Raw genomic sequence first — 143842 nt, 5'->3', positions numbered from 1 at the left:
TAGCATTAGTTTTAAGGTAAGTAGTATGCGGAAGATTGAGTGACAGTTACAGTACTGATCCGACTCTGACATGAGGGCAGTGGCCAGAACGAGCTTCAGAATTATGGGGAGATATGACAGACGTCGATGCTGATGGTGGCGGTTCAGAGAAAGGGGCCTGGGATAGGGTTAGGGTTATCTGTAAGGGAAAATCTATGTGGAAGTGACAGTTACCGAGAGAATTAGGGTTCTCTTCTGATGTGAGTGCGAGTGTGAGGTTCAAGCTCCGAGTTAAGATGTGTCGTGTCGTAGTTGACATCAATGTTGCAGGTGAAGCATCTAGTCCAGGCATTGGCGTTACGTTTAGGGTTAGATGTTCAGAAAGATTTCGGGTTTGTCTCTGATGGGAGGGCAAGTGCAGGATTGAGGCTAAGGATTACGATGAAGCGCGGGTGATGCCGATGGTTACGGTGAAGGGGCAGGTACAAGAGTCATGGCTACGGTTAGAATTACAGTTTTGGGCTGTTGTACAGAAAGGATGAGTTAATTATTACTGTTAGGGTCTAGCTCTGCTGTGAGTGCGAGTGTGAAATTGCGTTTCCTTCTTGAGGAGATCCCTGGGTGTTTCTGATGCTGATGCTTTGCGTATAGGTCAGGCATCAGTTTTAGGGTTAAAATTTTGTGTTCTCTCTGGTATACAGAGACTTTCGCATTATGGATAGAGTTAGCTTCTGGGTCTGATGTGACAGGGAGCGCAAATGGTCTATCAGGTTTATGGTGAGACATGGTTGACGTCAATGGTCGAGGTGAGGAGTCATGACCACGAGCCATGCCTAGGGTTACGGTTAGGTTTTTGGGAAGCTGTAGAGGCAGCGATTGGTATATTTAGACTGAGGGTGTTTCTCCAAGGATAGGGCTACTGTCCAATTCAGTCACCGGATTACAGTGAGGCAAAGGTGACATCCATTTTGATGGTGGAAGGTGAGGGCACAGGTATGTGCTAGGGCTAGGTTAGGTAATTCATAATGTGTATGTGGTGGATGGGGTTATGTTTAGATTTAGGATCCTACTCTGACGTGTGGGCAAAAGGCCAGTTTGGACTTCATCATGAAGGTATGGCATCAGGGACATCAATGCCGACGGGGAGCATTCAGGTTAAGGAACATGGGCTAGGGTTAGGGTTTTCTGTATGGAAAGGTGTATGCAGAAAATATGGTTATGGACAGAATTAGGGTGCAATTGTGATGTGAGGGCGAGTGTGAGATCGATGCAGAGGAATAAGTTAGTCATAGTTGATAGCAACGGTGAAGGTGAAGAATCTGCTTCAAGGGTCAGAACTAGGGTTAGTGATATGTGTTCGATAATGAGTACGGGTGAGTTAGGGTTGCAGTTAGAAATCGGATCCAGCACTGATGTGACGTGGAGTGCAAGAATAAGCTTAAGGTTTACGTTGAAGTGAGGGTGACATCACTGATGAAGGTGACGTGTCAGATCCTGGCACCAGGGATAGGGTTAGCATTAGTTGTAATGTAAGGAGTATGCGGAAGATTGAGTGACAGTTACAGTTCTGATCCAACTCTGACATGAGGGCATTGGCCAGAACGAGCTTCAGCATTATAGGGATGAATGACATACGTTGATGCTGATTGTGGCAGTTCAGTGAAAGGGGCCTGGGATAGGGTTAGGTTTATCTGTTAGAGAAAATCTATGTGGAAGAGATGGTTACTGAGAGCATTAGGGTTCTCTTCTGATGTGAGTGCGAGTGTGAGATTCAAGCTCCGAGTTAAGATGTGTCGTAGTTGACATCAATGTTGCAGGTGAAGAATCTAGTCCAGGGATTGGCGCTAGGCTTAGGGTTAGGTGTTCAGTAAGATTTAGAGGAAAATGGAGTTACATTTAGAGTTCACATCTGACCCTGAGATGAGGGTGAGGGCCACCTTGAGCTTCAGGCTTATGGTGCGCCATGACAGGCGTTGAAGCTGATGGTGTCGGTTCAGGTAAAGTGCCCAGGGATAGAGTAAGTGTATTGTGTTCTGTAAGGTGTACAGGAAGGATAGGGTTATGGAAAGATTTCAGATTTCTGTCTGATGGGAGGGCAGGTTCGCAATTGAGGTTAAGGATTATGGTGAAGCGGGGGTTATGCCAGTGGTTACGGTGAAGTGGCAGGTCCAAGAGTCATGACTAGGGTTAGAATTACTGGTTTGTGCTCTTGTACAGAAAGGATGAGTTAATTATTACTGTTAGGGTCTAGGTCTGATGTGAGTGAGATTGTGAAATTCCGTTTCCATGTTTAGAGGATCCCTGGCTGTCTCTGATGTTAACGCTTTGCGTATAGGTCCTGGCATCAGTTTTAGGGTTAAAATTTTGTGTTCTCTCTGGTATACAGAGACTTTCGCATTATGGATAGAGTTAGATTCTGGGTCTGATGTGACAGGGAGCGCAAATGGAGGATCAAGTTTATGGTGAGGCATTGTTGACATCAATGGTTAACGTCAGGTGTCAGGACCGCAAGCCAGGGCTAGGGTTAGGTTAGGTTTTTGTAAAGCTGTAGGGGTAGGGTATTGGTACGTTTTGACTGAGGGTGCTTCTCCAAAGTTAGGGCAACTGTGCAAACCTGTCACAGGATTACAGTGATGCAAGGTTGCATCCACGGTGATGATGGTGGGTCAGGCCACTGGTATGTGCTAGGGTTAGGGTTAGGTAATTGTTAAAGTGTATGCGGTGGATGGGGATATGTTTAGATTTAGGATCCTAGTCTGACGTGTGGGCAAAGTCCAGTTTGAACTTCATCATTAGGGTATGGCATCGGTGACATCAATGCTGATGGTGAGCATTCAGGTTAAGAAACCTGGGCTAGGGTTAGAGTTTTCTATAAGGAAACGTCTATGCAGGTCTATGCAGATAATATCATTATGGACAGAATTAGGGTGCAATTCAGAATTGAGTGCGAGTGTGAGATCGAGTCAGAGGATTAAGGGAGTCATAGTTGACAACAACGGTGAAGGTGAACAATCTGGTTCAAGGGTCAGATCTAGGGTTAGGATTATGTGTTCAACAAGGAGTACGAGTGAGATACGGTTGCAGTTAGAATTCGGATCTGCCTCTGATGTTAGGGTGAGTGCAAGAATAAGTTTAAGGTTTAAGGTGAAGTGAGGGTGACATCAGTTACGAAGGTGAAGTGTCAGATCCTGGCACCAGGGATAGGGTTAGCATTAGTTGTGAGGTAAGGAGTATGCGGAAGATTGAGTGACAGTTAGAGTTCTGATCTGACTCTGACATGAGCGCACTGGCCAGAACAAGCTTCAGGATTATGGGGAGGTATGACAGACCTCGATGCTTGGCCCTTGGTTTAGTGTTGATGCTGTCAATTCAGGTAAAGTGCCCCGGGCTAAAGTAAGTGTATTGTGTTCTGTAAGGTGTACAGGAAGGATAGGGTTATAGAAAGATTTCGGGTTTGTCTCTGATGGTAGGGCAAGTGCGGTATTGAGGTTAAGGATTACGATAATGGGTGGTTGATGCCAATGGTTACGGTGAAGTGGCAGGTCCAGGAGTCATGGCTAGGGTTACAATTACAGGTTTGGGCTGTTGCACAGAAAGGATGATTTAACTATTAGGCTTAGGGCTAGCTCTGATGTGAGTGTGAGTGTGAAATTGCCTTTCCTTGTTGAGGAGATCCCTGGGTGTCTCTGATGCCAACGCTTTGCATATAGGTCCAGGCATCAGTTTCAGGGTTAAAATTTTGTATTCTCTCTGGTATACAGAGAAATTCGCATTATGGATAGAGTTAGCTTCTGGGTCTGACATGACGGGGAGCGCAAGATGGTGGATCCGGTTTATGGTGAGGCATGGTTGACGTCAAAGGTCAAGGAGACTTGTCAGGACCACGAGCCAGGGCTAGGGATTTTGTTAGGTGTTTGGAAAGCTGTAGGTGCAGGGTATTGGTACGTTTGGACAGAGGGTCCTTCTCCAAGATTAGGGCGACTGTCCAATTCAGTCGAAGGATTACAGTGAGGCAAGGGTGACATCCATGCTGATGGTGGAGTGTCAGGCCACATGTATGTGCTATAGTTAGTGTTAGGTAATTGTTAAAGTGTATGCGGTGCATGTGGATATGTTTAGATTTAGGGTCCTACTCTGACATGTGGTCGAAGGCCAGTTTGGACTTCATCATGAAGGTAAGGCATCGGTGACATCAATGCTGACGGTGAGCATTCAGATTCAGGAACCTGGGCTAGGGTTGGGGTTTTCTGTTAGGAGTGGTCTATGTAGCAAATATGGTTATGGACAGAATTAGGGTGCAATTCTGATGTGAGGACGAGTGTGAGATCGAGTCAGAGGATTATGGTAGTCATAGTTGTAAGCAAAGGTGAAGGTGAAGAATCTGGTTCAAGGCTCAGATATAGGGTTAGGGTTATATGTTCGATAAGGTGTAAGGGTGAGATAGGCTTGCAGTTAGAATTCGGATCCACCTCTGATGTGAGTGTGAGTGCCAGAATAAGTTTAAGGTTTAAAGAGAAGTGAGGGTGACATCAATGATGAAGGTGAAGTGTCAGATCTTGGCACCAGGGATAGGGTTAGCATTAGTTTTAAGGTAAGTAGTATGCGGAAGATTGAGTGACAGTTACAGTACTGATCCGACTCTGACATGAGGGCAGTGGCCAGAACGAGCTTCAGGATTATGGGGAGATATGACAGTCGTCGATGCTGATGGTGGCGGTTCAGAGAAAGGGGCCTGGGATAGGGTTAGGGTTATCTGTAAGGGAAAATCTATGTGGAAGTGACAGTTACCGAGAGAATTTGGGTTCTCTTCTGATGTGAGTGCGAGTGTGAGGTTCAAGCTCCGCGTTAAGATGTGCCGTGTCGTAGTTGACATCAATGTTGCAGGTGAAGCATCTAGTCCAGGCATTGGCGTTACGTTTAGGGTTAGATGTTCAGAAAGATTTCGGGTTTGTCTCTGATGGGAGGGCAAGTGCAGGATTGAGGCTAAGGATTACGATGAAGCGCGGGTGATGCCGATGGTTACGGTGAAGGGGCAGGTACAAGAGTCATGGCTAGGTTTAGAATTACAGGTTTTGGCTGTTGAACAGAAAGGATGAGTTAATTATTACTGTTAGGGTCTAGCTCTGCTGTGAGTGCGAGTGTGAAATTGCGTTTCCTTCTTGAGGAGATCCCTGGGTGTTTCTGATGCTGATGCTTTGCGTATAGGTCAGGCATCAGTTTTAGGGTTAAAATTTTGTGTTCTCTCTGGTATACAGAGACTTTCACAGTATGGATAGAGTTAGCTTCTGGGTCTGATGTGACAGGGAGCGCAAATGGTGGATCAGGTTTATGGTGAGACATGGTTGACGTCAATGGTCGAGGTGAGGAGTCATGACCACGAGCCATGCCTAGGGTTACGGTTAGGTTTTTGGGAAGCTGTAGAGGCAGCGATTGGTATATTTAGACTGAGGGTGTTTCTCCAAGGATAGGGCTACTGTCCAATTCAGTCACCGGATTACAGTGAGGCAAAGGTGACATCCATTTTGATGGTGGAAGGTCAGGGCACAGGTATGTGCTAGGGCTAGGTTAGGTAATTCATAATGTGTATGTGGTGAATGGGGTTATGTTTAGATTTAGAATCCTACTCTGACGTGTGGGCAAAAGGCCAGTTTGGACTTCATCATGAAGGTATGGCATCAGGGACATCAATGCCGACGGGGAGCATTCAGGTTAAGGAACATGGGCTAGGGTTAGGGTTTTCTGTATGGAAAGGTGTATGCAGAAAATATGGTTATGGACAGAATTAGGGTGCAATTGTGATGTGAGGGCGAGTGTGAGATCGATGCAGAGGAATAAGTTAGTCATAGTTGATAGCAACGGTGAAGGTGAAGAATCTGCTTCAAGGGTCAGAACCAGGGTTAGTGATATGTGTTCGATAATGAGTACGGGTGAGATAGGGTTGCAGTTAGAAATCGGATCCAGTACTGATGTGTCGTGGAGTGCAAGAATAAGCTTAAGGTTTACGTTGAAGTGAGGGTGACATCACTGATGAAGGTGACGTGTCAGATGCTGGCACCAGGGATAGGGTTAGCATTAGTTGTAATGTAAGGAGTATGCGGAAGATTGAGTGACAGTTACAGTTCTGATCCAACTCTGACATGAGGGCATTGGCCAGAACGAGATTCAGCATTATAGGGATGAATGACATACGTTGATGCTGATTGTGGCAGTTCAGTGAAAGGGGCCTGGGATAGGGTTAGGTTTATCTGTTAGAGAAAATCTATGTGGAAGAGATGGTTACTGAGAGCATTAGGGTTCTCTTCTGATGTGAGTGCGAGTGTGAGATTCAAGCTCCGAGTTAAGATGTGTCGTAGTTGACATCAATGTTGCAGGTGAAGAATCTAGTCCAGGGATTGGCGCTAGGGTTAGGGTTAGGTGTTCAGTAAGATTTTGAGGAAAATGGAGTTACATTTAGAGTTCACATCTGACTCTGAGATGAGCGTGAGGGCCACATTGAGCTTCAGGCTGATGGTGCGCCATGACAGGCGTTGAAGCTGATGGTGTCGGTTCAGGTAAAGTGCCCAGGGATAGAGTAAGTGTACTGTGTTCTGTAAGGTGTACAGGAAGGATAGGGTTATGGAAAGATTTCAGATATCTGTCTGATGGGAGGGCAGGTTCGCAATTGAGGTTAAGGATTATGGTGAAGCGGGGGTTATGCCAGTGGTTACGGTGAAGTGGCAGGTCCAAGAGTCATGGCTCGGGTTAGAATTACTGGTTTGTGCTCTTGTACAGAAAGGATGAGTTAATTATTACTGTTAGGGTCTAGGTCTGATGTGAGTGAGATTGTGAAATTCCGTTGCCATGTTTAGAGGATCCCTGGCTGTCTCTGATGTTAACGCTTTGCGTATAGGTCCTGGCATCAGTTTTACGGTTAAAATTTTGTGTTCTCTCTGGTATACAGAGACTTTCGCATTATGGATAGAGTTAGATTCTGGGTCTGATGTGACAGGGAGCGCAAATGGAGGATCAAGTTTATGGTGAGGCATTGTTGACATCAATGGTTAACGTCAGGTGTCAGGACAGCAAGCCAGGGCTAGGGTTAGGTTAGGTTTTTGTAAAGCTGTAGGGGTAGGGTATTGGTACGTTTTGACTGAGGGTGCTTCTCCAAAGTTAGGGCAACTGTGCAAATCTGTCGCAGGATTACAGTGATGCAAGGTTGCATCCACGGTGATGATGGTGGGTCAGGCCTCTGGTATGTGCTAGGGTTAGGGTTAGGTAATTGTTAAAGTGTATGCGGTGGATGGGGATATGTTTAGATTTAGGATCCTAATCTGACGTGTGGGCAAAGTCCAGTTTGAACTTCATCATTAGGGTATGGCATCGGTGACATCAATGCTGATGGTGAGCATTCAGGTTAAGAAACCTGGGCTAGGGTTAGAGTTTTCTATAAGGAAACGTCTATGCAGGTCTATGCAGATAATATCATTATGGACAGAATTAGGGTGCAATTCAGAATTGAGTGCGAGTGTGAGATCGAGTCAGAGGATTAAGGGAGTCATAGTTGACAACAACGGTGAAGGTGAACAATCTGGTTCAAGGGTCAGATCTAGGGTTAGGATTATGTGTTCAACAAGGAGTACGAGTGAGATACGGTTGCAGTTAGAATTCGGATCTGCCTCTGATGTTAGGGTGAGTGCAAGAATAAGTTTAAGGTTTAAGGTGAAGTGAGGGTGACATCAGTTACGAAGGTGAAGTGTCAGATCCTGGCACCAGGGATAGGGTTAGCATTAGTTGTGAGGTAAGGAGTATGCGGAAGATTGAGTGACAGTTAGAGTTCTGATCTGACTCTGACATGAGCGCACTGGCCAGAACAAGCTTCAGGATTATGGGGAGGTATGACAGACCTCGATGCTTGGCCCTTGGTTTAGTGTTGATGCTGTCAATTCAGGTAAAGTGCCCCGGGCTAAAGTAAGTGTATTGTGTTCTGTAAGGTGTACAGGAAGGATAGGGTTATAGAAAGATTTCGGGTTTGTCTCTGATGGTAGGGCAAGTGCGGTATTGAGGTTAAGGATTACGATAATGGGTGGTTGATGCCAATGGTTACGGTGAAGTGGCAGGTCCAGGAGTCATGGCTAGGGTTACAATTACAGGTTTGGGCTGTTGCACAGAAAGGATGATTTAACTATTAGGCTTAGGGCTAGCTCTGATGTGAGTGTGAGTGTGAAATTGCCTTTCCTTGTTGAGGAGATCCCTGGGTGTCTCTGATGCCAACGCTTTGCATATAGGTCCAGGCATCAGTTTCAGGGTTAAAATTTTGTATTCTCTCTGGTATACAGAGAAATTCGCATTATGGATAGAGTTAGCTTCTGGGTCTGACATGACGGGGAGCGCAAGATGGTGGATCCGGTTTATGGTGAGGCATGGTTGACGTCAAAGGTCAAGGAGACTTGTCAGGACCACGAGCCAGGGCTAGGGATTTTGTTAGGTGTTTGGAAAGCTGTAGGTGCAGGGTATTGGTACGTTTGGACAGAGGGTCCTTCTCCAAGATTAGGGCGACTGTCCAATTCAGTCGAAGGATTACAGTGAGGCAAGGGTGACATCCATGCTGATGGTGGAGTGTCAGGCCACATGTATGTGCTATAGTTAGTGTTAGGTAATTGTTAAAGTGTATGCGGTGCATGTGGATATGTTTAGATTTAGGGTCCTACTCTGACATGTGGTCGAAGGCCAGTTTGGACTTCATCATGAAGGTAAGGCATCGGTGACATCAATGCTGACGGTGAGCATTCAGATTCAGGAACCTGGGCTAGGGTTGGGGTTTTCTGTTAGGAGTGGTCTATGTAGCAAATATGGTTATGGACAGAATTAGGGTGCAATTCTGATGTGAGGACGAGTGTGAGATCGAGTCAGAGGATTATGGTAGTCATAGTTGTAAGCAAAGGTGAAGGTGAAGAATCTGGTTCAAGGCTCAGATATAGGGTTAGGGTTATATGTTCGATAAGGTGTAAGGGTGAGATAGGCTTGCAGTTAGAATTCGGATCCACCTCTGATGTGAGTGTGAGTGCCAGAATAAGTTTAAGGTTTAAAGAGAAGTGAGGGTGACATCAATGATGAAGGTGAAGTGTCAGATCTTGGCACCAGGGATAGGGTTAGCATTAGTTTTAAGGTAAGTAGTATGCGGAAGATTGAGTGACAGTTACAGTACTGATCCGACTCTGACATGAGGGCAGTGGCCAGAACGAGCTTCAGGATTATGGGGAGATATGACAGTCGTCGATGCTGATGGTGGCGGTTCAGAGAAAGGGGCCTGGGATAGGGTTAGGGTTATCTGTAAGGGAAAATCTATGTGGAAGTGACAGTTACCGAGAGAATTTGGGTTCTCTTCTGATGTGAGTGCGAGTGTGAGGTTCAAGCTCCGCGTTAAGATGTGCCGTGTCGTAGTTGACATCAATGTTGCAGGTGAAGCATCTAGTCCAGGCATTGGCGTTACGTTTAGGGTTAGATGTTCAGAAAGATTTCGGGTTTGTCTCTGATGGGAGGGCAAGTGCAGGATTGAGGCTAAGGATTACGATGAAGCGCGGGTGATGCCGATGGTTACGGTGAAGGGGCAGGTACAAGAGTCATGGCTAGGTTTAGAATTACAGGTTTTGGCTGTTGAACAGAAAGGATGAGTTAATTATTACTGTTAGGGTCTAGCTCTGCTGTGAGTGCGAGTGTGAAATTGCGTTTCCTTCTTGAGGAGATCCCTGGGTGTTTCTGATCCTGATGCTTTGCGTATAGGTCAGGCATCAGTTTTAGGGTTAAAATTTTGTGTTCTCTCTGGTATACAGAGACTTTCACAGAATGGATAGAGTTAGCTTCTGGGTCTGATGTGACAGGGAGCGCAAATGGTGGATCAGGTTTATGGTGAGACATGGTTGACGTCAATGGTCGAGGTGAGGAGTCATGACCACGAGCCATGCCTAGGGTTACGGTTAGGTTTTTGGGAAGCTGTAGAGGCAGCGATTGGTATATTTAGACTGAGGGTGTTTCTCCAAGGATAGGGCTACTGTCCAATTCAGTCACCGGATTACAGTGAGGCAAAGGTGACATCCATTTTGATGGTGGAAGGTCAGGGCACAGGTATGTGCTAGGGCTAGGTTAGGTAATTCATAATGTGTATGTGGTGAATGGGGTTATGTTTAGATTTAGAATCCTACTCTGACGTGTGGGCAAAAGGCCAGTTTGGACTTCATCATGAAGGTATGGCATCAGGGACATCAATGCCGACGGGGAGCATTCAGGTTAAGGAACATGGGCTAGGGTTAGGGTTTTCTGTATGGAAAGGTGTATGCAGAAAATATGGTTATGGACAGAATTAGGGTGCAATTGTGATGTGAGGGCGAGTGTGAGATCGATGCAGAGGAATAAGTTAGTCATAGTTGATAGCAACGGTGAAGGTGAAGAATCTGCTTCAAGGGTCAGAACCAGGGTTAGTGATATGTGTTCGATAATGAGTACGGGTGAGATAGGGTTGCAGTTAGAAATCGGATCCAGTACTGATGTGTCGTGGAGTGCAAGAATAAGCTTAAGGTTTACGTTGAAGTGAGGGTGACATCACTGATGAAGGTGACGTGTCAGATGCTGGCACCAGGGATAGGGTTAGCATTAGTTGTAATGTAAGGAGTATGCGGAAGATTGAGTGACAGTTACAGTTCTGATCCAACTCTGACATGAGGGCATTGGCCAGAACGAGCTTCAGCATTATAGGGATGAATGACATACGTTGATGCTGATTGTGGCAGTTCAGTGAAAGGGGCCTGGCATAGGGTTACGTTTATCTGTTAGAGAAAATCTATGTGGAAGAGATGGTTACTGAGAGCATTAGGGTTCTCTTCTGATGTGAGTGCGAGTGTGAGATTCAAGCTCCGAGTTAAGATGTGTCGTAGTTGACATCAATGTTGCAGGTGAAGAATCTAGTCCAGGGATTGGCGCTAGGGTTAGGGTTAGGTGTTCAGTAAGATTTTGAGGAAAATGGAGTTACATTTAGAGTTCACATCTGACTCTGAGATGAGCGTGAGGGCCACATTGAGCTTCAGGCTTATGGTGCGCCATGACAGGCGTTGAAGCTGATGGTGTCGGTTCAGGTAAAGTGCCCAGGGATAGAGTAAGTGTACTGTGTTCTGTAAGGTGTACAGGAAGGATAGGGTTATGGAAAGATTTCAGATTTCTGTCTGATGGGAGGGCAGGTTCGCAATTGAGGTTAAGGATTATGGTGAAGCGGGGGTTATGCCAGTGGTTACGGTGAAGTGGCAGGTCCAAGAGTCATGGCTAGGGTTAGAATTACTGGTTTGTGCTCTTGTACAGAAAGGATGAGTTAATTATTACTGTTAGGGTCTAGGTCTGATGTGAGTGAGATTGTGAAATTCCGTTGCCATGTTTAGAGGATCCCTGGCTGTCTCTGATGTTAACGCTTTGCGTATAGGTCCTGGCATCAGTTTTAGGGTTAAAATTTTGTGTTCTCTCTGGTATACAGAGACTTTCGCATTATGGATAGAGTTAGATTCTGGGTCTGATGTGACAGGGAGCGCAAATGGAGGATCAAGTTTATGGTGAGGCATTGTTGACATCAATGGTTAACGTCAGGTGTCAGGACAGCAAGCCAGGGCTAGGGTTAGGTTAGGTTTTTGTAAAGCTGTAGGGGTAGGGTATTGGTACGTTTTGACTGAGGGTGCTTCTCCAAAGTTAGGGCAACTGTGCAAATCTGTCGCAGGATTACAGTGATGCAAGGTTGCATCCACGGTGATGATGGTGGGTCAGGCCTCTGGTATGTGCTAGGGTTAGGGTTAGGTAATTGTTAAAGTGTATGCGGTGGATGGGGATATGTTTAGATTTAGGATCCTAATCTGACGTGTGGGCAAAGTCCAGTTTGAACTTCATCATTAGGGTATGGCATCGGTGACATCAATGCTGATGGTTAGCATTCAGGTTAAGAAACCTGGGCTAGGGTTAGAGTTTTCTATAAGGAAACGTCTATGCAGGTCTATGCAGATAATATCATTATGGACAGAATTAGGGTGCAATTCAGAATTGAGTGCGAGTGTGAGATCGAGTCAGAGGATTAAGGGAGTCATAGTTGACAACAACGGTGAAGGTGAACAATCTGGTTCAAGGGTCAGATCTAGGGTTAGGATTATGTGTTCAACAAGGAGTACGAGTGAGATACGGTTGCAGTTAGAATTCGGATCTGCCTCTGATGTTAGGGTGAGTGCAAGAATAAGTTTAAGGTTTAAGGTGAAGTGAGGGTGACATCAGTTACGAAGGTGAAGTGTCAGATCCTGGCACCAGGGATAGGGTTAGCATTAGTTGTGAGGTAAGGAGTATGCGGAAGATTGAGTGACAGTTAGAGTTCTGATCTGACTCTGACATGAGCGCACTGGCCAGAACAAGCTTCAGGATTATGGGGAGGTATGACAGACCTCGATGCTTGGCCCTTGGTTTAGTGTTGATGCTGTCAATTCAGGTAAAGTGCCCCGGGCTAAAGTAAGTGTATTGTGTTCTGTAAGGTGTACAGGAAGGATAGGGTTATAGAAAGATTTCGGGTTTGTCTCTGATGGTAGGGCAAGTGCGGTATTGAGGTTAAGGATTACGATAATGGGTGGTTGATGCCAATGGTTACGGTGAAGTGGCAGGTCCAGGAGTCATGGCTAGGGTTACAATTACAGGTTTGGGCTGTTGCACAGAAAGGATGATATAACTATTAGGCTTAGGGCTAGCTCTGATGTGAGTGTGAGTGTGAAATTGCCTTTCCTTGTTGAGGAGATCCCTGGGTGTCTCTGATGCCAACGCTTTGCATATAGGACCAGGCATCAGTTTCAGGGTTAAAATTTTGTATTCTCTCTGGTATACAGAGAAATTCGCATTATGGATAGAGTTAGCTTCTGGGTCTGACATGACGGGGAGCGCAAGATGGTGGATCCGGTTTATGGTGAGGCATGGTTGACGTCAAAGGTCAAGGAGACTTGTCAGGACCTCGAGCCAGGGCTAGGGATTTTGTTAGGTGTTTGGAAAGCTGTAGGTGCAGGGTATTGGTACGTTTGGACAGAGGGTCCTTCTCCAAGTTTAGGGCGACTGTCCAATTCAGTCGAAGGATTACAGTGAGGCAAGGGTGACATCCATGCTGATGGTGGAGGGTCAGGCCACAGGTCTGTGCTATAGTTAGTGTTAGGTAATTGTTAAAGTGTATGCGGTGCATGTGGATATGTTTAGATTTAGGGTCCTACTCTGACATGTGGTCGAAGGCCAGTTTGGACTTCATCATGAAGGTAAGGCATCGGTGACATCAATGCTGACGGTGAGCATTCAGATTCAGGAACCTGGGCTAGGGTTGGGGTTTTCTGTTAGGAGTGGTCTATGTAGCAAATATGGTTATGGACAGAATTAGGGTGCAATTCTGATGTGAGGACGAGTGTGAGATCGAGTCAGAGGATTATGGTAGTCATAGTTGTTAGCAAAGGTGAAGGTGAAGAATCTGGTTCAAGGCTCAGATATAGGGTTAGGGTTATATGTTCGATAAGGTGTAAGGGTGAGATAGGCTTGCAGTTAGAATTCGGATCCACCTCTGATGTGAGTGTGTGTGCCAGAATAAGTTTAAGGTTTAAAGAGAAGTGAGGGTGACATCAATGATGAAGGTGAAGTGTCAGATCTTGGCACCAGGGATAGGGTTAGCATTAGTTTTAAGGTAAGTAGTATGCGGAAGATTGAGTGACAGTTACAGTACTGATCCGACTCTGACATGAGGGCAGTGGCCAGAACGAGCTTCAGGATTATGGGGAGATATGACAGACGTCGATGCTGATGGTGGCGGTTCAGAGAAAGGGGCCTGGGATAGGGTTAGGGTTATCTGTAAGGGAAAATCTATGTGGAAGTGACAGTTACCGAGAGAATTAGGGTTCTCTTCTGATGTGAGTGCGAGTGTGAGGTTCAAGCTCCGCGTTAAGATGTGTCGTGTCGTAGTTGACATCAATGTTGCAGGTGAAGCATCTAGTCCAGGCATTGGCGTTACGTTTAGGGTTAGATGTTCAGAAAGATTTCGGGTTTGTCTCTGATGGGAGGGCAAGTGCAGGATTGAGGCTAAGGATTACGATGAAGCGCGGGTGATGCCGATGGTTACGGTGAAGGGGCAGGTACAAGAGTCATGGGTCGGTTTAGAATTACAGGTTTTGGCTGTTGAACAGAAAGGATGAGTTAATTATTATTGTTAGGGTCTAGCTCTGCTGTGAGTGCGAGTGTGAAATTGCGTTTCCTTCTTGAGGAGATCCCTGGGTGTTTCTGATGCTGATGCTTTGCGTATAGGTCAGGCATCAGTTTTAGGGTTAAAATTTTGTGTTCTCTCTGGTATACAGAGACTTTCACAGTATGGATAGAGTTAGCTTCTGGGTCTGATGTGACAGGGAGCGCAAATGGTGGATCAGGTTTATGGTGAGACATGGTTGACGTCAATGGTCGAGGTGAGGAGTCATGACCACGAGCCATGCCTAGGGTTACGGTTAGGTTTTTGGGAAGCTGTAGAGGCAGCGATTGGTATATTTAGACTGAGGGTGTTTCTCCAAGGATAGGGCTACTGTCCAACTCAGTCACCGGATTACAGTGAGGCAAAGGTGACATCCATTTTGATGGTGGAAGGTCAGGGCACAGGTATGTGCTAGGGCTAGGTTAGGTAATTCATAATGTGTATGTGGTGAATGGGGTTATGTTTAGATTTAGGATCCTACTCTGACGTGTGGGCAAAAGGCCAGTTTGGACTTCATCATGAAGGTATGGCATCAGGGACATCAATGCCGACGGGGAGCATTCAGGTTAAGGAACATGGGCTAGGGTTAGGGTTTTCTGTATGGAAAGGTGTATGCAGAAAATATGGTTATGGACAGAATTAGGGTGTAATTGTGATGTGAGGGCGAGTGTGAGATCGATGCAGAGGAATAAGTTAGTCATAGTCGATAGCAACGGTGAAGGTGAAGAATCTGCTTCAAGGGTCAGAACTAGGGTTAGTGATATGTGTTCGATAATGAGTACGGGTGAGATAGGGTTGCAGTTAGAAATCGGATCCAGCAGTGATGTGACGTGGAGTGCAAGAATAAGCTTAAGGTTTACGTTGAAGTGAGGGTGACATCACTGATGAAGGTGACGTGTCAGATCCTGGCACCAGGGATAGGGTTAGCATTAGTTGTAATGGAAGGAGTATGCGGAAGATTGAGTGACAGTTACAGTTCTGATCCAACTCTGACATGAGGGCATTGGCCAGAACGAGCTTCAGCATTATAGGGATGAATGACATACGTTGATGCTGATTGTGGCAGTTCAGTGAAAGGGGCCTGGGATAGGGTTAGGTTTATCTGTTAGAGAAAATCTATGTGGAAGAGATGGTTACTGAGAGCATTAGGGTTCTCTTCTGATGTGAGTGCGAGTGTGAGATTCAAGCTCCGAGTTAAGATGTGTCGTAGTTGACATCAATGTTGCAGGTGAAGAATCTAGTCCAGGGATTGGCGCTAGGGTTAGGGTTAGGTGTTCAGTAAGATTTTGAGGAAAATGGAGTTACATTTAGAGTTCACATCTGACCCTGAGATGAGGGTGAGGGCCACCTTGAGCTTCAGGCTTATGGTGCGCCATGACAGACGTTGAAGCTGATGGTGTCGGTTCAGGTAAAGTGCCCAGGGATAGAGTAAGTGTATTGTGTTCTGTAAGGTGTACAGGAAGGATAGGGTTATGGAAAGATTTCAGATTTCTGTCTGATGGGAGGGCAGGTTCGCAATTGAGGTTAAGGATTATGGTGAAGCGGGGGTTATGCCAGTGGTTACGGTGAAGTGGCAGGTCCAAGAGTCATGGCTAGGGTTAGAATTACTGGTTTGTGCTCTTGTACAGAAAGGATGAGTTAATTATTACTGTTAGGGTCTAGGTCTGATGTGAGTGAGATTGTGAAATTCCGTTGCCATGTTTAGAGGATCCCTGGCTGTCTCTGATGTTAACGCTTTGCGTATAGGTCCAGGCATCAGTTTTAGGGTTAAAATTTTGTGTTCTCTCTGGTATACAGAGACTTTCGCATTATGGATAGAGTTAGATTCTGGGTCTGATGTGACAGGGAGCGCAAATGGAGGATCAAGTTTATAGTGAGGCATTGTTGACATCAATGGTTAACGTCAGGTGTCAGGACCGCAAGCCAGGGCTAGGGTTAGGTTAGGTTTTTGTAAAGCTGTAGGGGTAGGGTATTGGTACGTTTTGACTGAGGGTGCTTCTCCAAAGTTAGGGCAACTGTGCAAATCTGTCGCAGGATTACAGTGATGCAAGGTTGCATCCACGGTGATGATGGTGGGTCAGGCCACTGGTATGTGCTAGGGTTAGGGTTAGGTAATTGTTAAAGTGTATGCGGTGGATGGGGATATGTTTAGATTTAGGATCCTAGTCTGTCGTGTGGGCAAAGTCCAGTTTGAACTTCATCATTAGGGTATGGCATCGGTGACATCAATGCTGATGGTGAGCATTCAGGTTAAGAAACCTGGGCTAGGGTTAGAGTTTTCTATAAGGAAACGTCTATGCAGGTCTATGCAGATAATATCATTATGGACAGAATTAGGCTGCAATTCAGAATTGAGTGCGAGTGTGAGATCGAGTCAGAGGATTAAGGGAGTCATAGTTGACAACAACGGTGAAGGTGAACAATCTGGTTCAAGGGTCAGATCTAGGGTTAGGATTATGTGTTCAACAAGGAGTACGAGTGAGATACGGTTGCAGTTAGAATTCGGATCTGCCTCTGATGTTAGGGTGAGTGCAAGAATAAGTTTAAGGTTTAAGGTGAAGTGAGGGTGACATCAGTTACGAAGGTGAAGTGTCAGATCCTGGCACCAGGGATAGGGTTAGCATTAGTTGTGAGGTAAGGAGTATGCGGAAGATTGAGTGACAGTTAGAGTTCTGATCTGACTCTGACATGAGCGCACTGGCCAGAACAAGCTTCAGGATTATGGGGAGGTATGACAGACCTCGATGCTTGGCCCTTGGTTTAGTGTTGATGCTGTCAATTCAGGTAAAGTGCCCCGGGCTAAAGTAAGTGTATTGTGTTCTGTAAGGTGTACAGGAAGGATAGGGTTATAGAAAGATTTCGGGTTTGTCTCTGATGGTAGGGCAAGTGCGGTATTGAGGTTAAGGATTACGATAATGGGTGGTTGATGCCAATGGTTACGGTGAAGTGGCAGGTCCAGGAGTCATGGCTAGGGTTACAATTACAGGTTTGGGCTGTTGCACAGAAAGGATGATTTAACTATTAGGCTTAGGGCTAGCTCTGATGTGAGTGTGAGTGTGAAATTGCCTTTCCTTGTTGAGGAGATCCCTGGGTGTCTCTGATGCCAACGCTTTGCATATAGGTCCAGGCATCAGTTTCAGGGTTAAAATTTTGTATTCTCTCTGGTATACAGAGAAATTCGCATTATGGATAGAGTTAGCTTCTGGGTCTGACATGACGGGGAGCGCAAGATGGTGGATCCGGTTTATGGTGAGGCATGGTTGACGTCAAAGGTCAAGGAGACTTGTCAGGACCTCGAGCCAGGGCTAGGGATTTTGTTAGGTGTTTGGAAAGCTGTAGGTGCAGGGTATTGGTACGTTTGGACAGAGGGTCCTTCTCCAAGTTTAGGGCGACTGTCCAATTCAGTCGAAGGATTACAGTGAGGCAAGGGTGACATCCATGCTGATGGTGGAGGGTCAGGCCACAGGTCTGTGCTATAGTTAGTGTTAGGTAATTGTTAAAGTGTATGCGGTGCATGTGGATATGTTTAGATTTAGGGTCCTACTCTGACATGTGGTCGAAGGCCAGTTTGGACTTCATCATGAAGGTAAGGCATCGGTGACATCAATGCTGACGGTGAGCATTCAGATTCAGGAACCTGGGCTAGGGTTGGGGTTTTCTGTTAGGAGTGGTCTATGTAGCAAATATGGTTATGGACAGAAATAGGGTGCAATTCTGATGTGAGGACGAGTGTAAGATCGAGTCAGAGGATTATGGTAGTCATAGTTGTTAGCAAAGGTGAAGGTGAAGAATCTGGTTCAAGGCTCAGATATAGGGTTAGGGTTATATGTTCGATAAGGTGTAAGGGTGAGATAGGCTTGCAGTTAGAATTCGGATCCACCTCTGATGTGAGTGTGAGTGCCAGAATATGTTTAAGGTTTAAAGAGAAGTGAGGGTGACATCAATGATGAAGGTGAAGTGTCAGATCTTGGCACCAGGGATAGGGTTAGCATTAGTTTTAAGGTAAGTAGTATGCGGAAGATTGAGTGACAGTTACAGTACTGATCCGACTCTGACATGAGGGCAGTGGCCAGAACGAGCTTCAGGATTATGGGGAGATATGACAGACGTCGATGCTGATGGTGGCGGTTCAGAGAAAGGGGCCTGGGATAGGGTTAGGGTTATCTGTAAGGGAAAATCTATGTGGAAGTGACAGTTACCGAGAGAATTAGGGTTCTCTTCTGATGTGAGTGCGAGTGTGAGGTTCAAGCTCCGCGTTAAGATGTGTCGTGTCGTAGTTGACATCAATGTTGCAGGTGAAGCATCTAGTCCAGGCATTGGCGTTACGTTTAGGGTTAGATGTTCAGAAAGATTTCGGGTTTGTCTCTGATGGGAGGGCAAGTGCAGGATTGAGGCTAAGGATTACGATGAAGCGCGGGTGATGCCGATGGTTACGGTGAAGGGGCAGGTACAAGAGTCATGGCTCGGGTTAGAATTACAGTTTTGGGCTGTTGTACAGAAAGGATGAGTTAATTATTACTGTTAGGGTCTAGCTCTGCTGTGAGTGCGAGTGTGAAATTGCGTTTCCTTCTTGAGGAGATCCCTGGGTGTTTCTGATGCTGATGCTTTGCGTATAGGTCAGGCATCAGTTTTAGGGTTAAAATTTTGTGTTCTCTCTGGTATACAGAGACTTTCGCATTATGGATAGAGTTAGCTTCTGGGTCTGATGTGACAGGGAGCGCAAATGGTGGATCAGGTTTATGGTGAGACATGGTTGACGTCAATGGTCGAGGTGAGGAGTCATGACCACGAGCCATGCCTAGGGTTACGGTTAGGTTTTTGGGAAGCTGTAGAGGCAGCGATTGGTATATTTAGACTGAGGGTGTTTCTCCAAGGATAGGGCTACTGTCCAATTCAGTCACCGGATTACAGTGAGGCAAAGGTGACATCCATTTTGATGGTGGAAGGTCAGGGCACAGGTATGTGCTAGGGCTAGGTTAGGTAATTCATAATGTGTATGTGGTGGATGGGGTTCTGTTTAGATTTAGGATCCTACTCTGACGTGTGGGCAAAAGGCCAGTTTGGACTTCATCATGAAGGTATGGCATCAGGGACATCAATGCCGACGGGGAGCATTCAGGTTAAGGAACATGGGCTAGGGTTAGGGTTTTCTGTATGCAAAGGTGTATGCAGAAAATATGGTTATGGACAGAATTAGGGTGCAATTGTGATGTGAGGGCGAGTGTGAGATCGATGCAGAGGAATAAGTTAGTCATAGTTGATAGCAACGGTGAAGGTGAAGAATCTGCTTCAAGGGTCAGAACTAGGGTTAGTGATATGTGTTCGATAATGAGTACGGGTGAGATAGGGTTGCAGTTAGAAATCGGATCCAGCACTGATGTGACGTGGAGTGCAAGAATAAGCTTAAGGTTTACGTTGAAGTGAGGGTGACATCACTGATGAAGGTGACGTGTCAGATCCTGGCACCAGGGATAGGGTTAGCATTAGTTGTAATGGAAGGAGTATGCGGAAGATTGAGTGACAGTTACAGTTCTGATCCAACTCTGACATGAGGGCATTGGCCAGAACGAGCTTCAGCATTATAGGGATGAATGACATACGTTGATGCTGATTGTGGCAGTTCAGTGAAAGGGGCCTGGGATAGGGTTAGGTTTATCTGTTAGAGAAAATCTATGTGGAAGAGATGGTTACTGAGAGCATTAGGGTTCTCTTCTGATGTGAGTGCGAGTGTGAGATTCAAGCTCCGAGTTAAGATGTGTCGTAGTTGACATCAATGTTGCAGGTGAAGAATCTAGTCCAGGGATTGGCGCTAGGGTTAGGGTTAGGTGTTCAGTAAGATTTAGAGGAAAATGGAGTTACATTTAGAGTTCACATCTGACCCTGAGATGAGGGTGAGGGCCACCTTGAGCTTCAGGCTTATGGTGCGCCATGACAGACGTTGAAGCTGATGGTGTCGGTTCAGGTAAAGTGCCCAGGGATAGAGTAAGTGTATTGTGTTCTGTAAGGTGTACAGGAAGGATAGGGTTATGGAAAGATTTCAGATTTCTGTCTGATGGGAGGGCAGGTTCGCAATTGAGGTTAAGGATTATGGTGAAGCGGGGGTTATGCCAGTGGTTACGGTGAAGTGGCAGGTCCAAGAGTCATGGCTAGGGTTAGAATTACTGGTTTGTGCTCTTGTACAGAAAGGATGAGTTAATTATTACTGTTAGGGTCTAGGTCTGATGTGAGTGAGATTGTGAAATTCCGTTGCCATGTTTAGAGGATCCCTGGCTGTCTCTGATGTTAACGCTTTGCGTATAGGTCCAGGCATCAGTTTTAGGGTTAAAATTTTGTGTTCTCTCTGGTATACAGAGACTTTCGCATTATGGATAGAGTTAGATTCTGGGTCTGATGTGACAGGGAGCGCAAATGGAGGATCAAGTTTATGGTGAGGCATTGTTGACATCAATGGTTAACGTCAGGTGTCAGGACCGCAAGCCAGGGCTAGGGTTAGGTTAGGTTTTTGTAAAGCTGTAGGGGTAGGGTATTGGTACGTTTTGACTGAGGGTGCTTCTCCAAAGTTAGGGCAACTGTGCAAATCTGTCGCAGGATTACAGTGATGCAAGGTTGCATCCACGGTGATGATGGTGGGTCAGGCCACTGGTATGTGCTAGGGTTAGGGTTAGGTAATTGTTAAAGTGTATGCGGTGGATGGGGATATGTTTAGATTTAGGATCCTAGTCTGACGTGTGGGCAAAGTCCAGTTTGAACTTCATCATTAGGGTATGGCATCGGTGACATCAATGCTGATGGTGAGCATTCAGGTTAAGAAACCTGGGCTAGGGTTAGAGTTTTCTATAAGGAAACGTCTATGCAGGTCTATGCAGATAATATCATTATGGACAGAATTAGGGTGCAATTCAGAATTGAGTGCGAGTGTGAGATCGAGTCAGAGGATTAAGGGAGTCATAGTTGACAACAACGGTGAAGGTGAACAATCTGGTTCAAGGGTCAGATCTAGGGTTAGGATTATGTGTTCAACAAGGAGTACGAGTGAGATACGGTTGCAGTTAGAATTCGGATCTGCCTCTGATGTTAGGGTGAGTGCAAGAATAAGTTTAAGGTTTAAGGTGAAGTGAGGGTGACATCAGTTACGAAGGTGAAGTGTCAGATCCTGGCACCAGGGATAGGGTTAGCATTAGTTGTGAGGTAAGGAGTATGCGGAAGATTGAGTGACAGTTAGAGTTCTGATCTGACTCTGACATGAGCGCACTGGCCAGAACAAGCTTCAGGATTATGGGGAGGTATGACAGACCTCGATGCTTGGCCCTTGGTTTAGTGTTGATGCTGTCAATTCAGGTAAAGTGCCCCGGGCTAAAGTAAGTGTATTGTGTTCTGTAAGGTGTACAGGAAGGATAGGGTTATAGAAAGATTTCGGGTTTGTCTCTGATGGTAGGGCAAGTGCGGTATTGAGGTTAAGGATTACGATAATGGGTGGTTGATGCCAATGGTTACGGTGAAGTGGCAGGTCCAGGAGTCATGGCTAGGGTTACAATTACAGGTTTGGGCTGTTGCACAGAAAGGATGATTTAACTATTAGGCTTAGGGCTAGCTCTGATGTGAGTGTGAGTGTGAAATTGCCTTTCCTTGTTGAGGAGATCCCTGGGTGTCTCTGATGCCAACGCTTTGCATATAGGTCCAGGCATCAGTTTCAGGGTTAAAATTTTGTATTCTCTCTGGTATACAGAGAAATTCGCATTATGGATAGAGTTAGCTTCTGGGTCTGACATGACGGGGAGCGCAAGATGGTGGATCCGGTTTATGGTGAGGCATGGTTGACGTCAAAGGTCAAGGAGACTTGTCAGGACCTCGAGCCAGGGCTAGGGATTTTGTTAGGTGTTTGGAAAGCTGTAGGTGCAGGGTATTGGTACGTTTGGACAGAGGGCCCTTCTCCAAGTTTAGGGCAACTGTCCAATTCAGTCGAAGGATTACAGTGAGGCAAGGGTGACATCCATGCTGATGGTGGAGGGTCAGGCCACAGGTCTGTGCTATAGTTAGTGTTAGGTAATTGTTAAAGTGTATGCGGTGCATGTGGATATGTTTAGATTTAGGGTCCTACTCTGACATGTGGTCGAAGGCCAGTTTGGACTTCATCATGAAGGTAAGGCATCGGTGACATCAATGCTGACGGTGAGCATTCAGATTCAGGAACCTGGGCTAGGGTTGGGGTTTTCTGTTAGGAGTGGTCTATGTAGCAAATATGGTTATGGACAGAATTAGGGTGCAATTCTGATGTGAGGACGAGTGTGAGATCGAGTCAGAGGATTATGGTAGTCACAGTTGTTAGCAAAGGTGAAGGTGAAGAATCTGGTTCAAGGCTCAGATATAGGGTTAGGGTTATATGTTCGATAAGGTGTAAGGGTGAGATAGGCTTGCAGTTAGAGTTCGGATCCACCTCTGATGTGAGTGTGAGTGCCAGAATAAGTTTAAGGTTTAAAGAGAAGTGAGGGTGACATCAATGATGAAGGTGAAGTGTCAGATCTTGGCACCAGGGATAGGGTTAGCATTAGTTTTAAGGTAAGTAGTATGCGGAAGATTGAGTGACAGTTACAGTACTGATCCGACTCTGACATGAGGGCAGTGGCCAGAACGAGCTTCAGAATTATGGGGAGATATGACAGACGTCGATGCTGATGGTGGCGGTTCAGAGAAAGGGGCCTGGGATAGGGTTAGGGTTATCTGTAAGGGAAAATCTATGTGGAAGTGACAGTTACCGAGAGAATTAGGGTTCTCTTCTGATGTGAGTGCGAGTGTGAGGTTCAAGCTCCGAGTTAAGATGTGTCGTGTCGTAGTTGACATCAATGTTGCAGGTGAAGCATCTAGTCCAGGCATTGGCGTTACGTTTAGGGTTAGATGTTCAGAAAGATTTCGGGTTTGTCTCTGATGGGAGGGCAAGTGCAGGATTGAGGCTAAGGATTACGATGAAGCGCGGGTGATGCCGATGGTTACGGTGAAGGGGCAGGTACAAGAGTCATGGCTACGGTTAGAATTACAGTTTTGGGCTGTTGTACAGAAAGGATGAGTTAATTATTACTGTTAGGGTCTAGCTCTGCTGTGAGTGCGAGTGTGAAATTGCGTTTCCTTCTTGAGGAGATCCCTGGGTGTTTCTGATGCTGATGCTTTGCGTATAGGTCAGGCATCAGTTTTAGGGTTAAAATTTTGTGTTCTCTCTGGTATACAGAGACTTTCGCATTATGGATAGAGTTAGCTTCTGGGTCTGATGTGACAGGGAGCGCAAATGGTGGATCAGGTTTATGGTGAGACATGGTTGACGTCAATGGTCGAGGTGAGGAGTCATGACCACGAGCCATGCCTAGGGTTACGGTTAGGTTTTTGGGAAGCTGTAGAGGCAGCGATTGGTATATTTAGACTGAGGGTGTTTCTCCAAGGATAGGGCTACTGTCCAACTCAGTCACCGGATTACAGTGAGGCAAAGGTGACATCCATTTTGATGGTGGAAGGTCAGGGCACAGGTATGTGCTAGGGCTAGGTTAGGTAATTCATAATGTGTATGTGGTGGATGGGGTTATGTTTAGATTTAGGATCCTACTCTGACGTGTGGGCAAAAGGCCAGTTTGGACTTCATCATGAAGGTATGGCATCAGGGACATCAATGCCGACGGGGAGCATTCAGGTTAAGGAACATGGGCTAGGGTTAGGGTTTTCTGTATGGAAAGGTGTATGCAGAAAATATGGTTATGGACAGAATTAGGGTGCAATTGTGATGTGAGGGCGAGTGTGAGATCGATGCAGAGGAATAAGTTAGTCATAGTTGATAGCAACGGTGAAGGTGAAGAATCTGCTTCAAGGGTCAGAACTAGGGTTAGTGATATGTGTTCGATAATGAGTACGGGTGAGATAGGGTTGCAGTTAGAAATCGGATCCAGCACTGATGTGACGTGGAGTGCAAGAATAAGCTTAAGGTTTACGTTGAAGTGAGGGTGACATCACTGATGAAGGTGACGTGTCAGATCCTGGCACCAGGGATAGGGTTAGCATTAGTTGTAATGGAAGGAGTATGCGGAAGATTGAGTGACAGTTACAGTTCTGATCCAACTCTGACATGAGGGCATTGGCCAGAACGAGCTTCAGCATTATAGGGATGAATGACATACGTTGATGCTGATTGTGGCAGTTCAGTGAAAGGGGCCTGGGATAGGGTTAGGTTTATCTGTTAGAGAAAATCTATGTGGAAGAGATGGTTACTGAGAGCATTAGGGTTCTCTTCTGATGTGAGTGCGAGTGTGAGATTCAAGCTCCGAGTTAAGATGTGTCGTAGTTGACATCAATGTTGCAGGTGAAGAATCTAGTCCAGGGATTGGCGCTAGGGTTAGGGTTAGGTGTTCAGTAAGATTTAGAGGAAAATGGAGTTACATTTAGAGTTCACATCTGACCCTGAGATGAGGGTGAGGGCCACCTTGAGCTTCAGGCTTATGGTGCGCCATGACAGGCGTTGAAGCTGATGGTGTCGGTTCAGGTAAAGTGCCCAGGGATAGAGTAAGTGTATTGTGTTCTGTAAGGTGTACAGGAAGGATAGGGTTATGGAAAGATTTCAGATTTCTGTCTGATGGGAGGGCAGGTTCGCAATTGAGGTTAAGGATTATGGTGAAGCGGGGGTTATGCCAGTGGTTACGGTGAAGTGGCAGGTCCAAGAGTCATGGCTAGGGTTAGAATTACTGGTTTGTGCTCTTGTACAGAAAGGATGAGTTAATTATTACTGTTAGGGTCTAGGTCTGATGTGAGTGAGATTGTGAAATTCCGTTTCCATGTTTAGAGGATCCCTGGCTGTCTCTGATGTTAACGCTTTGCGTATAGGTCCAGGCATCAGTTTTAGGGTTAAAATTTTGTGTTCTCTCTGGTATACAGAGACTTTCGCATTATGGATAGAGTTAGATTCTGGGTCTGATGTGACAGGGAGCGCAAATGGAGGATCAAGTTTATGGTGAGGCATTGTTGACATCAATGGTTAACGTCAGGTGTCAGGACCGCAAGCCAGGGCTAGGGTTAGGTTAGGTTTTTGTAAAGCTGTAGGGGTAGGGTATTGGTACGTTTTGACTGAGGGTGCTTCTCCAAAGTTAGGGCAACTGTGCAAATCTGTCGCAGGATTACAGTGATGCAAGGTTGCATCCACGGTGATGATGGTGGGTCAGGCCACTGGTATGTGCTAGGGTTAGGGTTAGGTAATTGTTAAAGTGTATGCGGTGGATGGGGATATGTTTAGATTTAGGATCCTAGTCTGACGTGTGGGCAAAGTCCAGTTTGAACTTCATCATTAGGGTATGGCATCGGTGACATCAATGCTGATGGTGAGCATTCAGGTTAAGAAACCTGGGCTAGGGTTAGAGTTTTCTATAAGGAAACGTCTATGCAGGTCTATGCAGATAATATCATTATGGACAGAATTAGGGTGCAATTCAGAATTGAGTGCGAGTGTGAGATCGAGTCAGAGGATTAAGGGAGTCATAGTTGACAACAACGGTGAAGGTGAACAATCTGGTTCAAGGGTCAGATCTAGGGTTAGGATTATGTGTTCAACAAGGAGTACGAGTGAGATACGGTTGCAGTTAGAATTCGGATCTGCCTCTGATGTTAGGGTGAGTGCAAGAATAAGTTTAAGGTTTAAGGTGAAGTGAGGGTGACATCAGTTACGAAGGTGAAGTGTCAGATCCTGGCACCAGGGATAGGGTTAGCATTAGTTGTGAGGTAAGGAGTATGCGGAAGATTGAGTGACAGTTAGAGTTCTGATCTGACTCTGACATGAGCGCACTGGCCAGAACAAGCTTCAGGATTATGGGGAGGTATGACAGACCTCGATGCTTGGCCCTTGGTTTAGTGTTGATGCTGTCAATTCAGGTAAAGTGCCCCGGGCTAAAGTAAGTGTATTGTGTTCTGTAAGGTGTACAGGAAGGATAGGGTTATAGAAAGATTTCGGGTTTGTCTCTGATGGTAGGGCAAGTGCGGTATTGAGGTTAAGGATTACGATAATGGGTGGTTGATGCCAATGGTTACGGTGAAGTGGCAGGTCCAGGAGTCATGGCTAGGGTTACAATTACAGGTTTGGGCTGTTGCACAGAAAGGATGATTTAACTATTAGGCTTAGGGCTAGCTCTGATGTGAGTGTGAGTGTGAAATTGCCTTTCCTTGTTGAGGAGATCCCTGGGTGTCTCTGATGCCAACGCTTTGCATATAGGTCCAGGCATCAGTTTCAGGGTTAAAATTTTGTATTCTCTCTGGTATACAGAGAAATTCGCATTATGGATAGAGTTAGCTTCTGGGTCTGACATGACGGGGAGCGCAAGATGGTGGATCCGGTTTATGGCGAGGCATGGTTGACGTCAAAGGTCAAGGAGACTTGTCAGGACCTCGAGCCAGGGCTAGGGATTTTGTTAGGTGTTTGGAAAGCTGTAGGTGCAGGGTATTGGTACGTTTGGACAGAGGGCCCTTCTCCAAGTTTAGGGCAACTGTCCAATTCAGTCGAAGGATTACAGTGAGGCAAGGGTGACATCCATGCTGATGGTGGAGGGTCAGGCCACAGGTCTGTGCTATAGTTAGTGTTAGGTAATTGTTAAAGTGTATGCGGTGCATGTGGATATGTTTAGATTTAGGGTCCTACTCTGACATGTGGTCGAAGGCCAGTTTGGACTTCATCATGAAGGTAAGGCATCGGTGACATCAATGCTGACGGTGAGCATTCAGATTCAGGAACCTGGGCTAGGGTTGGGGTTTTCTGTTAGGAGTGGTCTATGTAGCAAATATGGTTATGGACAGAATTAGGGTGCAATTCTGATGTGAGGACGAGTGTGAGATCGAGTCAGAGGATTATGGTAGTCATAGTTGTTAGCAAAGGTGAAGGTGAAGAATCTGGTTCAAGGCTCAGATATAGGGTTAGGGTTATATGTTCGATAAGGTGTAAGGGTGAGATAGGCTTGCAGTTAGAGTTCGGATCCACCTCTGATGTGAGTGTGAGTGCCAGAATAAGTTTAGGGTTTAAAGAGAAGTGAGGGTGACATCAATGATGAAGGTGAAGTGTCAGATCTTGGCACCAGGGATAGGGTTAGCATTAGTTTTAAGGTAAGTAGTATGCGGAAGATTGAGTGACAGTTACAGTACTGATCCGACTCTGACATGAGGGCAGTGGCCAGAACGAGCTTCAGAATTATGGGGAGATATGACAGACGTCGATGCTGATGGTGGCGGTTCAGAGAAAGGGGCCTGGGATAGGGTTAGGGTTATCTGTAAGGGAAAATCTATGTGGAAGTGACAGTTACCGAGAGAATTAGGGTTCTCTTCTGATGTGAGTGCGAGTGTGAGGTTCAAGCTCCGAGTTAAGATGTGTCGTGTCGTAGTTGACATCAATGTTGCAGGTGAAGCATCTAGTCCAGGCATTGGCGTTACGTTTAGGGTTAGATGTTCAGAAAGATTTCGGGTTTGTCTCTGATGGGAGGGCAAGTGCAGGATTGAGGCTAAGGATTACGATGAAGCGCGGGTGATGCCGATGGTTACGGTGAAGGGGCAGGTACAAGAGTCATGGCTACGGTTAGAATTACAGTTTTGGGCTGTTGTACAGAAAGGATGAGTTAATTATTACTGTTAGGGTCTAGCTCTGCTGTGAGTGCGAGTGTGAAATTGCGTTTCCTTCTTGAGGAGATCCCTGGGTGTTTCTGATGCTGATGCTTTGCGTATAGGTCAGGCATCAGTTTTAGGGTTAAAATTTTGTGTTCTCTCTGGTATACAGAGACTTTCGCATTATGGATAGAGTTAGCTTCTGGGTCTGATGTGACAGGGAGCGCAAATGGTGGATCAGGTTTATGGTGAGACATGGTTGACGTCAATGGTCGAGGTGAGGAGTCATGACCACGAGCCATGCCTAGGGTTACGGTTAGGTTTTTGGGAAGCTGTAGAGGCAGCGATTGGTATATTTAGACTGAGGGTGTTTCTCCAAGGATAGGGCTACTGTCCAATTCAGTCACCGGATTACAGTGAGGCAAAGGTGACATCCATTTTGATGGTGGAAGGTCAGGGCACAGGTATGTGCTAGGGCTAGGTTAGGTAATTCATAATGTGTATGTGGTGGATGGGGTTATGTTTAGATTTAGGATCCTACTCTGACGTGTGGGCAAAAGGCCAGTTTGGACTTCATCATGAAGGTATGGCATCAGGGACATCAATGCCGACGGGGAGCATTCAGGTTAAGGAACATGGGCTAGGGTTAGGGTTTTCTGTATGGAAAGGTGTATGCAGAAAATATGGTTATGGACAGAATTAGGGTGCAATTGTGATGTGAGGGCGAGTGTGAGATCGATGCAGAGGAATAAGTTAGTCATAGTTGATAGCAACGGTGAAGGTGAAGAATCTGCTTCAAGGGTCAGAACTAGGGTTAGTGATATGTGTTCGATAATGAGTACGGGTGAGATAGGGTTGCAGTTAGAAATCGGATCCAGCACTGATGTGACGTGGAGTGCAAGAATAAGCTTAAGGTTTACGTTGAAGTGAGGGTGACATCACTGATGAAGGTGACGTGTCAGATCCTGGCACCAGGGATAGGGTTAGCATTAGTTGTAATGGAAGGAGTATGCGGAAGATTGAGTGACAGTTACAGTTCTGATCCAACTCTGACATGAGGGCATTGGCCAGAACGAGCTTCAGCATTATAGGGATGAATGACATACGTTGATGCTGATTGTGGCAGTTCAGTGAAAGGGGCCTGGGATAGGGTTAGGTTTATCTGTTAGAGAAAATCTATGTGGAAGAGATGGTTACTGAGAGCATTAGGGTTCTCTTCTGATGTGAGTGCGAGTGTGAGATTCAAGCTCCGAGTTAAGATGTGTCGTAGTTGACATCAATGTTGCAGGTGAAGAATCTAGTCCAGGGATTGGCGCTAGGGTTAGGGTTAGGTGTTCAGTAAGATTTAGAGGAAAATGGAGTTACATTTAGAGTTCACATCTGACCCTGAGATGAGGGTGAGGGCCACCTTGAGCTTCAGGCTTATGGTGCGCCATGACAGGCGTTGAAGCTGATGGTGTCGGTTCAGGTAAAGTGCCCAGGGATAGAGTAAGTGTATTGTGTTCTGTAAGGTGTACAGGAAGGATAGGGTTATGGAAAGATTTCAGATTTCTGTCTGATGGGAGGGCAGGTTCGCAATTGAGGTTAAGGATTATGGTGAAGCGGGGGTTATGCCAGTGGTTACGGTGAAGTGGCAGGTCCAAGAGTCATGGCTAGGGTTAGAATTACTGGTTTGTGCTCTTGTACAGAAAGGATGAGTTAATTATTACTGTTAGGGTCTAGGTCTGATGTGAGTGAGATTGTGAAATTCCGTTTCCATGTTTAGAGGATCCCTGGCTGTCTCTGATGTTAACGCTTTGCGTATAGGTCCAGGCATCAGTTTTAGGGTTAAAATTTTGTGTTCTCTCTGGTATACAGAGACTTTCGCATTATGGATAGAGTTAGATTCTGGGTCTGATGTGACAGGGAGCGCAAATGGAGGATCAAGTTTATGGTGAGGCATTGTTGACATCAATGGTTAACGTCAGGTGTCAGGACCGCAAGCCAGGGCTAGGGTTAGGTTAGGTTTTTGTAAAGCTGTAGGGGTAGGGTATTGGTACGTTTTGACTGAGGGTGCTTCTCCAAAGTTAGGGCAACTGTGCAAATCTGTCGCAGGATTACAGTGATGCAAGGTTGCATCCACGGTGATGATGGTGGGTCAGGCCACTGGTATGTGCTAGGGTTAGGGTTAGGTAATTGTTAAAGTGTATGCGGTGGATGGGGATATGTTTAGATTTAGGATCCTAGTCTGACGTGTGGGCAAAGTCCAGTTTGAACTTCATCATTAGGGTATGGCATCGGTGACATCAATGCTGATGGTGAGCATTCAGGTTAAGAAACCTGGGCTAGGGTTAGAGTTTTCTATAAGGAAACGTCTATGCAGGTCTATGCAGATAATATCATTATGGACAGAATTAGGGTGCAATTCAGAATTGAGTGCGAGTGTGAGATCGAGTCAGAGGATTAAGGGAGTCATAGTTGACAACAACGGTGAAGGTGAACAATCTGGTTCAAGGGTCAGATCTAGGGTTAGGATTATGTGTTCAACAAGGAGTACGAGTGAGATACGGTTGCAGTTAGAATTCGGATCTGCCTCTGATGTTAGGGTGAGTGCAAGAATAAGTTTAAGGTTTAAGGTGAAGTGAGGGTGACATCAGTTACGAAGGTGAAGTGTCAGATCCTGGCACCAGGGATAGGGTTAGCATTAGTTGTGAGGTAAGGAGTATGCGGAAGATTGAGTGACAGTTAGAGTTCTGATCTGACTCTGACATGAGCGCACTGGCCAGAACAAGCTTCAGGATTATGGGGAGGTATGACAGACCTCGATGCTTGGCCCTTGGTTTAGTGTTGATGCTGTCAATTCAGGTAAAGTGCCCCGGGCTAAAGTAAGTGTATTGTGTTCTGTAAGGTGTACAGGAAGGATAGGGTTATAGAAAGATTTCGGGTTTGTCTCTGATGGTAGGGCAAGTGCGGTATTGAGGTTAAGGATTACGATAATGGGTGGTTGATGCCAATGGTTACGGTGAAGTGGCAGGTCCAGGAGTCATGGCTAGGGTTACAATTACAGGTTTGGGCTGTTGCACAGAAAGGATGATTTAACTATTAGGCTTAGGGCTAGCTCTGATGTGAGTGTGAGTGTGAAATTGCCTTTCCTTGTTGAGGAGATCCCTGGGTGTCTCTGATGCCAACGCTTTGCATATAGGTCCAGGCATCAGTTTCAGGGTTAAAATTTTGTATTCTCTCTGGTATACAGAGAAATTCGCATTATGGATAGAGTTAGCTTCTGGGTCTGACATGACGGGGAGCGCAAGATGGTGGATCCGGTTTATGGTGAGGCATGGTTGACGTCAAAGGTCAAGGAGACTTGTCAGGACCTCGAGCCAGGGCTAGGGATTTTGTTAGGTGTTTGGAAAGCTGTAGGTGCAGGGTATTGGTACGTTTGGACAGAGGGTCCTTCTCCAAGTTTAGGGCGACTGTCCAATTCAGTCGAAGGATTACAGTGAGGCAAGGGTGACATCCATGCTGATGGTGGAGGGTCAGGCCACAGGTCTGTGCTATAGTTAGTGTTAGGTAATTGTTAAAGTGTATGCGGTGCATGTGGATATGTTTAGATTTAGGGTCCTACTCTGACATGTGGTCGAAGGCCAGTTTGGACTTCATCATGAAGGTAAGGCATCGGTGACATCAATGCTGACGGTGAGCATTCAGATTCAGGAACCTGGGCTAGGGTTGGGGTTTTCTGTTAGGAGTGGTCTATGTAGCAAATATGGTTATGGACAGAATTAGGGTGCAATTCTGATGTGAGGACGAGTGTGAGATCGAGTCAGAGGATTATGGTAGTCATAGTTGTTAGCAAAGGTGAAGGTGAAGAATCTGGTTCAAGGCTCAGATATAGGGTTAGGGTTATATGTTCGATAAGGTGTAAGGGTGAGATAGGCTTGCAGTTAGAATTCGGATCCACCTCTGATGTGAGTGTGAGTGCCAGAATAAGTTTAAGGTTTAAAGAGAAGTGAGGGTGACATCAATGATGAAGGTGAAGTGTCAGATCTTGGCACCAGGGATAGGGTTAGCATTAGTTTTAAGGTAAGTAGTATGCGGAAGATTGAGTGACAGTTACAGTACTGATCCGACTCTGACATGAGGGCAGTGGCCAGAACGAGCTTCAGAATTATGGGGAGATATGACAGACGTCGATGCTGATGGTGGCGGTTCAGAGAAAGGGGCCTGGGATAGGGTTAGGGTTATCTGTAAGGGAAAATCTATGTGGAAGTGACAGTTACCGAGAGAATTAGGGTTCTCTTCTGATGTGAGTGCGAGTGTGAGGTTCAAGCTCCGAGTTAAGATGTGTCGTGTCGTAGTTGACATCAATGTTGCAGGTGAAGCATCTAGTCCAGGCATTGGCGTTACGTTTAGGGTTAGATGTTCAGAAAGATTTCGGGTTTGTCTCTGATGGGAGGGCAAGTGCAGGATTGAGGCTAAGGATTACGATGAAGCGCGGGTGATGCCGATGGTTACGGTGAAGGGGCAGGTACAAGAGTCATGGCTACGGTTAGAATTACAGTTTTGGGCTGTTGTACAGAAAGGATGAGTTAATTATTACTGTTAGGGTCTAGCTCTGCTGTGAGTGCGAGTGTGAAATTGCGTTTCCTTCTTGAGGAGATCCCTGGGTGTTTCTGATGCTGATGCTTTGCGTATAGGTCAGGCATCAGTTTTAGGGTTAAAATTTTGTGTTCTCTCTGGTATACAGAGACTTTCGCATTATGGATAGAGTTAGCTTCTGGGTCTGATGTGACAGGGAGCGCAAATGGTGGATCAGGTTTATGGTGAGACATGGTTGACGTCAATGGTCGAGGTGAGGAGTCATGACCACGAGCCATGCCTAGGGTTACGGTTAGGTTTTTGGGAAGCTGTAGAGGCAGCGATTGGTATATTTAGACTGAGGGTGTTTCTCCAAGGATAGGGCTACTGTCCAATTCAGTCACCGGATTACAGTGAGGCAAAGGTGACATCCATTTTGATGGTGGAAGGTCAGGGCACAGGTATGTGCTAGGGCTAGGTTAGGTAATTCATAATGTGTATGTGGTGGATGGGGTTATGTTTAGATTTAGGATCCTACTCTGACGTGTGGGCAAAAGGCCAGTTTGGACTTCATCATGAAGGTATGGCATCAGGGACATCAATGCCGACGGGGAGCATTCAGGTTAAGGAACATGGGCTAGGGTTAGGGTTTTCTGTATGGAAAGGTGTATGCAGAAAATATGGTTATGGACAGAATTAGGGTGCAATTGTGATGTGAGGGCGAGTGTGAGATCGATGCAGAGGAATAAGTTAGTCATAGTTGATAGCAACGGTGAAGGTGAAGAATCTGCTTCAAGGGTCAGAACTAGGGTTAGTGATATGTGTTCGATAATGAGTACGGGTGAGATAGGGTTGCAGTTAGAAATCGGATCCAGCACTGATGTGACGTGGAGTGCAAGAATAAGCTTAAGGTTTACGTTGAAGTGAGGGTGACATCACTGATGAAGGTGACGTGTCAGATCCTGGCACCAGGGATAGGGTTAGCATTAGTTGTAATGGAAGGAGTATGCGGAAGATTGAGTGACAGTTACAGTTCTGATCCAACTCTGACATGAGGGCATTGGCCAGAACGAGCTTCAGCATTATAGGGATGAATGACATACGTTGATGCTGATTGTGGCAGTTCAGTGAAAGGGGCCTGGGATAGGGTTAGGTTTATCTGTTAGAGAAAATCTATGTGGAAGAGATGGTTACTGAGAGCATTAGGGTTCTCTTCTGATGTGAGTGCGAGTGTGAGATTCAAGCTCCGAGTTAAGATGTGTCGTAGTTGACATCAATGTTGCAGGTGAAGAATCTAGTCCAGGGATTGGCGCTAGGGTTAGGGTTAGGTGTTCAGTAAGATTTAGAGGAAAATGGAGTTACATTTAGAGTTCACATCTGACCCTGAGATGAGGGTGAGGGCCACCTTGAGCTTCAGGCTTATGGTGCGCCATGACAGGCGTTGAAGCTGATGGTGTCGGTTCAGGTAAAGTGCCCAGGGATAGAGTAAGTGTATTGTGTTCTGTAAGGTGTACAGGAAGGATAGGGTTATGGAAAGATTTCAGATTTCTGTCTGATGGGAGGGCAGGTTCGCAATTGAGGTTAAGGATTATGGTGAAGCGGGGGTTATGCCAGTGGTTACGGTGAAGTGGCAGGTCCAAGAGTCATGGCTAGGGTTAGAATTACTGGTTTGTGCTCTTGTACAGAAAGGATGAGTTAATTATTACTGTTAGGGTCTAGGTCTGATGTGAGTGAGATTGTGAAATTCCGTTTCCATGTTTAGAGGATCCCTGGCTGTCTCTGATGTTAACGCTTTGCGTATAGGTCCAGGCATCAGTTTTAGGGTTAAAATTTTGTGTTCTCTCTGGTATACAGAGACTTTCGCATTATGGATAGAGTTAGATTCTGGGTCTGATGTGACAGGGAGCGCAAATGGAGGATCAAGTTTATGGTGAGGCATTGTTGACATCAATGGTTAACGTCAGGTGTCAGGACCGCAAGCCAGGGCTAGGGTTAGGTTAGGTTTTTGTAAAGCTGTAGGGGTAGGGTATTGGTACGTTTTGACTGAGGGTGCTTCTCCAAAGTTAGGGCAACTGTGCAAATCTGTCGCAGGATTACAGTGATGCAAGGTTGCATCCACGGTGATGATGGTGGGTCAGGCCACTGGTATGTGCTAGGGTTAGGGTTAGGTAATTGTTAAAGTGTATGCGGTGGATGGGGATATGTTTAGATTTAGGATCCTAGTCTGACGTGTGGGCAAAGTCCAGTTTGAACTTCATCATTAGGGTATGGCATCGGTGACATCAATGCTGATGGTGAGCATTCAGGTTAAGAAACCTGGGCTAGGGTTAGAGTTTTCTATAAGGAAACGTCTATGCAGGTCTATGCAGATAATATCATTATGGACAGAATTAGGGTGCAATTCAGAATTGAGTGCGAGTGTGAGATCGAGTCAGAGGATTAAGGGAGTCATAGTTGACAACAACGGTGAAGGTGAACAATCTGGTTCAAGGGTCAGATCTAGGGTTAGGATTATGTGTTCAACAAGGAGTACGAGTGAGATACGGTTGCAGTTAGAATTCGGATCTGCCTCTGATGTTAGGGTGAGTGCAAGAATAAGTTTAAGGTTTAAGGTGAAGTGAGGGTGACATCAGTTACGAAGGTGAAGTGTCAGATCCTGGCACCAGGGATAGGGTTAGCATTAGTTGTGAGGTAAGGAGTATGCGGAAGATTGAGTGACAGTTAGAGTTCTGATCTGACTCTGACATGAGCGCACTGGCCAGAACAAGCTTCAGGATTATGGGGAGGTATGACAGACCTCGATGCTTGGCCCTTGGTTTAGTGTTGATGCTGTCAATTCAGGTAAAGTGCCCCGGGCTAAAGTAAGTGTATTGTGTTCTGTAAGGTGTACAGGAAGGATAGGGTTATAGAAAGATTTCGGGTTTGTCTCTGATGGTAGGGCAAGTGCGGTATTGAGGTTAAGGATTACGATAATGGGTGGTTGATGCCAATGGTTACGGTGAAGTGGCAGGTCCAGGAGTCATGGCTAGGGTTACAATTACAGGTTTGGGCTGTTGCACAGAAAGGATGATTTAACTATTAGGCTTAGGGCTAGCTCTGATGTGAGTGTGAGTGTGAAATTGCCTTTCCTTGTTGAGGAGATCCCTGGGTGTCTCTGATGCCAACGCTTTGCATATAGGTCCAGGCATCAGTTTCAGGGTTAAAATTTTGTATTCTCTCTGGTATACAGAGAAATTCGCATTATGGATAGAGTTAGCTTCTGGGTCTGACATGACGGGGAGCGCAAGATGGTGGATCCGGTTTATGGTGAGGCATGGTTGACGTCAAAGGTCAAGGAGACTTGTCAGGACCTCGAGCCAGGGCTAGGGATTTTGTTAGGTGTTTGGAAAGCTGTAGGTGCAGGGTATTGGTACGTTTGGACAGAGGGCCCTTCTCCAAGTTTAGGGCAACTGTCCAATTCAGTCGAAGGATTACAGTGAGGCAAGGGTGACATCCATGCTGATGGTGGAGGGTCAGGCCACAGGTCTGTGCTATAGTTAGTGTTAGGTAATTGTTAAAGTGTATGCGGTGCATGTGGATATGTTTAGATTTAGGGTCCTACTCTGACATGTGGTCGAAGGCCAGTTTGGACTTCATCATGAAGGTAAGGCATCGGTGACATCAATGCTGACGGTGAGCATTCAGATTCAGAAACCTGGGCTAGGGTTGGGGTTTTCTGTTAGGAGTGGTCTATGTAGCAAATATGGTTATGGACAGAATTAGAGTGCAATTCTGATGTGAGGACGAGTGTGAGATCGAGTCAGAGGATTATGGTAGTCACAGTTGTTAGCAAAGGTGAAGGTGAAGAATCTGGTTCAAGGCTCAGATATAGGGTTAGGGTTATATGTTCGATAAGGTGTAAGGGTGAGATAGGCTTGCAGTTAGAATTCGGATCGACCTCTGATGTGAGTGTGAGTGCCAGAATAAGTTTAGGGTTTAAAGAGAAGTGAGGGTGACATCAATGATGAAGGTGAAGTGTCAGATCTTGGCACCAGGGATAGGGTTAGCATTAGTTTTAAGGTAAGTAGTATGCGGAAGATTGAGTGACAGTTACAGTACTGATCCGACTCTGACATGAGGGCAGTGGCCAGAACGAGCTTCAGAATTATGGGGAGATATGACAGACGTCGATGCTGATGGTGGCGGTTCAGAGAAAGGGGCCTGGGATAGGGTTAGGGTTATCTGTAAGGGAAAATCTATGTGGAAGTGACAGTTACCGAGAGAATTAGGGTTCTCTTCTGATGTGAGTGCGAGTGTGAGGTTCAAGCTCCGAGTTAAGATGTGTCGTGTCGTAGTTGACATCAATGTTGCAGGTGAAGCATCTAGTCCAGGCATTGGCGTTACGTTTAGGGTTAGATGTTCAGAAAGATTTCGGGTTTGTCTCTGATGGGAGGGCAAGTGCAGGATTGAGGCTAAGGATTACGATGAAGCGCGGGTGATGCCGATGGTTACGGTGAAGGGGCAGGTACAAGAGTCATGGCTACGGTTAGAATTACAGTTTTGGGCTGTTGTACAGAAAGGATGAGTTAATTATTACTGTTAGGGTCTAGCTCTGCTGTGAGTGCGAGTGTGAAATTGCGTTTCCTTCTTGAGGAGATCCCTGGGTGTTTCTGATGCTGATGCTTTGCGTATAGGTCAGGCATCAGTTTTAGGGTTAAAATTTTGTGTTCTCTCTGGTATACAGAGACTTTCGCATTATGGATAGAGTTAGCTTCTGGGTCTGATGTGACAGGGAGCGCAAATGGTGGATCAGGTTTATGGTGAGACATGGTTGACGTCAATGGTCGAGGTGAGGAGTCATGACCACGAGCCATGCCTAGGGTTACGGTTAGGTTTTTGGGAAGCTGTAGAGGCAGCGATTGGTATATTTAGACTGAGGGTGTTTCTCCAAGGATAGGGCTACTGTCCAACTCAGTCACCGGATTACAGTGAGGCAAAGGTGACATCCATTTTGATGGTGGAAGGTCAGGGCACAGGTATGTGCTAGGGCTAGGTTAGGTAATTCATAATGTGTATGTGGTGGATGGGGTTATGTTTAGATTTAGGATCCTACTCTGACGTGTGGGCAAAAGGCCAGTTTGGACTTCATCATGAAGGTATGGCATCAGGGACATCAATGCCGACGGGGAGCATTCAGGTTAAGGAACATGGGCTAGGGTTAGGGTTTTCTGTATGGAAAGGTGTATGCAGAAAATATGGTTATGGACAGAATTAGGGTGCAATTGTGATGTGAGGGCGAGTGTGAGATCGATGCAGAGGAATAAGTTAGTCATAGTCGATAGCAACGGTGAAGGTGAAGAATCTGCTTCAAGGGTCAGAACTAGGGTTAGTGATATGTGTTCGATAATGAGTACGGGTGAGATAGGGTTGCAGTTAGAAATCGGATCCAGCACTGATGTGACGTGGAGTGCAAGAATAAGCTTAAGGTTTACGTTGAAGTGAGGGTGACATCACTGATGAAGGTGACGTGTCAGATCCTGGCACCAGGGATAGGGTTAGCATTAGTTGTAATGTAAGGAGTATGCGGAAGATTGAGTGACAGTTACAGTTCTGATCCAACTCTGACATGAGGGCATTGGCCAGAACGAGCTTCAGCATTATAGGGATGAATGACATACGTTGATGCTGATTGTGGCAGTTCAGTGAAAGGGGCCTGGGATAGGGTTAGGTTTATCTGTTAGAGAAAATCTATGTGGAAGAGATGGTTACTGAGAGCATTAGGGTTCTCTTCTGATGTGAGTGCGAGTGTGAGATTCAAGCTCCGAGTTAAGATGTGTCGTAGTTGACATCAATGTTGCAGGTGAAGAATCTAGTCCAGGGATTGGCGCTAGGGTTAGGGTTAGGTGTTCAGTAAGATTTAGAGGAAAATGGAGTTACATTTAGAGTTCACATCTGACCCTGAGATGAGGGTGAGGGCCACCTTGAGCTTCAGGCTTATGGTGCGCCATGACAGACGTTGAAGCTGATGGTGTCGGTTCAGGTAAAGTGCCCAGGGATAGAGTAAGTGTATTGTGTTCTGTAAGGTGTACAGGAAGGATAGGGTTATGGAAAGATTTCAGATTTCTGTCTGATGGGAGGGCAGGTTCGCAATTGAGGTTAAGGATTATGGTGAAGCGGGGGTTATGCCAGTGGTTACGGTGAAGTGGCAGGTCCAAGAGTCATGGCTAGGGTTAGAATTACTGGTTTGTGCTCTTGTACAGAAAGGATGAGTTAATTATTACTGTTAGGGTCTAGGTCTGATGTGAGTGAGATTGTGAAATTCCGTTGCCATGTTTAGAGGATCCCTGGCTGTCTCTGATGTTAACGCTTTGCGTATAGGTCCAGGCATCAGTTTTAGGGTTAAAATTTTGTGTTCTCTCTGGTATACAGAGACTTTCGCATTATGGATAGAGTTAGATTCTGGGTCTGATGTGACAGGGAGCGCAAATGGAGGATCAAGTTTATGGTGAGGCATTGTTGACATCAATGGTTAACGTCAGGTGTCAGGACCGCAAGCCAGGGCTAGGGTTAGGTTAGGTTTTTGTAAAGCTGTAGGGGTAGGGTATTGGTACGTTTTGACTGAGGGTGCTTCTCCAAAGTTAGGGCAACTGTGCAAATCTGTCGCAGGATTACAGTGATGCAAGGTTGCATCCACGGTGATGATGGTGGGTCAGGCCACTGGTATGTGCTAGGGTTAGGGTTAGGTAATTGTTAAAGTGTATGCGGTGGATGGGGATATGTTTAGATTTAGGATCCTAGTCTGACGTGTGGGCAAAGTCCAGTTTGAACTTCATCATTAGGGTATGGCATCGGTGACATCAATGCTGATGGTGAGCATTCAGGTTAAGAAACCTGGGCTAGGGTTAGAGTTTTCTATAAGGAAACGTCTATGCAGGTCTATGCAGATAATATCATTATGGACAGAATTAGGGTGCAATTCAGAATTGAGTGCGAGTGTGAGATCGAGTCAGAGGATTAAGGGAGTCATAGTTGACAACAACGGTGAAGGTGAACAATCTGGTTCAAGGGTCAGATCTAGGGTTAGGATTATGTGTTCAACAAGGAGTACGAGTGAGATACGGTTGCAGTTAGAATTCGGATCTGCCTCTGATGTTAGGGTGAGTGCAAGAATAAGTTTAAGGTTTAAGGTGAAGTGAGGGTGACATCAGTTACGAAGGTGAAGTGTCAGATCCTGGCACCAGGGATAGGGTTAGCATTAGTTGTGAGGTAAGGAGTATGCGGAAGATTGAGTGACAGTTAGAGTTCTGATCTGACTCTGACATGAGCGCACTGGCCAGAACAAGCTTCAGGATTATGGGGAGGTATGACAGACCTCGATGCTTGGCCCTTGGTTTAGTGTTGATGCTGTCAATTCAGGTAAAGTGCCCCGGGCTAAAGTAAGTGTATTGTGTTCTGTAAGGTGTACAGGAAGGATAGGGTTATAGAAAGATTTCGGGTTTGTCTCTGATGGTAGGGCAAGTGCGGTATTGAGGTTAAGGATTACGATAATGGGTGGTTGATGCCAATGGTTACGGTGAAGTGGCAGGTCCAGGAGTCATGGCTAGGGTTACAATTACAGGTTTGGGCTGTTGCACAGAAAGGATGATTTAACTATTAGGCTTAGGGCTAGCTCTGATGTGAGTGTGAGTGTGAAATTGCCTTTCCTTGTTGAGGAGATCCCTGGGTGTCTCTGATGCCAACGCTTTGCATATAGGTCCAGGCATCAGTTTCAGGGTAAAAATTTTGTATTCTCTCTGGTATACAGAGAAATTCGCATTATGGATAGAGTTAGCTTCTGGGTCTGACATGACGGGGAGCGCAAGATGGTGGATCCGGTTTATGGCGAGGCATGGTTGACGTCAAAGGTCAAGGAGACTTGTCAGGACCTCGAGCCAGGGCTAGGGATTTTGTTAGGTGTTTGGAAAGCTGTAGGTGCAGGGTATTGGTACGTTTGGACAGAGGGCCCTTCTCCAAGTTTAGGGCAACTGTCCAATTCAGTCGAAGGATTACAGTGAGGCAAGGGTGACATCCATGCTGATGGTGGAGGGTCAGGCCACAGGTCTGTGCTATAGTTAGTGTTAGGTAATTGTTAAAGTGTATGCGGTGCATGTGGATATGTTTAGATTTAGGGTCCTACTCTGACATGTGGTCGAAGGCCAGTTTGGACTTCATCATGAAGGTAAGGCATCGGTGACATCAATGCTGACGGTGAGCATTCAGATTCAGGAACCTGGGCTAGGGTTGGGGTTTTCTGTTAGGAGTGGTCTATGTAGCAAATATGGTTATGGACAGAATTAGGGTGCAATTCTGATGTGAGGACGAGTGTGAGATCGAGTCAGAGGATTATGGTAGTCACAGTTGTTAGCAAAGGTGAAGGTGAAGAATCTGGTTCAAGGCTCAGATATAGGGTTAGGGTTATATGTTCGATAAGGTGTAAGGGTGAGATAGGCTTGCAGTTAGAGTTCGGATCCACCTCTGATGTGAGTGTGAGTGCCAGAATAAGTTTAGGGTTTAAAGAGAAGTGAGGGTGACATCAATGATGAAGGTGAAGTGTCCGATCTTGGCACCAGGGATAGGGTTAGCATAGGTTTTAAGGTAAGTAGTATGCGGAAGATTGAGTGACAGTTACAGTACTGATCCGACTCTGACATGAGGGCAGTGGCCAGAACGAGCTTCAGAATTATGGGGAGATATGACAGACGTCGATGCTGATGGTGGCGGTTCAGAGAAAGGGGCCTGGGATAGGGTTAGGGTTATCTGTAAGGGAAAATCTATGTGGAAGTGACAGTTACCGAGAGAATTAGGGTTCTCTTCTGATGTGAGTGCGAGTGTGAGGTTCAAGCTCCGAGTTAAGATGTGTCGTGTCGTAGTTGACATCAATGTTGCAGGTGAAGCATCTAGTCCAGGCATTGGCGTTACGTTTAGGGTTAGATGTTCAGAAAGATTTCGGGTTTGCCTCTGATGGGAGGGCAAGTGCAGGATTGAGGCTAAGGATTACGATGAAGCGCGGGTGATGCCGATGGTTACGGTGAAGGGGCAGGTGCAAGAGTCATGGCTACGGTTAGAATTACAGTTTTGGGCTGTTGTACAGAAAGGATGAGTTAATTATTACTGTTAGGGTCTAGCTCTGCTGTGAGTGCGAGTGTGAAATTGCGTTTCCTTCTTGAGGAGATCCCTGGGTGTTTCTGATGCTGATGCTTTGCGTATAGGTCAGGCATCAGTTTTAGGGTTAAAATTTTGTGTTCTCTCTGGTATACAGAGACTTTCGCATTATGGATAGAGTTAGCTTCTGGGTCTGATGTGACAGGGAGCGCAAATGGTGGATCAGGTTTATGGTGAGACATGGTTGACGTCAATGGTCGAGGTGAGGAGTCATGACCACGAGCCATGCCTAGGGTTACGGTTAGGTTTTTGGGAAGCTGTAGAGGCAGCGATTGGTATATTTAGACTGAGGGTGTTTCTCCAAGGATAGGGCTACTGTCCAACTCAGTCACCGGATTACAGTGAGGCAAAGGTGACATCCATTTTGATGGTGGAAGGTCAGGGCACAGGTATGTGCTAGGGCTAGGTTAGGTAATTCATAATGTGTATGTGGTGGATGGGGTTATGTTTAGATTTAGGATCCTACTCTGACGTGTGGGCAAAAGGCCAGTTTGGACTTCATCATGAAGGTATGGCATCAGGGACATCAATGCCGACGGGGAGCATTCAGGTTAAGGAACATGGGCTAGGGTTAGGGTTTTCTGTATGGAAAGGTGTATGCAGAAAATATGGTTATGGACAGAATTAGGGTGCAATTGTGATGTGAGGGCGAGTGTGAGATCGATGCAGAGGAATAAGTTAGTCATAGTCGATAGCAACGGTGAAGGTGAAGAATCTGCTTCAAGGGTCAGAACTAGGGTTAGTGATATGTGTTCGATAATGAGTACGGGTGAGATAGGGTTGCAGTTAGAAATCGGATCCAGCACTGATGTGACGTGGAGTGCAAGAATAAGCTTAAGGTTTACGTTGAAGTGAGGGTGACATCACTGATGAAGGTGACGTGTCAGATCCTGGCACCAGGGATAGGGTTAGCATTAGTTGTAATGTAAGGAGTATGCGGAAGATTGAGTGACAGTTACAGTTCTGATCCAACTCTGACATGAGGGCATTGGCCAGAACGAGCTTCAGCATTATAGGGATGAATGACATACGTTGATGCTGATTGTGGCAGTTCAGTGAAAGGGGCCTGGGATAGGGTTAGGTTTATCTGTTAGAGAAAATCTATGTGGAAGAGATGGTTACTGAGAGCATTAGGGTTCTCTTCTGATGTGAGTGCGAGTGTGAGATTCAAGCTCCGAGTTAAGATGTGTCGTAGTTGACATCAATGTTGCAGGTGAAGAATCTAGTCCAGGGATTGGCGCTAGGGTTAGGGTTAGGTGTTCAGTAAGATTTAGAGGAAAATGGAGTTACATTTAGAGTTCACATCTGACCCTGAGATGAGGGTGAGGGCCACCTTGAGCTTCAGGCTTATGGTGCGCCATGACAGACGTTGAAGCTGATGGTGTCGGTTCAGGTAAAGTGCCCAGGGATAGAGTAAGTGTATTGTGTTCTGTAAGGTGTACAGGAAGGATAGGGTTATGGAAAGATTTCAGATTTCTGTCTGATGGGAGGGCAGGTTCGCAATTGAGGTTAAGGATTATGGTGAAGCGGGGGTTATGCCAGTGGTTACGGTGAAGTGGCAGGTCCAAGAGTCATGGCTAGGGTTAGAATTACTGGTTTGTGCTCTTGTACAGAAAGGATGAGTTAATTATTACTGTTAGGGTCTAGGTCTGATGTGAGTGAGATTGTGAAATTCCGTTGCCATGTTTAGAGGATCCCTGGCTGTCTCTGATGTTAACGCTTTGCGTATAGGTCCAGGCATCAGTTTTAGGGTTAAAATTTTGTGTTCTCTCTGGTATACAGAGACTTTCGCATTATGGATAGAGTTAGATTCTGGGTCTGATGTGACAGGGAGCGCAAATGGAGGATCAAGTTTATGGTGAGGCATTGTTGACATCAATGGTTAACGTCAGGTGTCAGGACCGCAAGCCAGGGCTAGGGTTAGGTTAGGTTTTTGTAAAGCTGTAGGGGTAGGGTATTGGTACGTTTTGACTGAGGGTGCTTCTCCAAAGTTAGGGCAACTGTGCAAATCTGTCGCAGGATTACAGTGATGCAAGGTTGCATCCACGGTGATGATGGTGGGTCAGGCCACTGGTATGTGCTAGGGTTAGGGTTAGGTAATTGTTAAAGTGTATGCGGTGGATGGGGATATGTTTAGATTTAGGATCCTAGTCTGACGTGTGGGCAAAGTCCAGTTTGAACTTCATCATTAGGGTATGGCATCGGTGACATCAATGCTGATGGTGAGCATTCAGGTTAAGAAACCTGGGCTAGGGTTAGAGTTTTCTATAAGGAAACGTCTATGCAGGTCTATGCAGATAATATCATTATGGACAGAATTAGGGTGCAATTCAGAATTGAGTGCGAGTGTGAGATCGAGTCAGAGGATTAAGGGAGTCATAGTTGACAACAACGGTGAAGGTGAACAATCTGGTTCAAGGGTCAGATCTAGGGTTAGGATTATGTGTTCAACAAGGAGTACGAGTGAGATACGGTTGCAGTTAGAATTCGGATCTGCCTCTGATGTTAGGGTGAGTGCAAGAATAAGTTTAAGGTTTAAGGTGAAGTGAGGGTGACATCAGTTACGAAGGTGAAGTGTCAGATCCTGGCACCAGGGATAGGGTTAGCATTAGTTGTGAGGTAAGGAGTATGCGGAAGATTGAGTGACAGTTAGAGTTCTGATCTGACTCTGACATGAGCGCACTGGCCAGAACAAGCTTCAGGATTATGGGGAGGTATGACAGACCTCGATGCTTGGCCCTTGGTTTAGTGTTGATGCTGTCAATTCAGGTAAAGTGCCCCGGGCTAAAGTAAGTGTATTGTGTTCTGTAAGGTGTACAGGAAGGATAGGGTTATAGAAAGATTTCGGGTTTGTCTCTGATGGTAGGGCAAGTGCGGTATTGAGGTTAAGGATTACGATAATGGGTGGTTGATGCCAATGGTTACGGTGAAGTGGCAGGTCCAGGAGACATGGCTAGGGTTACAATTACAGGTTTGGGCTGTTGCACAGAAAGGATGATATAACTATTAGGCTTAGGGCTAGCTCTGATGTGAGTGTGAGTGTGAAATTGCCTTTCCTTGTTGAGGAGATCCCTGGGTGTCTCTGATGCCAACACTTTGCATATAGGTCCAGGCATCAGTTTCAGGGTTAAAATTTTGTATTCTCTCTGGTATACAGAGAAATTCGCATTATGGATAGAGTTAGCTTCTGGGTCTGACATGACGGGGAGCGCAAGATGGTGGATCCGGTTTATGGCGAGGCATGGTTGACGTCAAAGGTCAAGGAGACTTGTCAGGACCTCGAGCCAGGGCTAGGGATTTTGTTAGGTGTTTGGAAAGCTGTAGGTGCAGGGTATTGGTACGTTTGGACAGAGGGCCCTTCTCCAAGTTTAGGGCAACTGTCCAATTCAGTCGAAGGATTACAGTGAGGCAAGGGTGACATCCATGCTGATGGTGGAGGGTCAGGCCACAGGTCTGTGCTATAGTTAGTGTTAGGTAATTGTTAAAGTGTATGCGGTGCATGTGGATATGTTTAGATTTAGGGTCCTACTCTGACATGTGGTCGAAGGCCAGTTTGGACTTCATCATGAAGGTAAGGCATCGGTGACATCAATGCTGACGGTGAGCATTCAGATTCAGGAACCTGGGCTAGGGTTGGGGTTTTCTGTTAGGAGTGGTCTATGTAGCAAATATGGTTATGGACAGAATTAGAGTGCAATTCTGATGTGAGGACGAGTGTGAGATCGAGTCAGAGGATTATGGTAGTCACAGTTGTTAGCAAAGGTGAAGGTGAAGAATCTGGTTCAAGGCTCAGATATAGGGTTAGGGTTATATGTTCGATAAGGTGTAAGGGTGAGATAGGCTTGCAGTTAGAGTTCGGATCCACCTCTGATGTGAGTGTGAGTGCCAGAATAAGTTTAGGGTTTAAAGAGAAGTGAGGGTGACATCAATGATGAAGGTGAAGTGTCCGATCTTGGCACCAGGGATAGGGTTAGCATAGGTTTTAAGGTAAGTAGTATGCGGAAGATTGAGTGACAGTTACAGTACTGATCCGACTCTGACATGAGGGCAGTGGCCAGAACGAGCTTCAGAATTATGGGGAGATATGACAGACGTCGATGCTGATGGTGGCGGTTCAGAGAAAGGGGCCTGGGATAGGGTTAGGGTTATCTGTAAGGGAAAATCTATGTGGAAGTGACAGTTACCGAGAGAATTAGGGTTCTCTTCTGATGTGAGTGCGAGTGTGAGGTTCAAGCTCCGAGTTAAGATGTGTCGTGTCGTAGTTGACATCAATGTTGCAGGTGAAGCATCTAGTCCAGGCATTGGCGTTACGTTTAGGGTTAGATGTTCAGAAAGATTTCGGGTTTGCCTCTGATGGGAGGGCAAGTGCAGGATTGAGGCTAAGGATTACGATGAAGCGCGGGTGATGCCGATGGTTACGGTGAAGGGGCAGGTGCAAGAGTCATGGCTACGGTTAGAATTACAGTTTTGGGCTGTTGTACAGAAAGGATGAGTTAATTATTACTGTTAGGGTCTAGCTCTGCTGTGAGTGCGAGTGTGAAATTGCGTTTCCTTCTTGAGGAGATCCCTGGGTGTTTCTGATGCTGATGCTTTGCGTATAGGTCAGGCATCAGTTTTAGGGTTAAAATTTTGTGTTCTCTCTGGTATACAGAGACTTTCGCATTATGGATAGAGTTAGCTTCTGGGTCTGATGTGACAGGGAGCGCAAATGGTGGATCAGGTTTATGGTGAGACATGGTTGACGTCAATGGTCGAGGTGAGGAGTCATGACCACGAGCCATGCCTAGGGTTACGGTTAGGTTTTTGGGAAGCTGTAGAGGCAGCGATTGGTATATTTAGACTGAGGGTGTTTCTCCAAGGATAGGGCTACTGTCCAACTCAGTCACCGGATTACAGTGAGGCAAAGGTGACATCCATTTTGATGGTGGAAGGTCAGGGCACAGGTATGTGCTAGGGCTAGGTTAGGTAATTCATAATGTGTATGTGGTGGATGGGGTTATGTTTAGATTTAGGATCCTACTCTGACGTGTGGGCAAAAGGCCAGTTTGGACTTCATCATGAAGGTATGGCATCAGGGACATCAATGCCGACGGGGAGCATTCAGGTTAAGGAACATGGGCTAGGGTTAGGGTTTTCTGTATGGAAAGGTGTATGCAGAAAATATGGTTATGGACAGAATTAGGGTGCAATTGTGATGTGAGGGCGAGTGTGAGATCGATGCAGAGGAATAAGTTAGTCATAGTCGATAGCAACGGTGAAGGTGAAGAATCTGCTTCAAGGGTCAGAACTAGGGTTAGTGATATGTGTTCGATAATGAGTACGGGTGAGATAGGGTTGCAGTTAGAAATCGGATCCAGCACTGATGTGACGTGGAGTGCAAGAATAAGCTTAAGGTTTACGTTGAAGTGAGGGTGACATCACTGATGAAGGTGACGTGTCAGATCCTGGCACCAGGGATAGGGTTAGCATTAGTTGTAATGGAAGGAGTATGCGGAAGATTGAGTGACAGTTACAGTTCTGATCCAACTCTGACATGAGGGCATTGGCCAGAACGAGCTTCAGCATTATAGGGATGAATGACATACGTTGATGCTGATTGTGGCAGTTCAGTGAAAGGGGCCTGGGATAGGGTTAGGTTTATCTGTTAGAGAAAATCTATGTGGAAGAGATGGTTACTGAGAGCATTAGGGTTCTCTTCTGATGTGAGTGCGAGTGTGAGATTCAAGCTCCGAGTTAAGATGTGTCGTAGTTGACATCAATGTTGCAGGTGAAGAATCTAGTCCAGGGATTGGCGCTAGGGTTAGGGTTAGGTGTTCAGTAAGATTTAGAGGAAAATGGAGTTACATTTAGAGTTCACATCTGACCCTGAGATGAGGGTGAGGGCCACCTTGAGCTTCAGGCTTATGGTGCGCCATGACAGACGTTGAAGCTGATGGTGTCGGTTCAGGTAAAGTGCCCAGGGATAGAGTAAGTGTATTGTGTTCTGTAAGGTGTACAGGAAGGATAGGGTTATGGAAAGATTTCAGATTTCTGTCTGATGGGAGGGCAGGTTCGCAATTGAGGTTAAGGATTATGGTGAAGCGGGGGTTATGCCAGTGGTTACGGTGAAGTGGCAGGTCCAAGAGTCATGGCTAGGGTTAGAATTACTGGTTTGTGCTCTTGTACAGAAAGGATGAGTTAATTATTACTGTTAGGGTCTAGGTCTGATGTGAGTGAGATTGTGAAATTCCGTTGCCATGTTTAGAGGATCCCTGGCTGTCTCTGATGTTAACGCTTTGCGTATAGGTCCAGGCATCAGTTTTAGGGTTAAAATTTTGTGTTCTCTCTGGTATACAGAGACTTTCGCATTATGGATAGAGTTAGATTCTGGGTCTGATGTGACAGGGAGCGCAAATGGAGGATCAAGTTTATGGTGAGGCATTGTTGACATCAATGGTTAACGTCAGGTGTCAGGACCGCAAGCCAGGGCTAGGGTTAGGTTAGGTTTTTGTAAAGCTGTAGGGGTAGGGTATTGGTACGTTTTGACTGAGGGTGCTTCTCCAAAGTTAGGGCAACTGTGCAAATCTGTCGCAGGATTACAGTGATGCAAGGTTGCATCCACGGTGATGATGGTGGGTCAGGCCACTGGTATGTGCTAGGGTTAGGGTTAGGTAATTGTTAAAGTGTATGCGGTGGATGGGGATATGTTTAGATTTAGGATCCTAGTCTGACGTGTGGGCAAAGTCCAGTTTGAACTTCATCATTAGGGTATGGCATCGGTGACATCAATGCTGATGGTGAGCATTCAGGTTAAGAAACCTGGGCTAGGGTTAGAGTTTTCTATAAGGAAACGTCTATGCAGGTCTATGCAGATAATATCATTATGGACAGAATTAGGGTGCAATTCAGAATTGAGTGCGAGTGTGAGATCGAGTCAGAGGATTAAGGGAGTCATAGTTGACAACAACGGTGAAGGTGAACAATCTGGTTCAAGGGTCAGATCTAGGGTTAGGATTATGTGTTCAACAAGGAGTACGAGTGAGATACGGTTGCAGTTAGAATTCGGATCTGCCTCTGATGTTAGGGTGAGTGCAAGAATAAGTTTAAGGTTTAAGGTGAAGTGAGGGTGACATCAGTTACGAAGGTGAAGTGTCAGATCCTGGCACCAGGGATAGGGTTAGCATTAGTTGTGAGGTAAGGAGTATGCGGAAGATTGAGTGACAGTTAGAGTTCTGATCTGACTCTGACATGAGCGCACTGGCCAGAACAAGCTTCAGGATTATGGGGAGGTATGACAGACCTCGATGCTTGGCCCTTGGTTTAGTGTTGATGCTGTCAATTCAGGTAAAGTGCCCCGGGCTAAAGTAAGTGTATTGTGTTCTGTAAGGTGTACAGGAAGGATAGGGTTATAGAAAGATTTCGGGTTTGTCTCTGATGGTAGGGCAAGTGCGGTATTGAGGTTAAGGATTACGATAATGGGTGGTTGATGCCAATGGTTACGGTGAAGTGGCAGGTCCAGGAGTCATGGCTAGGGTTACAGTTACAGGTTTGGGCTGTTGCACAGAAAGGATGATTTAACTATTAGGCTTAGGGCTAGCTCTGATGTGAGTGTGAGTGTGAAATTGCCTTTCCTTGTTGAGGAGATCCCTGGGTGTCTCTGATGCCAACGCTTTGCATATAGGTCCAGGCATCAGTTTCAGGGTAAAAATTTTGTATTCTCTCTGGTATACAGAGAAATTCGCATTATGGATAGAGTTAGCTTCTGGGTCTGACATGACGGGGAGCGCAAGATGGTGGATCCGGTTTATGGCGAGGCATGGTTGACGTCAAAGGTCAAGGAGACTTGTCAGGACCTCGAGCCAGGGCTAGGGATTTTGTTAGGTGTTTGGAAAGCTGTAGGTGCAGGGTATTGGTACGTTTGGACAGAGGGCCCTTCTCCAAGTTTAGGGCAACTGTCCAATTCAGTCGAAGGATTACAGTGAGGCAAGGGTGACATCCATGCTGATGGTGGAGGGTCAGGCCACAGGTCTGTGCTATAGTTAGTGTTAGGTAATTGTTAAAGTGTATGCGGTGCATGTGGATATGTTTAGATTTAGGGTCCTACTCTGACATGTGGTCGAAGGCCAGTTTGGACTTCATCATGAAGGTAAGGCATCGGTGACATCAATGCTGACGGTGAGCATTCAGATTCAGGAACCTGGGCTAGGGTTGGGGTTTTCTGTTAGGAGTGGTCTATGTAGCAAATATGGTTATGGACAGAATTAGGGTGCAATTCTGATGTGAGGACGAGTGTGAGATCGAGTCAGAGGATTATGGTAGTCACAGTTGTTAGCAAAGGTGAAGGTGAAGAATCTGGTTCAAGGCTCAGATATAGGGTTAGGGTTATATGTTCGATAAGGTGTAAGGGTGAGATAGGCTTGCAGTTAGAGTTCGGATCCACCTCTGATGTGAGTGTGAGTGCCAGAATAAGTTTAGGGTTTAAAGAGAAGTGAGGGTGACATCAATGATGAAGGTGAAGTGTCAGATCTTGGCACCAGGGATAGGGTTAGCATTAGTTTTAAGGTAAGTAGTATGCGGAAGATTGAGTGACAGTTACAGTACTGATCCGACTCTGACATGAGGGCAGTGGCCAGAACGAGCTTCAGAATTATGGGGAGATATGACAGACGTCGATGCTGATGGTGGCGGTTCAGAGAAAGGGGCCTGGGATAGGGTTAGGGTTATCTGTAAGGGAAAATCTATGTGGAAGTGACAGTTACCGAGAGAATTAGGGTTCTCTTCTGATGTGAGTGCGAGTGTGAGGTTCAAGCTCCGAGTTAAGATGTGTCGTGTCGTAGTTGACATCAATGTTGCAGGTGAAGCATCTAGTCCAGGCATTGGCGTTACGTTTAGGGTTAGATGTTCAGAAAGATTTCGGGTTTGCCTCTGATGGGAGGGCAAGTGCAGGATTGAGGCTAAGGATTACGATGAAGCGCGGGTGATGCCGATGGTTACGGTGAAGGGGCAGGTGCAAGAGTCATGGCTACGGTTAGAATTACAGTTTTGGGCTGTTGTACAGAAAGGATGAGTTAATTATTACTGTTAGGGTCTAGCTCTGCTGTGAGTGCGAGTGTGAAATTGCGTTTCCTTCTTGAGGAGATCCCTGGGTGTTTCTGATGCTGATGCTTTGCGTATAGGTCAGGCATCAGTTTTAGGGTTAAAATTTTGTGTTCTCTCTGGTATACAGAGACTTTCGCATTATGGATAGAGTTAGCTTCTGGGTCTGATGTGACAGGGAGCGCAAATGGTGGATCAGGTTTATGGTGAGACATGGTTGACGTCAATGGTCGAGGTGAGGAGTCATGACCACGAGCCATGCCTAGGGTTACGGTTAGGTTTTTGGGAAGCTGTAGAGGCAGCGATTGGTATATTTAGACTGAGGGTGTTTCTCCAAGGATAGGGCTACTGTCCAACTCAGTCACCGGATTACAGTGAGGCAAAGGTGACATCCATTTTGATGGTGGAAGGTCAGGGCACAGGTATGTGCTAGGGCTAGGTTAGGTAATTCATAATGTGTATGTGGTGGATGGGGTTATGTTTAGATTTAGGATCCTACTCTGACGTGTGGGCAAAAGGCCAGTTTGGACTTCATCATGAAGGTATGGCATCAGGGACATCAATGCCGACGGGGAGCATTCAGGTTAAGGAACATGGGCTAGGGTTAGGGTTTTCTGTATGGAAAGGTGTATGCAGAAAATATGGTTATGGACAGAATTAGGGTGCAATTGTGATGTGAGGGCGAGTGTGAGATCGATGCAGAGGAATAAGTTAGTCATAGTCGATAGCAACGGTGAAGGTGAAGAATCTGCTTCAAGGGTCAGAACTAGGGTTAGTGATATGTGTTCGATAATGAGTACGGGTGAGATAGGGTTGCAGTTAGAAATCGGATCCAGCACTGATGTGACGTGGAGTGCAAGAATAAGCTTAAGGTTTACGTTGAAGTGAGGGTGACATCACTGATGAAGGTGACGTGTCAGATCCTGGCACCAGGGATAGGGTTAGCATTAGTTGTAATGTAAGGAGTATGCGGAAGATTGAGTGACAGTTACAGTTCTGATCCAACTCTGACATGAGGGCATTGGCCAGAACGAGCTTCAGCATTATAGGGATGAATGACATACGTTGATGCTGATTGTGGCAGTTCAGTGAAAGGGGCCTGGGATAGGGTTAGGTTTATCTGTTAGAGAAAATCTATGTGGAAGAGATGGTTACTGAGAGCATTAGGGTTCTCTTCTGATGTGAGTGCGAGTGTGAGATTCAAGCTCCGAGTTAAGATGTGTCGTAGTTGACATCAATGTTGCAGGTGAAGAATCTAGTCCAGGGATTGGCGCTAGGGTTAGGGTTAGGTGTTCAGTAAGATTTAGAGGAAAATGGAGTTACATTTAGAGTTCACATCTGACCCTGAGATGAGGGTGAGGGCCACCTTGAGCTTCAGGCTTATGGTGCGCCATGACAGACGTTGAAGCTGATGGTGTCGGTTCAGGTAAAGTGCCCAGGGATAGAGTAAGTGTATTGTGTTCTGTAAGGTGTACAGGAAGGATAGGGTTATGGAAAGATTTCAGATTTCTGTCTGATGGGAGGGCAGGTTCGCAATTGAGGTTAAGGATTATGGTGAAGCGGGGGTTATGCCAGTGGTTACGGTGAAGTGGCAGGTCCAAGAGTCATGGCTAGGGTTAGAATTACTGGTTTGTGCTCTTGTACAGAAAGGATGAGTTAATTATTACTGTTAGGGTCTAGGTCTGATGTGAGTGAGATTGTGAAATTCCGTTTCCATGTTTAGAGGATCCCTGGCTGTCTCTGATGTTAACGCTTTGCGTATAGGTCCAGGCATCAGTTTTAGGGTTAAAATTTTGTGTTCTCTCTGGTATACAGAGACTTTCGCATTATGGATAGAGTTAGATTCTGGGTCTGATGTGACAGGGAGCGCAAATGGAGGATCAAGTTTATGGTGAGGCATTGTTGACATCAATGGTTAACGTCAGGTGTCAGGACCGCAAGCCAGGGCTAGGGTTAGGTTAGGTTTTTGTAAAGCTGTAGGGGTAGGGTATTGGTACGTTTTGACTGAGGGTGCTTCTCCAAAGTTAGGGCAACTGTGCAAATCTGTCGCAGGATTACAGTGATGCAAGGTTGCATCCACGGTGATGATGGTGGGTCAGGCCACTGGTATGTGCTAGGGTTAGGGTTAGGTAATTGTTAAAGTGTATGCGGTGGATGGGGATATGTTTAGATTTAGGATCCTAGTCTGACGTGTGGGCAAAGTCCAGTTTGAACTTCATCATTAGGGTATGGCATCGGTGACATCAATGCTGATGGTGAGCATTCAGGTTAAGAAACCTGGGCTAGGGTTAGAGTTTTCTATAAGGAAACGTCTATGCAGGTCTATGCAGATAATATCATTATGGACAGAATTAGGGTGCAATTCAGAATTGAGTGCGAGTGTGAGATCGAGTCAGAGGATTAAGGGAGTCATAGTTGACAACAACGGTGAAGGTGAACAATCTGGTTCAAGGGTCAGATCTAGGGTTAGGATTATGTGTTCAACAAGGAGTACGAGTGAGATACGGTTGCAGTTAGAATTCGGATCTGCCTCTGATGTTAGGGTGAGTGCAAGAATAAGTTTAAGGTTTAAGGTGAAGTGAGGGTGACATCAGTTACGAAGGTGAAGTGTCAGATCCTGGCACCAGGGATAGGGTTAGCATTAGTTGTGAGGTAAGGAGTATGCGGAAGATTGAGTGACAGTTAGAGTTCTGATCTGACTCTGACATGAGCGCACTGGCCAGAACAAGCTTCAGGATTATGGGGAGGTATGACAGACCTCGATGCTTGGCCCTTGGTTTAGTGTTGATGCTGTCAATTCAGGTAAAGTGCCCCGGGCTAAAGTAAGTGTATTGTGTTCTGTAAGGTGTACAGGAAGGATAGGGTTATAGAAAGATTTCGGGTTTGTCTCTGATGGTAGGGCAAGTGCGGTATTGAGGTTAAGGATTACGATAATGGGTGGTTGATGCCAATGGTTACGGTGAAGTGGCAGGTCCAGGAGTCATGGCTAGGGTTACAATTACAGGTTTGGGCTGTTGCACAGAAAGGATGATTTAACTATTAGGCTTAGGGCTAGCTCTGATGTGAGTGTGAGTGTGAAATTGCCTTTCCTTGGTGAGGAGATCCCTGGGTGTCTCTGATGCCAACGCTTTGCATATAGGTCCAGGCATCAGTTTCAGGGTTAAAATTTTGTATTCTCTCTGGTATACAGAGAAATTCGCATTATGGATAGAGTTAGCTTCTGGGTCTGACATGACGGGGAGCGCAAGATGGTGGATCCGGTTTATGGCGAGGCATGGTTGACGTCAAAGGTCAAGGAGACTTGTCAGGACCTCGAGCCAGGGCTAGGGATTTTGTTAGGTGTTTGGAAAGCTGTAGGTGCAGGGTATTGGTACGTTTGGACAGAGGGCCCTTCTCCAAGTTTAGGGCAACTGTCCAATTCAGTCGAAGGATTACAGTGAGGCAAGGGTGACATCCATGCTGATGGTGGAGGGTCAGGCCACAGGTCTGTGCTATAGTTAGTGTTAGGTAATTGTTAAAGTGTATGCGGTGCATGTGGATATGTTTAGATTTAGGGTCCTACTCTGACATGTGGTCGAAGGCCAGTTTGGACTTCATCATGAAGGTAAGGCATCGGTGACATCAATGCTGACGGTGAGCATTCAGATTCAGGAACCTGGGCTAGGGTTGGGGTTTTCTGTTAGGAGTGGTCTATGTAGCAAATATGGTTATGGACAGAATTAGGGTGCAATTCTGATGTGAGGACGAGTGTGAGATCGAGTCAGAGGATTATGGTAGTCACAGTTGTTAGCAAAGGTGAAGGTGAAGAATCTGGTTCAAGGCTCAGATATAGGGTTAGGGTTATATGTTCGATAAGGTGTAAGGGGGAGATAGGCTTGCAGTTAGAGTTCGGATCCACCTCTGATGTGAGTGTGAGTGCCAGAATAAGTTTAGGGTTTAAAGAGAAGTGAGGGTGACATCAATGATGAGGGTGAAGTGTCAGATCTTGGCACCAGGGATAGGGTTAGCATTAGTTTTAAGGTAAGTAGTATGCGGAAGATTGAGTGACAGTTACAGTACTGATCCGACTCTGACATGAGGGCAGTGGCCAGAACGAGCTTCAGAATTATGGGGAGATATGACAGACGTCGATGCTGATGGTGGCGGTTCAGAGAAAGGGGCCTGGGATAGGGTTAGGGTTATCTGTAAGGGAAAATCTATGTGGAAGTGACAGTTACCGAGAGAATTAGGGTTCTCTTCTGATGTGAGTGCGAGTGTGAGGTTCAAGCTCCGAGTTAAGATGTGTCGTGTCGTAGTTGACATCAATGTTGCAGGTGAAGCATCTAGTCCAGGCATTGGCGTTACGTTTAGGGTTAGATGTTCAGAAAGATTTCGGGTTTGCCTCTGATGGGAGGGCAAGTGCAGGATTGAGGCTAAGGATTACGATGAAGCGCGGGTGATGCCGATGGTTACGGTGAAGGGGCAGGTGCAAGAGTCATGGCTACGGTTAGAATTACAGTTTTGGGCTGTTGTACAGAAAGGATGAGTTAATTATTACTGTTAGGGTCTAGCTCTGCGGTGAGTGCGAGTGTGAAATTGCGTTTCCTTCTTGAGGAGATCCCTGGGTGTTTCTGATGCTGATGCTTTGCGTATAGGTCAGGCATCAGTTTTAGGGTTAAAATTTTGTGTTCTCTCTGGTATACAGAGACTTTCGCATTATGGATAGAGTTAGCTTCTGGGTCTGATGTGACAGGGAGCGCAAATGGTGGATCAGGTTTATGGTGAGACATGGTTGACGTCAATGGTCGAGGTGAGGAGTCATGACCACGAGCCATGCCTAGGGTTACGGTTAGGTTTTTGGGAAGCTGTAGAGGCAGCGATTGGTATATTTAGACTGAGGGTGTTTCTCCAAGGATAGGGCTACTGTCCAACTCAGTCACCGGATTACAGTGAGGCAAAGGTGACATCCATTTTGATGGTGGAAGGTCAGGGCACAGGTATGTGCTAGGGCTAGGTTAGGTAATTCATAATGTGTATGTGGTGGATGGGGTTATGTTTAGATTTAGGATCCTACTCTGACGTGTGGGCAAAAGGCCAGTTTGGACTTCATCATGAAGGTATGGCATCAGGGACATCAATGCCGACGGGGAGCATTCAGGTTAAGGAACATGGGCTAGGGTTAGGGTTTTCTGTATGGAAAGGTGTATGCAGAAAATATGGTTATGGACAGAATTAGGGTGCAATTGTGATGTGAGGGCGAGTGTGAGATCGATGCAGAGGAATAAGTTAGTCATAGTCGATAGCAACGGTGAAGGTGAAGAATCTGCTTCAAGGGTCAGAACTAGGGTTAGTGATATGTGTTCGATAATGAGTACGGGTGAGATAGGGTTGCAGTTAGAAATCGGATCCAGCACTGATGTGACGTGGAGTGCAAGAATAAGCTTAAGGTTTACGTTGAAGTGAGGGTGACATCACTGATGAAGGTGACGTGTCAGATCCTGGCACCAGGGATAGGGTTAGCATTAGTTGTAATGTAAGGAGTATGCGGAAGATTGAGTGACAGTTACAGTTCTGATCCAACTCTGACATGAGGGCATTGGCCAGAACGAGCTTCAGCATTATAGGGATGAATGACATACGTTGATGCTGATTGTGGCAGTTCAGTGAAAGGGGCCTGGGATAGGGTTAGGTTTATCTGTTAGAGAAAATCTATGTGGAAGAGATGGTTACTGAGAGCATTAGGGTTCTCTTCTGATGTGAGTGCGAGTGTGAGATTCAAGCTCCGAGTTAAGATGTGTCGTAGTTGACATCAATGTTGCAGGTGAAGAATCTAGTCCAGGGATTGGCGCTAGGGTTAGGGTTAGGTGTTCAGTAAGATTTAGAGGAAAATGGAGTTACATTTAGAGTTCACATCTGACCCTGAGATGAGGGTGAGGGCCACCTTGAGCTTCAGGCTTATGGTGCGCCATGACAGACGTTGAAGCTGATGGTGTCGGTTCAGGTAAAGTGCCCAGGGATAGAGTAAGTGTATTGTGTTCTGTAAGGTGTACAGGAAGGATAGGGTTATGGAAAGATTTCAGATTTCTGTCTGATGGGAGGGCAGGTTCGCAATTGAGGTTAAGGATTATGGTGAAGCGGGGGTTATGCCAGTGGTTACGGTGAAGTGGCAGGTCCAAGAGTCATGGCTAGGGTTAGAATTACTGGTTTGTGCTCTTGTACAGAAAGGATGAGTTAATTATTACTGTTAGGGTCTAGGTCTGATGTGAGTGAGATTGTGAAATTCCGTTTCCATGTTTAGAGGATCCCTGGCTGTCTCTGATGTTAACGCTTTGCGTATAGGTCCAGGCATCAGTTTTAGGGTTAAAATTTTGTGTTCTCTCTGGTATACAGAGACTTTCGCATTATGGATAGAGTTAGATTCTGGGTCTGATGTGACAGGGAGCGCAAATGGAGGATCAAGTTTATGGTGAGGCATTGTTGACATCAATGGTTAACGTCAGGTGTCAGGACCGCAAGCCAGGGCTAGGGTTAGGTTAGGTTTTTGTAAAGCTGTAGGGGTAGGGTATTGGTACGTTTTGACTGAGGGTGCTTCTCCAAAGTTAGGGCAACTGTGCAAATCTGTCGCAGGATTACAGTGATGCAAGGTTGCATCCACGGTGATGATGGTGGGTCAGGCCACTGGTATGTGCTAGGGTTAGGGTTAGGTAATTGTTAAAGTGTATGCGGTGGATGGGGATATGTTTAGATTTAGGATCCTAGTCTGACGTGTGGGCAAAGTCCAGTTTGAACTTCATCATTAGGGTATGGCATCGGTGACATCAATGCTGATGGTGAGCATTCAGGTTAAGAAACCTGGGCTAGGGTTAGAGTTTTCTATAAGGAAACGTCTATGCAGGTCTATGCAGATAATATCATTATGGACAGAATTAGGGTGCAATTCAGAATTGAGTGCGAGTGTGAGATCGAGTCAGAGGATTAAGGGAGTCATAGTTGACAACAACGGTGAAGGTGAACAATCTGGTTCAAGGGTCAGATCTAGGGTTAGGATTATGTGTTCAACAAGGAGTACGAGTGAGATACGGTTGCAGTTAGAATTCGGATCTGCCTCTGATGTTAGGGTGAGTGCAAGAATAAGTTTAAGGTTTAAGGTGAAGTGAGGGTGACATCAGTTACGAAGGTGAAGTGTCAGATCCTGGCACCAGGGATAGGGTTAGCATTAGTTGTGAGGTAAGGAGTATGCGGAAGATTGAGTGACAGTTAGAGTTCTGATCTGACTCTGACATGAGCGCACTGGCCAGAACAAGCTTCAGGATTATGGGGAGGTATGACAGACCTCGATGCTTGGCCCTTGGTTTAGTGTTGATGCTGTCAATTCAGGTAAAGTGCCCCGGGCTAAAGTAAGTGTATTGTGTTCTGTAAGGTGTACAGGAAGGATAGGGTTATAGAAAGATTTCGGGTTTGTCTCTGATGGTAGGGCAAGTGCGGTATTGAGGTTAAGGATTACGATAATGGGTGGTTGATGCCAATGGTTACGGTGAAGTGGCAGGTCCAGGAGTCATGGCTAGGGTTACAATTACAGGTTTGGGCTGTTGCACAGAAAGGATGATTTAACTATTAGGCTTAGGGCTAGCTCTGATGTGAGTGTGAGGGTGAAATTGCCTTTCCTTGGTGAGGAGATCCCTGGGTGTCTCTGATGCCAACGCTTTGCATATAGGTCCAGGCATCAGTTTCAGGGTTAAAATTTTGTATTCTCTCTGGTATACAGAGAAATTCGCATTATGGATAGAGTTAGCTTCTGGGTCTGACATGACGGGGAGCGCAAGATGGTGGATCCGGTTTATGGCGAGGCATGGTTGACGTCAAAGGTCAAGGAGACTTGTCAGGACCTCGAGCCAGGGCTAGGGATTTTGTTAGGTGTTTGGAAAGCTGTAGGTGCAGGGTATTGGTACGTTTGGACAGAGGGCCCTTCTCCAAGTTTAGGGCAACTGTCCAATTCAGTCGAAGGATTACAGTGAGGCAAGGGTGACATCCATGCTGATGGTGGAGGGTCAGGCCACAGGTCTGTGCTATAGTTAGTGTTAGGTAATTGTTAAAGTGTATGCGGTGCATGTGGATATGTTTAGATTTAGGGTCCTACTCTGACATGTGGTCGAAGGCCAGTTTGGACTTCATCATGAAGGTAAGGCATCGGTGACATCAATGCTGACGGTGAGCATTCAGATTCAGGAACCTGGGCTAGGGTTGGGGTTTTCTGTTAGGAGTGGTCTATGTAGCAAATATGGTTATGGACAGAATTAGGGTGCAATTCTGATGTGAGGACGAGTGTGAGATCGAGTCAGAGGATTATGGTAGTCACAGTTGTTAGCAAAGGTGAAGGTGAAGAATCTGGTTCAAGGCTCAGATATAGGGTTAGGGTTATATGTTCGATAAGGTGTAAGGGGGAGATAGGCTTGCAGTTAGAGTTCGGATCCACCTCTGATGTGAGTGTGAGTGCCAGAATAAGTTTAGGGTTTAAAGAGAAGTGAGGGTGACATCAATGATGAAGGTGAAGTGTCAGATCTTGGCACCAGGGATAGGGTTAGCATTAGTTTTAAGGTAAGTAGTATGCGGAAGATTGAGTGACAGTTACAGTACTGATCCGACTCTGACATGAGGGCAGTGGCCAGAACGAGCTTCAGAATTATGGGGAGATATGACAGACGTCGATGCTGATGGTGGCGGTTCAGAGAAAGGGGCCTGGGATAGGGTTAGGGTTATCTGTAAGGGAAAATCTATGTGGAAGTGACAGTTACCGAGAGAATTAGGGTTCTCTTCTGATGTGAGTGCGAGTGTGAGGTTCAAGCTCCGAGTTAAGATGTGTCGTGTCGTAGTTGACATCAATGTTGCAGGTGAAGCATCTAGTCCAGGCATTGGCGTTACGTTTAGGGTTAGATGTTCAGAAAGATTTCGGGTTTGCCTCTGATGGGAGGGCAAGTGCAGGATTGAGGCTAAGGATTACGATGAAGCGCGGGTGATGCCGATGGTTACGGTGAAGGGGCAGGTGCAAGAGTCATGGCTACGGTTAGAATTACAGTTTTGGGCTGTTGTACAGAAAGGATGAGTTAATTATTACTGTTAGGGTCTAGCTCTGCGGTGAGTGCGAGTGTGAAATTGCGTTTCCTTCTTGAGGAGATCCCTGGGTGTTTCTGATGCTGATGCTTTGCGTATAGGTCAGGCATCAGTTTTAGGGTTAAAATTTTGTGTTCTCTCTGGTATACAGAGACTTTCGCATTATGGATAGAGTTAGCTTCTGGGTCTGATGTGACAGGGAGCGCAAATGGTGGATCAGGTTTATGGTGAGACATGGTTGACGTCAATGGTCGAGGTGAGGAGTCATGACCACGAGCCATGCCTAGGGTTACGGTTAGGTTTTTGGGAAGCTGTAGAGGCAGCGATTGGTATATTTAGACTGAGGGTGTTTCTCCAAGGATAGGGCTACTGTCCAACTCAGTCACCGGATTACAGTGAGGCAAAGGTGACATCCATTTTGATGGTGGAAGGTCAGGGCACAGGTATGTGCTAGGGCTAGGTTAGGTAATTCATAATGTGTATGTGGTGGATGGGGTTATGTTTAGATTTAGGATCCTACTCTGACGTGTGGGCAAAAGGCCAGTTTGGACTTCATCATGAAGGTATGGCATCAGGGACATCAATGCCGACGGGGAGCATTCAGGTTAAGGAACATGGGCTAGGGTTAGGGTTTTCTGTATGGAAAGGTGTATGCAGAAAATATGGTTATGGACAGAATTAGGGTGCAATTGTGATGTGAGGGCGAGTGTGAGATCGATGCAGAGGAATAAGTTAGTCATAGTCGATAGCAACGGTGAAGGTGAAGAATCTGCTTCAAGGGTCAGAACTAGGGTTAGTGATATGTGTTCGATAATGAGTACGGGTGAGATAGGGTTGCAGTTAGAAATCGGATCCAGCACTGATGTGACGTGGAGTGCAAGAATAAGCTTAAGGTTTACGTTGAAGTGAGGGTGACATCACTGATGAAGGTGACGTGTCAGATCCTGGCACCAGGGATAGGGTTAGCATTAGTTGTAATGTAAGGAGTATGCGGAAGATTGAGTGACAGTTACAGTTCTGATCCAACTCTGACATGAGGGCATTGGCCAGAACGAGCTTCAGCATTATAGGGATGAATGACATACGTTGATGCTGATTGTGGCAGTTCAGTGAAAGGGGCCTGGGATAGGGTTAGGTTTATCTGTTAGAGAAAATCTATGTGGAAGAGATGGTTACTGAGAGCATTAGGGTTCTCTTCTGATGTGAGTGCGAGTGTGAGATTCAAGCTCCGAGTTAAGATGTGTCGTAGTTGACATCAATGTTGCAGGTGAAGAATCTAGTCCAGGGATTGGCGCTAGGGTTAGGGTTAGGTGTTCAGTAAGATTTAGAGGAAAATGGAGTTACATTTAGAGTTCACATCTGACCCTGAGATGAGGGTGAGGGCCACCTTGAGCTTCAGGCTTATGGTGCGCCATGACAGACGTTGAAGCTGATGGTGTCGGTTCAGGTAAAGTGCCCAGGGATAGAGTAAGTGTATTGTGTTCTGTAAGGTGTACAGGAAGGATAGGGTTATGGAAAGATTTCAGATTTCTGTCTGATGGGAGGGCAGGTTCGCAATTGAGGTTAAGGATTATGGTGAAGCGGGGGTTATGCCAGTGGTTACGGTGAAGTGGCAGGTCCAAGAGTCATGGCTAGGGTTAGAATTACTGGTTTGTGCTCTTGTACAGAAAGGATGAGTTAATTATTACTGTTAGGGTCTAGGTCTGATGTGAGTGAGATTGTGAAATTCCGTTGCCATGTTTAGAGGATCCCTGGCTGTCTCTGATGTTAACGCTTTGCGTATAGGTCCAGGCATCAGTTTTAGGGTTAAAATTTTGTGTTCTCTCTGGTATACAGAGACTTTCGCATTATGGATAGAGTTAGATTCTGGGTCTGATGTGACAGGGAGCGCAAATGGAGGATCAAGTTTATGGTGAGGCATTGTTGACATCAATGGTTAACGTCAGGTGTCAGGACCGCAAGCCAGGGCTAGGGTTAGGTTAGGTTTTTGTAAAGCTGTAGGGGTAGGGTATTGGTACGTTTTGACTGAGGGTGCTTCTCCAAAGTTAGGGCAACTGTGCAAATCTGTCGCAGGATTACAGTGATGCAAGGTTGCATCCACGGTGATGATGGTGGGTCAGGCCACTGGTATGTGCTAGGGTTAGGGTTAGGTAATTGTTAAAGTGTATGCGGTGGATGGGGATATGTTTAGATTTAGGATCCTAGTCTGACGTGTGGGCAAAGTCCAGTTTGAACTTCATCATTAGGGTATGGCATCGGTGACATCAATGCTGATGGTGAGCATTCAGGTTAAGAAACCTGGGCTAGGGTTAGAGTTTTCTATAAGGAAACGTCTATGCAGGTCTATGCAGATAATATCATTATGGACAGAATTAGGGTGCAATTCAGAATTGAGTGCGAGTGTGAGATCGAGTCAGAGGATTAAGGGAGTCATAGTTGACAACAACGGTGAAGGTGAACAATCTGGTTCAAGGGTCAGATCTAGGGTTAGGATTATGTGTTCAACAAGGAGTACGAGTGAGATACGGTTGCAGTTAGAATTCGGATCTGCCTCTGATGTTAGGGTGAGTGCAAGAATAAGTTTAAGGTTTAAGGTGAAGTGAGGGTGACATCAGTTACGAAGGTGAAGTGTCAGATCCTGGCACCAGGGATAGGGTTAGCATTAGTTGTGAGGTAAGGAGTATGCGGAAGATTGAGTGACAGTTAGAGTTCTGATCTGACTCTGACATGAGCGCACTGGCCAGAACAAGCTTCAGGATTATGGGGAGGTATGACAGACCTCGATGCTTGGCCCTTGGTTTAGTGTTGATGCTGTCAATTCAGGTAAAGTGCCCCGGGCTAAAGTAAGTGTATTGTGTTCTGTAAGGTGTACAGGAAGGATAGGGTTATAGAAAGATTTCGGGTTTGTCTCTGATGGTAGGGCAAGTGCGGTATTGAGGTTAAGGATTACGATAATGGGTGGTTGATGCCAATGGTTACGGTGAAGTGGCAGGTCCAGGAGTCATGGCTAGGGTTACAATTACAGGTTTGGGCTGTTGCACAGAAAGGATGATTTAACTATTAGGCTTAGGGCTAGCTCTGATGTGAGTGTGAGGGTGAAATTGCCTTTCCTTGGTGAGGAGATCCCTGGGTGTCTCTGATGCCAACGCTTTGCATATAGGTCCAGGCATCAGTTTCAGGGTTAAAATTTTGTATTCTCTCTGGTATACAGAGAAATTCGCATTATGGATAGAGTTAGCTTCTGGGTCTGACATGACGGGGAGCGCAAGATGGTGGATCCGGTTTATGGCGAGGCATGGTTGACGTCAAAGGTCAAGGAGACTTGTCAGGACCTCGAGCCAGGGCTAGGGATTTTGTTAGGTGTTTGGAAAGCTGTAGGTGCAGGGTATTGGTACGTTTGGACAGAGGGCCCTTCTCCAAGTTTAGGGCAACTGTCCAATTCAGTCGAAGGATTACAGTGAGGCAAGGGTGACATCCATGCTGATGGTGGAGGGTCAGGCCACAGGTCTGTGCTATAGTTAGTGTTAGGTAATTGTTAAAGTGTATGCGGTGCATGTGGATATGTTTAGATTTAGGGTCCTACTCTGACATGTGGTCGAAGGCCAGTTTGGACTTCATCATGAAGGTAAGGCATCGGTGACATCAATGCTGACGGTGAGCATTCAGATTCAGGAACCTGGGCTAGGGTTGGGGTTTTCTGTTAGGAGTGGTCTATGTAGCAAATATGGTTATGGACAGAATTAGGGTGCAATTCTGATGTGAGGACGAGTGTGAGATCGAGTCAGAGGATTATGGTAGTCACAGTTGTTAGCAAAGGTGAAGGTGAAGAATCTGGTTCAAGGCTCAGATATAGGGTTAGGGTTATATGTTCGATAAGGTGTAAGGGGGAGATAGGCTTGCAGTTAGAGTTCGGATCCACCTCTGATGTGAGTGTGAGTGCCAGAATAAGTTTAGGGTTTAAAGAGAAGTGAGGGTGACATCAATGATGAAGGTGAAGTGTCAGATCTTGGCACCAGGGATAGGGTTAGCATTAGTTTTAAGGTAAGTAGTATGCGGAAGATTGAGTGACAGTTACAGTACTGATCCGACTCTGACATGAGGGCAGTGGCCAGAACGAGCTTCAGAATTATGGGGAGATATGACAGACGTCGATGCTGATGGTGGCGGTTCAGAGAAAGGGGCCTGGGATAGGGTTAGGGTTATCTGTAAGGGAAAATCTATGTGGAAGTGACAGTTACCGAGAGAATTAGGGTTCTCTTCTGATGTGAGTGCGAGTGTGAGGTTCAAGCTCCGAGTTAAGATGTGTCGTGTCGTAGTTGACATCAATGTTGCAGGTGAAGCATCTAGTCCAGGCATTGGCGTTACGTTTAGGGTTAGATGTTCAGAAAGATTTCGGGTTTGCCTCTGATGGGAGGGCAAGTGCAGGATTGAGGCTAAGGATTACGATGAAGCGCGGGTGATGCCGATGGTTACGGTGAAGGGGCAGGTGCAAGAGTCATGGCTACGGTTAGAATTACAGTTTTGGGCTGTTGTACAGAAAGGATGAGTTAATTATTACTGTTAGGGTCTAGCTCTGCGGTGAGTGCGAGTGTGAAATTGCGTTTCCTTCTTGAGGAGATCCCTGGGTGTTTCTGATGCTGATGCTTTGCGTATAGGTCAGGCATCAGTTTTAGGGTTAAAATTTTGTGTTCTCTCTGGTATACAGAGACTTTCGCATTATGGATAGAGTTAGCTTCTGGGTCTGATGTGACAGGGAGCGCAAATGGTGGATCAGGTTTATGGTGAGACATGGTTGACGTCAATGGTCGAGGTGAGGAGTCATGACCACGAGCCATGCCTAGGGTTACGGTTAGGTTTTTGGGAAGCTGTAGAGGCAGCGATTGGTATATTTAGACTGAGGGTGTTTCTCCAAGGATAGGGCTACTGTCCAACTCAGTCACCGGATTACAGTGAGGCAAAGGTGACATCCATTTTGATGGTGGAAGGTCAGGGCACAGGTATGTGCTAGGGCTAGGTTAGGTAATTCATAATGTGTATGTGGTGGATGGGGTTATGTTTAGATTTAGGATCCTACTCTGACGTGTGGGCAAAAGGCCAGTTTGGACTTCATCATGAAGGTATGGCATCAGGGACATCAATGCCGACGGGGAGCATTCAGGTTAAGGAACATGGGCTAGGGTTAGGGTTTTCTGTATGGAAAGGTGTATGCAGAAAATATGGTTATGGACAGAATTAGGGTGCAATTGTGATGTGAGGGCGAGTGTGAGATCGATGCAGAGGAATAAGTTAGTCATAGTCGATAGCAACGGTGAAGGTGAAGAATCTGCTTCAAGGGTCAGAACTAGGGTTAGTGATATGTGTTCGATAATGAGTACGGGTGAGATAGGGTTGCAGTTAGAAATCGGATCCAGCACTGATGTGACGTGGAGTGCAAGAATAAGCTTAAGGTTTACGTTGAAGTGAGGGTGACATCACTGATGAAGGTGACGTGTCAGATCCTGGCACCAGGGATAGGGTTAGCATTAGTTGTAATGTAAGGAGTATGCGGAAGATTGAGTGACAGTTACAGTTCTGATCCAACTCTGACATGAGGGCATTGGCCAGAACGAGCTTCAGCATTATAGGGATGAATGACATACGTTGATGCTGATTGTGGCAGTTCAGTGAAAGGGGCCTGGGATAGGGTTAGGTTTATCTGTTAGAGAAAATCTATGTGGAAGAGATGGTTACTGAGAGCATTAGGGTTCTCTTCTGATGTGAGTGCGAGTGTGAGATTCAAGCTCCGAGTTAAGATGTGTCGTAGTTGACATCAATGTTGCAGGTGAAGAATCTAGTCCAGGGATTGGCGCTAGGGTTAGGGTTAGGTGTTCAGTAAGATTTAGAGGAAAATGGAGTTACATTTAGAGTTCACATCTGACCCTGAGATGAGGGTGAGGGCCACCTTGAGCTTCAGGCTTATGGTGCGCCATGACAGACGTTGAAGCTGATGGTGTCGGTTCAGGTAAAGTGCCCAGGGATAGAGTAAGTGTATTGTGTTCTGTAAGGTGTACAGGAAGGATAGGGTTATGGAAAGATTTCAGATTTCTGTCTGATGGGAGGGCAGGTTCGCAATTGAGGTTAAGGATTATGGTGAAGCGGGGGTTATGCCAGTGGTTACGGTGAAGTGGCAGGTCCAAGAGTCATGGCTAGGGTTAGAATTACTGGTTTGTGCTCTTGTACAGAAAGGATGAGTTAATTATTACTGTTAGGGTCTAGGTCTGATGTGAGTGAGATTGTGAAATTCCGTTGCCATGTTTAGAGGATCCCTGGCTGTCTCTGATGTTAACGCTTTGCGTATAGGTCCAGGCATCAGTTTTAGGGTTAAAATTTTGTGTTCTCTCTGGTATACAGAGACTTTCGCATTATGGATAGAGTTAGATTCTGGGTCTGATGTGACAGGGAGCGCAAATGGAGGATCAAGTTTATGGTGAGGCATTGTTGACATCAATGGTTAACGTCAGGTGTCAGGACCGCAAGCCAGGGCTAGGGTTAGGTTAGGTTTTTGTAAAGCTGTAGGGGTAGGGTATTGGTACGTTTTGACTGAGGGTGCTTCTCCAAAGTTAGGGCAACTGTGCAAATCTGTCGCAGGATTACAGTGATGCAAGGTTGCATCCACGGTGATGATGGTGGGTCAGGCCACTGGTATGTGCTAGGGTTAGGGTTAGGTAATTGTTAAAGTGTATGCGGTGGATGGGGATATGTTTAGATTTAGGATCCTAGTCTGACGTGTGGGCAAAGTCCAGTTTGAACTTCATCATTAGGGTATGGCATCGGTGACATCAATGCTGATGGTGAGCATTCAGGTTAAGAAACCTGGGCTAGGGTTAGAGTTTTCTATAAGGAAACGTCTATGCAGGTCTATGCAGATAATATCATTATGGACAGAATTAGGGTGCAATTCAGAATTGAGTGCGAGTGTGAGATCGAGTCAGAGGATTAAGGGAGTCATAGTTGACAACAACGGTGAAGGTGAACAATCTGGTTCAAGGGTCAGATCTAGGGTTAGGATTATGTGTTCAACAAGGAGTACGAGTGAGATACGGTTGCAGTTAGAATTCGGATCTGCCTCTGATGTTAGGGTGAGTGCAAGAATAAGTTTAAGGTTTAAGGTGAAGTGAGGGTGACATCAGTTACGAAGGTGAAGTGTCAGATCCTGGCACCAGGGATAGGGTTAGCATTAGTTGTGAGGTAAGGAGTATGCGGAAGATTGAGTGACAGTTAGAGTTCTGATCTGACTCTGACATGAGCGCACTGGCCAGAACAAGCTTCAGGATTATGGGGAGGTATGACAGACCTCGATGCTTGGCCCTTGGTTTAGTGTTGATGCTGTCAATTCAGGTAAAGTGCCCCGGGCTAAAGTAAGTGTATTGTGTTCTGTAAGGTGTACAGGAAGGATAGGGTTATAGAAAGATTTCGGGTTTGTCTCTGATGGTAGGGCAAGTGCGGTATTGAGGTTAAGGATTACGATAATGGGTGGTTGATGCCAATGGTTACGGTGAAGTGGCAGGTCCAGGAGTCATGGCTAGGGTTACAATTACAGGTTTGGGCTGTTGCACAGAAAGGATGATTTAACTATTAGGCTTAGGGCTAGCTCTGATGTGAGTGTGAGGGTGAAATTGCCTTTCCTTGGTGAGGAGATCCCTGGGTGTCTCTGATGCCAACGCTTTGCATATAGGTCCAGGCATCAGTTTCAGGGTTAAAATTTTGTATTCTCTCTGGTATACAGAGAAATTCGCATTATGGATAGAGTTAGCTTCTGGGTCTGACATGACGGGGAGCGCAAGATGGTGGATCCGGTTTATGGCGAGGCATGGTTGACGTCAAAGGTCAAGGAGACTTGTCAGGACCTCGAGCCAGGGCTAGGGATTTTGTTAGGTGTTTGGAAAGCTGTAGGTGCAGGGTATTGGTACGTTTGGACAGAGGGCCCTTCTCCAAGTTTAGGGCAACTGTCCAATTCAGTCGAAGGATTACAGTGAGGCAAGGGTGACATCCATGCTGATGGTGGAGGGTCAGGCCACAGGTCTGTGCTATAGTTAGTGTTAGGTAATTGTTAAAGTGTATGCGGTGCATGTGGATATGTTTAGATTTAGGGTCCTACTCTGACATGTGGTCGAAGGCCAGTTTGGACTTCATCATGAAGGTAAGGCATCGGTGACATCAATGCTGACGGTGAGCATTCAGATTCAGGAACCTGGGCTAGGGTTGGGGTTTTCTGTTAGGAGTGGTCTATGTAGCAAATATGGTTATGGACAGAATTAGGGTGCAATTCTGATGTGAGGACGAGTGTGAGATCGAGTCAGAGGATTATGGTAGTCACAGTTGTTAGCAAAGGTGAAGGTGAAGAATCTGGTTCAAGGCTCAGATATAGGGTTAGGGTTATATGTTCGATAAGGTGTAAGGGGGAGATAGGCTTGCAGTTAGAGTTCGGATCCACCTCTGATGTGAGTGTGAGTGCCAGAATAAGTTTAGGGTTTAAAGAGAAGTGAGGGTGACATCAATGATGAAGGTGAAGTGTCAGATCTTGGCACCAGGGATAGGGTTAGCATTAGTTTTAAGGTAAGTAGTATGCGGAAGATTGAGTGACAGTTACAGTACTGATCCGACTCTGACATGAGGGCAGTGGCCAGAACGAGCTTCAGAATTATGGGGAGATATGACAGACGTCGATGCTGATGGTGGCGGTTCAGAGAAAGGGGCCTGGGATAGGGTTAGGGTTATCTGTAAGGGAAAATCTATGTGGAAGTGACAGTTACCGAGAGAATTAGGGTTCTCTTCTGATGTGAGTGCGAGTGTGAGGTTCAAGCTCCGAGTTAAGATGTGTCGTGTCGTAGTTGACATCAATGTTGCAGGTGAAGCATCTAGTCCAGGCATTGGCGTTACGTTTAGGGTTAGATGTTCAGAAAGATTTCGGGTTTGCCTCTGATGGGAGGGCAAGTGCAGGATTGAGGCTAAGGATTACGATGAAGCGCGGGTGATGCCGATGGTTACGGTGAAGGGGCAGGTGCAAGAGTCATGGCTACGGTTAGAATTACAGTTTTGGGCTGTTGTACAGAAAGGATGAGTTAATTATTACTGTTAGGGTCTAGCTCTGCGGTGAGTGCGAGTGTGAAATTGCGTTTCCTTCTTGAGGAGATCCCTGGGTGTTTCTGATGCTGATGCTTTGCGTATAGGTCAGGCATCAGTTTTAGGGTTAAAATTTTGTGTTCTCTCTGGTATACAGAGACTTTCGCATTATGGATAGAGTTAGCTTCTGGGTCTGATGTGACAGGGAGCGCAAATGGTGGATCAGGTTTATGGTGAGACATGGTTGACGTCAATGGTCGAGGTGAGGAGTCATGACCACGAGCCATGCCTAGGGTTACGGTTAGGTTTTTGGGAAGCTGTAGAGGCAGCGATTGGTATATTTAGACTGAGGGTGTTTCTCCAAGGATAGGGCTACTGTCCAACTCAGTCACCGGATTACAGTGAGGCAAAGGTGACATCCATTTTGATGGTGGAAGGTCAGGGCACAGGTATGTGCTAGGGCTAGGTTAGGTAATTCATAATGTGTATGTGGTGGATGGGGTTATGTTTAGATTTAGGATCCTACTCTGACGTGTGGGCAAAAGGCCAGTTTGGACTTCATCATGAAGGTATGGCATCAGGGACATCAATGCCGACGGGGAGCATTCAGGTTAAGGAACATGGGCTAGGGTTAGGGTTTTCTGTATGGAAAGGTGTATGCAGAAAATATGGTTATGGACAGAATTAGGGTGCAATTGTGATGTGAGGGCGAGTGTGAGATCGATGCAGAGGAATAAGTTAGTCATAGTCGATAGCAACGGTGAAGGTGAAGAATCTGCTTCAAGGGTCAGAACTAGGGTTAGTGATATGTGTTCGATAATGAGTACGGGTGAGATAGGGTTGCAGTTAGAAATCGGATCCAGCACTGATGTGACGTGGAGTGCAAGAATAAGCTTAAGGTTTACGTTGAAGTGAGGGTGACATCACTGATGAAGGTGACGTGTCAGATCCTGGCACCAGGGATAGGGTTAGCATTAGTTGTAATGTAAGGAGTATGCGGAAGATTGAGTGACAGTTACAGTTCTGATCCAACTCTGACATGAGGGCACTGGCCAGAACGAGCTTCAGCATTATAGGGATGAATGACATACGTTGATGCTGATTGTGGCAGTTCAGTGAAAGGGGCCTGGGATAGGGTTAGGTTTATCTGTTAGAGAAAATCTATGTGGAAGAGATGGTTACTGAGAGCATTAGGGTTCTCTTCTGATGTGAGTGCGAGTGTGAGATTCAAGCTCCGAGTTAAGATGTGTCGTAGTTGACATCAATGTTGCAGGTGAAGAATCTAGTCCAGGGATTGGCGCTAGGGTTAGGGTTAGGTGTTCAGTAAGATTTAGAGGAAAATGGAGTTACATTTAGAGTTCACATCTGACCCTGAGATGAGGGTGAGGGCCACCTTGAGCTTCAGGCTTATGGTGCGCCATGACAGACGTTGAAGCTGATGGTGTCGGTTCAGGTAAAGTGCGCAGGGATAGAGTAAGTGTATTGTGTTCTGTAAGGTGTACAGGAAGGATAGGGTTATGGAAAGATTTCAGATTTCTGTCTGATGGGAGGGCAGGTTCGCAATTGAGGTTAAGGATTATGGTGAAGCGGGGGTTATGCCAGTGGTTACGGTGAAGTGGCAGGTCCAAGAGTCATGGCTAGGGTTAGAATTACTGGTTTGTGCTCTTGTACAGAAAGGATGAGTTAATTATTACTGTTAGGGTCTAGGTCTGATGTGAGTGAGATTGTGAAATTCCGTTTCCATGTTTAGAGGATCCCTGGCTGTCTCTGATGTTAACGCTTTGCGTATAGGTCCAGGCATCAGTTTTAGGGTTAAAATTTTGTGTTCTCTCTGGTATACAGAGACTTTCGCATTATGGATAGAGTTAGATTCTGGGTCTGATGTGACAGGGAGCGCAAATGGAGGATCAAGTTTATGGTGAGGCATTGTTGACATCAATGGTTAACGTCAGGTGTCAGGACCGCAAGCCAGGGCTAGGGTTAGGTTAGGTTTTTGTAAAGCTGTAGGGGTAGGGTATTGGTACGTTTTGACTGAGGGTGCTTCTCCAAAGTTAGGGCAACTGTGCAAATCTGTCGCAGGATTACAGTGATGCAAGGTTGCATCCACGGTGATGATGGTGGGTCAGGCCACTGGTATGTGCTAGGGTTAGGGTTAGGTAATTGTTAAAGTGTATGCGGTGGATGGGGATATGTTTAGATTTAGGATCCTAGTCTGACGTGTGGGCAAAGTCCAGTTTGAACTTCATCATTAGGGTATGGCATCGGTGACATCAATGCTGATGGTGAGCATTCAGGTTAAGAAACCTGGGCTAGGGTTAGAGTTTTCTATAAGGAAACGTCTATGCAGGTCTATGCAGATAATATCATTATGGACAGAATTAGGGTGCAATTCAGAATTGAGTGCGAGTGTGAGATCGAGTCAGAGGATTAAGGGAGTCATAGTTGACAACAACGGTGAAGGTGAACAATCTGGTTCAAGGGTCAGATCTAGGGTTAGGATTATGTGTTCAACAAGGAGTACGAGTGAGATACGGTTGCAGTTAGAATTCGGATCTGCCTCTGATGTTAGGGTGAGTGCAAGAATAAGTTTAAGGTTTAAGGTGAAGTGAGGGTGACATCAGTTACGAAGGTGAAGTGTCAGATCCTGGCACCAGGGATAGGGTTAGCATTAGTTGTGAGGTAAGGAGTATGCGGAAGATTGAGTGACAGTTAGAGTTCTGATCTGACTCTGACATGAGCGCACTGGCCAGAACAAGCTTCAGGATTATGGGGAGGTATGACAGACCTCGATGCTTGGCCCTTGGTTTAGTGTTGATGCTGTCAATTCAGGTAAAGTGCCCCGGGCTAAAGTAAGTGTATTGTGTTCTGTAAGGTGTACAGGAAGGATAGGGTTATAGAAAGATTTCGGGTTTGTCTCTGATGGTAGGGCAAGTGCGGTATTGAGGTTAAGGATTACGATAATGGGTGGTTGATGCCAATGGTTACGGTGAAGTGGCAGGTCCAGGAGTCATGGCTAGGGTTACAATTACAGGTTTGGGCTGTTGCACAGAAAGGATGATTTAACTATTAGGCTTAGGGCTAGCTCTGATGTGAGTGTGAGGGTGAAATTGCCTTTCCTTGGTGAGGAGATCCCTGGGTGTCTCTGATGCCAACGCTTTGCATATAGGTCCAGGCATCAGTTTCAGGGTTAAAATTTTGTATTCTCTCTGGTATACAGAGAAATTCGCATTATGGATAGAGTTAGCTTCTGGGTCTGACATGACGGGGAGCGCAAGATGGTGGATCCGGTTTATGGCGAGGCATGGTTGACGTCAAAGGTCAAGGAGACTTGTCAGGACCTCGAGCCAGGGCTAGGGATTTTGTTAGGTGTTTGGAAAGCTGTAGGTGCAGGGTATTGGTACGTTTGGACAGAGGGCCCTTCTCCAAGTTTAGGGCAACTGTCCAATTCAGTCGAAGGATTACAGTGAGGCAAGGGTGACATCCATGCTGATGGTGGAGGGTCAGGCCACAGGTCTGTGCTATAGTTAGTGTTAGGTAATTGTTAAAGTGTATGCGGTGCATGTGGATATGTTTAGATTTAGGGTCCTACTCTGACATGTGGTCGAAGGCCAGTTTGGACTTCATCATGAAGGTAAGGCATCGGTGACATCAATGCTGACGGTGAGCATTCAGATTCAGGAACCTGGGCTAGGGTTGGGGTTTTCTGTTAGGAGTGGTCTATGTAGCAAATATGGTTATGGACAGAATTAGGGTGCAATTCTGATGTGAGGACGAGTGTGAGATCGAGTCAGAGGATTATGGTAGTCACAGTTGTTAGCAAAGGTGAAGGTGAAGAATCTGGTTCAAGGCTCAGATATAGGGTTAGGGTTATATGTTCGATAAGGTGTAAGGGGGAGATAGGCTTGCAGTTAGAGTTCGGATCCACCTCTGATGTGAGTGTGAGTGCCAGAATAAGTTTAGGGTTTAAAGAGAAGTGAGGGTGACATCAATGATGAAGGTGAAGTGTCAGATCTTGGCACCAGGGATAGGGTTAGCATTAGTTTTAAGGTAAGTAGTATGCGGAAGATTGAGTGACAGTTACAGTACTGATCCGACTCTGACATGAGGGCAGTGGCCAGAACGAGCTTCAGAATTATGGGGAGATATGACAGACGTCGATGCTGATGGTGGCGGTTCAGAGAAAGGGGCCTGGGATAGGGTTAGGGTTATCTGTAAGGGAAAATCTATGTGGAAGTGACAGTTACCGAGAGAATTAGGGTTCTCTTCTGATGTGAGTGCGAGTGTGAGGTTCAAGCTCCGAGTTAAGATGTGTCGTGTCGTAGTTGACATCAATGTTGCAGGTGAAGCATCTAGTCCAGGCATTGGCGTTACGTTTAGGGTTAGATGTTCAGAAAGATTTCGGGTTTGCCTCTGATGGGAGGGCAAGTGCAGGATTGAGGCTAAGGATTACGATGAAGCGCGGGTGATGCCGATGGTTACGGTGAAGGGGCAGGTGCAAGAGTCATGGCTACGGTTAGAATTACAGTTTTGGGCTGTTGTACAGAAAGGATGAGTTAATTATTACTGTTAGGGTCTAGCTCTGCGGTGAGTGCGAGTGTGAAATTGCGTTTCCTTCTTGAGGAGATCCCTGGGTGTTTCTGATGCTGATGCTTTGCGTATAGGTCAGGCATCAGTTTTAGGGTTAAAATTTTGTGTTCTCTCTGGTATACAGAGACTTTCGCATTATGGATAGAGTTAGCTTCTGGGTCTGATGTGACAGGGAGCGCAAATGGTGGATCAGGTTTATGGTGAGACATGGTTGACGTCAATGGTCGAGGTGAGGAGTCATGACCACGAGCCATGCCTAGGGTTACGGTTAGGTTTTTGGGAAGCTGTAGAGGCAGCGATTGGTATATTTAGACTGAGGGTGTTTCTCCAAGGATAGGGCTACTGTCCAACTCAGTCACCGGATTACAGTGAGGCAAAGGTGACATCCATTTTGATGGTGGAAGGTCAGGGCACAGGTATGTGCTAGGGCTAGGTTAGGTAATTCATAATGTGTATGTGGTGGATGGGGTTATGTTTAGATTTAGGATCCTACTCTGACGTGTGGGCAAAAGGCCAGTTTGGACTTCATCATGAAGGTATGGCATCAGGGACATCAATGCCGACGGGGAGCATTCAGGTTAAGGAACATGGGCTAGGGTTAGGGTTTTCTGTATGGAAAGGTGTATGCAGAAAATATGGTTATGGACAGAATTAGGGTGCAATTGTGATGTGAGGGCGAGTGTGAGATCGATGCAGAGGAATAAGTTAGTCATAGTCGATAGCAACGGTGAAGGTGAAGAATCTGCTTCAAGGGTCAGAACTAGGGTTAGTGATATGTGTTCGATAATGAGTACGGGTGAGATAGGGTTGCAGTTAGAAATCGGATCCAGCACTGATGTGACGTGGAGTGCAAGAATAAGCTTAAGGTTTACGTTGAAGTGAGGGTGACATCACTGATGAAGGTGACGTGTCAGATCCTGGCACCAGGGATAGGGTTAGCATTAGTTGTAATGTAAGGAGTATGCGGAAGATTGAGTGACAGTTACAGTTCTGATCCAACTCTGACATGAGGGCATTGGCCAGAACGAGCTTCAGCATTATAGGGATGAATGACATACGTTGATGCTGATTGTGGCAGTTCAGTGAAAGGGGCCTGGGATAGGGTTAGGTTTATCTGTTAGAGAAAATCTATGTGGAAGAGATGGTTACTGAGAGCATTAGGGTTCTCTTCTGATGTGAGTGCGAGTGTGAGATTCAAGCTCCGAGTTAAGATGTGTCGTAGTTGACATCAATGTTGCAGGTGAAGAATCTAGTCCAGGGATTGGCGCTAGGGTTAGGGTTAGGTGTTCAGTAAGATTTAGAGGAAAATGGAGTTACATTTAGAGTTCACATCTGACCCTGAGATGAGGGTGAGGGCCACCTTGAGCTTCAGGCTTATGGTGCGCCATGACAGACGTTGAAGCTGATGGTGTCGGTTCAGGTAAAGTGCCCAGGGATAGAGTAAGTGTATTGTGTTCTGTAAGGTGTACAGGAAGGATAGGGTTATGGAAAGATTTCAGATTTCTGTCTGATGGGAGGGCAGGTTCGCAATTGAGGTTAAGGATTATGGTGAAGCGGGGGTTATGCCAGTGGTTACGGTGAAGTGGCAGGTCCAAGAGTCATGGCTAGGGTTAGAATTACTGGTTTGTGCTCTTGTACAGAAAGGATGAGTTAATTATTACTGTTAGGGTCTAGGTCTGATGTGAGTGAGATTGTGAAATTCCGTTTCCATGTTTAGAGGATCCCTGGCTGTCTCTGATGTTAACGCTTTGCGTATAGGTCCAGGCATCAGTTTTAGGGTTAAAATTTTGTGTTCTCTCTGGTATACAGAGACTTTCGCATTATGGATAGAGTTAGATTCTGGGTCTGATGTGACAGGGAGCGCAAATGGAGGATCAAGTTTATGGTGAGGCATTGTTGACATCAATGGTTAACGTCAGGTGTCAGGACCGCAAGCCAGGGCTAGGGTTAGGTTAGGTTTTTGTAAAGCTGTAGGGGTAGGGTATTGGTACGTTTTGACTGAGGGTGCTTCTCCAAAGTTAGGGCAACTGTGCAAATCTGTCGCAGGATTACAGTGATGCAAGGTTGCATCCACGGTGATGATGGTGGGTCAGGCCACTGGTATGTGCTAGGGTTAGGGTTAGGTAATTGTTAAAGTGTATGCGGTGGATGGGGATATGTTTAGATTTAGGATCCTAGTCTGACGTGTGGGCAAAGTCCAGTTTGAACTTCATCATTAGGGTATGGCATCGGTGACATCAATGCTGATGGTGAGCATTCAGGTTAAGAAACCTGGGCTAGGGTTAGAGTTTTCTATAAGGAAACGTCTATGCAGGTCTATGCAGATAATATCATTATGGACAGAATTAGGGTGCAATTCAGAATTGAGTGCGAGTGTGAGATCGAGTCAGAGGATTAAGGGAGTCATAGTTGACAACAACGGTGAAGGTGAACAATCTGGTTCAAGGGTCAGATCTAGGGTTAGGATTATGTGTTCAACAAGGAGTACGAGTGAGATACGGTTGCAGTTAGAATTCGGATCTGCCTCTGATGTTAGGGTGAGTGCAAGAATAAGTTTAAGGTTTAAGGTGAAGTGAGGGTGACATCAGTTACGAAGGTGAAGTGTCAGATCCTGGCACCAGGGATAGGGTTAGCATTAGTTGTGAGGTAAGGAGTATGCGGAAGATTGAGTGACAGTTAGAGTTCTGATCTGACTCTGACATGAGCGCACTGGCCAGAACAAGCTTCAGGATTATGGGGAGGTATGACAGACCTCGATGCTTGGCCCTTGGTTTAGTGTTGATGCTGTCAATTCAGGTAAAGTGCCCCGGGCTAAAGTAAGTGTATTGTGTTCTGTAAGGTGTACAGGAAGGATAGGGTTATAGAAAGATTTCGGGTTTGTCTCTGATGGTAGGGCAAGTGCGGTATTGAGGTTAAGGATTACGATAATGGGTGGTTGATGCCAATGGTTACGGTGAAGTGGCAGGTCCAGGAGTCATGGCTAGGGTTACAATTACAGGTTTGGGCTGTTGCACAGAAAGGATGATTTAACTATTAGGCTTAGGGCTAGCTCTGATGTGAGTGTGAGTGTGAAATTGCCTTTCCTTGGTGAGGAGATCCCTGGGTGTCTCTGATGCCAACGCTTTGCATATAGGTCCAGGCATCAGTTTCAGGGTTAAAATTTTGTATTCTCTCTGGTATACAGAGAAATTCGCATTATGGATAGAGTTAGCTTCTGGGTCTGACATGACGGGGAGCGCAAGATGGTGGATCCGGTTTATGGCGAGGCATGGTTGACGTCAAAGGTCAAGGAGACTTGTCAGGACCTCGAGCCAGGGCTAGGGATTTTGTTAGGTGTTTGGAAAGCTGTAGGTGCAGGGTATTGGTACGTTTGGACAGAGGGCCCTTCTCCAAGTTTAGGGCAACTGTCCAATTCAGTCGAAGGATTACAGTGAGGCAAGGGTGACATCCATGCTGATGGTGGAGGGTCAGGCCACAGGTCTGTGCTATAGTTAGTGTTAGGTAATTGTTAAAGTGTATGCGGTGCATGTGGATATGTTTAGATTTAGGGTCCTACTCTGACATGTGGTCGAAGGCCAGTTTGGACTTCATCATGAAGGTAAGGCATCGGTGACATCAATGCTGACGGTGAGCATTCAGATTCAGGAACCTGGGCTAGGGTTGGGGTTTTCTGTTAGGAGTGGTCTATGTAGCAAATATGGTTATGGACAGAATTAGGGTGCAATTCTGATGTGAGGACGAGTGTGAGATCGAGTCAGAGGATTATGGTAGTCACAGTTGTTAGCAAAGGTGAAGGTGAAGAATCTGGTTCAAGGCTCAGATATAGGGTTAGGGTTATATGTTCGATAAGGTGTAAGGGGGAGATAGGCTTGCAGTTAGAGTTCGGATCCACCTCTGATGTGAGTGTGAGTGCCAGAATAAGTTTAGGGTTTAAAGAGAAGTGAGGGTGACATCAATGATGAAGGTGAAGTGTCAGATCTTGGCACCAGGGATAGGGTTAGCATTAGTTTTAAGGTAAGTAGTATGCGGAAGATTGAGTGACAGTTACAGTACTGATCCGACTCTGACATGAGGGCAGTGGCCAGAACGAGCTTCAGAATTATGGGGAGATATGACAGACGTCGATGCTGATGGTGGCGGTTCAGAGAAAGGGGCCTGGGATAGGGTTAGGGTTATCTGTAAGGGAAAATCTATGTGGAAGTGACAGTTACCGAGAGAATTAGGGTTCTCTTCTGATGTGAGTGCGAGTGTGAGGTTCAAGCTCCGAGTTAAGATGTGTCGTGTCGTAGTTGACATCAATGTTGCAGGTGAAGCATCTAGTCCAGGCATTGGCGTTACGTTTAGGGTTAGATGTTCAGAAAGATTTCGGGTTTGCCTCTGATGGGAGGGCAAGTGCAGGATTGAGGCTAAGGATTACGATGAAGCGCGGGTGATGCCGATGGTTACGGTGAAGGGGCAGGTGCAAGAGTCATGGCTACGGTTAGAATTACAGTTTTGGGCTGTTGTACAGAAAGGATGAGTTAATTATTACTGTTAGGGTCTAGCTCTGCGGTGAGTGCGAGTGTGAAATTGCGTTTCCTTCTTGAGGAGATCCCTGGGTGTTTCTGATGCTGATGCTTTGCGTATAGGTCAGGCATCAGTTTTAGGGTTAAAATTTTGTGTTCTCTCTGGTATACAGAGACTTTCGCATTATGGATAGAGTTAGCTTCTGGGTCTGATGTGACAGGGAGCGCAAATGGTGGATCAGGTTTATGGTGAGACATGGTTGACGTCAATGGTCGAGGTGAGGAGTCATGACCACGAGCCATGCCTAGGGTTACGGTTAGGTTTTTGGGAAGCTGTAGAGGCAGCGATTGGTATATTTAGACTGAGGGTGTTTCTCCAAGGATAGGGCTACTGTCCAACTCAGTCACCGGATTACAGTGAGGCAAAGGTGACATCCATTTTGATGGTGGAAGGTCAGGGCACAGGTATGTGCTAGGGCTAGGTTAGGTAATTCATAATGTGTATGTGGTGGATGGGGTTATGTTTAGATTTAGGATCCTACTCTGACGTGTGGGCAAAAGGCCAGTTTGGACTTCATCATGAAGGTATGGCATCAGGGACATCAATGCCGACGGGGAGCATTCAGGTTAAGGAACATGGGCTAGGGTTAGGGTTTTCTGTATGGAAAGGTGTATGCAGAAAATATGGTTATGGACAGAATTAGGGTGCAATTGTGATGTGAGGGCGAGTGTGAGATCGATGCAGAGGAATAAGTTAGTCATAGTCGATAGCAACGGTGAAGGTGAAGAATCTGCTTCAAGGGTCAGAACTAGGGTTAGTGATATGTGTTCGATAATGAGTACGGGTGAGATAGGGTTGCAGTTAGAAATCGGATCCAGCACTGATGTGACGTGGAGTGCAAGAATAAGCTTAAGGTTTACGTTGAAGTGAGGGTGACATCACTGATGAAGGTGACGTGTCAGATCCTGGCACCAGGGATAGGGTTAGCATTAGTTGTAATGTAAGGAGTATGCGGAAGATTGAGTGACAGTTACAGTTCTGATCCAACTCTGACATGAGGGCATTGGCCAGAACGAGCTTCAGCATTATAGGGATGAATGACATACGTTGATGCTGATTGTGGCAGTTCAGTGAAAGGGGCCTGGGATAGGGTTAGGTTTATCTGTTAGAGAAAATCTATGTGGAAGAGATGGTTACTGAGAGCATTAGGGTTCTCTTCTGATGTGAGTGCGAGTGTGAGATTCAAGCTCCGAGTTAAGATGTGTCGTAGTTGACATCAATGTTGCAGGTGAAGAATCTAGTCCAGGGATTGGCGCTAGGGTTAGGGTTAGGTGTTCAGTAAGATTTAGAGGAAAATGGAGTTACATTTAGAGTTCACATCTGACCCTGAGATGAGGGTGAGGGCCACCTTGAGCTTCAGGCTTATGGTGCGCCATGACAGACGTTGAAGCTGATGGTGTCGGTTCAGGTAAAGTGCCCAGGGATAGAGTAAGTGTATTGTGTTCTGTAAGGTGTACAGGAAGGATAGGGTTATGGAAAGATTTCAGATTTCTGTCTGATGGGAGGGCAGGTTCGCAATTGAGGTTAAGGATTATGGTGAAGCGGGGGTTATGCCAGTGGTTACGGTGAAGTGGCAGGTCCAAGAGTCATGGCTAGGGTTAGAATTACTGGTTTGTGCTCTTGTACAGAAAGGATGAGTTAATTATTACTGTTAGGGTCTAGGTCTGATGTGAGTGAGATTGTGAAATTCCGTTGCCATGTTTAGAGGATCCCTGGCTGTCTCTGATGTTAACGCTTTGCGTATAGGTCCAGGCATCAGTTTTAGGGTTAAAATTTTGTGTTCTCTCTGGTATACAGAGACTTTCGCATTATGGATAGAGTTAGATTCTGGGTCTGATGTGACAGGGAGCGCAAATGGAGGATCAAGTTTATGGTGAGGCATTGTTGACATCAATGGTTAACGTCAGGTGTCAGGACCGCAAGCCAGGGCTAGGGTTAGGTTAGGTTTTTGTAAAGCTGTAGGGGTAGGGTATTGGTACGTTTTGACTGAGGGTGCTTCTCCAAAGTTAGGGCAACTGTGCAAATCTGTCGCAGGATTACAGTGATGCAAGGTTGCATCCACGGTGATGATGGTGGGTCAGGCCACTGGTATGTGCTAGGGTTAGGGTTAGGTAATTGTTAAAGTGTATGCGGTGGATGGGGATATGTTTAGATTTAGGATCCTAGTCTGACGTGTGGGCAAAGTCCAGTTTGAACTTCATCATTAGGGTATGGCATCGGTGACATCAATGCTGATGGTGAGCATTCAGGTTAAGAAACCTGGGCTAGGGTTAGAGTTTTCTATAAGGAAACGTCTATGCAGGTCTATGCAGATAATATCATTATGGACAGAATTAGGGTGCAATTCAGAATTGAGTGCGAGTGTGAGATCGAGTCAGAGGATTAAGGGAGTCATAGTTGACAACAACGGTGAAGGTGAACAATCTGGTTCAAGGGTCAGATCTAGGGTTAGGATTATGTGTTCAACAAGGAGTACGAGTGAGATACGGTTGCAGTTAGAATTCGGATCTGCCTCTGATGTTAGGGTGAGTGCAAGAATAAGTTTAAGGTTTAAGGTGAAGTGAGGGTGACATCAGTTACGAAGGTGAAGTGTCAGATCCTGGCACCAGGGATAGGGTTAGCATTAGTTGTGAGGTAAGGAGTATGCGGAAGATTGAGTGACAGTTAGAGTTCTGATCTGACTCTGACATGAGCGCACTGGCCAGAACAAGCTTCAGGATTATGGGGAGGTATGACAGACCTCGATGCTTGGCCCTTGGTTTAGTGTTGATGCTGTCAATTCAGGTAAAGTGCCCCGGGCTAAAGTAAGTGTATTGTGTTCTGTAAGGTGTACAGGAAGGATAGGGTTATAGAAAGATTTCGGGTTTGTCTCTGATGGTAGGGCAAGTGCGGTATTGAGGTTAAGGATTACGATAATGGGTGGTTGATGCCAATGGTTACGGTGAAGTGGCAGGTCCAGGAGTCATGGCTAGGGTTACAATTACAGGTTTGGGCTGTTGCACAGAAAGGATGATTTAACTATTAGGCTTAGGGCTAGCTCTGATGTGAGTGTGAGGGTGAAATTGCCTTTCCTTGGTGAGGAGATCCCTGGGTGTCTCTGATGCCAACGCTTTGCATATAGGTCCAGGCATCAGTTTCAGGGTTAAAATTTTGTATTCTCTCTGGTATACAGAGAAATTCGCATTATGGATAGAGTTAGCTTCTGGGTCTGACATGACGGGGAGCGCAAGATGGTGGATCCGGTTTATGGCGAGGCATGGTTGACGTCAAAGGTCAAGGAGACTTGTCAGGACCTCGAGCCAGGGCTAGGGATTTTGTTAGGTGTTTGGAAAGCTGTAGGTGCAGGGTATTGGTACGTTTGGACAGAGGGCCCTTCTCCAAGTTTAGGGCAACTGTCCAATTCAGTCGAAGGATTACAGTGAGGCAAGGGTGACATCCATGCTGATGGTGGAGGGTCAGGCCACAGGTCTGTGCTATAGTTAGTGTTAGGTAATTGTTAAAGTGTATGCGGTGCATGTGGATATGTTTAGATTTAGGGTCCTACTCTGACATGTGGTCGAAGGCCAGTTTGGACTTCATCATGAAGGTAAGGCATCGGTGACATCAATGCTGACGGTGAGCATTCAGATTCAGGAACCTGGGCTAGGGTTGGGGTTTTCTGTTAGGAGTGGTCTATGTAGCAAATATGGTTATGGACAGAATTAGGGTGCAATTCTGATGTGAGGACGAGTGTGAGATCGAGTCAGAGGATTATGGTAGTCACAGTTGTTAGCAAAGGTGAAGGTGAAGAATCTGGTTCAAGGCTCAGATATAGGGTTAGGGTTATATGTTCGATAAGGTGTAAGGGGGAGATAGGCTTGCAGTTAGAGTTCGGATCCACCTCTGATGTGAGTGTGAGTGCCAGAATAAGTTTAGGGTTTAAAGAGAAGTGAGGGTGACATCAATGATGAAGGTGAAGTGTCAGATCTTGGCACCAGGGATAGGGTTAGCATTAGTTTTAAGGTAAGTAGTATGCGGAAGATTGAGTGACAGTTACAGTACTGATCCGACTCTGACATGAGGGCAGTGGCCAGAACGAGCTTCAGAATTATGGGGACATATGACAGACGTCGATGCTGATGGTGGCGGTTCAGAGAAAGGGGCCTGGGATAGGGTTAGGGTTATCTGTAAGGGAAAATCTATGTGGAAGTGACAGTTACCGAGAGAATTAGGGTTCTCTTCTGATGTGAGTGCGAGTGTGAGGTTCAAGCTCCGAGTTAAGATGTGTCGTGTCGTAGTTGACATCAATGTTGCAGGTGAAGCATCTAGTCCAGGCATTGGCGTTACGTTTAGGGTTAGATGTTCAGAAAGATTTCGGGTTTGCCTCTGATGGGAGGGCAAGTGCAGGATTGAGGCTAAGGATTACGATGAAGCGCGGGTGATGCCGATGGTTACGGTGAAGGGGCAGGTGCAAGAGTCATGGCTACGGTTAGAATTACAGTTTTGGGCTGTTGTACAGAAAGGATGAGTTAATTATTACTGTTAGGGTCTAGCTCTGCGGTGAGTGCGAGTGTGAAATTGCGTTTCCTTCTTGAGGAGATCCCTGGGTGTTTCTGATGCTGATGCTTTGCGTATAGGTCAGGCATCAGTTTTAGGGTTAAAATTTTGTGTTCTCTCTGGTATACAGAGACTTTCGCATTATGGATAGAGTTAGCTTCTGGGTCTGATGTGACAGGGAGCGCAAATGGTGGATCAGGTTTATGGTGAGACATGGTTGACGTCAATGGTCGAGGTGAGGAGTCATGACCACGAGCCATGCCTAGGGTTACGGTTAGGTTTTTGGGAAGCTGTAGAGGCAGCGATTGGTATATTTAGACTGAGGGTGTTTCTCCAAGGATAGGGCTACTGTCCAATTCAGTCACCGGATTACAGTGAGGCAAAGGTGACATCCATTTTGATGGTGGAAGGTCAGGGCACAGGTATGTGCTAGGGCTAGGTTAGGTAATTCATAATGTGTATGTGGTGGATGGGGTCATGTTTAGATTTAGGATCCTACTCTGACGTGTGGGCAAAAGTCCAGTTTGGACTTCATCATGAAGGTATGGCATCAGGGACATCAATGCCGACGGGGAGCATTCAGGTTAAGGAACATGGGCTAGGGTTAGGGTTTTCTGTATGGAAAGGTGTATGCAGAAAATATGGTTATGGACAGAATTAGGGTGCAACTGTGATGTGAGGGCGAGTGTGAGATCGATGCAGAGGAATAAGTTAGTCATAGTTGATAGCAACGGTGAAGGTGAAGAATCTGCTTCAAGGGTCAGAACTAGGGTTAGTGATATGTGTTCGATAATGAGTACGGGTGAGATAGGGTTGCAGTTAGAAATCGGATCCAGCACTGATGTGACGTGGAGTGCAAGAATAAGCTTAAGGTTTACGTTGAAGTGAGGGTGACATCACTGATGAAGGTGACGTGTCAGATCCTGGCACCAGGGATAGGGTTAGCATTAGTTGTAATGTAAGGAGTATGCGGAAGATTGAGTGACAGTTACAGTTCTGATCCGACTCTGACATGAGGGCATTGGCCAGAACGAGCTTCAGCATTATAGGGATGAATGACATACGTTGATGCTGATTGTGGCAGTTCAGTGAAAGGGGCCTGGGATAGGGTTAGGTTTATCTGTTAGAGAAAATCTATGTGGAAGAGATGGTTACTGAGAGCATTAGGGTTCTCTTCTGATGTGAGTGCGAGTGTGAGATTCAAGCTCCGAGTTAAGATGTGTCGTAGTTGACATCAATGTTGCAGGTGAAGAATCTAGTCCAGGGATTGGCGCTAGGGTTAGGGTTAGGTGTTCAGTAAGATTTAGAGGAAAATGGAGTTACATTTAGAGTTCACATCTGACCCTGAGATGAGGGTGAGGGCCACCTTGAGCTTCAGGCTTATGGTGCGCCATGACAGACGTTGAAGCTGATGGTGTCGGTTCAGGTAAAGTGCCCAGGGATAGAGTAAGTGTATTGTGTTCTGTAAGGTGTACAGGAAGGATAGGGTTATGGAAAGATTTCAGATTTCTGTCTGATGGGAGGGCAGGTTCGCAATTGAGGTTAAGGATTATGGTGAAGCGGGGGTTATGCCAGTGGTTACGGTGAAGTGGCAGGTCCAAGAGTCATGGCTAGGGTTAGAATTACTGGTTTGTGCTCTTGTACAGAAAGGATGAGTTAATTATTACTGTTAGGGTCTAGGTCTGATGTGAGTGAGATTGTGAAATTCCGTTGCCATGTTTAGAGGATCCCTGGCTGTCTCTGATGTTAACGCTTTGCGTATAGGTCCAGGCATCAGTTTTAGGGTTAAAATTTTGTGTTCTCTCTGGTATACAGAGACTTTCGCATTATGGATAGAGTTAGATTCTGGGTCTGATGTGACAGGGAGCGCAAATGGAGGATCAAGTTTATGGTGAGGCATTGTTGACATCAATGGTTAACGTCAGGTGTCAGGACCGCAAGCCAGGGCTAGGGTTAGGTTAGGTTTTTGTAAAGCTGTAGGGGTAGGGTATTGGTACGTTTTGACTGAGGGTGCTTCTCCAAAGTTAGGGCAACTGTGCAAATCTGTCGCAGGATTACAGTGATGCAAGGTTGCATCCACGGTGATGATGGTGGGTCAGGCCACTGGTATGTGCTAGGGTTAGGGTTAGGTAATTGTTAAAGTGTATGCGGTGGATGGGGATATGTTTAGATTTAGGATCCTAGTCTGACGTGTGGGCAAAGTCCAGTTTGAACTTCATCATTAGGGTATGGCATCGGTGACATCAATGCTGATGGTGAGCATTCAGGTTAAGAAACCTGGGCTAGGGTTAGAGTTTTCTATAAGGAAACGTCTATGCAGGTCTATGCAGATAATATCATTATGGACAGAATTAGGGTGCAATTCAGAATTGAGTGCGAGTGTGAGATCGAGTCAGAGGATTAAGGGAGTCATAGTTGACAACAACGGTGAAGGTGAACAATCTGGTTCAAGGGTCAGATCTAGGGTTAGGATTATGTGTTCAACAAGGAGTACGAGTGAGATACGGTTGCAGTTAGAATTCGGATCTGCCTCTGATGTTAGGGTGAGTGCAAGAATAAGTTTAAGGTTTAAGGTGAAGTGAGGGTGACATCAGTTACGAAGGTGAAGTGTCAGATCCTGGCACCAGGGATAGGGTTAGCATTAGTTGTGAGGTAAGGAGTATGCGGAAGATTGAGTGACAGTTAGAGTTCTGATCTGACTCTGACATGAGCGCACTGGCCAGAACAAGCTTCAGGATTATGGGGAGGTATGACAGACCTCGATGCTTGGCCCTTGGTTTAGTGTTGATGCTGTCAATTCAGGTAAAGTGCCCCGGGCTAAAGTAAGTGTATTGTGTTCTGTAAGGTGTACAGGAAGGATAGGGTTATAGAAAGATTTCGGGTTTGTCTCTGATGGTAGGGCAAGTGCGGTATTGAGGTTAAGGATTACGATAATGGGTGGTTGATGCCAATGGTTACGGTGAAGTGGCAGGTCCAGGAGTCATGGCTAGGGTTACAATTACAGGTTTGGGCTGTTGCACAGAAAGGATGATTTAACTATTAGGCTTAGGGCTAGCTCTGATGTGAGTGTGAGGGTGAAATTGCCTTTCCTTGGTGAGGAGATCCCTGGGTGTCTCTGATGCCAACGCTTTGCATATAGGTCCAGGCATCAGTTTCAGGGTTAAAATTTTGTATTCTCTCTGGTATACAGAGAAATTCGCATTATGGATAGAGTTAGCTTCTGGGTCTGACATGACGGGGAGCGCAAGATGGTGGATCCGGTTTATGGCGAGGCATGGTTGACGTCAAAGGTCAAGGAGACTTGTCAGGACCTCGAGCCAGGGCTAGGGATTTTGTTAGGTGTTTGGAAAGCTGTAGGTGCAGGGTATTGGTACGTTTGGACAGAGGGCCCTTCTCCAAGTTTAGGGCAACTGTCCAATTCAGTCGAAGGATTACAGTGAGGCAAGGGTGACATCCATGCTGATGGTGGAGGGTCAGGCCACAGGTCTGTGCTATAGTTAGTGTTAGGTAATTGTTAAAGTGTATGCGGTGCATGTGGATATGTTTAGATTTAGGGTCCTACTCTGACATGTGGTCGAAGGCCAGTTTGGACTTCATCATGAAGGTAAGGCATCGGTGACATCAATGCTGACGGTGAGCATTCAGATTCAGGAACCTGGGCTAGGGTTGGGGTTTTCTGTTAGGAGTGGTCTATGTAGCAAATATGGTTATGGACAGAATTAGGGTGCAATTCTGATGTGAGGACGAGTGTGAGATCGAGTCAGAGGATTATGGTAGTCACAGTTGTTAGCAAAGGTGAAGGTGAAGAATCTGGTTCAAGGCTCAGATATAGGGTTAGGGTTATATGTTCGATAAGGTGTAAGGGGGAGATAGGCTTGCAGTTAGAGTTCGGATCCACCTCTGATGTGAGTGTGAGTGCCAGAATAAGTTTAGGGTTTAAAGAGAAGTGAGGGTGACATCAATGATGAAGGTGAAGTGTCAGATCTTGGCACCAGGGATAGGGTTAGCATTAGTTTTAAGGTAAGTAGTATGCGGAAGATTGAGTGACAGTTACAGTACTGATCCGACTCTGACATGAGGGCAGTGGCCAGAACGAGCTTCAGAATTATGGGGACATATGACAGACGTCGATGCTGATGGTGGCGGTTCAGAGAAAGGGGCCTGGGATAGGGTTAGGGTTATCTGTAGGGGAAAATCTATGTGGAAGTGACAGTTACCGAGAGAATTAGGGTTCTCTTCTGACGTGAGTGCGAGTGTGAGGTTCAAGCTCCGAGTTAAGATGTGTCGTGTCGTAGTTGACATCAATGTTGCAGGTGAAGCATCTAGTCCAGGCATTGGCGTTACGTTTAGGGTTAGATGTTCAGAAAGATTTCGGGTTTGCCTCTGATGGGAGGGCAAGTGCAGGATTGAGGCTAAGGATTACGATGAAGCGCGGGTGATGCCGATGGTTACGGTGAAGGGGCAGGTGCAAGAGTCATGGCTACGGTTAGAATTACAGTTTTGGGCTGTTGTACAGAAAGGATGAGTTAATTATTACTGTTAGGGTCTAGCTCTGCGGTGAGTGCGAGTGTGAAATTGCGTTTCCTTCTTGAGGAGATCCCTGGGTGTTTCTGATGCTGATGCTTTGCGTATAGGTCAGGCATCAGTTTTAGGGTTAAAATTTTGTGTTCTCTCTGGTATACAGAGACTTTCGCATTATGGATAGAGTTAGCTTCTGGGTCTGATGTGACAGGGAGCGCAAATGGTGGATCAGGTTTATGGTGAGACATGGTTGACGTCAATGGTCGAGGTGAGGAGTCATGACCACGAGCCATGCCTAGGGTTACGGTTAGGTTTTTGGGAAGCTGTAGAGGCAGCGATTGGTATATTTAGACTGAGGGTGTTTCTCCAAGGATAGGGCTACTGTCCAATTCAGTCACCGGATTACAGTGAGGCAAAGGTGACATCCATTTTGATGGTGGAAGGTCAGGGCACAGGTATGTGCTAGGGCTAGCTTAGGTAATTCATAATGTGTATGTGGTGGATGGGGTTATGTTTAGATTTAGGATCCTACTCTGACGTGTGGGCAAAAGTCCAGTTTGGACTTCATCATGAAGGTATGGCATCAGGGACATCAATGCCGACGGGGAGCATTCAGGTTAAGGAACATGGGCTAGGGTTAGGGTTTTCTGTATGGAAAGGTGTATGCAGAAAATATGGTTATGGACAGAATTAGGGTGCAACTGTGATGTGAGGGCGAGTGTGAGATCGATGCAGAGGAATAAGTTAGTCATAGTTGATAGCAACGGTGAAGGTGAAGAATCCGCTTCAAGGGTCAGAACTAGGGTTAGTGATATGTGTTCGATAATGAGTACGGGTGAGATAGGGTTGCAGTTAGAAATCGGATCCAGCACTGATGTGACGTGGAGTGCAAGAATAAGCTTAAGGTTTACGTTGAAGTGAGGGTGACATCACTGATGAAGGTGACGTGTCAGATCCTGGCACCAGGGATAGGGTTAGCATTAGTTGTAATGTAAGGAGTATGCGGAAGATTGAGTGACAGTTACAGTTCTGATCCGACTCTGACATGAGGGCATTGGCCAGAACGAGCTTCAGCATTATAGGGATGAATGACATACGTTGATGCTGATTGTGGCAGTTCAGTGAAAGGGGCCTGGGATAGGGTTAGGTTTATCTGTTAGAGAAAATCTATGTGGAAGAGATGGTTACTGAGAGCATTAGGGTTCTCTTCTGATGTGAGTGCGAGTGTGAGATTCAAGCTCCGAGTTAAGATGTGTCGTAGTTGACATCAATGTTGCAGGTGAAGAATCTAGTCCAGGGATTGGCGCTAGGGTTAGGGTTAGGTGTTCAGTAAGATTTAGAGGAAAATGGAGTTACATTTAGAGTTCACATCTGACCCTGAGATGAGGGTGAGGGCCACCTTGAGCTTCAGGCTTATGGTGCGCCATGACAGACGTTGAAGCTGATGGTGTCGGTTCAGGTAAAGTGCCCAGGGATAGAGTAAGTGTATTGTGTTCTGTAAGGTGTACAGGAAGGATAGGGTTATGGAAAGATTTCAGATTTCTGTCTGATGGGAGGGCAGGTTCGCAATTGAGGTTAAGGATTATGGTGAAGCGGGGGTTATGCCAGTGGTTACGGTGAAGTGGCAGGTCCAAGAGTCATGGCTAGGGTTAGAATTACTGGTTTGTGCTCTTGTACAGAAAGGATGAGTTAATTATTACTGTTAGGGTCTAGGTCTGATGTGAGTGAGATTGTGAAATTCCGTTGCCATGTTTAGAGGATCCCTGGCTGTCTCTGATGTTAACGCTTTGCGTATAGGTCCAGGCATCAGTTTTAGGGTTAAAATTTTGTGTTCTCTCTGGTATACAGAGACTTTCGCATTATGGATAGAGTTAGATTCTGGGTCTGATGTGACAGGGAGCGCAAATGGAGGATCAAGTTTATGGTGAGGCATTGTTGACATCAATGGTTAACGTCAGGTGTCAGGACCGCAAGCCAGGGCTAGGGTTAGGTTAGGTTTTTGTAAAGCTGTAGGGGTAGGGTATTGGTACGTTTTGACTGAGGGTGCTTCTCCAAAGTTAGGGCAACTGTGCAAATCTGTCGCAGGATTACAGTGATGCAAGGTTGCATCCACGGTGATGATGGTGGGTCAGGCCACTGGTATGTGCTAGGGTTAGGGTTAGGTAATTGTTAAAGTGTATGCGGTGGATGGGGATATGTTTAGATTTAGGATCCTAGTCTGACGTGTGGGCAAAGTCCAGTTTGAACTTCATCATTAGGGTATGGCATCGGTGACATCAATGCTGATGGTGAGCATTCAGGTTAAGAAACCTGGGCTAGGGTTAGAGTTTTCTATAAGGAAACGTCTATGCAGGTCTATGCAGATAATATCATTATGGACAGAATTAGGGTGCAATTCAGAATTGAGTGCGAGTGTGAGATCGAGTCAGAGGATTAAGGGAGTCATAGTTGACAACAACGGTGAAGGTGAACAATCTGGTTCAAGGGTCAGATCTAGGGTTAGGATTATGTGTTCAACAAGGAGTACGAGTGAGATACGGTTGCAGTTAGAATTCGGATCTGCCTCTGATGTTAGGGTGAGTGCAAGAATAAGTTTAAGGTTTAAGGTGAAGTGAGGGTGACATCAGTTACGAAGGTGAAGTGTCAGATCCTGGCACCAGGGATAGGGTTAGCATTAGTTGTGAGGTAAGGAGTATGCGGAAGATTGAGTGACAGTTAGAGTTCTGATCTGACTCTGACATGAGCGCACTGGCCAGAACAAGCTTCAGGATTATGGGGAGGTATGACAGACCTCGATGCTTGGCCCTTGGTTTAGTGTTGATGCTGTCAATTCAGGTAAAGTGCCCCGGGCTAAAGTAAGTGTATTGTGTTCTGTAAGGTGTACAGGAAGGATAGGGTTATAGAAAGATTTCGGGTTTGTCTCTGATGGTAGGGCAAGTGCGGTATTGAGGTTAAGGATTACGATAATGGGTGGTTGATGCCAATGGTTACGGTGAAGTGGCAGGTCCAGGAGTCATGGCTAGGGTTACAATTACAGGTTTGGGCTGTTGCACAGAAAGGATGATTTAACTATTAGGCTTAGGGCTAGCTCTGATGTGAGTGTGAGTGTGAAATTGCCTTTCCTTGTTGAGGAGATCCCTGGGTGTCTCTGATGCCAACGCTTTGCATATAGGTCCAGGCATCAGTTTCAGGGTTAAAATTTTGTATTCTCTCTGGTATACAGAGAAATTCGCATTACGGATAGAGTTAGCTTCTGGGTCTGACATGACGGGGAGCGCAAGATGGTGGATCCGGTTTATGGTGAGGCATGGTTGACGTCAAAGGTCAAGGAGACTTGTCAGGACCTCGAGCCAGGGCTAGGGATTTTGTTAGGTGTTTGGAAAGCTGTAGGTGCAGGGTATTGGTACGTTTGGACAGAGGGTCCTTCTCCAAGTTTAGGGCAACTGTCCAATTCAGTCGAAGGATTACAGTGAGGCAAGGGTGACATCCATGCTGATGGTGGAGGGTCAGGCCACAGGTCTGTGCTATAGTTAGTGTTAGGTAATTGTTAAAGTGTATGCGGTGCATGTGGATATGTTTAGATTTAGGGTCCTACTCTGACATGTGGTCGAAGGCCAGTTTGGACTTCATCATGAAGGTAAGGCATCGGTGACATCAATGCTGACGGTGAGCATTCAGATTCAGGAACCTGGGCTAGGGTTGGGGTTTTCTGTTAGGAGTGGTCTATGTAGCAAATATGGTTATGGACAGAATTAGGGTGCAATTCTGATGTGAGGACGAGTGTGAGATCGAGTCAGAGGATTATGGTAGTCACAGTTGTTAGCAAAGGTGAAGGTGAAGAATCTGGTTCAAGGCTCAGATATAGGGTTAGGGTTATATGTTCGATAAGGTGTAAGGGGGAGATAGGCTTGCAGTTAGAGTTCGGATCCACCTCTGATGTGAGTGTGAGTGCCAGAATAAGTTTAGGGTTTAAAGAGAAGTGAGGGTGACATCAATGATGAAGGTGAAGTGTCAGATCTTGGCACCAGGGATAGGGTTAGCATTAGTTTTAAGGTAAGTAGTATGCGGAAGATTGAGTGACAGTTACAGTACTGATCCGACTCTGACATGAGGGCAGTGGCCAGAACGAGCTTCAGAATTATGGGGAGATATGACAGACGTCGATGCTGATGGTGGCGGTTCAGAGAAAGGGGCCTGGGATAGGGTTAGGGTTATCTGTAAGGGAAAATCTATGTGGAAGTGACAGTTACCGAGAGAATTAGGGTTCTCTTCTGATGTGAGTGCGAGTGTGAGGTTCAAGCTCCGAGTTAAGATGTGTCGTGTCGTAGTTGACATCAATGTTGCAGGTGAAGCATCTAGTCCAGGCATTGGCGTTACGTTTAGGGTTAGATGTTCAGAAAGATTTCGGGTTTGCCTCTGATGGGAGGGCAAGTGCAGGATTGAGGCTAAGGATTACGATGAAGCGCGGGTGATGCCGATGGTTACGGTGAAGGGGCAGGTGCAAGAGTCATGGCTACGGTTAGAATTACAGTTTTGGGCTGTTGTACAGAAAGGATGAGTTAATTATTACTGTTAGGGTCTAGCTCTGCTGTGAGTGCGAGTGTGAAATTGCGTTTCCTTCTTGAGGAGATCCCTGGGTGTTTCTGATGCTGATGCTTTGCGTATAGGTCAGGCATCAGTTTTAGGGTTAAAATTTTGTGTTCTCTCTGGTATACAGAGACTTTCGCATTATGGATAGAGTTAGCTTCTGGGTCTGATGTGACAGGGAGCGCAAATGGTGGATCAGGTTTATGGTGAGACATGGTTGACGTCAATGGTCGAGGTGAGGAGTCATGACCACGAGCCATGCCTAGGGTTACGGTTAGGTTTTTGGGAAGCTGTAGAGGCAGCGATTGGTATATTTAGACTGAGGGTGTTTCTCCAAGGATAGGGCTACTGTCCAATTCAGTCACCGGATTACAGTGAGGCAAAGGTGACATCCATTTTGATGGTGGAAGGTCAGGGCACAGGTATGTGCTAGGGCTAGGTTAGGTAATTCATAATGTGTATGTGGTGGATGGGGTTATGTTTAGATTTAGGATCCTACTCTGACGTGTGGGCAAAAGGCCAGTTTGGACTTCATCATGAAGGTATGGCATCAGGGACATCAATGCCGACGGGGAGCATTCAGGTTAAGGAACATGGGCTAGGGTTAGGGTTTTCTGTATGGAAAGGTGTATGCAGAAAATATGGTTATGGACAGAATTAGGGTGCAATTGTGATGTGAGGGCGAGTGTGAGATCGATGCAGAGGAATAAGTTAGTCATAGTTGATAGCAACGGTGAAGGTGAAGAATCTGCTTCAAGGGTCAGAACTAGGGTTAGTGATATGTGTTCGATAATGAGTACGGGTGAGATAGGGTTGCAGTTAGAAATCGGATCCAGCACTGATGTGACGTGGAGTGCAAGAATAAGCTTAAGGTTTACGTTGAAGTGAGGGTGACATCACTGATGAAGGTGACGTGTCAGATGCTGGCACCAGGGATAGGGTTAGCATTAGTTGTAATGTAAGGAGTATGCGGAAGATTGAGTGACAGTTACAGTTCTGATCCAACTCTGACATGAGGGCATTGGCCAGAACGAGCTTCAGCATTATAGGGATGAATGACATACGTTGATGCTGATTGTGGCAGTTCAGTGAAAGGGGCCTGGGATAGGGTTAGGTTTATCTGTTAGAGAAAATCTATGTGGAAGAGATGGTTACTGAGAGCATTAGGGTTCTCTTCTGATGTGAGTGCGAGTGTGAGATTCAAGCTCCGAGTTAAGATGTGTCGTAGTTGACATCAATGTTGCAGGTGAAGAATCTAGTCCAGGGATTGGCGCTAGGGTTAGGGTTAGGTGTTCAGTAAGATTTAGAGGAAAATGGAGTTACATTTAGAGTTCACATCTGACCCTGAGATGAGGGTGAGGGCCACCTTGAGCTTCAGGCTTATGGTGCGCCATGACAGACGTTGAAGCTGATGGTGTCAGTTCAGGTAAAGTGCCCAGGGATAGAGTAAGTGTATTGTGTTCTGTAAGGTGTACAGGAAGGATAGGGTTATGGAAAGATTTCAGATTTCTGTCTGATGGGAGGGCAGGTTCGCAATTGAGGTTAAGGATTATGGTGAAGCGGGGTTTATGCCAGTGGTTACGGTGAAGTGGCAGGTCCAAGAGTCATGGCTAGGGTTAGAATTACTGGTTTGTGCTCTTGTACAGAAAGGGTGAGTTAATTATTACTGTTAGGGTCTAGGTCTGATGTGAGTGAGATTGTGAAATTCCGTTTCCATGTTTAGAAGATCCCTGGCTGTCTCTGATGTTAACGCTTTGCGTATATGTCCAGGCATCAGTTTTAGGGTTAAAATTTTGTGTTCTCTCTGGTATACAGAGACTTTCGCATTATGGATAGAGTTAGATTCTGGGTCTGATGTGACAGGGAGCGCAAATGGAGGATCAAGTTTATGGTGAGGCATTGTTGACATCAATGGTTAACGTCAGGTGTCAGGACCGCAAGCCAGGGCTAGGGTTAGGTTAGGTTTTTGTAAAGCTGTAGGGGTAGGGTATTGGTACGTTTTGACTGAGGGTGCTTCTCCAAAGTTAGGGCAACTGTGCAAATCTGTCGCAGGATTACAGTGATGCAAGGTTGCATCCACGGTGATGATGGTGGGTCAGGCCACTGGTATGTGCTAGGGTAAGGGTTATGTAATTGTTAAAGTGTATGCGGTGGATGGGGTTATGTGTAGATTTAGGAGCCTACTCTGACGTGTGGACGAAGGCCAGTTTGGACTTCAACATTAAGGTATGGCATCGGTGACATCAATGCTGACGGTCAGCATTCAGGATAAGGGAACTGGGCTAGGGTTAGGGTTTTCTGTAAGGAAAGTTCTATGCAGAAAATATGGTTATGGACAGAATTAGAATGCAATTCTGATGTGAGGGCGAGTGTGAGATCGAGTCAGAGGATTAAGGGAGTCATAGTTGACAACAACGGTGAATGTGAAGAATCTGGATCAATGGTCAGATCTAGGGTTAGGGTTATGCGTTCTATAAGGATCACGGGTGAGATAGGGTTGCAGTTAGAATTCGGATCGGCCTCTGATGTGAGGGTGAATTCAAGAATATGTTTAAGGTTTAAGGTGAAGTGAGGGTGACATCAATAATGAAGTTGTAGTGTCAGATCCTGATACCAGGGATAGGGTTAACATTAGTTGTATGGTAAGGAGTATGCAGAAGATTGAGTGACTGAGTTATCATCCAACTCTGACATGAGGGCAGTGGCCAGAACGAGCTTCAGGATTATGGGGAGGAATGACAGACGTCGATGCTGATGGTGGCGGTTCAGTGAAAGGGGCCTAGGATAGTGTTAGGGTTATCTGCATGAGAAAATCTATGCGTAAGAGACGGTTTCCAAGAGAATTAGGGTTCTCTTCTGATGTGAGTGCGAGTGTGAGATTGAAGCTCTGAGTTAAGGTTTGTCGTAGTTGACATCAAAGTTGCAGGTGAAGAATCTAGTCCAGGGCTTGGCGCTAGGTTTAGGGTTAGGTGTTCAGTAAGATTTACAAGAATATGTACTTACCCTTAGAGTTCGCATCTGACCCTGATGTGAGGGCGAGGGCCACCTTGAGCTTCAGGCTTATGGTGCTGAATGACAGGCATTGAATCTGATGGTGTCGGTTCAGGTAAAGTGCCCAGGGTTAGAGTAAGTGTATTGTGTTCTGTAACGTGTACAGGAAGGATAGGGTTATGGAATGATTTTGGTTTGTCTCTGATGACAGGGAAGTACGAGATTTAGTTTAAGGATTACGATGAAGCGCGGGTGATGCTAATGGTTATGGTGAAGGGGCAAGTGCAGGAGTAATGGCTAGGGGTAGAATTAATGGTTTGGGCTGTTGTACGGAAAGGATATGATAATTATTAGGGTTACGATCTAGCTCTGATGTGTGTGCAAGTGTGAAATTGCGTTTCCGTGTTGAGGAGATCCCTGGGTGTCTCTGATGCTGATGCTTTGCATATAGGTCCAGGTGTCAGTTTTAGGGTTAAAATTTTGTGTTCTGTCGGGTATACAGAGACATTCGTATTATGGATAGAGAAAGCTTCTGGGTCTGACGTGACGGGGAGCACAAGATGGTGGATCAGGCTTATTGTGAGGCATGGTTGACATCAACAGTCAAGGTGAGTTGTCAGGACCACGAGTCAGGTCTAGTGTTTGTGTTAGGTTTTTGGAAAGCTGTAGGGGCATGGTATTGGTATGTTTAGACTGAGTGTCCTTCTCCAAGTTTAGGGCAACTGTCCAATTCCATCACTGGATTACAGTGTGGCAAGGGAGATATAAATGGTGATGGTGGATGGTCAGGCCACAGGTATGTGCTAGGGTTAGGGTTAGGTAATTGTTAAAGTGTATGCGGTGGATGGGGTTATGTTTACATTTAGGATCCTACTCTGACGTGTGGGCGAAGGCCAGTTTGGACTTCATCATTAACGTATGGCATCGGTGACATCAATGCTGATGGTGAGTATTCATTTTAATGTACCTGGGCTAGGGTGAGGGTTATCTGAAAGGAAAAGTCTATGCAGAAAATATGGTTATGGATAGAATTAAGGTGCAATTCTGATGTGAGGGCGAGTGTGAGATTGAGTCAGAGGATTAAGGGAGTCATAGTTGATAGAAACGGTGAAGTTGAAGAATCTGGTTCAAGGGTAAGATCTAGGGTTAGGGTTATGTGTTCGATAAGGACTATGGGTGAGATACGGCTTCAGTTATAATTCAGATCCGCCTCTGATGTGAGGGTGAGTGCAAGAATAAGTTTAAGCTTTAAGGTGAAGTGAGGGTGACATCAATGATGAAGGTGAAGTGTCAGATCCTGGCACCAGGGATAGGGTTACCATTAGTGGTAAGTTAAGGAGTATGTGGAAGATTGAGTGACAGTTAGAGTTCTCATCCGACTCTGACATGACGGCAGTGGCCAGAACGAGCTTCAGGATTATGGGGAGGAATGACAGACGTCGATGCTGATGGTGGCGGTTCAGTGAAAGGGGCGTGGGATAGGGTTAGGGTTATCTGTAAGAGAAAATCTATGCAGAAGAGACGGTTACCAAAAGAATTAGTGTTCTCCTCTGATGTGAGTGTGAGTGTGACATTCAAGCTCCGAGTTAAGATGAGTCGTAGTTGACAGCAATGTTGCTGGTGAAGAATCTAGTCCAGGGCTTGGCGCTAGTGTTTGCGCTTGGTATTCAGTAAGATTTACAGGAATATGGAGTTCATTTAGAGTTCGCATCTGTCCCTGACGTGTGGGCAAGGGCCACCTTGAGATTCAGGCTTATTGTTCGGCATGACAGACGTTGAAGCTGATGGTATCGGTTCAGGTAAATTTCCCAGTGCTAGAGTAAGTTTATTGTGTTCTGGAAAGTGTACAGGACGGATAGGGTTATTGAAAGATTTCTGCTTTGTCTCTGATGGGAGGGCAAGTGCGGGATTGAGGTTAAGGATTACAACGAAGCAAGAGTGATGCAATGGTAACGTTGAAGGGGCAGGTCCAAGAGTCATGGCTGGTGTTACAATTAATGGTTTGGGCTGCTGTACAGAAAGGATATGTTAATTACTAGGATTAGGATCTAGCACTGATGTGAGTGTGAGTGTGAAATTGGGTTTCCGTGTTGAGGAGATGCCTTGGTGTCTCTGATGCTGACGCTTTGTGTATAGGTCAAGGCATCAGTTTTAGTGTTAAAATTTGGGTTTCCCTCTAGTATACAGAAACATTCGTATTATGGATAGAGTTAGCTTCTGCGTCTGATGTGAAGGGGAGTGCAAGATGGTGGATCAGGTTTATGGTGAGGCATGGTTGACATCAATTGTCAAGGTGAGGTGTCATGACCACGAGTCAGGGCTAAGGTTTGTGCTAGGTTTTGGGAAAGCTGTAGGGGCAGGGTATTGGTATGTTTAGACCGACGGTCCTTATCCAAGGTTAGGGCAACTGTCCAATTCAGACACAGGTTTACACGGAAGCAAGGGTGACATCCATGGTGATGGTGGAGGGTCAGGCCACAGGTATGTGCTAGGGTTAGGGTTAGGTAATTGTTAAAGTCTATGCGGTGGATGGGGTTATGTTTAGATTTAGGATCGTACTCTCAGGTGTGGGTGAAGGCAAGTTTGCACTTCATCATTAAGGTATGGCATCGGTGACATCAATGCTGACAGTGAGTATTCATGTTAAAGAACCTGGGCTAGGATTAGGGTTTTCTGTAAGGAAAGGTCTTTGCAGAAAACATGGGTATGGACAGAATTAGGTGCAATTCTGAATTGAGGGCGAGTATGAGATCGAGTCTAGAGGACTAAGGGAGTCATAGTTGATAGCAATGGTGAAGGTGAAGAATCTGGTTCAAGGGTCAGACTAGTTTTAGGGTTATGTGTTTGATAAGGAGTACGGCTGAGACAGGGCTGCAGTTAGAATTCAGGTCCTCCTCTGTTGTTAGGGTGAGTGCAAGTATAAGCTTAAGGTTTTAGGTGAAGTGAGGGTGACATCAATGATGAAGGTGCAGTGTCACATCCTGGCTACAGAGATAGGGTTAGCATTAGTTGTAAGGTAAGCAGTATGCGGAAGATTGAGTGACAGTTAGACTTCTGATCCGACTCTGACATGAGGGCATTGGCCAGAACGTGCTTCAGGATTATGGGGAGGAATGACAGATATCGATGGTGATGATGGCGGTTCAGTGAACGAGGCATGGGATAGGGTTAGGGTTATCTGTAAGTGAAAATCCGTGCAGAAGAAACGGTTACTGAGAGAATTAGGGTTCTATTCTTATGTGAGTGCGAGTGTGAGATTCAAGCTCAGTGTTAAGATATGTCGTAGTTGACATCAATGTTGCAGGTGAAGAATCTAGTCCAGGGCTTGGCGCTAGGGTTAGGGTTAGGTGTTCATTAAGATTTACAGGAATATGGAGTAACATTCAGAGTTCGCATCTGACCCTAAAGTGAGGGCGAGGGTCACCTTGAGCTTCAGCCTTATGGTGCAGCATGACAGACGTTGAAGCTTATGGTATCAGTTCAGTTAAATTGCCCAGGGGGAGAGTAAGTTTATTGTGTTCTGTAAGGTGTACAGGGAGGATAGGGTTATGGAAAGATTTCGGGTTTGTCTCTGATGGGAGGGCAAGTGCGGGATTGAGGTTCAGGAATACGATGATTCATGGTGATCCCAGAGGTTATGGTGAAGGGGCAGGTCCACGAGTCATGGGTAGGGTTAGAATTAATAGTTTGGGCTGTTGTACAGAAAGGATGAGTTAATTATTAGGGTTAGGGCCTAGCTCTGTTGTGAGTGCGAGTGTGAAATTGCGTTTCTGTGTCTGTGTCTCTGATGCTGACGCTTTGCAGAGAGGTCCAGGCTTCAGTTTTAGTTTTAAAATTTTGTGTTTTCTCTGGTATGCAGAGACATTCGCATTATGTATAGAGTTAGCTTCTGGGTCTGATGTGACGGGGAGTGCAAGATGGTGGATCAGGTTTATGGTGAGGCATCGTTGACGTCAATGGTCAAGGAGAGGTGTCCGGACCATGAGCCAGGGCTACTGTTAGGGTTAGGTTTTTTGAAACCCGTAGGGGCAGTGTATTGGTACATTTAGAGTGTGGGTCCTTTTCCAAAGTTAGGGAAACTGTCCAATTCAGTCACAGGATTAGAGTGAGGCAAGGGTGACATCCATGGTTATGGTGGAGGGTCAGGCCACAGGTATGTGCTAGGATTAGGGTTAGGTAATTGTTAAAATGTATACAGTGAATGGGGTTATGTTTAGATTTAGGATCATACTCTGACGTGTGGACGAAGACCAGTTTGGGCTTCATCATTAAGGTATGGCATCGGTGACATCAATGCTGACGGTGAGCATTCAGGTTAAGGAACCTGGTCTGGGTTTAGAGTTTCTGTAAGGAAACGTCTATGCAGGTCTCTATAGAAAATATGGTTATGGACAGAATTAGGGTGCAATTCTGATGTGAGGGCGAGTGTGAGATCGAGTCAGAAGATTAAGGGAGTCAGAGATTATAAGCAATGGTGAAGGTGAGGAATCTGGTTCAAGGGTCAGATCTAGGTTTAGGGTTATGTGTTCGATAAGGAGTACTGGTGAGATAGGGTTGCTGTTAGAATTCAGATCCACCTCTGATGTGTGCGTGAGTGCAAGAATAAGTTTAAGTTTTAAGGTGAAGTGAGGGTGACATCAATGATGAAGGTGAAGTGTCAGATACTGGTACCAGGGATAGGGTTAGCATTAGTTGTAAGGTAAGGTGTATGCGGAAGATTGAGTGACAGTTAGAGTTCTGATCCTACTCTGACATCAGCGCAGCATCCAGAACGAGCTTCAGGATTATTGTGAGGAATGACAGATGTTGATGCTGATGGTGGCGGTTCAGTGAAATTGGCCTGGGATAAGGTTAGGATTATCTGTAAGAGAAAATCTATGCGGAAGAGACGGTACCGAGAGAATTAGGGTTTTCTTCTGATGTGAGTGCGAATGCAAGATTCAATCTCAGTGTTAAGAAGTGTCATAGTTGACATCAATGTTGAGGTGAATAATCTAGGCCAGGGCTTGGCGCTAGTGTGAGGGTTAGGGGTTGTGTAAAATTTACAGAAATATCGAGTAACATTTAGAGTTCGCATCTGACCCCGACGTGAGCTCAAGGACCACCTTGAGCTTCAGGCTTATGGTGCGGCATGACAGATGTTGAAGCTGATGTTGTCAGTTCAGGTAAAGTGCACAGGTGTAGAGTAAGTTTATTGTGTACTCTAAGGTCTAAAGGACGGATAGGGTTATGGAAAGTTTTCGGGGTTGTCTCTGATAGGAGTGGAAGTGCAGGATTGAGGTTAAGGATTACAATGAAGCTCGGGTAATGCCAATGGTTATGGTGAAGGGGCAGGTCCAAGAGTCATGGCTAGGGTTAGAATTATGGTTTGGCCTTTTGTACAGAACGGATGACTTAATTATTAGGGTTAGGGTCTAAATCTGTCTTTTTTCCTCTTTCTTCTTTTGCCTTCCTTTCTTTCATTCTTCCTTCATATTACTCTCTTCTTTCTTTGTCTCTTTCCTTCCTTTCTTTCCTTTAGTCTTCTTTTCTCTTTTTTTCTTTCTCATTCTTTCTTTCTTTCGTCTTTTCACTTCCATTTTTCTCTCCTTGTTTCCTTCCTTCTTTCGTTCTATCTTCTTTTTTGCATCTTTCATGTTTTTCATTCATTCTTTCTTTTCTTCCTTTCTTTCCTTTCTTTTCTTTTCTTTCTTCTTTCCTTCTTTCTTCTTCCTTCTTTCTTCTTTCTTCTATCTCAAGTCTTTCATCTTCCTTTCACTCCTTCTTTCTTTCATTCTTTTTTTTTTCTTTGATTCTTTTTTTCTGTCTTTTTTTCCTCTTTCTTCTTTTTCCTTCCTTTCTTTCTTTTTTTTTTCCTTCCTTCATATTACTCTCTTCTTTCTTTGTTTCTTTCATCTTCATTGTCTCTTTCGTTCCTTTCTTTCCTTCAGTCTTCTTTTCTCTCTTTTTCTTTCTCATTCTTTCTTTCTTTCTTTCGGCTTTTCACTTTCATTTTTCTCTCCTTGTTTCCTTCCTTCTTTCTATCTTCTTTTTTGCGTCTTTCATGTCTTTCATTCATTCTTTCTCTCTTTTCGTCCTTTCTTTCCTTTTGTTTCTTCTTTCCTTCTTCATCCTTCTTTCTTCTTTCTTTCTCTCTTCTCTCTCAAGTATTTCATCTTCCTTTCATTCCTTCTCTCTTTCATTCTTTTTTTCTTCTTTCATTCTTTTTTCTGTCTTTTTTCTCTTTCTTCTTTTGCGTTTCTTTCTTTCTTTCTTTCTTCCTTCATATTACTCTCTTCTTTCTTTGTTTCTTTCATCTTTCTTTGTCTCTTTCCTTCCTTTCTTTCCTTCAGTCTTCTTTTCACTTTTTTCTTTCTCATTCTATCTTTCTTTCGTTTTCACTTTCATTTTACTCTCCTTGTTTCCTTCCTTCTCTCTTTCCTTCTATCTTCTTTTTTGCGTCTTTCATGTCTTTCATTCATTCTTTCTCTTTTCTTCCTTTCTTTCCTTTCTTTTCTTTTCTTTCTCTTTTCCTTCTTTCTTCCTTCTTTCTTTCTTCTATCTCAAGTCTTTCATCTTCCTTTCATTCCTTCTTTCTTTCATTCTGTTTTCTTTCATTCTTTTTTCTGTCTTTTTTTCTTTCTTCTTTTGCCTTTCTTTCTTTCATTCTTCCTTCCTTCATATTACTCTGTTCTTTCTTTCATCTTTCTTTGTCTCTTTCCTTCAGTCTTCTTTTTTTTTTTTTCTTCCTCCTTATTTCTTTCTTTCGTCTTTTTTCTTTCTTTTTTCTCTCCCTGTTTCCTTCTTTCTTTCTTTCTTCTTTTTTTCATCTTTCATGTCTTTCATTCATTCTTTCTCTCTTTTCTTCCCTTCTTTCCTTTCTTTTCGTTTCTTTCTTCTTTCCTTCTTTCTTCTTCCTTCTTTCTTTCTTTTCTCTCAAGTCTTTCATCTTCCTTTCATTCCTTCTTTCTTTCATTCTGTTTTCTTTCATTCTTTTTTCTGTCTTTTTTTCTTTCTTCTTTTGCCTTTCTTTCTTTCATTCTTCCTTCCTTCATATTACTCTCTTCTTTCTTTCATCTTTCTTTGTCTCTTTCCTTCAGTCTTCTTTTTTCTTTTTTCTTCCTCATTATTTCTTTCTTTCGTCTTTTCACTTTCATTTTACTCTCCTTGTTTCCTTCTTTCTATCTTCTTTTTTGCATCTTTCATGTCTTTCATTCATTCTTTCTCTCTTTTCTTCCCTTCTTTCCCTTCTTTTCGTTTCTTTCTTCTTTCCTTCTTTCTTCTTCCTTCTTTCTTTCTTTCTTTTCTCTCAAGTCTTTCATCTTCCTTTCATTCCTTCTTTCTTTCATTCTTTTTTTCTTCTTTCATTCTTTCTTTCTGCCTTTTTTCCTCTTTCTTCTTTTGTCTTCCATTCTTTCTTTCATTCTTCCTTCCTTCATATTACTCTCTTCTTTCTTTGTTTCTTTCATCTTTCTTTGTATCTTTCCTTCCTTTCCTTCCTTCAGTCTTCTTTTCTCTTTTTTTCTTTCTCATTCTTCCTTTCTTTCTTTCAGCTTTTCACTTTCATTTTTCTCTCCTTGTTTCCTTCCTTCTTTCTTTCTATCTTCTTTTTTGCATCTTTCATGTCTTTGATTCATTCTTTCTCTCTTTTCTTCCTTTCTTTCCTTTCTTTTCTTTGCTTTCTTCTTTCCTTCTTTCGTCTTCCTTCCTTCTTTCTTTCTTTCTTTCTTTCTTTCTTTCTTTCTTTCTTTCTTTCTTTCTTTCTTTCTTTCTTTCTTTCTTCTCTCTCAAGTCTTTCATCTTCCTTCCATTCCTTGTTTCTTTCATTCTTTCTTTCTTCTTCATTCTTTTTTTCTGCCTTTTTTCTTCTTTCTTCTTTTGCCTTCCTTTCCTTCTTTCATTCTTCCATCCTTCATATTACTCTTCTTTCTTTGTTTCTTTCATCTTTCTGTGTCTCTTTCCTTTCTTTCCTTCAGTCTTATTTTCACTTTTTATTTCTCATTCTTTTTTCTTTCTTTCGTCTTTTCACTTTCATATTTCTCTCCTTGTTTCCTTCCTTCTTTATTTCTGTCTTCTTTTTTGCGTCTTTCATGTCTTTCATTCATTCTTTCTCTCTTTTGTTCCTTTCTTTTCTTTTCTTTCTTCTTTCCTTCTTTCTTCTTCCTTGTTTCTTCTTTCTTTCTTCTCTCTCGTTTTTCATCTTCCTTTCATTCCTTCTTTCTTTCATTCTTTTTTTCTGTCCTTTTTCCTCTTTCTTCTTTTGCCTTCCTTTCTTTCTTTCATTGTTCCTTCCTTCATATTAATCTCTACTTTCTTTGTTTCTTTCATCTTTCTTTGTCTCTTTCCTTCCTCTCTTTACTTTAGGCTACTTTTCTGTTTTTTTCTTTCTCATTCTTTCTTTCTTTCATTTTTTCACTTTCATTTTTCTCTACTTGTTTCCTTCCTTCCTTCTTTCTATCTTCTTTTTTGCATCTTTCATGTCTTTCATTCATTCTTTCCTCTTTTCTTCCTTTCTTTCCTTTCTTTTCTTTTCTTTCTTCTTTCCTTCTTTGTTCTTCCTTCTTTCTTTTCTCTCAAGTCTATCATATTCCTTTCATTCCTTCTTTCTTTCATTCTTTTTTCTTCTTTCATTCTGTTCTTCTGTCTTTTTTCCCTCTTTTTTCTTTTGCCTTTCTTTCTTTCTTTCTTTCTTTCTTTCTTTCTTTCTTTCTTTCTTTCTTTCTTTCTTTCTTTCTTTCTTTCTTTCATTCTTCCTTCCTTCATATTACTCTCTTCTTTCTTTGTTTCTTTCATCTTTGTTTGTCTCTTTCCTTCCTTTCTTTCCTTTAGTTTTCTTTTCTCTTTTTTTCTTTCTCACTCTTTCTTTCTTTCATCTTTTCACTTTCATTTTTCTCTCCTTGTTTCCTTCCTTCTTTCTTTCTACCTTCTTTTTTGCGTCTTTCTTCTCTTTCATTCCTTCTTTCTCTCTTTTCTTCCTGTCTTTCCTTTCTTTTCTTTTCTTACTTCTATCGTTCTTTCTTCTTTCTTTCTTTCTTCTCTCTCAAGTCTTTCATCTTCCTTTCATTCCTTCTTTCTTTCATTCTTTTTTCTTCTTTCATTGTTATTTTCTCTTCCTTTCCTCTTTCTTCTTTTGCCTTTCTTTCTTTCTTTCATTCTTCCTTCCTTCATATTTCACTCTTCTTTCTTTGTTTCTTTCAGCTTTCTTTGTCTCTTTCCTTACTATCTTTGCTTTAGTCTACTTTTCTCTTTTTTTTTCATTCTTTCTTTCTTTTGTCTTTTGTCTTTCATTTTCTCTCCTTGTTTCCTTCCTTCTTTCTTTCTTTCTGTCTTCTTTTTTGCATCTTTCATGTCTTTCATGCATTCTTTCTCTCTTTTCTTCCTTTATTTCCTTTCTTTTCTTTTCTTTCTTCTTTCCTTCTTTCTTCTTCCTTCTTTCTTCTTTCTTTTTTTCTTCTCTCTCAAGTCTTTCATTTTCCTTTCATTCTGTCTTTCTTTCATTCTTTTTTCTTCTTTCATTCTTTTTTTCTGTCTGTTTTCCCTCTTTCTTCTTTTGCATTTCTTTCATTCTTTCATTCGTCCTTTCTTCATATTACACTCTTCTTTCTTTGTTTCATTCATCTTTGTCTCTTTCCTTCCTTTCTTTCCTTTAGTCTACTTTTCTTTTTTTTCTTTCTCATTCTATCTTACTTTCTTTCGTCCTTTCACTTTCATTTTTCTCTCCTTGTTTCCTTCCATCTTTCTTTCTTTCTGTCTTCTTTTTTTTGTCTTTCATGTCATGTCTTTCATTCATTCTTTCACTCTTTTCTTCCTTTCTTTCCTTTCTTTTCTTTTCTTTCTTCTTTCCTTGTTTCTTCTTCCTTCTTTCTTCTTTCTTTCTTTCTTCTCTCTCAATTCTTTCATCTCCCTTTCATTCCTTCTTTCTTTCATTCTTTTTTCTTCTTTCATTTTGTTTTTCTTTTATTTTCCTGTTTCTTCTTTTGCCTTTCTTTCTTTCTTTCTTTCTTTCTTCCTTCCTTCATATTACTCTCTTCTTTCTTTGTTTCTTTCATCTTTCTTTGTCTCTTTCCTTCCTCTCTATCCTTTAGTCTACTTTTCCCTTTTTTTCTTTCTCATTCTTTCTTTCTTTCGTTCGTCTTTTCACTTTCATTTTTCTCTCCTTGTTTCCTTCCTTCTTTCTTTCTTTCTGTCTTCTTTTTTGCGTCTTTCATGTCTTTCATTCATTCTTTCTCTCTTTTCTTCCTTTCTTTCCTTTCTTTTGTTTACTTTCTTCTTTCCTTCTTTCTTCTTCCTTCCTTCTTTCTTTCTTTCTTCTCTCTCAAGTCTTTCATCTTACTTTCATTCCTTTCTTTCATTTTTTTTTTCTTTCATTCTTTTTTTTGTCTTTTTTTTCTTTCTTCTTTTGCCTTCCTTTCTTTCTTTCATTTTTCCTTCCATCATATTACTCTCTTCTATCTTTCTTTCTTTCATCTTTCTTTGTCTCTTTCCTTCCTTTCTTTCCTTTTGTCTTCTTTTATTTTTTTCTTTCTCATTCTTTATTTCTTTTCACTCTCATTTTTCTCTCCTTGTTTACTTCCTTCTTTCTTTATTTTTATCTTCTTTTTCTCATCTTTCATGTCTTTCATTCATTCTTTTTCTCTTTTCTTCCTTTTTTTGCTTTTTTTTTTTTTTTTTCTTCTTTCCATCTTTCTTCTTTCTTTCTTTTTTCTTTCTTTCTTTTTTCTCAGTCTAGAATTTCATCTTCCTTTCATTCCTTCTTTCTTTCATACTTTTTATCTCCTTTCATTCTTATTTTCTCTCTTTTTTCCTCTTTCTTCTTTTGCCTTCCTTTCTTTCTTTCATTCTTCCTTCCTTCATATTACTCTCTTCTTTCTTTGTTAATTTCATCTTTCTTTGTCTCTTTCCTTCCTTTCTTTACCTTAGCCTTCTTTTCTCTTTTTTTTTATCTTATTCTTTCTTTCTTTCTTTCGTCTTTTCACTTTCATTTTTCTCTCCTTGTTTCCTTCCTTCTTTCTTTCTTTCTATCTTCTTTTTTGCGTCTTTCATGTCTTTCATTCAATCTATCTCTCTTTTCTTCCTGTCTTTTCTTTTCTTTTTTCTTTCTTTATTTCTTCTTCCTTCTTTCTTCTTTCATTCTTTCTTCTCTATCAGGTCTTTCATCTTCCTTTCATTCCTTCTTTCTTTCATTCTTTTTTTTTTTTTCTTTCTTTTTTTTTGTCTTTTTTTTATTTTTTTTTTTTCCTTCCTTTCTTTCTTTCATTCTTCCTTTCTTCATATTACTCTCTTCATTATTGTTTCTTTCATCTTTCTTTGTCTCTTTCCTTACTTTCTTTCCTTTAGTCTTCTTTTCTCTTTTTTTCTTTCTCATTCTTTCCTCCTTTCGTCTTTTCACTTTAATTTTTTCTATCCTTGTTTCCTTCCTTCTTTCTTTCTATCTTCTGTTTTGCAACTTTCATGTCTTTCATTCATTTGTTCTCTCTTTTCTTCCTTTCTTTCCTTTCTTTTCTTTCTTCTTCCCTCCTTCTTTCTTTCCTTCTTCTCTCTTAAGTCTTTCATCTTCCTTTCATTCCTACTTTCTTTCATTTTTTTCTTCTTTCATTCTTTTTTTCTGTCTTTTTTCCTCTTTCTTCTTTTACCTCCTTTCTTTCTTCCATTCTTCCTTCATATTACACTCTTCTTTCTTTGTTTCTATCATCTTTCTTCGTCTCTTTCCTTCCTTTCTTTCCTTTAGCCTTCTTTTCTCTTTTTTCTTTCTCATTCTTTCTTTCTTTCATCGTTTCACTTTCATTTTTCACTCCTTGTTTCTTTCCATGTTTCTTTCTTTCCATCTTCTTTTTTGCGTCTGTCATGTCTTTCATTCATTCTTTCCCTTTGGTACCTGTTAGTCCATTTTTGGGTTCTGTAATTCCACTGCTGTTTTGTTCCTTCAGTTTTTCCTTTGTTCCTATACTCCTCAGATGAGTGAAATCATTTGGTATTTCCCTTTCTCCGCTTGGCTTTTTTCACTGAGCATAATACTCTCCAGCTCCATCCATGTTGCTGCAAATGATTGGATTTTTCCACTTCTTATGGCTGAGTAGTATTCTATGGTGTATATGAACAACATTTTCTTTATCCATTCATCTACCGATGGACATTTACGTTGCTTCCACTTCTTGGCTATTGTAAATAGTGCTGCAATAAACATAGGGGTGCATCTGTCTTTCTCAAACTTGATTGCTGCGTTCTTAGGGTAAATTCCTAGGAGTGGAATTCCTGGGTCAAATGGTAGGTCTGTTTTGAGCATTTTGATGCACCTCCATACTGCTTTCCACAATGGTTGAACTAATTTACATTCCCACCAGCAGTGTAGGAGGGTTCCCCTTTCTCCACAGCCTCGCCAACATTTGTTGTTGTTTGTCTTTTGGATGGCAGCCATCCTTACTGGTGTGAGGTGATATCTCATTGTAGTTTTAATTTGCATTTCTCTGATAATTAGCGATGTGGAGCATCTTTTCATGTGTCTCTTGGCCATCTGTATTTCTTTTTTGGAGAACTGTCTGTTCAGTTCCTCTGCCCATTTTTTAATTGGGTTATTTGTTTTTTGTTTGTTGAGGCATGTGAGCTCTTTATATATTCTGGACGTCAAGCCTTTATCGGATCTGTCATTTTCAAATATATTCTCCCATACTGTAGGGTTCCTTTTTGTTCTATTGATGGTGTCTTTCGCTGTACAGAAGCTTTTCAGCTTAATGTAGTCCCACTTGCTCATTTTTGCTGTTGTTTTCCTTGCCCGGGGAGATATGTTCAAGAAGAGATCACTCATGTTTATGTCTAAGAGGTTTTTGCCTATGTTTTTTTACAAGAGTTTAATGGTTTCATGACTTACATTCAGGTCTTTGATCCATTTTGAGTTTACCTTTGTATATGGGGTTAGACAATGGTCCATTTTCATTCTCCTACATGTAGCTGCCCAGTTTTGCCAGCACCATCTGTTGAAGAGACTGTCATTTTGCCATTGTATGTCCATGGCTCCTTTATCAAATATTAATTGACCATATATGTTTGGGTTAATTTCTGGGGTCTCTAATCTGTTCCACTGGTCTGTGGCTCTGTTCTTGTGCAAGTACCAAATTGTCTTGATTACTATGGCTTTGTAGTAGAGCTTGAAGTTGGGGAGTGAGATCCCCCCTACTTCATTCTTCTTTTTCAGGATTGCTTTGGGTATTCAGGGTCTTTGGTGTTTCCATATGAATTTTTGAATTATTTGTTCCAATTCATTGAAGAATGTTGCTGGTAATTTGAGAGGGATTGCATCGAATCTGTATATTGCTTTGGGCAGGATGGCCATTTTGATGATATTAATTCTTCCTAGCCATGAGCATGGGATGAGTTTCCATTTATTAGTGTCCCCTTTAATTTCTCTTAAGAGTGACTTGTAGTTTTCAGAGTATAAGTCTTTCACTTCTTTGGTTAGGTTTATTCCTAGGTATTTTATTCTTTTTCATGCAATGGTGAATGGAATTGTTTTCCTGATTTCTCTTTCTATTGATTCGTTGTTAGTGTATAGGAAAGCTACAGATTTCTGTGTGTTAATTTTGTATCCTGCAACTTTGCTGTATTCTGATATCAGTTCTAGTAGTTTTGGAGTGGAGTCTTTAGGGTTTTTTATGTACAGTATCATATCATCTGCAAATAGTGACAGTTTAACTTCTTCTTTACCAATCTGGATTCCTTGTATTTCTTTGTTTTGTCTGATTGCCGTGGCTAGGACCTCCAGTACTATGTTAAATAACAGTGGGGAGAGTGGGCATCCCTGTCTGGTTCCCGATCTCAGAGGAAATGCTTTCAGCTTCTCGCTCTTCAGTATAATGCTGGCTGTGGGTTTATCATATATGGCCTTTATTATGTTGAGGTACTTGCCCTCTATTCCCATTTTGCTGAGAGTTTTTATCATGAATGGATGTTGAATTTTGTCAAATGCTTTTTCAGCATCTATGGAGATGATCATGTGGTTTTTGTCTTTCTTTTTGTTGATGTGGTGGATGATGTTGATGGATTTTCGAATGTTTTACCATCCTTGCATCCCTGGGATGAACCCCACTTGGTCATGGTGTATGATCCTTTTGATATACTGTTGAATTCTGTTTGCTAATATTCTATTGAGTATTTTTGCATCTACATTCATCAGGGATATTGGTCTGTAATTTTCTTTTTTGGTGGGGTCTTTGCCTGGTTTTGGTATTAGGGTGATGTTGGCCTCATAGAATGAGTTTGGGAGTATTCCCTCTTCTTCTATTTTGTGGAACACTTTAAGGAGAATGGGTATTATGTCTTCTCTGTGTGTCTGATAAAATTCCGAGGTAAATCCGTCCGACCCCGGGGTTTTGTTCTTGGGTAGTTTTTTGATTACTGTTTCAATTTCTTTGCTTGTAATTGGTTTGTTTACCTTTTGTGTTTCTTCCTCGGTCAGTCTTGGGAGGTTGTATTTTTCTAGGAAGTTGTCCATTTCTTCTAGGTTTTCCAGCTTGTTGGCATATAGGTTTTCATAGTAGTATTTAATAATTCTTTGTATTTCTGTGGAGTCTGTCGTGATTTTTCCATTCTCATTTCTGATTATGTTGATTTGTGTTGACTCTCTTTTTCTCTTAATAAGTTGGGCTAGAGGCTTATCTATTTTGTTTATTTTCTGAAAGAACCAGCTCTTGGTTTCGTTGATTTTTGCTATTGTTTTATTCTTCTCAATTTTGTTTATTTGTTCTCTGATCTTTATTATGTCCCTCCTTCTGCTGACTTTAGGCCTCATTTGTTCTTCTTTTTCCAGTTTTAATAATTGTGATGTTAGACTATTCATTTGGGATTGTTCTTCCTTCTTCAAGTGTGCCTGGATTTCTATATACTTTCCTCTTAAGACTGCTTTTGCTGCGTCCCACAGAAGTTGGGGCTTTGTGTTGTTGTTGTCATTTGTTTCTATATATTCCTTGATCTCTATTTTGATTTGTTCATTGATCCATTGATTATTTAGTAGCATGTTGTTAAGCCTCCATGTGTTTATGAGCCTTTTTGTTTTCTTTGTAGAATTTATTTCTACTTTTATACCTTTGTGGTCTGAAAAATTGGTTGGTAGAATTTCAATATTTTGGAATTTACTGAGGCTCTTTTTGTGAGGTAGTATGTGGTCTATTCTGGAGAATGTTCCATGTGCACTTGAGAACAATGTATATCCTGTTGCTTTTGGATGTAGAGTTCTATAGATGTCTATTAGGTCCATCTGTTCTAGTGTGTTGTTCAGTGCCTGTGTGTCTTTACTTATTTTCTGCCCGGTGGATCTATCTCCTTTGGGGTGAGTAGTGTGTTGAATTCTCCTACAATGAATGCATTGCAGTCTATTTCCCTCTTTAGTTCTGTTAGTCTTTGCTTCACATATGCTGGTGCTCCTGTATTGGGTGCATATATATTTAGAATGGTTATATCCTCTTGTTGGACTGAGCCCTTTATCATTATGTAGTATCCTTCTTTATCTCTTGTTATTTTCTTTGTTTTGAAGTCTATTTTGTCTGATATTAGTACTGCAACCCCTGCTTTCTTCTCACTGTTGTTTGCCTGATATATGTTTTTCCATCCCTTGACTTTTAGTCTATGCTTGTCTTTGGGTTTAAGGTGAGTTTCTTGTAAGCAGCATATAGATGGGTCTTGCTTTTTTATCCATTCTATTACTCTATGTCTTTTGATTGGTGCATTAAGTCCATTTACATTTAGGGTGACTATTGAGAGATATGTACTTATTGCCATTGCAGGCTTTAGATTCGTGGTTACCAAAGGTTCAAGGTTAGCTTCTTTAGTATCTTACTGCCTAACTTAGCTGGCTAACTGAGCTGTTATATACACTGTCTGGAGATTCTTTTCTTCTCTCCCTTCTTATTCCTCCTCCTCCATTCTTCATATGTTGTGTGTTTTGTTCTGTGCTCTTTTTAAGGTTGCTCCCATCTAGAGCAGTCCCTGTAGGATGCCCTGTAGAGGTGTTTTGTGGGAAGCAAATTCCCTCAGCTTTTGCTTGTCTGGGAATTGTTTAATCCCGCCATCATATTTAAATGATAGTCGTGCTGGATACAGTATCCTTGGTTCAAGTCCCTTCCGTTTCATTGCATTAAGTATATCATGCCATTCTCTTCTGGCCTGTAGGGTTTCTGTTGAGAAGTCTGATGTTAGCCTGATGGGTTTTCCTTTATAGGTGACCTTTTTCTCTCTAGCTGCCTTTAAAACTCTTTCCTTGTCCTTGATCCTTGCCATTTTAATTACTATGTGTCTTGGTGTTGTCCTCCTTGGATCCTTTCTGTTGGGAGTTCTGTGTAATTCCATGGTCTGTTCGATTATTTCCTCCCCCAGTTTGGGGAAGTTTTCAGCAATTATTTCTTCAAAGAGACTTTCTATCACTTTTCCTCTTTCTTCTACTTCTGGTATCCCTATAATATGAATATTATTCCTTTTGTATTTGTCACATATTTCTCTTAGTGTTGTTTCATTCCTGGAGATCCTTTTATCTCTATGTCAGCTTCTATACGTTCCTGTTCTCTGGCTTCTATTCCTTCAATGGCCTCTTGCATCTTATCCATTCTGCTTATAAATCCTTCCAGGGATTTTTTCACTTCTGTGATCTTCTTCCTGACCTCTGTGATCTCCTTCCAGACTTCATCCCACTGCTCTTGCATTTTTCTCTGCATCTCATCCCATTGCTCTTGCATTTTTCTCTTCATCTCTGTCAGCATGTTCATGATTTTTATTTTGAATTTTTTTTCAGGAGGAATAGTTAGGTCTGTCTCCCTCTCAGGTGTTGTCTCTGTGATCTTTGTCTGCCTGTAGTTTTGCCTTTTCATGGTGATAGAAATAGTTTGCAGAGCTGGTACAAGTGACTGCTGGAAGAGCTTCCCTTCTTGTTGGTTTGTGGCCTTTTCCTGGGAGAATAGCGACCTCTAGTGGCTTGTGCTGCGCAGCTGTGTGCAGACAGGGCTTCTGCTTCCTGCCCAGTTGCTTTGGGGTTTATCTCCGCTGTTGCTGTGGGCTTGGCCTGGCTGGGGCTGTTCCTCCAAAATGGTGGAGCCCCGTTGGAGGGGGAGCGGCCGGGGGGCTATTTATCTCCGTAAGGGGCCTCTGTGCTCCCTGCTGCCCAGGGGGTTAGAGTGCCCAGAGATCCCCAGATTCCCTGCCTCTGGTCTGAGTGACCTGTCCTGCCCGTTTAAGACTTCCAGAAAGCACTCTCCAAACCAAAACAACAACAGCAACAGTGAGAGAGGGAACAGAAAGAAAAAAAAAAGGAAAAACCACGCGATTTTTTTTTTTTTTTTGTCCTCAGGTGCCGGTCCCAAGCACCCGCTCACTGGTCCTGCTGCCCTGTCTCCCTAGCACCAGGGTCCCTGTCCTTTCAAGGCTTCCAAAAGGCACCCACCCAGCGGTCCCTCAGGGAAGGAATGCTCGATATTCTTTGTCCTCAGGCGCTGGTCCCAGGCATCCGCTCACCAGTCCCTCCTCCCTGCCTCCCTAGCACCGGGGTCCCTGTCCCTTTTAGGCTTCCAAAAAGCGCTCGCCAAAAAAGAAAAAAAAAGGGGAAAAACGAGCGATTTCCTCCGTCCTCAGGCGCCGGTCTCAGGCACCCGCCCGCCGGTTCCGCAGGGAGAAACGCAGGATATTCTTTGTCCTCAGGCGCCGGTCCCAGGCACCTGCTCACCGGTCCCGCTACCCTGCCTCCCTAGCAACGGGGGCCCGTCCCTTTAAGGCTTCCAATAAGCACTCGCCAAAAAAAAACGGCTCTGGTTTCTTTCCACCCGCCGGGAGCCGGGGGGAGGGGCGTTCGGGTCCCGCCGGGCCAGGGCTTGTATCTTACCCCCTTCACAAGGCGCTGGGTTTTGCAGGTGTGGATGTGGTCTGGATGTTGTCCTGTGTCCTGTCGTCTCTATTTTAGGAAGATTTTTCTTTGTTATATTTTTATAGCTCTATGTGTTTTTGGGAGGAAATTTCCACTGCTCTACTCACGCCGCCATCCTGGCTCCGCCTCTATCTTCTTTTTGCGTCTTTCATTCATTTTTTCTCTCTTTTCTTCCTTTCTTTCCTTTCTTTTCTTTTCTTTCTTCTTTCCTTCTTCCTTCTTCCTTCTTTCTTCTTTCTTTCTTCTCTCTCAAGTATTTCATCTTCCTTTCATTCCTTCTTTCTTTCATTCTTTTTTCTTCTTTCATTCTTTTTTCTTTTTTTCTTCTTTGTTCTTTTGCCTTCCTTTCTTTCTTTCATTCTTCCTTCCTTCATTTTACTTTCTTCTTTCTTTGTTTCTTTCATCTTTCTTTGTCTCTTTCCTTCCTTTCTTTCCTTTAGTCTTCTTTTCTCTTTTTTTCTTTCTCATTCTTTCTTTCTTTCGTCTTTTCACTTTTATTTTTCTCTCCTTGTTTCCTTCCTTCTTTCTTTCTTTCTATCTTCTTTTTTGCATCTTTCTTATCTTTCATTCATTCTTTCTCTCTTTTCTTCCTTAATTTCTTTTTTTTCTTTCTTCTTTGCTTCTTTCTTCTTTCTTTCTTTCTGTCTTCTCTCTCAAGCCTTTCATCTTCCTTTCATTCCTTCTTTCTTTCTTTTTTCTTCTTTCATTCTTTTTTTCTGTCTTTTTTCTATCTTCTTTTGACTTCCTTTCTTTCTTTATTTCTTCCTTCCTTCATATTACTCTCTTCTTTCTTTGTTTCTTTCATCTTTCTTTGTCTCTTTCCTTCCTTTCTTTCCTTTAGTCTTCTTTTCACTTTTTTTCTTTCTCATTCTTTCTTTCTTCTTTTCACTCTCATTTTTCTCTCCTTGTTTCCTTCCTTCTTGCTTTCTATTTTCTTTTTTGCATGTTTCATGTCTTTCATTCATTCTTTCTCTCTTTTCTTCCTTTCTTTCCTTTCTTTTCTTTTATTTCTTCTTTCCTTCTTCCTTCTTCCCTCTTTCTTTCTTTCTTCTCTCTCAAGTCTTTCATCTTCCTTTCATTCCTTCTTTCTTTCAGTCTTTTTTCTTTTTCATTCTTTTTTTCTGTCTTTTTTCCTCTTTCTTCTTTTGCCTTCCTTTCTTTCATTCTTCCTTCTTTCATATTACTCTCTTCTTTCTTTGTTTCTTTCATCTTTCTTTGTTTCTTTCCTGTCTTTCTTTCCTTTAGTCTTCTTTTCTCTTTTTTTCTTTCTAATTCTTTCTTTCGTCTTTTCACTTTCATTTTTCTCTCTTGTTTCCTTCCTTCTTTCTTTCTATCTTCTTTTTCATTCTTTCATGTCTTTCATTTTTTCTTTCTCTCTTTTCTTCCTTTCTTTCCTTTCTTTTCTTTTCTTTCTTTTTTCCTTCTTCCTTCTTCCTTCTTTCTTCTTTCTTCCCTCAAGTATTTCATCTTCCTTTCATTCCTTCTTTCTTTCATTCTTTTTTTCTTCTTTCATTCTGTTTTTCTGTCTTTTGTTCCTCTTTTTTCTTTTGCCTTTCTTTCTTTCTTTCATTCGTCCTTCCTTCATGTTACTCTCTTCTTTCTTTGTTTCTTTCATCTTTCTTTGTCTCTTTCCTTCCTCTTTCCTTTTGTCTACTTTTCTCTTTTTTTTCTTTCTCTTTCTTTCTTTTTTTCTTTGGTCTTTTCACTTTCATTTTTCTCTCCTTGTTTCCTTCCTTCTTTCTTTCTTTCTTTCTATCTTCTTTTTTGCATCTTTCATGTCTTTCATTCGTTTTTTCTCTCTTTTCTTCCTTTCTTTCCTTTCTTTTCTTTCTTTCTTCTTTCCTTCTTCTTTCTTTCTTTCTTTCTTCTCTCTCAAGTCTTATATCTTACTTTCATTCCTACTCTCTTTCATTTTTTTTTTTCTTTAATTTTTTTTTTCTGTCTTTTTTTCTTCTTTCTTTTTTTTTCTTCCTTTTTTCCTTCTTCTTTTCTTTCTTTTACTTTCTTCTTTCTTTGTTTTTTTCATCTTTTTTTTTTTTTTTCCTTACTTTCTTTCCCTTAGTCTTTCTTTCTCTTTTTCTCATTCCTATTCTTTCTTTCCTTGTCTTTTCCCTTTCATTTTTCTCTCCTTGTTTCCTTCATTCTTTCTTTCTCTCTTATTTTTTGCCTCTTTCATGTCTTTCATTTATTCTTTCTTTTCTTCCTTTCTTTCCTTTTTTTTCTTTTCTGTCTTCTTTCTTTCTCCCTGCTTTCGCCTATCTTTCTTCTTTCTCAAGTCTTTCATCTTTCCTTCATCACCTTCCTTTCATTCTTTTTCTTTCCTTCATTCTTTCTTTCTTCTTTCATTCTTTTTTTACTGTCTTTCTCTCTTCTTTCTTCTTTTCCAATCCTTACTTTCTTTCATTCTTCTCTCATTCATTTTACTTTCTTTTTTCTTTTTTTCTTTCTTCTTCCTGTCTCCCTTTCCTTCCTTTCTTTCCTTTATTCTTCCTGTCTCTTTTTCTTTTTTTTCCTTTCTTTTTTTCTTTTTTTTTTTCTCTTTCATTTTTTTTTCCTTTTTTCCTTCCTTCTTTCTTTTTTTCTATCTTCTTTTTCCATCTTTCATGTCTTTCATTCGTTTTTTCTCTCTTTTCTTCCTTTCTTTCCTTTCTTTTCTTTTCTTTCTTCTTTCCTTCTTCTTCTTTCCTTCTTCTTTCTTTCTTTCTTCTCTCTCAAGTCTTATATCTTACTTTCATTCTTAGTCTCTTTCATTTTTTTTTCTTCTTTAATTCTTTTTTTCTGTCTTTTTTTCTTCTTTCTTCTTTTGCCTTCCTTTTTTTCTTTCGGTCTTCTTTCGTTCATTTTACATTCTTCTTTCTTTGTTTCTTTCATCTTTCTTTCTCTCTTTCCTTACTTTCTTTCCCTTATTCTTCCTTTCTCTTTTTCTCATTCGTTTTCTTTCTTTCTTTGTCTTTTCCCTTTCTTTTTTCTTTCCTTTTTTCCTTTATTCTTTCTTTCTCTCTTATTTTTTGCCTCTTTCATGTCTTTCATTTATTCTTTCTTTTCTTCCTTTCTTTCCTTTTTTTTCTTGTCTGTCTTCTTTCTTTCTTCCTGCTTTCGCCTTTCTTTCTTCTTTCTCAAGTCTTTCATCTTTCCTTCATTCTCCTTCCTTTCATTCTTTTTCTTTCCTTCATTCTTTCTTTCTTCTTTCATTCTTTTTTACTGTCTTTCTTTCTTCTTTTTTCTTTTCCAATCCTTACTTTCTTTCATTCTTCTCTCATTCATTTTACTTTCTTCTTTCTTTGTTTCTTTCATCTTCCTGTCTCGCTTTCCTTCCTTTCTTTCCTTAAGTCTTCCTTTCTCTTTTTCTTTCTTTCCCATTCTTTCCTTCTTTTGTCTTTTCACTTTCATTTTTCTCTCCTTGTTTCCTTCCTTCTTTCTTTCTTACTATCTTCCTTTTTGCGTCTTTCATGACTTTCATTCATTCTTTCTTTTCTTCCTTTCTTTCCTTTTTCTTTCTTCTTTCTTTCTTCTTCCTGCTTTCGTCATTCTTTCTTTCTTCTTTCTCATGTCTTTCACCTATATTTCTTTCTTTCACCTTCCTTTCATTCTTCCTTTTCCTTATTCTTACTTTCTTCTTTCATTCTCTTTTCTGTCTTTCCTTCATCTTTCTTCTTTTGCCTTCCTTGTTTTCTTTCGTTTTTTTACTTTCGTTTTATTTTCTTCTTTGTTTGTTTCATCTTTCTCTCTTTGCTTCCTTTCTTTCCTTTAGTCTTTCTTTCTCTTTTTCTTTCTTTCCCATTCTTTCTTTCTTTCTTTTGTCTTTTCACTTTCATTTTTCTCTCCTTGTTTCCTTCATTCTTTCTTTCTTTGTATATTCTCTTTTGTGTCTTTCATGTCTTTCATTTATTCCTTCTTTCTTTTCTTCCTTTCTTTCCTTTCTTTTCTTTTCCTTCTTCTTACTTTCTTCTTCCTGCTTTCGTCTTTGTTTCTTTCTTCTTTCTCAAGACTTTCATCTTTCTTTTTTTCGACTTTCTTTCATTCTTCTCTTTCCTTCATTCTTACTCTGTTCTTTCATTTTTTTTCTGTCTTTCTTTCCTCTTTCTTCTTTTGCCTTCCTTTCTTTCATTCTTCTTTCCTTCATTTTACTTTCTTCGTTCTTTGTTTCATCTTTCATTCTCTCTTTCCTTCCTTTCTCTCCTTTAGTCTTCCTTTCTCTTTTTCTTTCTTTCCCATTCAGTCTTTCTTTCTTTTCAGTTTTCACTTGCATTTTTCTCTCCTTGTTTCCTTCATTCTTTCTTTCTTTGTATCTTCTTTTTTGCGTCTTTCATGTGTTTCATTCATTCTTTCATTTCTTTCTTTTTTTCCTTTCTCTTCTTTTCTTTCTTCTTTCTTTCTTCTTCCTGCTTTCGTCTTTCTTTCTTTCTTCTTTCTTAAGTCTTTCACCCTTCTTTCTTTCTTTCACCTTCCTTTCATTCTATGTCTTTCTTCTTTCATTCTTTATTTCTGTCTTTCTTTCTTCTTTCTTCTTTTGCCTTCCTTTCTTTCTTTTGTTCTTCTTTCCTTCATATTACTTCTTTCTTTGTTTCTTTCATCGTTATTTCTCTCTTTCCTTCCTTTCTTTCCTTTAGTCTTCCTTTCTCTTTTTCTTTCTTTCCCATTCTTTCTTTCTTTCTATTGTCTTATCACTTTCATTTTTCTCTCCTTCTTTCCTTCCTTCTCTCTTTCTATATTCTTTTTGTGTCTTTCATATCTTTCATTCATTCTTTCTTTCTTTTCTTCCTTTCTTTTCTTTCTTCTTTCTTCTTCCTGCTCTCATCTTTGTTTCTTTCTTCTTTGTCAAGACTTTCATCTTTCTTTCTTTCACCTTCCTTTCATTCTTCTCTTTCCTTCATTCTTACTTTCTTTTTTCATTCTTTTTTTCTGTCTTTTTTCTTCTTTCTTCTTTTGCCTTGCTTTCTTTCTTCGTTCTTCTTTCCTTCATTTTACTTTCTTCTTTCTTTGTTTCTTTCATCTTTCTCTCTTTCCTTTCTTTCTTTTCTTTAGTCTTCATTTCTCTTTTTCGTTCCCATTCTTTCTTGCTTGCTTTTATCTTTTCACTTTCATTTTTCTCTCCTTGTTTCCTTTATTCTTTCTTTCATTCTGTGTTCCTTTTTGCGTCCTTCATGTCTTTCATTCATTCATTCTTTCTTTTCTTCCTTCCTTTCCTTTCTTTTCTTTCTTCTTTTTTTCTTCTACCTGCTTTCGTCTTTCTTTCTTTCCTTTTTCTCAAGTCTTTCATCTTTCTTTCTTTCTTTCACATTCCTTTCATTCTTCTTTCTTTCCTTTATTCTTTCTTTCTTCTTTCAGTCTTTTTTTCTGTCTTTCTTTCTTCTTTCTTCTTTTGCCTTCCTTTCTTCTTCATTTTACTTTCTTTCTTTGTTTCTTTCCTTCCTTTCCTTCCTTTAGTCTTCCTTTCTCTTGTTCTTTCTTTCCCATTCTTTCTTTCTTTCTTTCTTTTGTCTTTTCACTTTCATTTTTCTCTCATTGTTTCCTTCCTTCTTTCTTTCTTTCTTCCTTTCTTTCTTTCTTTCGTTCTTTCTTCTATCTTGCCTATTTTATGTCTTTCATTCATTCTTCTTTCTTTTCTTCCTTTCTTTTCTTTCTTCTTTCTTCTTCCTGCTTTCGTCTTTCTTTCTTCTTTCTCAAGTCTTTCATGTTTCTTTCTTCAACCTTCCTTTCTTTCTTCTTCCTTTCCTTCATTCTTACTTTCTTTTTTCATTCTTTTTTCTGTCTTTCTTTCTTCTTTCTTCTTTTGCCTTCCTTTCTTTCTTTCGTTCTTCTTTCCTTCATTTTACTTTCTTCTTTCTCTGTTTCTTTCACCTTTCTTCCTCTCTTTCCTTCCTTTCTTTCCTTTAGTCTTCCTTTCTGTTTTTCTATCTTTCTTTCTTTTGTCTTTCAACTTTCATTTTTCTCTCCTTGTTTCCTTCATTTTATCTTCTTTTCTATATACTTTTTTGCATCTTTCATGTCTTTCATTCATTCTTTCTTTTCTTCATTTCTTTCCTTTCTTTTCTTTTCTTTCTTCTTTCTTTCTTCTTCCTGCTTTCACCTTTATTTCGTTCTTTCTTAAGTCTTTCTTCTTTTTTTCTTTTTTTCTCCTTCCTTTCTTTCTTTTTTTTCCCTTCTTTCTTTCTTTCTTCTTTCATTCTTTTTTTCTGTGTTTCTTTCCTCTTTCTTCTTTTGCCTTCCTTTATTTCATTCTTCTTTCCTTCATATTACTAACTTCTTTCTTTGTTACATTGATCTTTCTTTCTCTCTTTCATTCCTTTCTTTCCTTTAGACTACCTTTCTCTTTTTCTTTCTTTCCCAATCTTTCTTTCTTCCCTTTGTCTTTTCACTTTCATTTTTCTCTCCTTGTTTCCTTCACTCTTCCTTTCTTTCTATCTTCTTTTTGCGTCTTTCATGTCTTTCATTCATTCTTTCTTTTCTTCCTTTCTTTCATTTCTTTTCTTTTCTTTCTTCTTTCATTCTTCTTCCTGCTTTCGTCTTTCTTTCTTTCTCAAGTCTTTCATCTTTCTTTCTTTCAGCTTCCTTTCATTCTTCTTTCTTTCCTCCATTGTTTCTTTCTTCTTTCATTCTTTTTTCTGTCTTTCTTTCTTCTTCTTTTGCCTTGCTTTCTTTCTTTCGTTCTTTCCTTCATTTTACTTTCTTCTTTCTTTGTTTCTTTCTTCTTTTTTTTTCTCTTTCCTTCCTCTCTTTCCTTTATACTACCTTTCTCTTTTTCTTTCTTTCCCATTCTTTCTTTCTTTCTTTTTTCTTTTCACTCACATTTTTCTCTCCTTGTTTCCTTCACTCTTTCTTTCTATCTTCTTTTTTGCGTCTTTCATGACATTCATTCATTCTTCTTTTCTTCCTTTCTTTCCTTCTTTTCTTTTCTTTCTTCTTTCTTCTTCCTGCTTTTGTCTTTCTTTCTTCTTTCTCAAGTCTTTCATCTTTCTTTCTTTCACCTTCCTTTCTTTCTTCTTTCTTTCCTTCATTCTTTCTTTCTTCTATCATTCTTTATTTCTGTCTTTTGTCTTTCTTCTTTTGCCTTTCTTTTTTTCTTTCGTTCTTCTTTCCTTCATTTTACTTTCTTCTTTCTTTGTTTCTTTCATCTTTCTTTGCTCTTTCCTTCCTTTCTTTACTTTAGTCTTCCTTTCTCTTTTTCCTTCTTTCCCGTTCTTACTTTCTTTCTTTCTTTTCTCTTTTCACTTTCATTTTTATCTCCTTGTTTCCTTCTTTCCTTCTTCTTATCTTCTTTTTTGCCTCTTTCATGTCTTTCATTCATTCTTCTTTCTTTTTTTCCTTTCTTTCCTTTCCTTTCTTTTCTTTCTTCTTTCTTTCTTCTTCCTGCTTTCTTCTTTCTTTCTTTCTCAGGTCTTTCAACTTTCTTTCTTTCAGCTTCCTTTCATTCTTCTTTCTTTCCTCCATTCTTTCTTCTTTCATTCTTTTTTTCTGTCTTTCTTTCTTCTTTCATCTTTTGCCTTCCTTTCTTTCTTTCGTTCTTCTTTCCTTCATTTTACTTTCTTCTCTCTTTGTTTCTTTCATCTTTCTTTCTCCCTTTCAATCCTCTCTTTCCTTTTCTCTTCCTTTCTCCTTTTTTTCTTTCCTATTCTTTCTTTCTTTCTTTTGCCTTTTCACTTTCATTGTTCACTCCTTGTTTCCTTCATTCTTTCTTTCTATCTTCTTTTTTGCGTCTTTCATGTCTTTCATTTTTTCCTTCTTTCTTTTCTTCCTTTCTTTCCTTTCTTTTCTTTCTTCTTTCATCTTCCTACTTTCGTCTTTCTTTCTTTCTTCTTTCTCAAGTCTTTCATCTTTCTTTCTTTCACCTTCCTTTCATTCTACTTTCTTCTTTCTTTTTTTTTTTCTGTCTTTCTTCTTTCTTCTATTGCCTTCCTTTCTTTCTTTTGTTCTTCTTTCCTTCATTTTACTTTCTTGTTTCTTTGTTTCTTTCATCTTTCTTTCTCTTTCCTTCATTTCTTTACTTTAGTCTTCCTTTCTCTTTTTCTTTCTTTCCCATTCATTCTTTCTTTCTTTTGTCTTTTCACTTTCATTTTTCTCTTCTTGTTTCCTTCATTCTTTCTTTGTTTCTCTGTTATTTTTTGCCACTATCATGACTTTAATTCATTCTTTTTTCTTTCTTCCTTTCTTTAGTTTCGTTTCTTTTCTTTCTTCTTTCTTCTTCCTGCTTTTGTCTTTCTTTCTTCTTTGTCAAGTCTTTCATCATTCTTTCTTTCACCTTCCTTTCATTCTTCTTTTTTTCCTTCATTCTTTCTTTCTTCTTTCATTCTTTTTTTCTGTCTTTCTTCCTTCTTTCTTCTTTTGCCTTCCTTTCTTTCTTTCGGTCTTCTTTCGTTCATTTTACATTCTTCTTTCTTTGTTTCTTTCATCTTTCTTTCTCTCTTTCCTTCCTTTCTTTCCTGTAGTCTTCCTTTCTCTTTTTCTATCTTTCCCGTTCTTTCTTTCTTTCTTTTGTCTTTTAACATTCATTTTTCTCGCCTTGTTTCCTTCATTCTTTCTTTCTTTCTATCTTCCTTAATGTGTATTTCATGTCTTTCATTCATTCTTTCTTTTCTTCCTTTCTTTCCTTTCTTTTCTTTTCTTTCTTCTTTCTTTCTTCTTCCTGCTTTCGTCTCTCTTTCTTTATTCTTTCTCAAGGCATTCATGTTCATTTCTTTCTTTCACCTTCCTTTCATTCTTCTTTCTTTCCTTCATTTTTTCTTTCTTCTTTCATGCTTTTTTTCTCTCTTTCTTCCTTCTTTCTTCTTTTGCCTTCCTTTCTTTCTTTCGGACTTCTTTACTTCATTTTACTATCTTCGTTCTTTGTTTCTTTCATTTTTCTTTCTCTCTTTCCTTCCTTTCTTTCCTTTAGTCTTCCTTTCTCTTTTTCTTTCGTTCCCATTCTTTCTTTCTTTCTATCTCCCTGCTTGTGTCTTTCATGTCTTTCATTCATTCTTTCTTTTCTTCCTTTCTTTCCTTTCTTTTCTTTTCTTTCTTCTTTCTTTCTTCTTCCTTCTTTCGTCTTTCTTTCTTCTTTCTCAAGTCTTTCACCTTCATATCTTTCTTTCACCTTCCTTTCCTTCTTCTTTCTTTCCTTCATTTTTTTTCTTCTTTCATTGTTTTTTTCTGTCTTTCTTCCTTTCTTCTTTTGCCTTCCTTTCTTTCTTTCAGTCTTCTTTCCTTCATTTTACTTTCTTCTTTCTTTGTTTCTTTCATCGTTCTCTCTTTCCTTCCTTTTTTCCTTTAGTCTTCCTTTTTCTTTTTCTCTTTCCCATTCTTTCTTTGTTTCTTTTGTCTTTTCACTTTCATTTTTCTCTCCTTGTTTCCTTCTTTCTTTCTTTCTTTTTATCTTGTTTTTTGCAATTTTAATGTCTTTTTTTCCTTCTTTCTTTCTTTTCTTCCTTTCTTTCCTGTCTTTTTTTCTTTCTTCTTTCTTACATCTTCCTGCTATCATCTTCTTTCTTTCTTCTTTCTCAAGTCTTTCATCTTTCTTTCTTTTACCTCCTTACATTCTTCTCTTTCCTTCATTCTTACTTTCTTCTTTCCTTTTTTCTGTCTTTCCTTCTTCTTTCTTCTTCTGCCCTACTTTCTTTCGTTCTTTCCTTCATTTTACTTTCGTCTTTCTTTGTTTCTTTCATCTTTCTTTGTCACTTTCCTTCCTTTCTTTCCTTCAGTCTTCTTTTCTCTTTTTTCTTTCTCATTCTTTCTTTCTTTCGTCTTTTCACTTTCATTTTTCTCTCATTGTTTCCTTCCTTCTTTCTTTCTATCTCCTTTTTTGCATCTTTCATGTCTTTCATTCATTCTTTCTCTCTTTTCTTCCTTTCTTTCATTTCTTTTCTTTTCTTTCTTCTTTCCTTCTTTCTTCTTCCTCCTTTCTTCTTTCTTTCTTTCTTCTCTCTCAATTCTTTCACCTTCCTTTCATTCATTCTTTCTTTCATTCTTTTTTACTTCTTTCATTCGTTTTTTCTCTTTTTTACCTCTTTCTTCTTTAACTTTCATTTCGTTCTTTCATTCTTCCTTCCTTCATATTACTCTCTTATTTCTTTGTTTCTTTCATCTTTCATTGTCTGTTTCCTTCCTCTCTTTCCTTTAGTCTACTTTTCTCTTTTTTTATTTCTCATTGTTTCTGTCTTTCTTTCGTATTTTCACTTTCATTTTTCTCGCCTTGTTTCCTTCCTTCTTTCTTTCTTTCTGTCTTCTTTTTTGCGTCTTTCATGTCTTTCATTCATTCTGCCTCCCTTTTCTTCCTTTCTTTCCTTTCCTTTCTTTTCTTTCTCCTTTTCTTCTTTCTTCTTCCTTCCTTCTTCTTTCTTTCTTCTCTCTCAAGTCTTTCATCTTCCTGTCATTCCTTCTTTCTTTCATTTTTTTCTTCTTTTCTTTTTTCTCTTTTTTTCTTTCTTCTTTTGCCTTCCTTTCTTTCTTTCATTTTTCCTTCCTTCTTTTTTCTCTCTTCTTTCTTTCTTTTTTTCTTCTTTCTTTCTCTCTTTCCTTCCTTTCTTTCCTTTAGTCTTCTTTTCTTATTTTTCTTTCTCATTCTTTCTTTCTTTTCACTCATTTTTCTCTCCTTGTTTCCTTCCTTCTTTCTTTCATTCCATATTCTCTTTTACATCTTTCATGGCTTTCATTCATTCTTCCTGTCTTTTCTTCCTTTCTTTCATTTCTCTTCTTTACTTTCTTCTTTCCTGCTTTATTCTTCCTTCTTTCTTCATTCTTTCTTCTCTCGCAAGTCTTTCATCTTCCTTTCATTCCTTCTTTCTTTCATTCTTTTATTCTTTTTTTCTGTCTTTTTTTCCTCTTTCTTCTTTGGCCTTCCTTTCTTTCTTTCATTCTGCCATCCTTCATATTACTCTCTTCTTTCTTTGTTTCTTACATCTTTCTTTGTCTTTTTCTTTCCTCTCTTTCCTTTTGTCTACTTTTCTCTTTTTTTTTCTAATTCTTTCTTTCTTTATATCTTCTTTTTTGGGTCTTTCATTTCTTTCATTCATTCATTCTTTCTTTTCTTCCTTTCTTTCCTTTCTTTTCTTTTCTTTCTTTTTTCTTTCGTTCTTCTTCCTGCTTTCATCTTTCTTTATTCTTTCTCAAGTCTTTCATTTTTCTTTCTTTCTTTCACCTTCCTGTCATTCTTATTTCTTTCCTTCATTCTATATTTCTTCTTTCATTCTTTTTTTTGTGTTTCTTTGTTCTTTCTTCTTTTTCTTTCCTTTCTTTCTTTCGTTCTTCTTTTCTTCATATTACTTTCTTCTTTCTTTGTTTCTTTCATCTTTCTTTGTCTCTTTCATTCCTTTCTTTCCTTTAGTCTTCCTTTATGTTTTTCTTTCTTTCCCATTCTTTCTTTCTTTCTTTTGTCTTTTCACTTTTTTGTTCTCTCCTTGTTTCCTTCATTCTTTGTTTCTATCTTCTTTTTTCCGTGTTTCATGTCTTTCATTTATTCTTTCTTTCATTGCATCTTCTCTTTTCCGTCTTTCATGTCTTTCATTCATTATTCCTTTCTTTTCTTCCTTTCTTTCCTGTCTTTTCTTTTCTTTCTTCTTTCCTTCTTTCTTCTTCCTTCTTTCTTCCTTTCTTTCTTCTCTCTCAAGTCTTTCATCTTCCTTTCATTCCTTCTTTCTTTCATTCTTTATTCTTCTTTCATTCTTCGGTCATTTTTTTTCTTTCTTCTTTTGTCTTCCTTTCTTTCTTTCATTCTTTCTTCCTTCATATTACTCTCTTCTTTTTTGTTTCTTCTTCCTGCTTTCGTCTTTCTTTCTTTGTTTCTTCTTTCTCAAGTCTTTCATTTTTCTTTCTTTCTTTCATCTTTCTTTCATTGTTCTTGCTTTCTTTCATTCTTTTTTTCTTCTTTTTTTCTTTATTTCTGTCTTTCTTTCTTCTTTCTTCTTTTGCCTACCTGTCTTTCTTATGTTTTTCTTTCCTTCATATTTCTTTCTTCCTTCATTGTTTCTTTCATCTAACTTTATCTCTATCCTTCCTTACTATCCTTTAGTGTTCCTTTCTCTTTTTCTTTCTTTCTCATTCTTTCTTTCTTTTGTCTTTTCACTTTCATTTTTCTCTCGTTTCCTTCTTTCTTTCTTTCTATCTTCTTTTTCCGTCTTTCATGTCTTTCATTCATTCTTTCTTTTCTTTCTTTCCTTTCTTTTCTTTTCTCTCTTTTTTTTCTTTCTTTTTTCTTCCTTCTTCCTTGTTTCTTTCTTTCTTTTTTCTCATGTCTTTCATTTTCTTTTTTTTTTTTACCTTCCTTTCCTACTTCTTTCTTTCCTTCTTTCATTCTTCCTTATTTCAATATTTTTTCTGTCTTTCTTCTTTCTTCTTTTGCCTTCTTTTCTTTCTTTCGTTCTTCTTACCTGCATATTACTTCTTTCTTTGTTTATTTCATATTTCTTTGTCTCTTTCCTTCATTCGTTCCTTTAGTCGTCCTTTCTCTTTTTCTTTCTTTCCCATTCTTTCTTTCTTTCTTTCTTTCGTCTTTTAACTTTCATTTTTCTCTCCTTGTTTCCTTCATTCTTTCTTTCTAACTTCTTTTTTGTGTCTTTCATGTCTTTCATTCATTCTTTCTTTCTTTTCTTCCTTTCTTTCATTTTCATCCTTATTTCTTTCTTCTTCCTTATTTCGTCTTTCTTTCTTCTTTCTTCAGTCTTTCATCTTACTTTCTTTCACCTGCCTTTCATCGTACCCCTAAACCTAGCCGTGTCTCGTTGCCCTGACACTTCACGTTGAATATCGAAGTCAACCATGACTCGTCATAAACCAGAAACTCCATCTTGAACTCCCAGGCCCATCTGACCAAGAACCTAACTCTTCCCATATTGCGAATGTCTCCGTACAGAAGAGAGAACATATAATTTAACAGTAGCACTGAGTCCTGGACCTATACACACAATGTCAGACCAAAATCAACCTTGGGCACTGCTCAACACAGTATCGCAATTTCACACTCGCACTCACATCAGAGCTGGACCCTAACCCTAATTATTTACTTATGCTTTCTGCACAACAGAACAAAGCAGTAATCCTAACACTAGCCATGACGCTTTCAGCTGTCCCTTCACCATAACCACTGGCATCACCCACGCATCACCATTATCCTGAACTTCAATCACGCACTTGCGGTCACATCAGAGAAAAACCCTAAATCTTTACATAACCCTCTCCCTCCTGTACACCTTATGGAAAACAGTACCCTAAATCCAGTCCAGGCCACTTTACCTGAACCAACACCATCAGCTTCAACATCTCTCAAGCCGTATCCTAAACCTGAAGCTCAATCTGGCCATCGTCCTCACATCAAGTTCAGATGCATACTCTAAATGTAACTCCATATTCCTGTAAATCTTACTGAACACCTAACCCTAACCCTAGCCCCAAGGTCTGAACTAGCTCCTTCACCTTCAACATTGATGTCAACTACGACACATCTTAACCCTGAGTCTCAATCTCACACTCACCTTCACATAAGAAGTGAACCCTAATTCTCTCAGTAACCATCTAATCCGCACAGATTTTCTCTTATAGGAAACCCTAACCCTAGCCCAGGCGCCTTTTACTGATCAGCCACGATCAGCATCGATGACTGTCATTACTCCCCGTAATCCTGAAGCTCATTCTGGCCAATGCCCTCCTATCAGAGTCGTTTCAGAACTCTATCTGTCCCTCAACCTTCCACATAGTCCTTACCTTGCAAGTAATGCTAAGGCTTGCACTTGCGCCAGGATGTGACACATCACCATCATCATTGATGTCACCCACAATTCACTTTACACCTGAAAGTTACTCCTGCACTCGCCCTCACATCAGACCCGGTTATGAAGTCCAACTGTAACCGTAACCTTAACCCTAGACCAGAATCATGGACCAGATACTTCACATTCACCATTGATATCAACAATGACTCCCTTAATCCTGTGACTCGATCTCACACTCGCCCTCATATCAGAATTGTACCCTAATCCTGTTCATAACCGAGTCTTCTGCATAGACATTTCCTTACAGAAAACCCTGACCCTAGCCCAGATCCTTTAACCTGAACCCACACCTTCAGCATTGATGTCTCCATTACCACACCATAATGATGAAGATCAATATGGTCATCACCCTCACATCAGAGTAGGGTCCTAAATCTACCCATAACCCCATGCACCGCATACTATTTAACGATTTCCTAACCCTAACCCTAGATCATACCTGTGACGTGACACTCCAGCATCAGCATGGATATGACACTTGTGTCACTCTAATCCTGAAAATGAACTGCACAGTCCAACTAACATTAGAGAAGGACCATACATAAAAACGTAACAATACTCAGCATCTACAGCTTTCCAAAAACCTAACCCTAACCCTAGACCTGTCTCAATGTCCTGATACCTCACCTTGAACATTGACATCAACCATGCCTCATCATAAACCTGAATTTCCATTTTGTGCTTCCCCTCACATCAGACCTGGAAGGTAACTCTTTCCATACTAGGAATGTCTCCGTAAACCAGAGTGAAGACATAATTTAGCACTAGCACTGAGCCCTGAACCTATACACACAACATCATATCAACATCACCGTTGGCCTCTGCTCAACACTGAGTCGCAATTTCACACTCGCACTCACAACAGAGCTGGACCCTAACCCTAACTATTAACTTATCCTTTCTGCACAACAGAACAAAACAGTTATCCTAACCCTAGCCATGACACTTTCACCTGTCCCTTCACCGTAAATACTGGCATCACCCACGCTTCACCATTATCATGAACCTCAAACATGCACTTGCCCTCACATCAGAGAAAAACCCTAAATCTTTACATAACCCTCTCCTTCCAGCACACCTTATGGAACACAGTAGCCTAACTCTAGCCCTGGCCTTGTTACCTGAACCAACACCATCAGCTTCAACAACTCCCAAGCCGCACGATAATCCTGAAGCTCAATCTGGCCATAGTCCTCACCTAAGGTTCAAATGCATACTCTAAATGTAACTTCATATTCCTGTAAATCTTACTGAACACGTAAGCCTAATCCTAGCTCCAAGCTTGGGACTAGCTCCTTCAACTTCAACATTGATGGCAACTACGACACATCTTAACCCTGAGCCTCAATCTCACACTCGCCCTCACATCAGAAGTGAACCCTAATTCTCTCGGGAACCATCTCATCCACATAGATTTTCTCTTACAGGAAACCCTAACCCTAGCCCAGGCCCCGGTCACTGAACGGCCACCATCAGCATCAATGTCTCATTCCTCCCCACAATCCTGAAGCTCATTCTGGCCATTGCCCTCATATCAGAGTGGGATCAGAACTCTAACTGTCATTCAATCTTCCGCATACACCTTACCTTATAACAAATGCTAAGCCTAGCCCTGACGCAAGGATCTGACACTTCTCCTTCATCATTGATATCACCCACACTTTGCCTTAAACCTGAAACTGTTTCCTGCACTCGCCCTCATGTCCAAAGTCTAACTGTGACTCTATCTCACCCATACTCCTTATCGAACACCTAACTGTTATCCTAGATCTGACGCATGGACCAGATACTTCACCTTCACCATTGATATCAACTATGACTCCCTTAATTCTGTGACTCAATCTCACACTCGCCCTCACATCAGAATTGCACCTTAATCCTCTTCATAACCGTATCTTCTTCATAGACTTTTCCTTACAGAGAACCCTAACGATAGCCCAGGTTCTTTAATCTGTACCCTCACCGTCAGCATTGATGTCACCGTTGCCACACCATACTGATGAAGATCAATCTGGATATCGCCCTCACATCAGAGTAGGATCCTAACTCCCCCGTAACCCCATGCACCACATACTATTTAACAATTACCTAACCCTAACCCCAGCACATAAATGTGGCGTGACCCTCAAGCATCAGCATGGAAAGGACACCTGTCTCACTCTAATCCTGAAAATGAACTGCACCGTCCCACTAACATTAGAGAGGGACCCTACGTATAAACGTAACAATACCGTGCATCTACAGCTTTCCAAAATCCTAACCCTACCCCTACCCCTGTCTCATTGTCCTGACACATCATCTTGAACATTGAAGTCAACCATGCCTCGTCATAAACCTGAATCTCCATCTTGCACTCCACGTCATATCAGACCCAGAACATGACTCTTTTCATATTGGGAATGTCTCCGTAAACCAGAGGGTACACACAATTTAGCACTAGCACTGAATCCTGGACCTATACACACAATGTCAGATTGACATCAACCTTGGGCTCTCTCAACACTGCAACGCAATTTCACACTGGCACTCACATCAGAGCTGGACTCTAACCCTGATTATTAACTGATCCTTTCTGCACAACAGAAGAAACCAGTAATACTAACCTTAGCCATGAAGCTTTCACCTGTCCCTTCACCATAACCACAGGCATCACCCACGCATCACTGTTATCCTGAACCTCAATCACGCATTTGCCCTCACATCAGAGAAAAACCCTAAATCTTTACATAACCCTCTCCTTCCTGTACACCTTATGGAACACAGTACCCTAACTCTAGCCCTGACCACTTTACCTGAACCAACACCATCAGCTTCAATTTCTCCCAAGCCACACCATAAACCTAAAGCTCAATCTGGCCATCGCCCTCACATCAGGATCAGATGCATACTCTCAATGTAACCCCATATTCCTGTAAATCTTACAGAACACCTAACCCTAACCATAGCCCGATGCCCTAGACAAGCTACTTCACCTTAAACATTGATGTCAACTACGACACATCTTAACCCTGAGCCTCAATCTCATACTTGCCCTCACATCAAAAGTGAACCCTAATTCTCTCGGTAACCATCTCATCTGCATAGATTTTCTCTTACAGGAAACCCTTACCCTAGTCCAGGCACCTTTCACTGAATGGCCACCGTCTGCATTGACGTCTGTCATTCCTCCCCGTAATACTGAAGCTCATTCTGGCCATTGCCCTCATATCAGAGTCAGAGCAGAACTTGAACTGGCAGTCAATCTGCCGCATACTCCTTACCTTGCAACTAATGCTAAGCCTAGCCCTGGCTCCAGGATCTGACACTACACCGTCATCATTGATGTCACCCACAATTCACCTTACTCCTGAAAGTTATTCCTGCACTCGCCCTCACATCAGACCCGTATCCGAAGTCTATCTGTAACCATATCTCTCCAGTACTCCCAATTGAACACCTAACCCTAACCCTAGACCCGACCCATTATCCAGAATACTTCACCTTCACCATTGAGATCAACTATGACTCCCTTAATCTATGACTCGATCTCACAGTCGCCCTCACTATCAGAATGGCACCTTAATCCTGTTCATAACCATATATTCTGCATAGACATTTCCCTTCAGGAAACTATAGCCCTAGCCCAGGTTCTTTAACCTGAACCCTCACTGTCAGAATTGATGTCACCGTTGCCACACCATAATGATAAAGATCAATCTAGACATCGACCTCACATCAGAGTAGGATCCTAACTCCCCCCATAACCCAATTCACCACATACTATTTAACGATTACCTAACTCTAACCCTAGCACATACCTATGGCATGAACATCCAGCATCAGCATGGATATGACACTTGCTCACTCTAATTCTGAGAATGAACTGCACAATCCCACAAACATTAGAGGACCCTACGTATAAACGAACAAACCCTGCATCTACAGCTTTCCTAAATCCTAACCCTAACCCTATCCCTGTCTCATTGTCCTGACACCTCACCTTCAACATTGAAGTCAACCTTGCATCGTCATAAACCTGAATCTCCATCTTGCGTTCCACGTCACATCAGACCAAGAACCTAAATCTTTCCATATTGGGAATGTCTCTGTAAACCAGGGAGAATACATAATTTAGCACTAGCACTGAGTGCTGGACCTATAAACACAATGTCAGATCAACCTCACCCTTGGGCTCTGCTCAGCAGTGAGTCGCAATGTCACAATCGCACTCACAAAAGAGCTGGACCATAACCCTAATTATTAACTTATCTTTTCTGCACAACCGAACAAACCAGTAATCCTAACCCTAGCCGTGAGGCTTTCACCTGTTTCTTCAGCGTAACCACTGGATACACCCACGTGTCACCTTTAACCTGAACCTCAATCACGCACTTGCCCTCACATCAGAGAAAAACCCTAAATCTTTACATAACCCTCTCCTTCCTGTACACCTCATGGAACACAGTACCCTAACTCTAGCCCTGGCCACTTTACCTGAACCAACACCATCAGCTTCAGCATCTCCCAAGCCGCACCATAAACCTGAAGCTCAATCTGGCCATCGTCCTCACATCAGGTTCAGATGTGTACTCTAAATGTAACTCCATATTCCTGTAAATCTTACAGAACACCTAAACCTAACCATAGACCGAAGCCCTGGACAAGCTCCTTCACCTGAATCATTGATGTCAACTACGACACATCTTAACCCTGAGCCTCAATCTCACACTCGCCCTCATATCAGAGGTGAACCCTAATTCTCTAGGTAACCATCTCATCCACATAGATTTTCTCTTACAGAAAACTCTAACACTAGTCCAGGCCCCTTTCACTGAACAGCCACCATCATCATTGACGTCTGTCATTCCTCCCTGTAATACTGAAGCTCATTCTGGCCATTGCCCTCATATCAGGGTCGGATCAGAACTCGAACTGTCACTCAATCTGCTACATAATCCTTACCTTGCAACTAATGCTAAGCCTAGCCCTGGCTCCAGGATCTGACACTACACCTTCATTATTGATGTCACCCACACTTCACCTTAAACCTGAAAGTTATTCCTGCACTCGCTCTCACATCATACCCGGATCCGAAGTGTAACTGTAACCTTATCTTACCCGTACTCCTTATCGAACACCTAACCCTAAACGTAGACCCAACCCGTGGACCAGATACTTCACCTTCACCATTGGTATCAACTATGACTCCCTTAATCCTGTGACTCGATCTCACACTTGCCCTCATATCAGAATTGCACCCTAGTCGTGTTCATAACCATATCTTCTGCATCGACATTTCCTTACAGAAAACCCTAACCAAAGCCCGGGACCTTTAACCTTTACCCTCAATGTCAGCATTGATGTCACCGTTGCCACACCATAATGAAGAAGATGAATCTGGACTTTGCACTCACATCAGAGTACTATCCTAACTCTAACCATAAAATCATGCACTGCATACCATTTAACGATCACCTAACCCTAACCCTAGCACATTCCTGTGACCTCACGCACCAGCATCAGCATGGATATCACACTTGCCTCACCGTAATCATGAAAATTAATTGAATATTCCCACTAACATTAAAGAAGGACTCTTAAACGTAACAATAACCTGCATCCAGAGCTTTCCAAAAACCTAACCGTAACCCTGGTCATGGCTCGTCGTCCTGACACCTCAACTTGAACCTTGACATCAACCATGATTCATCATAAACCTGAATCTCCATCTTGCACTCTCAGACACATCTGACCCAGAACCTAACTCTTTCCATATTGGGAATGTCTCCGTACACCAGAGAGAACATATAATTTAGCACTAGCACTGACTCCTTGACCTATACAGACGTCAGATGCACAACACCTTTGGGCTCTCCTCAACACTGAATCGCAATTTCACACTCGCACTCACATCAGATCTGGACCCTAAGCCTAATTATTAACATCCTTTCTGCACCACAGAACAAACCAGTAATCCTAACCCTAGCCATGACTCTTTCAACTGTCCCTTCACCGTAACCACTGGCATCAACCACGCATCACCGTATTCCTGATACTCAATCTCACACTTGGCCTCACATCAGAGACAAACCCTAAATCTTTACGTAACCCTCTCCTTCCTGTACACCTTAAGGAACACAGTACACTAACTGTAGCCCTGGCCACTTTACCTGAACCAACACCATCAGCTGCAATGTCTCTCACGCGGTAACATAAACCTGAAGCTGAATCTGGCCATCGTCCTCACATCAAGTTGAGATGTGTACTCTAAATATAACTCCATGTTCCTGTAAATCTTACTGAACACCTGACACTAAACCTAGCCCCAAGCCCTGGACTAGCTCACTCACCTTCAACATTGATGTCAACTATGACACATATTAACACTGAGCCTCAATCTCACACTCGCCCTCACATCAGATGTGAACCCTAATTCTCTTGGTAACCATCACATCAGCATTGATTTTCTCTTACAGGAAATCCTAACCCTAGCACAGTCCCATTTCACTGAACGGCCACCCTCAGCATCAACCACTGTCATTCCTCCCCATACTACTGAAGCTCATTCAGGCAATTGCCTTAAAATCAGAGTTGGACCAGAACTCTGTCACTCAATCTTCTGCAGATTCCTTTCCAGAATGCTAATGCTAAGCCTAGCCCTGGCGCCAGGATCTGACACTTCATTTTCATCATTGATGTTACCCACACTTCACCTTAAACCGGTAAGTTATTCCTGCACTTGCCCTCACGTCAGACCCGGATTCAAAGTCTAACGGTATCCCTATCTCACCCATGCTCCTTATCAAACACCAACCCTAAACCTAGAACTGACCTATGTACCAGATACTTCACCTTCACCATTGATATCAACTTGGACTCCCTTAACCCTGTGACTCGATCTCACACTCGCCCTCACATCAGAATTGCACCCTAATTCTGTTCATAACCGAATATTCTGCATAGATATTTCCTTACAGAATACCCTAACGCTAGCCCAGGTCCTTTATCCTGAACCCTCACCGTCAGAATTGATGTCACCTTTGCCACACCATACTGATGAAGTTCAATCTGGACATCGCCCTCACATCAGAGTATGATCTTAACTCTACCCATAACCCCATGCACCACATTTATGTAAAGATTATGTAACCCTAATACTAGCATATACCTGTGGCGTAACCCTCCAGCATCAGCATGGATATGACAGTTGCCTCACTCTAATCCAGAGAATGAACTGCACAGTCCCACTAACATTAGAGAAGGACCCTACATATAAACGTAACAATACCGTGCATCTACAGCTTTCCAAAATCCTAACCCTAACCCAAGGTGTGTCTCGTTGTCCTGTCACTTCACCTTGAACATTGAAGTCAAACATGCCTCCCCATAAAGGTGAATCTCCATCTTGCGGTCCCCATGACATTAGACCAAGAACCTAAATCTTTCCATATAGGAAATGTCTCCATAAACCAGAGGGAACAAATAATTTAGGACTAGCACTGATTGCTGGACCTATACCAACAACGTCAGATCGACATCACCCTTCGGCTCTGCTCAACACCGAATCGCAATTTCACACTCACACTCAGAACAGAGCTGGACACTAACCCTAATTATTAACTTATCCTTTCTGCACAACAGAACAAACAAGTTATCCTAACACTAGCCATGATGGTTTCACCTGTCCCTTCACCCTAACCACTGGCATCTTCCAAGCGTTAGCGTAAACCTGAACCTCAATCACGCACTTGCCCTCAGAGCAGAGAAATACCCTATATCTTTACATAACCCTCTCCATCCTGTACACTTTACAGAACACAGTACCATAACTCTAGCCCAGGCCACGTTACCTAAATCAACACCACCAGCTTCAACGTCTCCCAAGCCGCACCAGAAACCTGAAGCTCAATCTGGCCATCGTCCTCACATCAGGGTCAAATGCGTGCTCTAAATGTAACTCCGTATTCCTGTAAATCTTACTGAACACCTATCCCTAACCATAGCCCCAAGCACTGTACTAGCTCCTTCACCTTCAATATTGATGTCAACTATGACACATCTTAGCACTGAGCCTCAATCTCACACTCTCCCTCACATCAGAAGTGAACCCTAATTCTCTTGGTAACCACCTCTTCCACATAGATTTTCTCTTAAAGGAAACCCTAACCCTAGCCCAGGCCCCTTTCCCTGAACGGCCACAATCAGCATCGACTTCTGTCATTCCTCCTCATAATGTCACTGTTGAAACACCATACTGATGAAGATCAATCTGGACATCGTCCTCACATCAGAGTTGGATCCTAACTCTACCTGTAACCACATGCACCACATACTATTTAAACATTACGTAACCTTAACCCTCACACATACCTGAGTGTGACACTCCAGCATCAGCATCGGTATGGCACTTGCCCCACTCCAATCCTGAAAATTAACTGCACAGTCCCACCAACATTAGAGAAGGACCCTACGTATAAACATAAAAATACCGTGCATCTACAGCTTTCCAAAATCCTAACCCTAACCCAGACCTGTCTCATTGTCCTGACACCTCACCTTGAACATTGAAGTCAACCATGACACGTCATAAACCTGAATCTCCATCTTGCGCTCCACGCCACATCAGACCCAGAATCTATCTCTTTCCATATTGGGAATGTCTCCCTAAGCCAGAGAGAAAACATAATTTATCAAAAGCACTGAGTCCTGGACCTATACACACAACGTCAGATCAAAATCACCCCTGGGCTCTGCTCATGAATGAATCGCAATTTCACACTCGCACTCACAACAGAGCTGGACCCTAACCCTAATTATTAACTTATCCTTTCTGCACAACAGAACAAATCAGTAATCCTAACCCTAGCCATGACGCTTTCACCTGTCCCTTCACTGCAACCACTGGCATCACCCACGCGTCACAGGAATCCTGAACTTGAATCTTGCACTTGACCTCACTTCAGAGACAAACCCTAAATCTTTACGTTACTCTCTCCTTCCTGCACACTTTATGGATCACAATACCCAGCTCCAGCCCTCTCTTCTTCACCTGAACCAACACCATCAGCTTCATCGTCTCTAAATCCGCACCCTAAACCTGAAGTTCAACCTGGCCATCGTCCTCACATCAGGTTCAGATGCATACTCTAAATGTATCTCCATATTCCTGTAAATCTTACTGAACACCTAACCCTAACCCTAGCCCCAAGGCCTGGACTAGCTCCTTCAACTTCAACATTGATGTCAACTATGACACATCTTCACCCTAAGCCTCAATCGCACACTCTCCCTCACATCAGAAGTGAACCCTAATTATCTCGGAAACCATATCATCTACATAGATTTTCTCTTATAAGAAACCCTCACCCTTGCCCATGCCCCTTTCACTGAACCGCCACCATCAGCATCGACGTCTGTCATTCCTCCCCATAATCCTGAAGCTCATTCTGGCCATTGCCCTCATGTCAGAGTTGGATCAGAACTGTGTCACTCAATCTTCTGAAGAATCCTTACATTACAGCTAATGCTAAGCAGAGCCTTGGTGCCAGGATATTACATTTTACCTTCTTCATTGATGTCATCCACACTTCACCTTAAACCTGAAAGTTATTCCTACACTTGCCCTCATGTCAGACCCCGATCCGAAGTCTAACTATAACCCTATCTCACCCATACACTTTATCGAACAACTAACCCTAACCCTAGAGCCGACCCATGAACCAGATACTTCACCTTCACCATTTATATCAACTCTGACTCCCTTAATCCTCTGACTGGACATCACACTCGCCCTCACATCAGAATTATACCCTAATCATGTTCTTAACCATATCTTCTCCATAGACATTTCCTTACTGAAAACTCTAACCCTATCCCAGGTGCTTTAACTTGAACCGTCACCGTCAGCATTGATGTCACCATTGCCATACCATAATGATGAAGTTCAATCTGGACTTTGCCCTCACATCAGAGTACGATCCTAACTCTACTCGTAACCCCGTGCACCACATACAACTAAACGGTTACCTAACCATATCCCTAACACATAGCTCTGTTCTGACACTCTAGCATCACCGTGGATATCACACTTGTCTCACTGTAATCCTGAAAATGAATTCCAAAATCTGTCTTACAGTAGAAAAGGACCCTGGGTATAAACGTAACAATACCCTGCCTCTAGAGCTTTCTAAAAACCTAACCATAGCCCTAGCCCTGGCTCATGGTCCTTACACCTCACCTTGAACATTGACAACAACCATACCTCACCATAAACCCGAACCTCCATCTTGCGCTGCCCGTCACATCTGACAAAAAACCAAACTCTTTCCATATTGGGAATGTCTCCGTAAACCAGAGAGAACACGTAATTTAGCACCAGCACTGAGTCCTGGACCTATACATGCAACGTCAGATCGACATCACCCTTGGGCTGTCCTCAACACTAAATCGCAATTTAACACTCGCACTCAAATCACAGCTTGACACTAACCATGATTATTAACTTATCCTTTCTGTACAACAGAACAAACCAGTAATCCTAAACTAGCCAATGCACTTTCACCTATCCCTTCCCTGAAACAATTGGCATCACCCACGCATTAGTGTAATCCTGAACCTCAATCTCGCACTTGCCCTCAAATCAGAGACAAACCCTAAATCTTTACATAACACTCACCTTCCTGCCCACCTTATGGAACACAATACCCTAACTACAGCCATGGCCACTTTACCTGAACCAACACCATCACTTTCAAGGTCTCTCAAGCCGCACCATAATCTTAAAGCTCAATCTGGCCATCTTCCTCACATCAGGTTGAGATGCGTACTCTAAATGTAACTCCACATTACTGGAAATCCTACTGAAAACTTAACCCTAACCACAGCCCCAAGCCCTGGACTAGCTCCTAAACCTTCAAACATTGATGTCAAATATGACACAGCTTAACGCTGAGCCTCAATCTCACACTCGCCCTCACATCAGAAGTGAACGCTAATTCTCTCGGTAACCATCTCATCCACATAGATTTTCTCTTAAAGGAAACCCTAACCCTAGGCCTGGCTCCTTTCACTGAACGGCCACCATCAGCATCGACGTCTGTCATTCCTCACCATAATACTGAAGCTCACTCTGGCCATTGCCCTAATATCAGAGTCGGATCAGAATTCTAACTGTCACTAAATCTTCTGCATTCTCCATACCTAGCAACTAATATTAAGCCTTGCCCTGGTGCCAGGATCTGACACTACACCTTCATCTTTGATGTCACCAACACTTCACCTTCAAACTCACAGTTATTCCCTGCACTCGCCCTCGAGTCAGACCCTGATCCAAAGACTAACTGCAACCCTATCTCACCCGTCCTCCTTATCGAACACCTAACTCTAACCCCAGACCCGACCCATGGACCAGATTCTTCAACTTCACCATTGATATCAATAATGACTCCCTAAATCCTGTGATTCGATCTCACACTCGCTCTCACATCAGAATTGCACACTAATCCTTTTCATAAACGAATCTTCTTCATAGACATTTCCTTACAGAAAAAGCTAACCCTAGCCCAGGTCCTTTATCCTGAACCTTCACCGTAAGCTTTGATGTCACCATTGCCACACCATACTGATGAAGATCAATCTGGACATCACCCTCACAGCAGAGTAGGATCCTAACTCTACCCGTAACCTCATGCACCACATACTATTTAAAGATTACCTAACCCTAACCCTAGAACATACCTGTGGCGTGACCCTCCAGCATCAGCATGGATATGACACTTGCCTCACTCTAATCCTGAAAATGAATTGCACAGACCCACTAACATTAGAGAAGGACCCCACTTATAAACATAACAATACCGTGCATGTACAGCTTTCAAAATCCTAACCCTAACCCTCGCACTGTCTCGTTGTCCTGACACCTCACCATGAACATTGAAGTCAACCATGCCTCGTTATAAACCTGAATCTACATCTTGCCCTCCACGACTCCTTAGACCCAGAACCTAACTCTTTCCATATTGGGAATGTCTCCGTAAAACAGAGAGAACACATAATTTAGCAAAGGCATTGAGTCCTGGACCTATGTATACAACGTCAGATTGACATCACCCTTGGGTTCTGCTCTACACTGAATCGCAATTTCACACTCGCACTCACAACAGAGCTGGACCCAAAACCTAATTATTAACTTATCCATTCTGCACAACAGAACAAACCAGTAAGCCTAACGCTAGCTATGACGCTTTCTCCTGTCCCTTCACTGTAACCACTGGCATCACCCATGCGTCACCGTTATCCTGAACCTCAATCACGCCCTTGCCCTCACATCAGAGAAAAACCCTAAATCTTTACATAACCCTCTCCTTCCTGTACACCTTACGGAACACAGTACCCTAACTCTAGCCCTGGCCACTTTACCTGAAACAACAGCACCAGCTTCAACGTCTACCAAGCCGCAACATAAAACTGAAGCTCAATCTGGCCATCGTCCCCACATTAGGTTCAAATGCGTACTCTAAATGTAACTCCATATTCCTGTCAATCTTACTGAACACCTAACTTTAACCCTAGCCCCAAGCCCTGGAGTAGCTCCTTCAACTTCAACATTGATGTCATCTACGACACATCTTAAACCTGAGCCTCAATCTCACACTCACCATCACATCAGAAGTGAAGCCTAATTCTCTCAGTAAACATCTCATCTGCATAGATTTTCTCTTACAGGAAACCCAAACGCTTGCCCAGGCCCCTTTCACGGAACGGCCACAATCATCATCGACGTCTGTCGTTCCTCCCCATAATCCTGAAGCTCATTCTGGCCATTGCCCTCATATCAGAGACGGATCAGAACTCTAACTGTCACTCAATCTTCCGCATACTCATTCCTTTACAACTAATGCTAAGCCTAGCCCTGACGCAAGGGTCGGACACTTCTTCTTCATCATTGATGTCACCCACACTTCACCTTTAACGTGAAAGTTATTCCTGCACTCGCCCTCATGTCAGACCCGGATCTGAAGTCTAATTGTAAACCTATCTCTCCCGTACTCCTTATTGAACACCTATTCCTAACACTAGACCTGACCTATGGACCAGATACTTAACCTTCACCATTGATAACACCTATGACTCCCTTAATCCTGTGACTCGATCTCACACTCGCCCTCACATCAGAATTGCACTCTAATCCTGTTCATAACCAAATATTCTGCAAAGACCTTTACTTACAGAAAACCCTATTACTAGCCCAGGTCCTTTAACCTGAACCCTCACCGTCAGCGTTGATGTCACCGTTACCACACCATAATGATGAAGATCAATCTGGACATCGCGCTCACATCAGAGTAGGATCCTAACTCTACCCGTAACCCCATGCACCACATACTTTTTAAACATTACCTAACCTTAACCATAACACATACCTGTGGCATGACCCTCCAGAATCAGTATCGATATGACACTTGCCCCACTCTAATCCTGAAAATGAACAGCACAATCCCACTAACATTAGAGAAGGACTCTACGTATATACATAACAATACCGAGCATCTACAGCTTTCCAAATTCCTAATCCTAAATCTAGCCCTGTCTCGTTGTCCTGACACCTCACCTTGAACATTGAAGTCAACGATGCCTGGTCATAAACTTGAATCTCCATCTTGCGCTCCACGTCACATCACACACAGAACCTAACTCTTTCCATAATGGGAATGTCTCCGTAAACAAGAGAGAACACATAGTTTAGCACTAGCACTGAATCCTGGACCTATACACACAACGTCAGATCGGCATCACCCTTTTGCTCTGCTCAACACTGAATCGCAATTTCACACTCGCACTCACAACAGAGCTGGACCCTAATGCAGGGTCCCCACCAGTAAGATGGCAAACTTCCAGCTTCTTTTTGGGGTCCTCGGTTCCCGCTGGCACCACCTGAAGCCGAATCCCCTCTCGCCCACCTCCCAATCCCAGCACCTAGCCAACAGACCCCAGCCCTGTAGAAGTAACACCACAATCACCCTATGCCCCTTCCTATATAACCCAGCACCTTTCCCTAATAAAGCAGAACTCTACGGTGAATTGCTGCTGTGTGTCGCTCCTTTCCTTTCATTGGTGCCGAAACCCGGGAGACGGGGCACCCCAACTGGGATCCGTCTTCCCCCCGACACCAGCAGCAGCTTACCCTCGTCCTCTTTTTCCAGCGCTGGCTCATCACACTCACCACTCCTCTCTGCCCTTTAGGTAAGTTTTACCCACGGAGTGGGCCAAGCTTCTCTGAGCAGTGTCATTGACCGTGATCGTCCGGCAAGGCCCTGACGCTCGGGGATGAGGAGGGAACTCTCCCCTCCTCAGGCCTTCACGGCTGCGTCAGACCCTCAGGCCCCTCCTCCAACAGCCATAAATACCTGCCTCAGGCCTTCACGGCTGCGGCCGACTCTCAGGCACCCCCCTCCAACAGCCATAAACGAGGTGACTCCTTTGTGGATGAGAACGCTCCCTTTCCCCCCCCTCCTCCTTCTGCTCCATTCACTGAAAACGCCTAGCGCTAGGTACCTCGTGACTCCGGCACTCTGCCTTCTTAGGGAAGTCTGGGTGATGACCCACACTTCCTAAGAAATTCCAACTCGTATACGAGTTTCCGCAGACCACCAAGGATCATCGGGGACACCCTTTGTCTCCTTGTGGTCTGCTTCCAGTCCGAGGATCTCCGTTTGTCTTCCCCTGTTTGTCTCCTTCTCTGTCCTTTAGCCATGGGAGCCTCCTCATCCCTCCCTGAAAGTTCACCTCTTGAATGCCTGCTTAAGCATCTGGCTACCCTCTCCCTGACGCCTGATATAAAACCAAGACTGCTCCATAAATATTGCTCCCAAGATTGGCCGACATACCCCCTAGACAATAACAACCAATGGCCTGCAGGGGGAACTCTTGATCCTAACATCACTCGCAATCTCTTTAACTACTGCCAGCGCCTGAAAAAATGGAAGGAGATTCCCTATATCGAAGCTTTTCGCCTCCTAGCTCAAAATCCCAGCCTCTGCACCACCTGCTCCCCGCCCCAAGTTCTCCTAGCCTGCAAGCCGTCTCCCTCCCCTCCACACACTCCCAGTCCCTCTTCAATTACCTTTGACCCGGCCTACGAGCCTTCACCATACAGACTTCCCCCTTCGGCCCCACCCCCTCCTACAACCCCTCCACCCTCCACCGCCACTGCTGCCTCTTTCCCCGCATCAGAAGCCTCCCGTCCTCTCTCTTCCCCCTCTTCTCATACAACAGCCCCTCCCCCTTCCTCTACTGCTGCCACCGCTGCCTCTTTTCCGACGGCAGAAGCCTCCCGTCCTCTCCCTTCCCCTTCTCCTCCTACAACAGCCCCTCCCCCTTCCTCTACCGCCGCCACCGCTGCCTCTTTCCCAGCGGCAGAAGCCTCCCGTCCTCTCCCTTCCCCTTCTTCTCCTACAACAGCCCCTCCCCCTTCCTCTACCGCTGCAACCGCTGCCTCCTTCCCCTCAGCAGAAGCCTCCCATCCTCTCCCTTCCCCTCCTCTACCATCTCTTCCTGCAGCTCACCCCCTGCTCCTCCATACCCCTCACCTTCCCCCCTCCTGCAAATCGAGCCTGAGCCTTTTAGCCCCCCTCTAACTAAATTCCAAGAGCCTCGTCCGTCTTTGCCCCCTCAGATTCAGTCCCAAGAGCCTCCCAAAATTATCGCGGCTTTGCCCCATCAGCTGTTTCCCCCGCACAGACTGAGCCAGAACCCTTCAGTTCCCCTCAGACTCGGTCCCGAGGGCCTCCCAAAATTATCGCCCCCCTCCGGGAAGTAGCAGGATCCGAAGGCTTCGTGCGCGTTCATGTCCCTTTCTCCTTAGGAGATTTAGCCAACTAGAGAAATGCCTAGGTTCCTTTTCCACTGATCCCACAACATACATCAGGGAGTTTCAATGGACACTCCAGTCTTACAGCCTCACGCATCATGACATTTTCATGCTCCTGGCCAATACTCTCCTCCCTGAAGAGCGTAGACCAGCTTGGGACTTCGTTCCAAATCCATACACCATTTTATCGCAGATCCCTGCTTCTGCATCCCACTTCTCAGCCCTAGATCTCAAGGACACATTTTTTTCTATCCCTCTAGACCCCTCCTCCCATGATTTTTTTTGCCTTCACCTGGACGGACCCATACACCAGACATTCTGTACAACTTACTTGCACAGTTTTGCCACAAGGCTTCCGAGATAGTCCCCATATTTTTGGACAAGTCCCAGCTCAAGACCTCAAACAGTTTCACCCATGATCACCCCGAGTCCACTTTATTACAATATGTAGATGATCTTCTACTCTGCAGTCCCTCGTGTGAACAGTCTCAACTTGACACTGCGTCTCTACTTAACCTTCTAGCTTCCAGAGGTTACCGGGTATCTCCTGTCAAAGCTCAAATCTCTTCCCCTTCTGTCACTTACCTTGGATTCCTTCTGTCTCAACAAAGAAAGTCCATTACCTTAGACAGAAAATGACTCCTCTCTGACCTGCCCGTTCCCAAAACCAAGACAGAAATCCTTTCCTTCCTAGGCCTGGCTGGGTATTTTAGTGCGTGGATCCCTAACTTCTCCCTGTTGGCAAGACCCCTATACGACCTCAGAAAGGGACCCCCTGAAGAACCATTATCATCCTCACCCCGACACTCCTTCATTAAGCTCAGCCAAGCCCTTGTAGAAGCTCCAGCTCTCCATCTCCCTGATTTGTCAAAACCCTTCCTTTATACATTTATGAGAGGTCCAGTCAAGCTCTAGGAGTCCTAGGCCAATATTATGGCCCATCCTTTGCCCCAGTAGCTTATCTCTCCAAGCAATTAGACCCCACAGTTCGGGGATGGGCCCCCTGCCTACGGGCATTAGCCGCTGGACAGCTCTTGCAGAAAGAAGCTCATAAACTAACATTCGGAGCGCCCCTTACCATACTGTCCCCACATCACCTAAAAGATCTCTTGACCTACAAAAGTTTACAGACTCTCCCCCCCTCCAGACTCCTGAACTTACTATCCTCTTTCCTCCAAAACCCAAACATTTCTTTCCTCCCATGCCAGCCCCTGAATGCGGCCACTCTTCTTCCTCTACCCTACTCTCCTCATACTCCCTCGCATTATTGCCTGGAAGCCCTTCACAACTTCCTTCCGTGCCACTCCATGATCTCTGAAGGAGCCCTCTCACACTCCGGCCTCATCTGGTTTACTGATGTGTCCTCCTTTAAACATGAGGGCACCCACTACTCAGGATACACAGTAGTCTCCCTCGAAGATGTCATTGAGGCACGAGCCCAAAACCCTGGTACAACCAATCAGCAGGCTGAACTCATTGCAGCCACCAGAGCTTTCAGTCTGGCCCGAGACACGTCTCTCACATTGTACACTGACTCCAAGTACGTATTCCACATTCTCTTGTCCCACGCGGCAGTATGGAAAGAACGAGGCCTCCTCACCACAAAAGGGAATTCGATAACTAATTCAGCCTTAATTACTAAACTTCTAGAGGCTTCACAACTCCCACATCGACTAGGCATAGTCCACTGCAAATCACATCAAAAAGATGACTCCCCCATTGCAAGAGGTAACAACAAAGCTGACAGAGTAGCCTGGTCAGTT

Source organism: Manis javanica, chromosome 3 (assembly GCF_040802235.1).
Source record: "Manis javanica isolate MJ-LG chromosome 3, MJ_LKY, whole genome shotgun sequence".
Taxonomy (NCBI): domain Eukaryota; kingdom Metazoa; phylum Chordata; class Mammalia; order Pholidota; family Manidae; genus Manis; species Manis javanica.
This window is presented reverse-complemented; position numbering follows the sequence as displayed.